The sequence below is a fragment of the Typopeltis vanoorti genome, chromosome 21 (assembly GCF_054136105.1).
Source record: "Typopeltis vanoorti isolate ZY-2024b chromosome 21, IOZ_Tvanoo_1.0, whole genome shotgun sequence".
In the NCBI taxonomy this organism is placed as follows: domain Eukaryota; kingdom Metazoa; phylum Arthropoda; class Arachnida; order Uropygi; family Thelyphonidae; genus Typopeltis; species Typopeltis vanoorti.
In genome coordinates this window covers 77,944,154-78,051,194 of record NC_143569.1, presented here as the reverse complement: position 1 = coordinate 78,051,194, position 107,041 = coordinate 77,944,154, and the positions used below count along the sequence as shown (strand labels likewise).

Here is a 107,041-nt window from a genome sequence, read left to right as displayed (position 1 = left end):
CAGTGAAGCAAATGAAAATCAATCCTTTTTTTTTTTTTTTTTGGTAGCATGGATTTTTGGAAAAACAATGATGATGCCTTACAAGTTATGCAAAACAAAGTGTTTGAAAATTCTTGACAATTTCAAAATTAACCTGAAAAATGCTGAGTAGGCATCAACTTATAACAAGATGATAGATAAATAGTGCATTTGTTGTAAAGAGGCATATCTTTGCGATACTAACTTTCAGTAATGGGGGGAGAGTAAATAGTATGTGAAGGAATGACTTAATCCTGTCATTGGAAACAAAAACTTAAAAAAATTTGTTGGCAGCTACTCATGATCACATAAGGTGACAGTGAATGAGATGATTCAAAATGGAGTGTACATGACGAAGAAAATGAGGTAATACATTTTGAATCATCTCATTCACTGTCACCTTATGTGATCATGAGTAGCTTTAGCATTTAGAACAGAGCTAAAGTTCACTATTTACTTGTCTGTGGGTCATAGGGATACAATGTGCCATGTTGTTATCATTTGAGAAAAACAGCACTATAAAAATTACAACTTCCAGAATATCAGCTTATATATAAAAAAAAGAAACCTTTCTTCATGTTTTTAAACTACAGTTTGGGACAAGATGATGAGATTTTTCTTCTTGGAATAACAATCCCCCCCCCCAACATTCAAGAAATTAAGTTTTCTCTTTTGTTAAGGCATTATTTTATTTTCTGATTTTCTGAATAGCTATTAACTGCTGTACAGATTCATCCATCCATTAAATACTGTTTTCACATTAGGGAGCATGCTTGCATAAAATACTTGATTAGAAAGGAAGGAGTAATTACGTTCAATTACACCTCACTCACCAATTCATTCAACCTGATTTCCTTCAATCAGCTTCTGCACAGTTACTCCATGGTCACTGTTTATCTGAACGACCACTGATAACCTCCAAACTCCTTTAAATTTATTGAAACACATGCATTGTCTATACAACACTCCTTCACAATTCAACATTTTTTTTTTTTCCAAAAGAGTCTAAATCCAATGGTAACAACTTTCTTCTTCTTTCTCATTTATGGTACTAATGTATTAGAGGTAAAGCAACCTCTTCTCTATGGGATTACTGTTACTTAAGATGCATTACAGCAGCTTGCTTTCACTTATCTTTTTTGAATTTTTGTAGAAGCAGCCATTTGATGTCATTCTTGAAACTTCAATATAAATGTAAAATGATGTTTCTGCCTATTAATTAAGCATTTAGTAAGAGGACATATGGAAGGAAGTGAGGGTATATAATTTTTGCCAAGCTATGAAAATGATTTCAGCTAACTGCAAAAGGATATACTCTCTAGTACCATTCCACTAACTAAATTATTTTTTATCATCTTTGAGAAGTTCTTGTAAATGCTGTCACAGACCCAATTAAACTCCCTTTTCATGGTCTATCCAGTGGGCTAATTTCCTCTACCTTAAGATTCTGTTTTAATATATTCAATCCACATACATCGTATATATATATATATATATATTTATAAAATTAAAATTTAACTGACTAGAACCCGAGAAAGTATAACAAAAACCTTTAATAAATCACGACTAGTTTCATCAGTGTTCCGACTTCTTCAGTGAGTAAGAAATAACATAAGACTTATAAAAATAACAAGGTAAAAAACATGGACTTTCCAGCTTAATAAAAAGAAGCAGAATAGTAACAGTCATATTTGAATAGGTGACTGCATGCTGTTGTTGGCATGAGTTGAATGTGTGTGACAGCTAATTTTAGAGCGCCAGTATTGGATCACTGCGCTATGGGAATCAGGCAAATTGTAGCTTAGATTGTTGTTCAAGTGTGAAGGGTCCAGAACTATTTCTTTTGATTCTATAATTTGTCTTTCAAATTCATCCTTGCATATATATAAATTGGTTGTGCGGTCCCAATCAACTTGGTGTGGCCGTTCTTCGAGGTTAGAGTTTGCAGAGAAGAGAACATGACTAGAAAGGGCGCTCGCTCGTGTTCTACTGTAGGAGATGTCACGTCTATGTTCCTCAAGACGAAGTGAAACAGATTTATCTGTCTGGCCAAAATAAGGTCGACCACAGTCACACATAACTTTATAAACACCAGGAAAATGTAGTTGGTTGTGTTTTGGTTTTGGTCAACTCAGAAAAGAACGAAGTTTTGGCAGAGTAGTATAATCGGTCTTTATGCTGATTTTCTTCATAATCCTAGATAGTTTTGGGGTAAGAGAGTTGATAAATGGTAACTGTATATGAGTGATAGGGTTGGATTCGTCTTGTCGAGGTTGTTGGCATGGTTCAAACATTTAGTAATGTTATGAGATGAATATCCATTATTTAAGAAAGTGTTTTACAGGAATTAAGCTCTGTTTGAAGGTCTTCTTCTGTGGAAGTGAGACATCTTGCTCGATGGGCAAGGGTGGAGATGATGTCCAGTTTCTGAGGAGGGAAGTGATGAGAAGAGTCATGCAAATATCTATCAGCGTGGGTGGTCTTTTGAAAAATTGAAAATTTAAGACAGTCAGGTAATCTACTGATCTTTAGATCCAAGAAGGGGAGAACGCCATTAATCTCTAGTTCTGATGTGAATTTAATGTTCTGATGTTGATTATTTAAATGGTTTAGGAAGTTTTGAAGTTCCTCTAAACCATGTTCCCAGATAAGGAAGATGTCATCAATGTAGCGTAACCACAGTTTAGGTTTTAAAGTAGCTATAGAAATAGCTCTCTTCAAAATCTCCTAAAAAAATGTTAGCTAAGACTGGGTTTGTTTATATATTTTATCTTCATAGCAGAAATAGCCAGAATTGATGCAGTGAGTTAGAAGAGCAAATATTTTCTTAGAAACCTTGTCCTTAAGAAGAGTCAGAACTTGATCTGTAGATACATTCGTAAAAAGAGACATGATGTCAATATTCACCATTCTGTCAGAGTCTATGAGATTTAAATTTTTTATTTCTGAGATGAAATCTTCAGAGTTTTTGATGAAGGAGGAGGAACTGCCAACTAGATGTTTTAAAGAAGCTGCAAGATATTTAGACAGATTGTACGTAGGTGAGTCAATACCTTCCACAATAGGTCTTAAAGGAGTGTCAGCCTTGTGGATCTTAGGCAGGCCGTACAAACGAGGAATGAGGGGATGGAGAGAGCAGAGAGATAGTCTTGTGTGTCTAGGAAGTTCAGAAGTTGATTTCAGAAGACTGTTTGTACGGTTATGAAGTTCTCTTGTGGGATCACTTTCTAGAATAGAATAGGTACCAGAACTTAATAAGTTGTTAATCTTTGAACGATAGTCAGATTTGTCTAAGATTACAGTTGCATTCCCTTTATCAGCAGGTAAGATAATAATGTCATTGTTGTTACGAAGCTGGTGTATTGCTTTTTTTTCTGTCGGAGATAGATTATCTGTAGGACGACGACTGTTGTTTATGGTAAAGATGGCATCGATCCTAAGCAGATTCGGAGTTTGTTTTGGTAACTGCACAGCTGCCTTTTCAACTTTTGTAAGAAAGAGTTCTTTAGGAATGGAGGTCAGAGAAGGAACGAAGTTAAGACCTTTTGAGAGCACACACGATTCGCACTAAACGTGCTTATAATATCTACCGCAAGGCTAAACTTGATTTATTAAATGAAAGAATCGCTGATACCAAGTCCATGTTAGCTTCTTTGTTCTGTAAAAGAGATTCTTTTGAAAATAACTTAAGTTCATCTTTAGATAACAGGTCCTGGATTGATATTAAAAACATGAGCTCTCTCCGTGTTTCTAGATCGCAACTCTCCAACGAATTAATTCTTATCAGAAAATTCAACCAACTTAAACAGGAGCAAACTTGCCAACCCCATATCAATTCATAAAATTTAAAATATGTTGTGATTAACAAATCCTCACACACACTTTCTCCTGCAGAACTTAGTGTGCTCTCAAAAGGTCTTAACTTCGTTCCTTCTCCGACATCTCGTAACATCACTAAACGTTTGAGACCATGCCAACAACCTCGACAAGAAGATGAAGCCAACCCTATCACTCATATACAGTTACCATTTATCAGCTCTCTTACACCAAAACTATCTAGGATTATGAAGAAATTCAACATAAAGACCGACTATACTACTCTGCCAAAACTTCGTTCTTTTCTGAGTTGACCAAAACCAAAACACAACCAACTACATTTTCCTGGTGTTTATAAAGTTATGTGCGACTGTGGTCGACCTTATTTTGGCCAGACAGATAAATCTGTTTCACTTCGTCTTGAGGAACATAGACGTGACATCTCCTACAGTAGAACACGAGCGAGCGCCCTTTCTAGTCATGTTCTCTTCTCTGCAAACTCTAACCTCGAAGAACGGCCACACCAAGTTGATTGGGACCGCACAACCAATTTATATATATGCAAGGATGAATTTGAAAGACGAATGATAGAATCAAAAGAAATGGTTCTGGACCCTTCACACTTGAACAACAATCTAAGCTACAATTTGCCTGATTCCCATAGCGCAGTAATCCAATACTGGCGCTCTAAAATTAGCTGTCACACACATTCAACTCATGCCAACAGTAGCATGCGGTTACCTATTCAAATATGACTGTTACTATTCTGCTTCTTTTTATTAAGCTGGAAAGTCCATGTTTTTTACCTTGTTATTTTTATAAGTCTTATGTTATTTCTTACTCACCTGAAGAAGTCGGAACACTGATGAAACTAGTCGTGATTTATTAAAGGTTTTTGTTATACTTTCTCGGGTTCTAGTCAGTTAAATTTTAATTTTATAAATGTATACATCCCGAGTCAATCCTAATTACAATAACGTATATATACTATTCTCCTTGCATTAAGTTTTTAATTCACTCCCTTCATTTATTATGGACAACTAATAAGTGATTACATGATCTTCCTTTAAACCAACACCTTTTTTTCTGGATATCTTGAGAAGGGAAGTTTGTAGCAAAATAAATGTAATTTCTTAACATAAGAAGAGAATAAGATCAACGGTAATATTAGTTTCACCAATGAAAAGATGCCGGTTTATGAGAATGAATTACACTCTAGTAAAATTAAAGATGTCTATAATTTTTTTTAAATACCAAATAAGATCTACACAAAGAGAACTATTTTAAACTAGACAGGAAAAAAAATAATTCCACATGAGAAATGACTATATAACAGAAGCCAATATCTGGCAATAACTTCAATGTTAAGTTCAGTTCACTTTCTTTTGAAAGAAATTATGAAATGTAAAATCATATAATGATTTGATCATTTTCTCTCAGTTTCATTTCTTTCTCACAAATATGTTTTATTAGTAGCATTGCATATAAATTCATATGGTTATGGAGAAGGAAATTTGTGAACTTTGCAATTACTTATCTCTTGGTGTAAGGCTGATGATAATATTAATATCCTAATGTATTAACAGTTTTTAATGAAATTGAAAAAAATCATATGGAATAATAATAGCAAATTATAGCATGCAGTCTAAAAAGAAATAATTTTCTTTTGAATAATATTTAATTCCAAAAGTTTTTCTGTGCTACACAGGGTTAAACATTTTATAATTCAAGTACATCTTCAAGAGCCATACATTTATCTTTATTTAGGCTTAAAGCTATCTTTTTCTCTTCTTAACATTCCCATTGTAGGAATAGGTTCGTTTTGACTTGCATGACGCTGCACAGATTCTTCATGAACACGCATGAAGGGATTATATGTTTTTTCTTCTCCAATTGTAGATGGAATAGTTGGCTCTAGTTTGCTTCGTTTATTCTATAAGAACAGAATTGAATGGTAAGGAAAATTATTACTCTGTAAAAGACAGTATTAAGGAACTTCTGCTTAATGTGGGTGAATGTATTCTAGATAATGGAGATTTTATTTAGCAAAATCTGCATTTGATGAGGATATATATCTCCTAACGGGGGGCTAAACAGTTATTTTATTAAAAAGATTTTTTTTTTTTAATCACGTTGATGGGAAAATGAATATTTTTTAGATAGCATACTGTTCATTCTGTCTAGGGATGTGCTAAGCAGAGGTCCCTTGTATGCATTTTAAAATTTGCATAATCATCAATCAGATAACATATGTTACTCCTAAATCAGAATTCATATCGCACATTTTTTTTTGAGGGGGGGGGTTATATAACTATAAACTATGAAAACGTATTGGTGGAAGTCACATGGTAGGAATAGACAAAAAAAATAACTGAATTCCAGAGTCAAGTAGGGTAGCTTTGAATGCCACAAACAAAATTTTATGCCCACACTTAACATGCCAGTCTAGTACTCTTTCTAAATAAAGCCAACCTCCTACTTTTTCAGTGTTGGTTCATTTCTTTTTCTTTTTTAATGGACTAAGGATGTGTAGAATATTATGTTCAGTTTTCCTAGAAATTGAAAATATATTTTTCCTTTATTAAGTTTACCCTTTTTATTAAAGTGCTGATTTACTGCATTATAAATAACACATTTTTGAATCAGTGCAACTAATCAGAACACTTAAAATCTTGATAATCAGATCATGGACTGATATTGAGCTTTTCATAAGCTCCACTATCAAAGAGCAGATTCCATGTATTCACTGTTTGCTTTTTTTTAAATTTTTTTTTTATTATTATTATTAAACTGCAATCATCATACTGATGCTTGTATTTTATTTTTGCAAATTGTGGATGTTCCCAAATCACCACTTCTCTCTCATGTTCTTCATGGAGTCATAATTTCTTTTGTATTTAGAACTCATTTAATCTACATCTTGAAGATGGTCTTAGTTATCTGATTTCCATATTAAGTACAGTCAACACATTATAAAGAAACTGTAGAAGCCACATGGATAGTTTGCTGTAGTGAACTTTGTTTAGAATAGCATAGTCCATATGGCACTTTAGTTGGGACTTTTCAGTAGTTTGTTATAATGAGTGGCTTTGCTAGAGGGAGATTAACTATATATACATAAATAAGTTGTTTGACCAAGCAAATCATATATAGACCAACAGTAGTTTTCAGTTATTCCCCCCCCCCCTTGAAAGATCTAGTGTAAAGACCATATAATACTAAAATAAAAAATAAAATTATTAATTATATACATTTCTCTACTAATTTTGTATACTTTTTTGTACATTTCTTCTGGAGAGATTGTTTGATATATCAATTAAATGACAAGAAACTTTTAATATTTGTGATTGTCCTTTGATGGGGGATGAATTTTATTGTCCACAATGAGACTACCTTGAAAAAGGAGGCTTAAAAAAAAGTTCCATATTTGGTCTAGAGCAAGGTTTTCAGCGCCTCTGCAGCTCAGTCAGCATAGATGAAGCCCATTGGTCAGAAAGACCTGGGTTCAATTCCTATTCATGATGTAAGCAATCTTTATCTGATATCTTTCGACTAAAGGTGAGTTAGCCGGTCATATATGGAGATAGGTTTTTCACACGGAAACTTGAGTTTTTCGTCCCTCAGAACAGGCAAGCAGTCCATGAACACACACGGATCTACAATGGAAAATACATTCTTAAAAAAATCCCTCATTGGAGGACTCAACCAGTCCTAAGGGATAGATGACAAAAACGGAGGGTATTACCCCCCATTTTCGTCATCTATGACAACAACAGCAGCAGGATTTCCTATCCATGTAAAAATCAATAAACACTCCCACTCATGATACTAATGTATTATTAAAAACTTACAACCTATCATGAATGGGTATCATATAAAAAACAAAAGATGTACTTTGTCAGAATTATCATATTTCAAAACATAATGGGCATCATATCCAAGGTCTGTGTTCATGGGATTCTTGATGAATGATGATTAGACTTCATGTAAGATGCCCTGGTTTTTACTGCATTGAATAGATTCTGTGCACAGCATTTCCCCTAACATATGTCACCATCAGTAACACTGCATATATGAAAATGAGCCATTTATTAAAAAGTAGTTCACAATTCATTAAAAATAAATAAATAAATAAAAAATAATTTGCGATAGAACTGATGGGCCTTCTAGCTAGCCTCATAAATCTGTCTCCAGAAAGACAATTTTAGTTCTTTTTTCACCAGACACCATCTTCTACTCAAATATTGCATAGAAAAAGTTCTGGTTTCAAGAAAAATACTATGAACAGAAACAGGCTTACTTGTACACCAAAATTTGGTTACAGTATGTAAATGATATATTTATCACTTAGTCAGATTCAAAAGATCAAAAAGAATTCACAGAGTACCACCTAAACAGCCTACATCCATGCATACATTTCACTTTGAGCTTCAAAACACTGTTTCTGTTCATATTCTCAGAAGAGAACAAACTTAGCTATTTAGTATGCAGGAAGCCTATCCCACACTAGAAGATACCTCTATGCTAAGAAATAATTAAAATGCTAAGGGAGACAGAAAAATTCTCTAGCAACATAAAGAAAAAGAACTAAGAACTTAAATACCCCAAGATGTTCAAATGAAACTGAACCCCCCCCCATACAATGACAAATAGGCAAGTATACCTGCGCACGTTAAACCTTGTTTATATCCAACATGCAGATCAAGATTTTTTTATTTTTATTATTTTTTTCTTTACATCCTTCTAAGCTACCTCGGGGTTTATGAAATCCAGTGCTCACATGGTATATATATATCATGTAAGACAAACAGAATGATCAGAGATCTGCATGTCACCATAACATGTTAAAGGTGTGGAAAAGAACAGAAAACACAAATCGAGATTAGCCTACAACCAGCAAAGGTGAATCCCCCTGTGCACTGCAGAAAACAAATGCCATACACAGACCATAACTGCTTTGTCAAGAAATTCAAGGATGATTCAAAAATGTTATGCACTCCTAAAAAAAAAAAAAAGAAAATGTTATGGAAAATTTACAAGGAGAAAGGCGATCAGTACACCCATGAGCAGTACAAGGCTCAAGCTAGGAAGGTTACCAGCCTAGTAAGAAAAGCTAAATCAGATTATGAGAAGATCTTAGCCAAGGAGATCAAGGGTAATCCCAAAGAGTTCTTCCGCTATGTGACAAGTAAAAGGAAGAATGACTTTGGAAGGATAACCTTAGTGGGTGCTGATGGTATTGAGGTGACCAATTCAGATGTAATAGTAGAGTTACTGAGTGATCACTTTTCAAAGTGATATCACCCAAGTGAGGATATCTCTGTACCTGTAGCAATAACTAATGTGAGAATTAAATTAATAATTCAGAAGCACTTAGTATATTGCAGAATTTAAATGCAAACACTGCTGTAGGTTTAGATGGAATATCAGCTCAGGTGTTGCGTGAATGTTCAAAGGAATTGTCAACGCCTCGTACTTGGTTATTTAACTTAAGTTAAATAACCAAGCAAGAGGCGTTGACAATTCCTTTAGGGGCCAACATGCTTTTGTTAAAGGTCAACCCTGCCTTAGCAATTTATTAACTTTTTATAATAGAATGACATCTGAGTTGGACAAGAGAAATGGCTGCACAGTGATTTATACACTCCTGGATTTTGCTAAGGCTTTTGACAGGATACCCCATGGAATACTGTTGCGTAAATTGGAGCAGATGGGGATGAATATTAAACTGGTGATATGGATAAGAGAATGGCTCAGGGAGAGATACCAGAAGGTGGTGTGTGGAGGAGCCGAGTCCAGGATGAGGCAGGTGACCCGTGGTGTGCTTCAGGGCTCAGTGCTTGGGCCATTATTGTTTAATTTGTACATAAATGATATAGGGAATGGCTTGAAGGGAGATATTCAGTTGTTTGCTGATGATGCAAAGTTGGGTAGCACAATAAAAAGTCAAGCTGATGTTGAGAGTTTGCAGGATGATTTAAATAAGCTGGCAAAATGTAATGGATGCCAGTTCAATGTGGAAAAGTGTCAAGTTATGCATTTTGGGATTAAAAGATTACCAGCTGTGCACTACATTGATGGAACGGTACTCCAAGAGATTGATGAGGCTTGGAACTTGGGGGTGTTGGTGGATAGGGAGATGAAGTTAAGAGGGCACATAGGATTATTTGGTTATTGAAGAACACACTAACATCCAGAGATAAAGAGGTTATTATTCCCCTTTATAAGGCGTTCATACTTCCACATTTGGATTACTCTGCTCAAGTCTGGTCACCTCACCTGGATTCCTTGGAGATGTGGAGGTTGTGGAGAGGGTTCAGAGGAGAGTGACTAAGTTGATGAGTGATGTAAAAAATGCTCCCTACATTGATAGATTGAGAGCTTGTGGATTGCAGAGGGTGGTTGATATGCATAGAAGAGGGGATACGATAAAAACATTTAAATTACTAAAAGGTTTTTATAAGAGTGATGCAGGGGAAATACTTCAGCTGTGTGATAGTGATGGATGAACAAGAGGTCATCCCTGGAATTAAGGAAAAGTGTGGTTAACAAGGTGTGAGAACTAGATTTTTTGCCTGGAGGGTGGTGAATGAGTGGAATGCATTGCTTGACTCAGTTGTGAGTCAAGCAATGACTGACTCCATGGAGATACCCGTAATAATAATATCTGTAGTAAGCTTTGATCAGCTGTTTCTAACCCAGCTTAAGTCATAAATAGTTTAAACACCATTTTTACTTATATTCATTCATACTTTTGGTCTATAAAGCAAGAAAATTATGGTTTCATAGATTTAAATATAGTAGTAGCAGACATTTTCAAAACAAACAAAAACTATACTATTATTATATTACTTACTTGTGCCCAGGAAAGCTTTTCTTGAATAGCCTGATTGTCAGGTTCAACATGTTGAGCATACTTTAAATTGTTCACTGTATACTCATGACCACAGTACACTTTCTGAAAGAATTTATATTAATAATTATTTCCATAAAATGTGAAACTAAATTTCATGGAAGTATTCTGTATATGAAATTATTTTTAAATGATTTTCTATAGACTATTCTAAAATTAATATTACGACATTAGTCTGCAATTCCACACTCTGCTATGGATTTTTTTTTTTTTTTTTTTTTTTTTTTTTTTTGCTATGGAGTCTAGTCGGGCAAGCAGGTAGTGTGAGTATGTTGTGAATACTGTAATGAAATTCATCTACCACAAAGACATTCACTGGATGCTTGTGAATGTCTTTGTGGTAGAAGACCCCCCCACCACTACCACTGCTTACTACTGGAATCCTGAAATAGCTTGAAAAAATTCCATATTTATTCTCTAGAGCAGTGATATCCAATTTGTATCCTATTCACGGCACTCATGCAACAGGCATATAAGCTTCCATGAGTAATATTCACATAAAATTAGTCTAAATTGTGTTTTGAAAGACACTGTATTGAAAATGTAGAATTTGCAATGTTTATTACTAATATGCCACAAACGAATTATAGTCAACTGTTTATTATTTTCTTGGTGCAACATGTGCCATTTTTGTTTAAAGAGATATAATAACACATTAACAGTAAACATTACAGTTACCATTATTATTAACCATCAAAATATGACGTAGCCGATACAAAAAGAAAAATATGAAATTTCCTCAGTATTAGAGATTCACCAAATTAAGACAACCATTCTATAAAAAACATTACAGATTAATTATAAATAATTAGTAATGCCAAATTCTGTAATATATCTAAAATTTATACTATGAGTATTATTTTTCTTTTTGGAATCTAATAATTAGATACCTTAAAAAATTATTAGTGTCCCTTTTAATCTTAACAAAGATTCATTCATTCATCTATCTTAGCTTCAGAAATAAGACAAGAATTGTAATACAAAAACAGATATTTGTTGTTGTTGTGTGGGGTTCCCCTCAATTTTCCTCATCCATCCCTTAGGACTGGTTAAGGTTATGCCCTCCAATGAGGGACTTCTATGTATTTTTGACTGTAGATCCGTGTGTGCATTCATGGAATGGTTTGCCTGTTCTGAGGGACAAAAAAACCCCTCTACCTCTGTATGAGACCAGCCAAACTCACCTTTAGTTGAAAGAGACCAAATAAAGGTTCCTTGCATCATAGATGGGAATTGAACCCAGGTCTTTCTGACCAAAAGCTTTGTCTATACCAACTGAGCTACAAAGGCTCTAACAAATATTTGTTTAATTGATATAAAAAAATTATATAGATACATTTACAAAAAAATTAAATAAAAAATTACAACAGATACGTTTTCACATTACTAACTTACTTTCAAATGACAATGCAGACTAAAAAAATTTACATACTTAACACTTACAAACAAAAGAGAACCAAAACTTTGAACATCAATGTTGAGTCATCCTTCAAAACATTAGTCTCCATAACTTCTTAAATTTGCTTAAAAATGGAAAACGAGCATTTTTTGCTAGCTTCTCTTCTTCCAATTCTTTTTGTTAAACATCTGTCCTACTTAGTAGACTTCAGAATGAAAACTTACAAAATTTTTCTCTGCTTTAGAGAATAACCAAAAAGAACAAAATCTGCACGGATAATTCTTTATGGCTGAATATTTTGTCTGTTTCCATCAAATTCTATTTCATGAACTGTTCCTAATTCCAGTTTAAATTTGATATATCCATGTTTGAAGATGTCCATCTAACTTCCAGCATAAGGACCGCATTGTGTGAGTAGTAAAACACTATACAGGTATCCCTTGCTTAATGCGGTTTTGCTTAATGCAAATTTGATTATCGCAGCAATCCCTTGATATACACGGCAAGAGTTTTGATTAACGCACCTTTAAATTTACAAAAAAATCATGCTCACGCCATGAGGCTACTAGCCTTGTGGTCATCCAAATTCTCTTAATGATCTGTGTGAAAATGTGAAAGTTTTATTTTTCCCACCAAATATGACATCATTGTTCCAACCCATGGACATCATTGCAAATTTCAAAGCCTATTTTCTTAAAAAGACATTCTCAAAGGCAGTAGAAACAACAATGGGAGAAAATGTGATTATGCTCCACGAATTTTGGAAAAAATTTAACATTAAACACACAATTCAGAACATTTGTGACTCGTGGGAGCAAGTGTCTTCTAGTTGCATGAAAGTTGTTTGGAAAACCTTCTGCCAGAATGCGCTAATGACTTAGGTGTTTTCAAAATCCTGTGAACAACGTGGTCAAAGAAATTGTTGCAATTGGTGAAGACCTCGGTTTTGATGGTTTTGATGCAGAAGATGTTAAAGAATTATTGGATTCAAACTCAAAAGATTTCAGTGACAACGAACAAATGGAATGTTAAGATGACGTTCTACACTTTGGCATGATGCGATTTCCAACAGCATACTACTGGTGGGATTATGCTTGCAGAAATGGATAAGGCTAGAGACCTTAAAGTTTTGGTAGACTGCAAGTTAAAGTTCAATGGTCATCACATAGCAAAAATTGCAAGTAAAACTCAGAAGAAGATTGCAATTTTGAAACAGCCATTTATGTGTACGAATAAGGAAGTCATTTTGTCTCTTTACAAGATCTTGATGACTACACTTGGACTACTGTGTGCAGATTTGGTCTCTTGGGTCTCAAGAGGGTGAAAAATGAAGGGTAACTCTTCTTTAAGAGTTACAAAGATGATATCAGGATAATCAAATACAGATTATGAGGAAAGACAGAAAATATGTGGAAGATGCTGATAAATAGGAAGAGAGTAATATGACTAGAGGCTATAAAAATCTGAAAGGATGTTATACACTACTAGCTAAAGGGATCTTTCATTATATGGAAGGTGGGAGATGAAAATGGGGCTAAAGGGATCTTCATTATATGGAAGGTGGGAGATGAAAATGGGGCATCCAAGGAACTTGCTTGTGTGTAAATGTTGCAAATATAGCACTTACTTTTTTTTTGTAGGCCTGGTTGGTTAAGTATAGTTAACATGTCTGCTCTCCAATCAACTACAGACTAAACATGGAACTTTTCAAGTCAGAAACCTGCTGTGGTACTAACTACAAGTCTGTGCATGTGTACTCGTTACAAGTTGCTGATTAAATTTAATGGAGTTCTTTCACAAGTATGGAAAATAGCATCTAAAATAAATTTTGAAATAATTCTCTGACTAAATCGAATAACTGTTGTAATAAATTTGGTATGAAAATCAGCAACAAAAAGATAGACAATGAAAATAGGCAGAAATAGTGAATACATGTCACCTATTTAAGCACGATTTTTAGTGAAGATAGTAAATTAAATATGGAAATAGACAATTAGTAAAGCTGGTATAGTAGGAAGTCAGCTGAATAAATTTATATGGAATAAGAAAGAATTAGTCAAAACATTAAATTAGCTGTATACAAGACAGTGTTCAAACCAGTTTTAACTTACGGATCTGAGAGCTGTGTTAGAAATAAGGTTTGATCCAAGACTCGTTTAAGACAAATAGTTGAGACATCTTGGGAATATAACAAGAATTTGTATTTAAGTTTTGTTGATCTGTAAAAGTCTTATGACTCGAAACCTGATATGAGAGTTATGATAAAGATTAGTGGAGTTAACAAATGGCATCGATAGCAGTATCATATTAAAAAAGAGGATATTATGAAAGAACTTGTAATTGTTAGCATTCAGGAATGTGTTAGTAGAGCTAATCTCAGGTGGGTATGATCACTCAAACTGAATGGGAGAGAAAAGATTAACAAAACAAATGTTCTTTGTCAGGTTGGTAAGAAAAAGACCCAAAGGAAGTCCAAGATCTAAATGGATACAGTAAAAAGTACTTTAAAATACAGAAATATAAGATCTGATAATATTGGTGTCTTGACAGGTAACAGATTAATTTGGAGGAAAATCGTGGATCAGAAGTTAGTAATAGGGTAACTTTCTCATGTAGCACTATCATAATTATCCTGTACCCCTCCCCCCCAAGGATACATATAGAAAATTTGATGATGATAATAATAGTAAAATAATATTTTGGATGTCAGTATAATCGCAAACTAGGATTACCAGTTTGGTATATATTTTCCTCTTATCATAACTGATTAATTTATTTTGTGTGTGCATGTGTGTTTTTCCTTACTGAGAATGAAAAATGTAGTTAGTTTACTTTAATAAGTAGAGTTCTTACACATACAAGGTGTCACTGGAAGCTTCTAGTTTCCCACAGTCTAATTTGACCAAAACTGTTCATTGTAAATAAAAATTTCTATTTTATAGTTTCATTTTCTTTTTAGTTTCAACTTATAGCATTTATATACAGCATAAACTGAAGTACCATAGAAGAGTCTCTCAATTTCTCAGGTGTCTATAACTTCTGAACAAAACTTGGAGATTAGTATAAAGTCAGAGTGAAACAGCTGAACAAATAGCATGGATTCTTTGCAAATTCAATCTATATACTTCAGCTCGGAAACTTTCTTTCTTCTTACCATCTACAAAGGATACCTTACATCTCTCTCCTTACTAGGTACCTATTATATATCCTGGCTCACGGCCATCTTTGCTACTTTGTGGCGACTATGCTTCGATCAGAATCCAAGAACATCAAGACTGTATTACATTTTTGGAGTTCCAAAGTCCAGCCTTGCTTCTCATGCTACTGACACTAAGAACAGAGTTCTATGGAACCAGACAAGGATTCTTCATTTCAGCAGGTTCAAATTTGATCATCTTTTCCTAAATGTGAAACACTGCAAAATCGTCTGAACTTTAATTGCTCTGACTGTGTGCCAATCTCCAAGTTATGGAAAGTGATTATTATTAACTGTTCATAATTTTTTTAAGGCTATTTAATCTGCATAAACTTTTACAATTGTTCTTTTGAACTCTAATAGTGTAATCCTGTTAACTCAGATGTGACAACACATGATCTAGTAAGCAAGTGCTGACTCGTTCTTGTAATTCACTTTGAATGTAGTTAATGGGCTTTCTCCCTAATGATTTCCATGTTATGTCGGATGAAAATATCAGTTTTTAAATAAAATTCTATATTTTTTTCATTATGCATAAGCCATACAAGTATCTATAAATATGTCTAGCACATGTTTCCTTAAAATGTTTTCTCCCACCCATGTTACATTCTGATGGGTCTATTGCATCATCACAGAAAAAAACCAATCTCATGACCTCTTACTTTTCCTAAAATTCTTTCACAAGTGATCCTGGTCAATGACCTTCTAACCATTCCAAACCCTCAATACTTCCTTTGGCCTTGCACTAGAAAGGGAAACTGGACACACACACACACACACACACACACACACACACACACACACACACACACACACACACACACACACACACACACACAGTCATACCCCGACTTACGTGAATCCGGAATTACGCGGTTTCATATATGTACGTATTCCTGTCCCGCTTCATGTCTCACCGCTAGTCTTATCTTTCCGATGCCAGTCCCATTCGCCAGTGTCACACATGCTGTGAACAAGCACTGACGTGTTTCGTGTGGTCTCCATTCATACACGATTTTTATAGTTTACAAACCTTGCGATTGTTTAATGTTATGTTCTTGATAAAAATTTTATCACATAAAAAATAATAATGTCGTCCAAAGGAAGCAAGTCCGATTCTTCTACAGCTAGCAAGAAAAGAAAAACATTGACTTTGGAAACAAAACTCAACATTATTAAGGATTTTGAAGGCAGAATGAAAATTTGTGAGCTAGCAAAGAAGTTTGATCTACAGGAATCCACAGTAAGAACAATCATAAAAGAAAGGTTTACAGATTTTGGAGGACATAGATTCTAACGAGGAACAAATTGTAGCCACAAGGTAAGGAATAAAAAAATCATTAGCTTGCTATGAAGAAATTTTGCGTAACAAGAAAAAGACATTATGCCGTCAGACGAATCTATTAGATTTTATGAAACAATTGACATTGAAATAACTTTCTTTTTTTTTTTTATGTATGAAAAACCACAATTATGATTATATTTCTTAAAAAATATAGATGATTTTGTAAACCTTTGGTCCCAATTAACTAATATTTTGTATGTTTTTATGCAAAATTATACCCGAGTTACGCGAATTCAACTTACGTGCTTTTTGTTGGTTCCACCTACCGCGTAACTTCGGGGTATGACTGTATATATATATATATATATATAAAAAAAGGTCTCCTGATCCTGATGGCATTTCTCTGATTATTCTAAAGGTTCGTGCTCCAGATTAAGTTCTATACCACCTTTTTTACACTCATTTATTCCAATGATCTATACTACAGCTTGCCTGTGGAAATATCCCACATTACCCATTCCTAAGAAGGGTGACAAATCTTTATCTATTCACTATCATCCAATTTCTCTACCCTCACATCATCCTAAGGTGATGGAGAGTAATTAAAACTCCTATCCTATCTGAAGGCTCAACTTATAAATGATCACCAGTATGGATTCTGCTACTATCAATCAACAGAGATCTGGTTACTTATGTCCCATCTTTGGAGAAATACCATGGGAAACACCTTATGAAAAATCATAAGTGATTACTCCTGATGTTTCCAAAGATTTTGAGTAGGTTTGGCACAAAGGTCTACTAAGGAAATTCTCATCATTTGGTCTGCACCTGACTTTTGCAAGTGGGTTGTGGGATATTTCCACAGGCAAGTTGTAGTATAGATCATTGGAATATAAATCTGGAGCACGAACCTTTAGAATAATCAGAGAAATGTCATCAGGACCAGGAGACCTTTTTTTTATATATATATACGGTCATACCCCGAAGTTACACGGTAGGTGGGACCAACAAAAAGCACGTAAGTCGAATTCACGTAACTCGGGTATAATTTTGTATAAAAACATACAAAATATTAGTTAATTGGGACCATAGGTTTACAAAAACACCTATATTTTTTAAGAAATATAATCATAATTGTGGTTTTTCGTACATAAAAAAAAAAAAGAAAGTTATTTCAATGTCAATGGTTTCATAAAATCTAATAGATTCGTCTGACGGTATAATGTCTTAGGGTAATAAGAGGTTGATGTTCATGGAAACTGATGCTGGGAATTCCACAAGGCTGTTTTTTTTCACCCAACCTTTTCGTTCTATATATATCAATGGCCTACTCTAGCTGACTGCCAATCCAATGCATGGTCTGCTAATGACAGCACAATGCATTCCTTTGCATTCAACATACCTTGTGTGCTATGTGAACCACCACAATCTCCATGAACATCAACCTCTTATTACCCTAAATTCTGATCTAAAAATAGGGTTCACAGATAGCCTTGTCAATTTCAATTCTAGCAAACACATACATGCATGCACGCACGCGCGCGCGCGCACACACGCACACACACACTATTTCCCACAAAAAAAAAAAAAAAAAGAACCTTTTTCTTCCAGTGTGACAACATCCAAATCTCTAGACAAGATGAAACTTTTCTTCTTGGAATTATCCTAACATCAAATTTCTTTCTCTATCTCAGCATAAACATATTACAGTTATTGCTCCTTAGCATCCAAAAAATTAGAATCTTTTTTAGTCAATATATTACTTCACCTCCAAAGAGGTATTAACTTGCTACATATCATAATCCAACAAACAACTGACTACTGTTCTCATATTTGAAGTACTGTTCCTGAGCATGCTATCTAAAAGTACTTGATATAGTACAGCAAAGAGCGATTCACTTTCCATTGCTTACATCCTATAAATAATTCAATCACCAATGTTGACATCTGAAATGGCATCAATGTAAACTACAAACAACAATCTCATATATCATAAATACTCCTAAACAAATCCAGTTAAATTGCTGAAGCAAATATAGCAAGAAAATCAGCAATAAAAGAAATGGAAAATAGGCAAGGGCATAAAAAACAACCATTCTCAAGGAAGAACCTACAAAAAAAAAAGAGTAAAACAGTTCAGCTATTTTCAGTGAAAATGGCAAATAAAATAAGGAAAGAAATCAGCTAAAAAGATCAAACTTGCAATATACAAGACTGTGATTAACCCTGGTTTAATTTATGGCAATTCAATAATAATGCTCACAGATGTCTCAATAACTAAGTATCTCATAATGATACCAGGATAACCTCTTTTGAATAAAATCTACAATTTTTAAATCCTTTCCTTTAGTGTTACATGGTGATCAGCACTCATTTCAGATAAACTATGGAGACTACAACTGTGTTAGAAATAATTACTTTAGGGAAATTAAAGTAATTATTTCTAACACAGTTGTAGTCTACAATTTTTAGAGCTTTTTTTTTCATCACTACTTCAAACAGATTCTGTGGTAAGCCAAATGTGTAGTCACTTCTTCAAGAAAAATAAATAAATAAAAACATGAGTGAAGTGCTCTCTTTATGAAGTATTCCTTTTGTTCTTTTCAAATTAATTACAAAATATGTCATAACTTCAATTTCAAATCAAAGCATGAAGGAATAAAACTTACAGTATTGTCTGGCAAGGATCCCAAGACCTGTACTAAAGCTTTATACATTTGATCAGGTGTTCCCTCAAAAAATCTTCCGCAACCAGCTACAAACAGAGTATCACCTAAAATTTGAGAATTAGAAAATCAGTCAAGCAAGCTAAATCCAATTAGAAACTATTCATCAGTTCATCCTAAATTTTATTCAAATATAATTCCACATCATATTTACCTGTGAAAACAGCAGGATCTTGGCCTTCAGATCCTGTGACATAATAGCATATATGTCCGCTGGTATGGCAAGGAGTTGAAAGACATTTGACATTTAAAGAACCAAGCTAGAAATACAGAAATTAAAATGTTGCTTAACTTATGACAGCTATACTGTTTTGGCCTATCATAGTATCCTGCAATATACTATGACAGTCCTTACAATAAAGGAAATGAAGAGATGATCAGCATTATCCAAAGTCTGGAAAAGGTTATGGATGTAATTTTGATTAGATCCATAGTTTTGAGATTTTTTTTAATATTTAATTATTACCAAATTAATTTCTTCATTTATGTAAACAGAAATAGGGGATATTAAAAATCCATCCTTATTTCATAGCTGAACATGTATACAGAAACTTGGAAAGTTTCTAAGTTTTTATGCACATGTTCAGCTATGAAATATTAAATGAATCGTTAATTCCCTACATCTGCTTATTTTAACATGGCTGAAATAGAATGAAGCCTTTCAGGTTTTTTTTTTTTTTTTTTTGAAAATTTCAGTTATCTATTTTAATTGTTATGGCACTGCATAAACAAAGCTGGTATTGTGGCAAGTGAACTAAATAAATTCATATGGAAAAGATAGAAATTAGTTAAAATACAAACTAACTGTATATGAGACAGTGTTCTAACCAATTTCAACTTGTGGATCTGGGAGTTGGGTTTTAGAAGTAAAGCAGCTGACCAGCAGTTGACTAGAGACCACAGATATGAGATCTGAGAAAAATTAGGAGAGTGAACAGATGGCATCAATGACAATATCATATTAAAAATAAAGACAATGGGAAGGTACTTGATATTGTTAATATTCAGGAATGCATGAGCAGATCCCAATCTCTGGTAGTATGGTCAATTAAACATAATGGGAGAGGAAAGATTAGAAAAGTAGGTGTTTGTTGCTAGGATGGCAGAGAAAAGACCCATAGGAAGACTAAGATCAAGATTGACACGTAGTTAGAAGTACCTTAGAAGACTGAAATATAAGATCTAGAAATATTAGCGTCCTGGCAGATAACAGACTAATTTAGAGGAAAATTGTCAATAGGACGTTGATAATGTATACTTTTCATTTAGTATCATAGTATCTGAACATATCAGAAATTTGATAATGATGATACTGCATATCCTCCTCCACATAATGCCATCATTTCATGATTACCCAGTGTGCCTTTATTAAGCCTGCTAGCTCTCATCTTTATACCTGACAATGGCAAGAAAAAAAATAACACATCTACACTCATGTTGTCAGTACATCTCTGTGTGAAATATAACTTAGTTACAAGCTAAGTATATTCCATTCTTTGAATCTGCAAAATATTAGCTGATTATTAAAGTAGAGACTGAATCATAAACAATTTTTTACAATATGCCTACTATTCCACTAACTGCTAAAGAATGGGCAAAAAATTTATTTTTATTACTAATTACTACTATATAATCAAACATGGAATTTTTTAAGCCCACCTCAAGCCTCCAAAATAAGCAGGTATCTATCACCTAAAGACATTTACAAGTATCTATTCCCATGGTGGGATTTGAACTCATGGTCTGCTGGATGGAGTGCAGGTATACAATTCACTCACCTACCAGATCAGTGATAAAATAATACAGATTCATCATAATGTTTTGGAATATATTTCCTCAAGGAGTGTACCAGATATTACAGTTTAACACAATTAAGGCTTCAGGACTAGTTTCAGATTACTCTTCTTTTCCTCAAATAGTCTATTGTTTATCAAGTCCCTGATTTCAGAGACTTGTATTCAAAAATCAGGTTTAATTTATGGCTGGGAGTTAGGTTTTTTTATTATTATGGGCGACTCCAGGATGTCCTTAGACTCATCGAGGGAGGCCCTAAACATCATGTCCACACATATATACAACATTCTCACAGTATCTATCATACCTTGCCTTGAACTCACTCACCATCATAGCACTACAACAGACTCTGCCAGCTTATTACACTCATTTACCACTCTAAAAGTAAAGAACTCAGCTCTAACACCCTTACTAACCACACTCTTGCCCAGCTTCCATAGATATTCCCCTAGTTCTCCCACCACCAGTCCTGATCTCAAAAATATCCTCTAAATTAATCCTATAGAAACCCCTTTAGCAATTTGAATGTCTCAATCATATCTCCCCTTTTCCGCCTATCAACTAATTTCTGCAACCCATAAATCTTCAACTGTTCTCATAAGGTTCATTCCATAGACATGCTATCATCTTGGTCACTCGCCTCTGGATCCTCTGCACCTCCTCCCCATCAAGAAGAAACCTAGGTGACCAAATCTGGGCACAGTAGTCGAGATGAGGTCTTATCAAGGCTTGGTACAGAGGTACAATAACTTGCTTGTCTCTGCTCGTGAAAGTATTTTTCAACAACCAAGTGAGTTGATGAGCTGATTTAGTCACTTTTGCAATGTGTCCCATAAACTTCATCTCCCTGTCCACCAACATTCCCAAGTCCCTGGCCTCATCAATCTCCTGGAGTGCAGTTCCACCAATGTGGTATACTGCTGCTAATCTTTTCACCCCAAAATGCATAACCTTACATTTTGTCATTTTAAATTGACATCCATTCTCCTTAGTCCAGAACTCCAATCTATCCATGTCATCCTGCAAGATTTTGACATCTTCTGCATTCACTATTGCAGAAGATGTCAAAATCTACCCAACTACTGATGATGCAAAGTTGGGTAGGCACCCTACCCAACTTTGCATCATCAGCGAACAAATGAACTGTTCCTCTTAGATCCTTCCCTATATCGTTAATGAACAAATTAAACAGCAGTGGTCCAAGAACAGAACCCTGTGGCACACCACTAGTCACAGGCTGTTTTTTGGACTCTACTCCTGAATAAACTATTCTCTGATATCTCTCCATCAACCACCCACCTATCCATCTCACCAACCCTATATCCATTCCCATATGTTGCAGTTTACGGATAAGGCATTTGACAGGATGTGGTATCCTGTCAAATGCCTTAGCCAGGTCCAGCAGTATCACTGTAAACGCATTACCCTTATCCAGTTCAGCCATCACTGGGTTATAAAACTTGAGCTAGTTACTGAGACATGATCTACCCTTCACAAAGCCATGCTGTATCTCCACCATACAGTATCTCATTTTCATCAATCCATTCCTGTATTTTTCCCTTGACTACTTTCTCAAAGACCTTGAAAACGACTCCTGATATGCTGATTGGTCGGTAATCTGCAACAGTAGTCTTGGATCCTCCTTTATGCAGTGGAAATATTTTCCCCTCTTTCCACACCTTCGGGACTAAACCAAACCCAAGACTCAGATTAAACAACATGGTCAAGGGCACTGATAATTCTTTAGCCGCTTCACGTAAGACCTGTGCCGGTATACCATCCAATCCCACAGATGTATTCACATTAAGGTTCTGTAATAGACTATTCACCTCCACTTCATTCATCACAATTCCCATATAAACTAATGGTTCCTTCATATTTTCAATGTCACCACCTGGATGATATACTCTTGCAAAGCGCTCACTCAGTAATTCCACTATATCGACTGATTCAGTGACCTCCCTACCATCATCATTCCTTAAAATCATTCTGCCGTGTACAGTTTTTTTTTGCTTGCAGCATATTGAAAGAACTGTTTGGGATTCTCTTTAGCTTGCATAGCTAGTTTCCTTTCATAATCTGCTTTTGCTTTTTTTACCACACTCATTACCCTTCTGGCCTGCGCTTTATACCATTCGTGTGCCTGCAGGTCACCTTTCTCTTTAAATTCCCTCCACAGTTGTTTCTTTTTTTGCAGCTCAAGCTTAATGGTGTTATTCATCCATTTAACCCCTACTTGTTTTACTAATTCAGACCCTAGGTATACAACCTCCTGTAAATGCTCCTTGACCACTTCCCATGCTCTATTGACATCCAGCACTTGTAGTTTTACATGCCACGGCACTGAACCAAGCAATCTCCTAAGCTTGTCATACTTGCCAGCAAGGTAATTCCACATATACCTTGTCTTAATCAAAAATTCTACACCTTTAACCACCTCCCAGGTGGTTAAAGGTGTGGAATTTTATGTTATAAGGTGTGGAACCTTATGATCACTCTCACCAATAGGTGGCAACATGGTCATATTCATTACAGTCAAATTCTCAGATGCTATTACCAGGTCAAGCACTCTCAAACCCCTAGTATTTTCAATTACATGCTGTCTGAGATAGTTATCCCTTAGGTTAGAAATAAAGTTAATCAAAATTTTTCTCATAACCTTCAAGCCTATCAGGGTTATGAGAAAAATTAGAGAATTGATCAGATGGTATCAATGATAGAATCATTAAACATGAAGGTATTAGAAAAAACTCAATATCATAAGTATTCAAACACATCAGTAGAGATAATCCAAGAAAGTAATGTATGCTTCATATACATGTTATTTCAGTTGTATTCAAATGTTATTTCAGTTTCAATGGGTATTTTGCATCCATGCACTTAGCGATGAGTAAATACATCAAGGATAGTAAGGGGTTTAAACAGAATGGGAGAGGAAAGGTTAGAAAAATAGATGCTTGATGCCAAGATAGCAGAAAAGAAGAAGAAGAAAAAAAGAACATATTCTAGGTGAAATAATGCAGTTAATAATACCCCAAACCCAAGAAAAAAACCAACAAGATAAGACAATACTGGAAACTTAACTAATAACCGATTAATTTGAAAGAAATTTCTGATGGTAATAATTTGTTAATTAATTATATAGCACTGTTAACATAGTATCTGTACATACACATCTTGATGGTATACATTAGGAAGTGATAACAGAGGATTTTGGTATTTTTTGGTTGAAAATGAATTTTCAGTTCAGGAATCATACTGGAAAAAAAAACCATGTAAAGCTTGATTGTATGTGGGTTGTATGTGTAATTAAAAGTTTCATTTGTTGGACAAAGACAGTTATATCATCATACAAACCTCTAGTTACATGGATATTGGATTATAGTTCACAGCTTTACTCATTCAGGTTTTTAATGTGAAGAGAATCCAAGTATTCAGAGAAGATTTATAAATGCATGGAAGCATTTTTATCATGATAATTATTTGGTTGAGTGCAATTTACTTAATGACTTGATAAATCCCCCTCCCTTTCCACACATTTAAGTTGGAACAGCCAACATAACAAACAGCAGGAATTTGTGGCATCCTAAATCAGGCTCCGCTAGTGGGCATACTGAAAAGATAGCAGAGAGAAGAGTTACTGCTAGGATTGGAAAATATATGGAATGGCTTTCATTCCATGTATTTTTGGAATCACAGGATTGCATACGAGACGAATTTATGTCCATTAAGAAAGAATTAATAGCCAGCCTGGTTGGCTGAGTGATTAGTGTATCTGCTGTCCAACCAAGAGGCTGTGGGCTCGAACTTGCCAGTGGCATGGATGTTTGTGATTGTCCTACTAATGCTATGTGAAAATGGCATCTGCCATCCTAACATAAGGTATCACTCCGAAACCCTATGAGTACTGGAGTGACAATACAGCATTCAGTTATGTCAGATGTGAATAACTAAGAAAGAAAGAATTATGGTTGGAGATTAATGAAAAACTTAGGTATAATGATTATCTAATTTAGTACTGTAGAACATGTCAGTATTGCTGTTATACATTCTGTAAATTATGAACACAAATATGAATGTGCAAAAAATAAAATATAGGTATTAATATAAATAAAGGATATAAGGATGGAGAAGAAGAAGAAGATAAATGTTGAATGTGAATATACACAAGCCAAACCTATATATATGAGATGCTCGAGTTATGTATACTAAGTAATCATACTGTGGTGAATTCCTGGATGAAAGTAAAAAATAATAATATAATGATATATTGTGCTGTGCAAATTTCTCATTTTCTCCTGCTATTTAGAATAAAAGTTTATGTAACAACATAATGAAAATACTAATTGAGTGCATTTAGTTTTATCTATTAACAATTAGGCAAATAAAACTTTCTAATGGATGTGAACTACAAGATTTTGTAACGAGGAGCCGGCCTGGTTGGATGAGTGGTTAGAGTATCTGCTCTCCAGCCAAAAGGCTGCAGGTTCGAATCTCACCACGAGCATAGATCTTTTTGATTGTCTGTGAAAATGCTAGTGGTGGTGGTGGTGGTGGTTAGTAGATGGCATTGGTGTAGATGGAGAGTTGTAGAGTAGGTGTCCTCCCTCGGTGAGTCTTTGGACTCCTTAGAGGTGTCACGTACTAATCATAATAATAATAATGAATTCAGTATCTGAAAATAAAGATATGCACAAATATACATGAATCAGCCTGAGGATATAAATTAGTTACTGATGACATAACTGCAAATTGATTACATAATTCCAAATTTTAAGCTGAGTTAAACTTGGATGTAACTCATATGATTAACTAAGATTAACTCATATTACATCTGACTTAATCTTAGATGTAATGCTCTTATGCATATGCTCTTACATCGGAGTTAATCTTAGATATAAGAGTATGTGAAGGTTTGAATTAATCCAGCCATGCTGAGTGAAAACTTGGCATGCCAGTCCCAAGCCCAGATAAATCGGGAGGGTTGAGCATAGGGCTAGCAACCCAGTTTCAGAAAAACAAATTTTGTTATGCAAACTGAAAACTTCCAAAATGTGATACTGGATGAAGAAAATAGAATACAAGCTGCCAGGAACATGAGGCACCTCTGTGAAAGTCCTTCTGGGGAAGCACAGGTGCAGAAGAAAGTGACAGACACCTTATCAAAACACAAACTTAGACTGGGATGTTGGAATGTTAGAACGATTTTTGAAACTGGGAAAACATACCTAGTCTCAAGAGTTCTAGAAAAATACAGATTAGAAATAATGGCATTAAGTGAAACGAGATGAATAGGAACTGGAAAAATCAAATTAAACTCTGGTTGCTACTTAATCTACTCTGGGAACCGAAATACGAATGACCACACAAAGAAAGTTGCACGAGTGATGGCAAAGAACGCACATGGTGCACTAATGGAGTGGAACCCAATACAGGAAAGAATACTAAACACTAGATTTAAAGCAGCAGAACATTACAATAACTGCTATATATGCACCAACAAACAATGCAATCCAGGAAGAAATGGATAATTTGTAACATGCTACAGAGAAGTATAGAAACAACAAATAAGAAAGATATGCAACTTATAATTGGAGACTTTAATGCTAAGGTCGGAAATGATAATACTAATAAAGAAACTGCTATAGGAAAGTAAGCAAAAGGAGAAATAAATGAAAATGGAGAGTTATTTATAGACTTTTGTATATTCAACCAGTTTGTAATAGGAAGGAGTCTCTTCCAGCAAAAAAATACATAAGTGGACATGGATAGCACCAGATAGGAGGACAAAGAACCAAATAGACCACATACTTATAACAAGGAATTGGAGAAAATCACTCTTCCTGGATGTCAGAGTTAAAAAAAGGAGCCGAGGCATATTCAGTTCACTTTCTCCTAACAGCCACCATCATCATCATCAAATTCCTGGCATGTACCCTCAAGGGGTGTACAGGATACGACAGTACTACATGAAAAAATTACATCATTACTAACTTCCTATCTACAATTTTCCTCCAAATCAGTCTGTTACTTGTCAAGACTCCAACATTATCAGATCTTATATTTCTATCGTCTAAGGCACTTTGTACCGTATCAATTCACCTATATCTTGGTCTTCCTCTGGGTCGTTTTCCTGCCAACCTGGCAGAGAACACTTGTTTTGCTAATCTTTCCTCTCCCATTCTATTTAAGTGACCATACTACCTGAGATTAGCTCTGCTAATGCATTCCTGGATGCTGACAATGTCAAGTTCTTTCCTAATATCCTCATTTTTAATATGATATTGCCATTGATGCCATCTGTTCATGCTTCTAATCTTTCTAAGGACTCTCATATCTGCGGTCTCTAGTCTTTGGTCAAGTGTTTTACTTCTGACCCGGCTCTCAGATGCATAAGTTAAAACTGGTTTGAACACTGTCTTGTATACAGCTAATTTAGTGTTCCGACTAATTTCTTTCTTATTCCATATGAATTTATTCAATTGACTTCCCACCATACCAGCTTTGTTGATTCTGTTGTCTATTTCTATATTTAATTTACCATCTTCAGTAAAAATCGTGCCTAAGTAGCTGAAATGTTTTACTTGTTCCACAGGTTCTCCATTCACAACACAATTGACATTTTCAATGATTCTGCCTATTTTCATTGTCTTCGTCTTTTTATTGCTGACCTTCATACCATATCTATTACAACAGCTATTCAATTTAGTCAGAGAATCTTGCAGACTTGTAGCAGATTTATTTAGAAGTATAACATCATCCGCATAAAGCAAAGGGCTGACATTAACATCTCCAATTTTGATATCAGGTTTAATACCACATTCCTTCATAATGTGATCCATATAGATAATGAATAACAGAGAGGATAATGTACATCCTTGTCTCACACCAGATTTAACATTAAACCATCTTCCTGTACTTCCTTCAATTCTAACTGCTGACTTACAACTCAAATAAAGACTAAGTATTGCTTGATATAATGCCCCATTGACACCATATAACTGGAGCGTATTGAATAGCTTCTCTCTTGGCACCTTGTCATATGCCTTTTCCAAATCGACAAAACTTAAATACAGATCTTTGTTATATTCCCATGATTTCTCCACTATTTGTTGTAAAGTGAAGATCTGATCCTGACAGCCTCTATTTAACTTGAATCCAGCTTGCTCTTCACCAAGCTTTTCTTCCACAATTCTTCTCAACCGTTTCTCAAGTATACTTGCATATATCTTACCAGGAATGCTCAGTAGGGAAATACCTCTATAATTCTCACATTCAGTTTTATTTCCCTTTTTATATATGGGTACTATGAGAGCTCTACTCCAATCGTCTGGAATTCGTCCCTCTGTCCAGGCATTCTGAACTATGCAGTGCAGCCACTGTAAAACGTTTATACCACCATACTTCAGCATTTCTGGTCGAATATCATCTAATCCTGCTGCCTTTCGACATTTCAAGCCTTTGGCTTTTTCTATTTGAAGAATGATTATGTAATCCTGACTGCTTGCCTGGTCAGTGTTTTTTTATCACTGTGCTGTCATCACTGCTTGTTTCATTTAGCAGTTTTTCAAAGTAATTACTCCATACTTCAAGGATATCTTTTTCTCCTGTTTTCATGTCACCTTTATCATCTCTAATTCCTTTTACAGCACTCTTTCCTCCATTTCTAAGCTTCTTCAACAACCTCCAGAATATTTTGCCACCTTCTTGATATTTATTTTCTATATTCTTGCCAAAGTCCTCCCATGACTTTTGTTTAGCTAGTTTTACACACTGTTTAGGTTTCTTACATTTGTTTCTGTATTCTGTAAGAGTAAAAGCTGACTTATTTGCCAGGAACTTTTGATATGCTTTATTCTTTTCCTTCACTGCCTCTTTAACTTCCTGTGTCCACCAGGGAGTTCTGATTTTTTTATCCTTGCACACCTCACCACATGCCTCTCTGGCAGAATCAATTAATGTTTTTCTTCAGAGTTTGTCACTGAATCTCCAAGGTTTGATTCCTGTTCTCAAACTCTTTCATTTTCTTTTCAATAATCTTTCTGTATTTTAGTCTACAGTTCACATCTGAGAGCTGCTCAACTTTTATTCGCTTTAGAACTTTCTTACATGTTATTCTTTTCAATATGAAATTCAATTTTATCCTGCTCAAGACTAAATAGTGATCACTTCCAATTTCAAATCCTGTGTACACTCTGGTGTCCTGCACCAGAGAGACAGCTACCATAAAAGTAAAAATATTTAAAAATAAACAAACAATGAACAATAGGAAGAGGTTTAGAACTGAAAAACTCAAAAACAAAGAGATTAGAAATAATTTACAACTCTACAGGATAAATGGGATAAACTCGAAAAAAGAGGAGGAGATAACATAGAGAAAAAATGGACAAAGATTAAAGACTTACTAATAAGCACATCAGAAAAAAATATTGGGATTTCGAACTAATACAGACAAAGGATGGATATCAGAAAACACTAAATTAAAAATAGAGGGGAGAGAGAGAGAGAGAGAGAGAGAGAGAGATAGAATAAAAGAGAAACTGTTACAGACTGGCGAACATGTTGAACAAGAACAAGCAGAAAGATATAAAGCAATTAACAAAGAAATAAAAAGAAGTGCATGAAAGGAAGAGGTTTAAGATGCTGAATATACAAACGACACTGGAAAGTTGTATGACATAACAAGGAAATTAAGTGGAAAAAGAAATAAATGGATAGTTCCTATATACAGTAAAGAAGGAAAACTATTATTAAATGAAAAATAACAAATAAACAGATGGGTAGAATTCTTCTTGGAAAAATTTCAAGAAACGACTGATGGCGACCAGAGTCTAGGATTAAATGAACAAAATGCATTGTTGGATATAAATTTGAATGAAATAACAGAAATAGAAATTACAAAAGCAATAACTCAAATCAAAACAGGTAAAGCACCAGGAGCAGGTAACAAACCAAGTATACTAAAAGCAAATCCAAAACTTATAGCAGAGATATTATATCCCTTACTAAATGAGATATTGGAGTTATTGGGCAGGGAAACTAATATTGAAAAGGTTGAGTGTAAGAGAGAGAAACTTTAGCACTGATTGTGTATCTATTGATCCTTATAGGCAGAATAAATTGCAGAAGAGAGGGGATAAAAATCGGCATAGGACTACGGTAGTTAGTGACTTATGTTTCAGTTCTAAAGCCGGTACAAGATCTAGAGGGAATCTGCAATTTTTGTATACCAATGCTAGAAGCATTCGAAATAAGAGAGAAGAATTTTTGGCATTAGTCAGTGAAATCTCACCAAAAGTTGTAGGCATTAGTGAAACTTGGCTGTCAGCAGAAGATGTGGTCACTGGAATTGAATGTGGTGGGTACAGTATTTTCAGGGAGGATAGAGAAGATAGAACAGGAGGAGGAGTACTGTTGATGATAGCTGATGTGTTGCAGCCAGAGAAAGTAGTATATCATGATGATAGACATGTGAATGAGAGTTCATTTGAGGCAGTCTGGTGTGAAATAGTGACCAATGCAACCAAATATACAGTTGGATGCTGCTATAGGCCAGGGAGTACAGCGGGAGATATTGAATTCATGCATCAGCAACTTAGTGCAATGAGTGAAGGCTTAGTGATTATTATGGGGAATTTTAATTATGGTGATATCAATTGGAAGGAGGAAATATCACGTAGCAAAAAGGAAATGGAGTTCATACATCTTCTACGAGATAATTACTTGAAACAGCATGTAACTGAAGGGACACGTGGTGTGAGAGTGTTGGACCTGGTTATTGGTTCAGAGGTTATATGCATAAGTAAGGTGTCCTCGTTACCTCCAGTTGGTGAAAGCGATCATGTGGTATTGACATGGGAGGTTGCAAAATCTGTGGATTTTTCTATTAAGAAGGGGTATGTACGGAACTACAGGTTAGGCAATTATAACAAGCTACGGAGTGAGCTTGCAGCCATCCCATGGCAGAACATATTGCAAGGGAAAGATGTTAGCAGTGCTTGGGATAAAATCAGCGGGTATCTGAGGAAAGCAATATCAGATTGTGTCCCCATGGTCAGGAGGTCAAACAAGGCAGGCATTAGATGGATGAGCAGTAGTATCAAGCTTGAACTGCAAAAAAAGAAAATGTTATGGAGAATTTACAAGGAGAAAGGCGATCAGGACACCCATGAGCAGTACAAGGCTCAAGCTAGGAAGGTTACCAGCATAGTAAGAAAAGCTAAATCAGAATATGATTATGAGAAGAAGAATTATTATCAGATTATGATTATGAGATTATGAGAAGACCTTAGCCAAAGAGATCAAGGGTAATCCCAAAGAGTTCTTCCGCTATGTGGCAAGTAAGAGGAAGAATGACTTCGGAAGGATAACCTTAGTGGGTGCTGATGGTATTGAGGTGACAAAATCAGATGTAATAGTCGAGTTACTGAGTGATCACTTTTCAAAAGTCTATCACCCAAGTGAGGATATCTCTATACCTATAGCAATACCTAATGTGAGAATTGAAGCTAAAGAATCAGAGGTATTAAATATATTGCAAAACTTAAATGCAAACACTGCGGTAGGATTAGATGGAATATCAGCTCGGGTGTTGCGTGAATATGCAAATGAATTGTCAACCCCTCTTACCTGGATATTTAATTCAAGTTTGAACTCTGGTATGGTCCCTAGGGAGTGGAAGTTAGGCAAAGTGGTTCCTTTGCATAAGGGTGGCTCTAAAACTGCAGTATTGAATTACAGACCAATCACCATCTCAGGAGTAGTGGTAAAAGTATTGGAAAAGTTGGTTAAAGACAAAATTCAAGAATGGGTGGATCAGGATATGATACTCTATAGAGGCCAACATGGTTTTGTTAAAGGTAGATCCTGCCTTAGCAATCTATTAACTATTCATAATAGAATAACATCTGAGTTGGACAAAGGAACTGGCTACACAGTGGTACTTCTGATTTTGCTAAGGCTTTTGACAGGATACCCCATAGAACACTGTTACGCAAATTGGAGCAGATGGGAATGGATATTAAATTGGTGATATGGATAGGAGAATGGCTCAGGGAGAGATACCATAAGGTGGTGTATGGAGGAGCCGAGTCCAGAATGAGGCAGGTGACCAGTGGTGTGCCTCAGGGCTCTGTGCTTGGGCCAATGTTGTTTAATTTGTATATAAATGATATAGGAAACGGCTTAAAGGGAGATATTCAGTTGTTTGCTGATGATGCAAAGTTGTGTAGTGCAATAAAAAATCAAGCTGATGTTGAAAGTTTGCAGGAGGATTTAAATAAGCTGGTAAAATGGGCAAAAGAAAATGGATGTCAGTTCAATGTGGAAAAGTGTAAAGTCATGCATTTTGGGATTAAAAGATTACCAGCTGTGTACTACATCGATGGAAAGGTACTCCAAGAGATTGATGAGGCTAGGGACTTAGGGGTATTGGTAGATAGGGAGATGAAGTTCAGAGGACACATTGCTAAGGTGTCCAAGATTGCACATAGGATTACTTGGTTGTTGAGGAACACACTGACATCCAGAGATAAAGAGGTTATTATTCCCCTTTATAAAGCATTGATACTTCCACATTTGGATTACTGTGCTCAGGTCTGGTCACCTGGATTCCTTGGAGATGAGGAGGCTGTGGAGAGGGTTCAGAGAAGAGTGACCAAGTTGGTGAGTGATATAAAAAATGCTCCCTACATTGATAGATTGAGAGCTTGTGGATTGCAGAGATTGGTTGATAGACGAAGAAGAGGGGATATGATAGAAACATTCAAATTACTAAAAGGTTTTTATAGGATTGATGCAGGGGAAATGTTTCAGCTGTGTGATAGTGATGGAAGAACAAGAGGTCATCTCTGGAAATTAAAGAAGGGTGTGGTTAACAAAGGTGTCAGAACAAGGTTTTTTGCCTGGAGGGTGGTGAATGAGTGGAATTCATTGCCTGACTTAGTTGTGAGCTCTTCATCTGTAAATGAATTCAAGAAGAGATATGACAGATATTGTTGTTGCTAGTTTGGGTCTCCCGCGATGAGTCTACTGACTCCATGGAGATACCCGTAATAATAATAATAATAATAATAATAATATGGCAAAAAGAAGAGTGGCCTAAGGAATGGAATACTGGATTCCTGGTTAAATTATCCAAAAAAAGGAACATATCTGAATGCAAAAATTGGAGAGGTATAACATTGTTGAGTGTTATAGTAAAATACTAGCAAGGATAATATTAGAAAGAATCAAAAGAGAAATAGAAAAACAACTAAGACCAGAACAGGCTGGATTTAGAGCCAATAGATCATGCACCAAGCACACTGCTACTTTACGAATTATCATAGAACAATCATTGGAATGGCAAGCAAACTTATATTTAAATTTTATCGATTTCCCAGAAAAAATATTAAGAATAATTAAAAAAATGTATGAAGATTTTGAAATTAAAGTAATATATACAAATACTCTCTCAGAACCATTTAAAACAAACACAGGAGTAAGGCAAGGTTGTATACTTTCCCCTACTATGTTTTTAATTATCATACTCTGGGTGATGTGAAAAGTGTCACAGGATTACAATGGTTACTTCAAAACCAACTCCACAATCTAGATTTTGCAGATGATGATATCTGCTTACTTTCACAGAAATACCAACACATATAGAACAAAAAAACAACAACACTTGTAGAAATAGCCAAAAAAGTTGGTCTTAGGATAAATAAAACAATGTTGATGAAAATAAATGCGAAGCAAAATAAACAAATAACAACAGAAGAAACACCGCTTAAAGAAGTAGAACAGTTTATATACCTTGGTTCAATAGTATCAATAAAAGGAGGAATTATTGAAGATATAAATAGAAGGAAACAGTTGGTTTATTCAACTTTCAACCAACTTAGAAATATTTGGAAAAACAAGAACTTGTCTGTAAAAATAAAATGAGAATATTTAACTCAAATGTAAAGGCAATACTCACATATGGATCAGAAACGTGGATGTTAAAACAAAAAAAATAGTTAACAATGTCCAAGTCTTCCTAAACAAGTGTTTAAGAATGATACTGGGAATATATTGGCCAATACAAATATAAACGAAGAACTATGGTAGAGAACAAACCAGAAATCCATGTTGCAACAGATACGCAAAAGGAAATGGAGGTGGTTGAAGGCATGTGTTGAGGAAAGAAGATAAAATAATAGTAAAACAAGCTCTAGATTGGAACACACACAGGGTAAAAGAAGACGGGGAAGGCCAAGAGAAACATGGAAAAGAACAATACTGAAAGAAATAGCAAATATTAATAAAAACTGGAACCAAATAAAAGCAGAAGCAAAAAACAGAGTCCAGTTGAAAATCGTGGTGGAAGACCTATGCTCCCAGGTGGAGTAAAGAGGATTTGAATTAAATTTTGATTGTTAAATGGCAAAAATCCAATTTAACCTAAGGGAGATAAAAAAAAACCAGTTCTTGGTGTCCATCCTGTTGTTTTCTTTGTTCATCTTTTGTCATTCATTCTCATCACACCTACCCAGCATCATTTGTTGCCTTTTATACTGCTCAAAACAATTAGAGGATATTTTGGTTTTCTTGTAAATTATAAAGTTATAAAAATAATTTAAAAATGTAACACATTTATTTAAAAATATTCTTAATATACAACAGTGTAGAACATGCAACTGTGCACAAAATGATGTTAAGACTTGTCGAAATGCGTCTTAGCCATATTAGCATGTGGGGGTATAAAAGCATGGCTTGTTGCTCACTTCCACAGAAAAGACAATATAAACCTATACAAACATGCAGGTGAAAAACTGAAAGATAGATTCCCCAAAATTATTTAATAAGGTTTGAATTACTGGAAAAATTCTTAGCTGTTGGAAAAAGCATGGTTAAACCAAATTATAAACAAAATTTATAATTTGAAAAGAAATAGGATGAATGTAATAACTATAGGGAATTAGATTACTAAATTAGGTTACAAAATATATGCACAGATATTAATCCCCAAACCAGCCATGACGTCTATAGACATCCAGCTAAATCTGGATAGGATTCTGTAACACCCGTTGAACAAAATGGATAAGAAGTGCAATTTAGTCTCACTATTTCATTCATGTCACTGATAGGGAGGTTAAAAGAGAAGTTAACAATACTGTAGAAAACAAACCACTAGAAGAACAAAATGAAAACTGATCTTGAATATATCTACTTTCTACTTGAATAACTGAAAAAGAGATGAGCATTTCAAAAACGCAAGTGACCTTTATTGATTACGAAAAAATAAAAGCTGCTTATAAAAAATTGTTTAAAATATTAACTTAATTTAAATATGCCAAACCGTCTCTTACTGTCAATTAAAAATAAACAGCTGTCAAGGAACAATATATGAATGGAAAGACATATCAAGAGGAGTATAACTATGTGTAATCTATCACCTCTACTTTTCAACACACACACACACACACACACACACACACACACACACACACACACACACACACACACACACACACACACACACACACACACACACACTCTATATATAAAATAAAAATAATAATTATTATTTTTTCCAGAGTATAATCTAGACAGCAGATTCCATTTGTAATATAAATGAATCCATGAAATTACACATTGCTATCTGCAGATGACCAAACTGTATGTACCTACATGAGATGATTTACAAAAGTGAGATCCCAGAACGGGATGCTTAAGGGTCAAAGCTGTATAACTGAGAGGAGACCTTCACATAGCCTTTAAAGGAATGCGGAGAACCGACCAGGGCTTCTGACCTAATGTCCAATCCTCACCTTCTCGTGGTGCACCCTGTTGGGTATCTACCTGGATACTGAACAAACGAGGATGGGCTGGGAATTTGGGATTTACCCGACCAAATTGTATTCTTATTGGTTAAACCAAAATAAAAAATGATGGTACGACATGACAAAATTTCATGCTGGCTGGGGCATCGCCCGTTTAAACAAGGCCCCCGTTCTTTTTGGCAGGGAACCAGGGCGAGCAGTGAAAAGTCAGCTACTGGAACAAATCTCAAAACAAACCCCAACTTAACATCACCAGAGTTAAAGATCGGTACTATCAACATAAGAAGCCTGAATGGCAAAGAAATGGAGCTAGCTGAGGAATTAGATAAGTACCAGATCGAAATAATAGGGGTGACTGAAACAAAAAAGACAAAAACTAGTGAGATCTTTCTGAGCAATAAATACAAAATGTTATATTCAGGCAATGACAATCAAGGAAAAGAAGGAGTAACCATAGTATTCAAAACAAAATACGAGGCTAATCTTCTTGAATGGCAGTCAGTCTCAAGTAGAGTAATGTGGGCAAATATGAGAATGGGGAACTGGACAACGAGACTTATTTGTGCCTATGGTTCCACAGAAGGTTCTACTAAGGTAGAAGTGGAGGAATTTTTTGAGGCTTTAGAAAAAGCAACTGACACGATGAAAAAGGAAAAGTTGGTCCTTGTTGGAGATCTAAATAGCAGAGTAGGAAATTATTGTCAGACATACAAAAATATTTTGGGAAAATTTGGAGAAAAGAGCAAAGCTAATAATAATGGCAAATATCTGTTGGATTTCTGCTCAGGACATGGACTGGTTATTACTAACACCATGTTCCAACATCAAAATGTGCACAAATTCACATGGAGAGAAGAGGCAAGGAATAAGAAAAGTCTCATTGACTATGTTATTGTTGATAGTGATGTTTTCTCTCTGGTGCAGGACACTAGAGCGTACAGAGGATTTGAAATTGGAAGAGATCACTATTTAGTCTTGAGCAGGATAAAATTGAATTTCATATTGAAAAGAATAACACGTAAGAAAGTTTTAAAGCGAATAAAAGTTGAGCAGCTCTCAGATGTGAATTGCAGACTAAAATACACAAAGATTATTGAAGAAAAAATGAAAGAGTTTGAGAACAGGGATCAAACCTTGGAGAATCAGTGGAAAACTCTGAAGGAAACATTGATTGATTCTGCCAGAGAGGCATGTGGTGAGGTTGTCTGCAAGGGTAAAAAAATCAGAACTCCCTGGTGGACACAGTAAGTTAAAGAGGCAGTGAAGGAAAAGAAGAAAGCATATCAAAAGTTCCTGTGAAATAAGTCAGCTTGTGCTCTTAGAGAATACAGAAACAAATGCAAGAATGCTAAACACTGTGTAAAACTAGCTAAACAAAAGTCATGGTAAGACTTTGGCAAGAATATAGAAAATAAATATCAAGAAGGTGGCAAAATATTCTGGAGGTTGTTGAAGAAGCTTAGGAATGGAGGAAAGAGTGCTGTAAAAGGACTTAGAGATGATAAAGGTGACATGAAAAAAAGGGAGAAAAAGATATCCTTGAAATATGAAGTAATTACTTTGAAAAACTGCTAAACGAAACAAGCAGTGATGACAGCGCAGTGGTAAAAAACTGACCAGGCATGCAGTCAGGAATACATATCCATACTTGAAGTAGAAAAAGCCATCAAAGGCTTGAAATGTGGAAAGGCAGCAGGAGTAGGTGATATTCGACCAGAAATGCTGAAGTATGGTGGTATAAGAGTCTTACAGTGGCTGCACTGCATAGTTCAGAAAGCCTGGACAGAGGGATGAATTCCCGATGATTACAGTAGAGCTCTCATAGTACCATATATAAAAAGGGAAATAAAACTGAATGTGAGAATTACAGAGGTATTTCCCTACTGAGTGTTCCTGGCAAGATCTATGCAAGTATACTTGAGAAACTGTTGAGAAGAATTGTGGAAGAAAAGCTTGATGAAGAACAAGCTGGATTCAGGCCAAATAGAGGCTGTCAGGATCAGATCTTCACTTTACGACAAATAGTCGAGAAAACATGAGAATATAACAAAGATCTGTATTTAAGTTTTGTCGATTTGGAAAAGGCATATGACAAGGTGCAAAGAGAGAAGCTATTCAATACACTACAGTTATATGGTGTCAATGGGGCATTATATCAAGCAATACATAGTCTTTATTTGAGTTGTAAGTCAGCAGTTAGAATTGAAGGAAGTACAGGAAGACGGTTTAATGTTAAATCTGGTGTGAGACAAGGATGTACATTATCCCCTCTGTTATTCATTATCTATATGGATCACATTATGAAGGAAAGTGGTAAACCTGATATCAAAATTGGAGATGTTAATGTCAGCTCTTTGCTTTATGCGGATGATGTTATACTTCTAAATAAATCCGCTACAAGTCTGCAAGATTCTCTGACTAAATTGAATAGTTGTTGTAATAGATATGGTGTGAAGATCGGCAATAAAAAGACAAAGACAATGAAAATAGGCAAAATCATTGAAAATGTCAACTGTGTTGTGAATGGAGAACCTGTGGAACAAGTGAAATATTTCAGCTACTTAGGCACGATGTTTACTGAAGATGGTAAATTAAATATAGAAATAGACAACAGAATCAGCAAAGCTGGTATGGTAGGAAGTCAATTGAATAAATTCATATGTAATAAGAGAGAAATTAGTCAGAACACTAAATTAGCTGTATACAAGATAGTGTTCAAACCAGTTTTAACTTATGGATCTGAGAGCTGGGTCAGAATTAAAACACTTGACCAAAGACTAGAGACCGCAGATATGAGAGTCCTTAGAAAGATTAGAGGCATGAACAGATGGCATCAATGGCAATATCATATTAAAAATGAGGATATTAGGAAAGAACTTGACATTGTCAACATCCAGGAATGCGTTAGCAGAGCTAATCTCAGGTGGTATGGTCACCTAAACAGAATGGGTGAAGAAAGATTAGCAAAACAAGTGTTCTCTGCCAGGTTGGCAGCAAAACGACCCAGAGGAAGACCAAGGTATAGGTGGATTGATACGGTACAAAGTGTCTTAGACGATAGAAATATAAGATCTGATAATGTTTAAGCCTTGACAAGTAACAGACTGATTTGGAGGAAAATTGTAGATAGGAAGTTAGAAATGATGTAATTTTTTTCATGTAGTACTATCGTATCCTGTACACCCCTTGAGGATGTATGGCAGGAATTTGATGATGATGAGATCCCAGAATAGTATAATATGAAAATATTCAAAGAACAAATGGCTTTCAGAAGAGAAACAGTATTAGATAATAAAATATTAGAACAAGCTCAGATACCTGAGATGTGCTTTATTATAGAAAGACAAGAAAGATATAAAGATTAAAATATGAAGTTCTGCTAAAGTAAATGGCATGATAAATAATATATTTAAACCATCCCTAGTAAAAACATGACAGATAAGCTCATATCTAAACCATCTCTATTACGAGGATATTAGGAAAGAACTGTTGGTCTAGCTACTCATTGATGACGCCTCAAAAAAGGCTGAAACCGGTCTGGATAGTGACCTTCCACCATAATGTAATAACAGCATACATTTCCTAGGAAATGTGTTTTTACATTATGGGAAATACCTAAGAATAGCGATCAGAACTTCACCACCTTTGCTACGAGTTGTCTGGTATTGTACTACGTACTAGGGTCACTTGCATTAGCTCACGCTAGTGGTCGCCGATACTTTATAGTTTACTATATTCAGCAAGAAACTCTCTGATTCCAATCTTTGAGTTTATTTGGTTTTAATACAATGTGGGATTTAATATCCCCTTAATTTAAATAATGTTTATATTGCCGAAATGAAGCTTATTAGCTCTTTATATTTAAGCATCTCTATTATACTTTCATATAAGATGAAAAATGTATTCTGCATAAATGAAATTCCTCAGCGGGATATACACCATATGAGACCAAAAAAAATGAAATTTTACAATCATTGAATATAACATCAACAAATTATTACATAAGACAATGTAAAGAAAACATACAGAACATCCAACTCAAATGGACAACAGCAAACCACAAAATTATTGTATAAATATAAAATAAATGGAATAAAGAAGAAGAAACTGTGTGAAAAACTATGTAACACTGAAAGCAGAAATAGGTAAACTAGCACCATATACCTATTTCTGCTTTCAGTATCCATATAATTCATGTCGAGGCTTCCAGTTCCCTTCTCAGTCTATCATAATCACCTGTCTTATAGATTTAAAAAGGGAAAAAAATTCAAAGCTCTCACGTGATTCTCCACTTCCCAAACTGCATGGTCACTCTACCAGACAAAATACTTAACTCATTTATATAGATTCTCAGACACTATCATTAGGCCCAATATTCCTTGAGCACAAGTCCCAGCTGTAGCTTTTGTAGATCTTACCGCAGCTTATGACACAGTCTAGAGGCATGGCAGTCTGCAAGTTGCTCCATGCAGTCTCCCATGCAAAACAATAGCAAAACTAACCGATTACATGCTAAGCAACCACCTATTCCAAGTGTGTATGGACGAGAACAAAAGTAAAGTAAACAAAGAATACTGCATAATGGACTACCACAAGGGTCAGTTCTGGCTTTCTTCCTTTTTAACTATTATACATCACAGATTTGCCTAATACAGCCTCCAAGAAGTTTTTCTATGCTGATGACATTGCTCTAGCCACCAGACACATCAATTTTACTACAATGGAAGATACACTAAAAAATGACCTTGCAGTCCTAGATGAATATTTCAGCAAGTTTCATGCTTCCACCTGAAAAATAACCAGGCTAACAAAGAACTCATGGTCTACTTCAACCACAAACTGCTACACTACAACTGATTCCCGAAATATCTGGGCGTCACTCTAGATAGAACACTATCTTTTAAACCACATCTCATTAACACAGCATCCAAGCATTTTGGATGCTGTGTTAATGAGATGAAAACAAGAAACAATATACTGCAAAAGCTATGTAGAACAACTTGGGGGTGCCTCAGCAACAACGCTTCGCTGCACTGCTCTTGGCCTCGTTTACTCTACAGCTGAATACTGCTCACTCCTATGGCTGAACAGTGCCCATGTGTATTTGGTTGATGCCCAGCTTAACACCACTATGCGACTTATTTCTGGAACTGTAAAATCAACCCCAACCTACTGGCTCCCAGTGCTAAGCAACATCCTGCCTCCACACATCCAACTTTCTTCTACATGAATACATCAAAATCATGGAAATCCAAAATCTTCCAATCCATGAAGACATCCCATCCCTAGAAATAAACAGGCTAAAGTCAAGGCACCCTCCAATCTTAACAGCAAAAAATCTTGCAGAGACAAGTTTCAACATGAAGAAGTGGAAAGACTCCTGGTGTAACACTTCAACAGGGATCTTCCATGAATTAGTGGACCCAACACAGATACCTTCGGGTTTGACCTACCTTGGAAAACTTGGTCTGCCCTTAACCGAATCCGCACCAACCATGGCAGATGTGCAGACCACCTTTACAAATGGGGCATGATTGCCTCACCCAGGTGCGACTGTGGATCGCCCTGCCAGACAATTAATCATATTACAGCAGAATGTGTCCAACGTGCATAAAGTGGAAACCTGTCAGACTTCATCCATGCTACACCAAGTGCAGTCGACTGGATAATCAACATAGACATTCAGTTGCAGCCTATTCTTGATTCTTGAGTGTCTCTTAACTGTATTATGTCTTATTATTGTACAGTCTATTATTATGTCCATATATATTAAGGATTAATGTAATGTAACTTTTCATGTGTGAGCCATACGCTAAATAAATAAATAATAAATAATCCCATCTTACATCAGTCTCAAACCCATTGCCTGTATTGCTCACACCACAACTATTTTGAATCTCTACTATGGTTGGATTTAATCCCTCTGCAATCATTAGCAATACTCCCCAACACTCACCTTTGTCATTTTGTCCTATTTGTCATTCATGAATACACTCTCCATCATATTCTAGCTAACAGAAGAGGATACCTGTAAGCTCAGTCTCTTCTGTGAGACTGAGCTAACCTCTTCTGTTAGCTAGGTCTTACTAATGAGAATTTCTGGTCTCATCTAATATACCAGAGCTGCAAATTCATTGCTTTATTCCTGATGCTGCTGGCATTAGTGAGCATGCATGATAACCAACACCAGGCTGATGTGTAAATGCAAAGTAGATGAGACCAGAAATTCTCATTAGTAAGACCTAGCTAACAGAAGAGGATACCTGTAAGCTCAGTCTCTTCTGTGAGACTGAGCTAACCTCTTCTGTTAGCTAGGTCTTACTAATGAGAATTTCTGGTCTCATCTAATATACCAGAGCTGCAAATTCATTGCTTTATTCCTGATGCTGCTGGCATTAGTGAGCATGCATGATAACCAACACCAGGCTGATGTGTATGCAAAGTAACTCTTAAAACATGAATGGTTGCAATAAGCAATCCAAGTTGATTCATAACCAAATTCTTTATCCCACTACTGCAGTCAGGTTTCTTGTCTGACAAAACTTGTCCAACCATCCTTATAGTGATCCCTTCCATGATATCATTCATTCATTTACTCTCATCTCAGTCATGTGTGTACAAGCTCTCATACAGCCACCCTGTCATACAGTTTTCTTATCTGTTTTCACTCTTTCACTGAATAACAATTTATTCAAACATCTACAACAAATCTCATTCAAGTGTACAACATCTTGCAAGTAAAAATCCATCAAAAACAAGTAAAAATCCATCAAAAACACTCCATATATATCAACATACTGCACCATTTGTGCTGCAGTATGTGCAATGAAGAATTGGCTCTCTTAGTTTATTCATGTCATACAGTGGAAAAAGGCTCACAGTATTGAATTTTTTGATATTTTTCCCTCATTCAAGTCTTTCATATCTTCTCTCATAACATCTCTCTTTTCAGGTCATTTGTTTTAACTAATACAATGACATCTTCTCTTGCATATAGCATGCCATGGCACTGAATGTCTTAGCTTCCAGAAAAGATGCTTTTGTTATTCAATCATGTAACACACCTTTTATGATAGAATCAACTATATATATCATCAAATCCTTTTTTTTTTGTTCTTTCACATCTTGTGCCACCCTCCCATTACTATTTTGTCTCCTCTATTAATTTTCCTGATAAAGCTCTCTCTCAAAAAACTTGAAAATTTCATTTTTCTTGCTCCTAGATTCATTTGGACTGGAACAATTCTTCATTCCAGTCCAAATATCTTGTCAATACAATTATAAACAACAATAGGAAATTTATAACTGTACTGATGATGTCTTATGATACTTAAGATGAAATATTTACATATTATTAAAAAGTTAATCACTGTGGCATACGTGTGAATTTATAGTTAATATTTCATTCTGTGCATCTCAATTATTGAAATTAATTTTTTTTTTTTTTTTAGGATATTAACTGATATATGAAAATATACCATGCAATCTAATCTTTATTTCAATAAAGACAAATAAATTCTGTGATTACAATGGCACCGAAGTAAGATGCCTTTCAAACTGATTTCTAGTAGTACCAGTTTCAGTTGCCCAAAGATGCTACAATGTCACTAACAATGTAATTTAATACACATTTATCTGAGGGAGAAAAAGCCTGCTGACATAACTTGTAAGTTGCTACATATAACTTATTGAGTTTCTTTTGTACTGCCACAAACAGAATAAAAATTTTAGCTGCTAGAAATTAGGAGTTTGGAAACAGATAAATCAATCTATGAACTGGAATATTTACGGATGTCGTCATCACAAAATAGCAGGAAATTATTAAAATATATTAATTTTACTAAAAGTATCAGTAGTTTGATTAAATAATAGGATACATAACTTCAAAGACAGTGATTTCAAAAATATACATAAAAAGTATGTCATCATATTGCTGTTATCTAAAAAGCCCAAGCGTTGTGGTTTTTTAAGGTTCTAAATTTCGTTTAAATCATCCATCCAACCAGAGTAGATTGTGATATCAGTAGCGAACAAATTAATCTGAACACTCACGTTTTAAAGATAAATTTTAATTTCACAAGAAAATAAGTACAAAAATTAAACTCCAACTTTACCTAATAATTTATGTATTCCTCTGTTCCTAATAAGTTCATTAATTCACTTAGGCTTGGACTCTACCAAAGCAGAACATATTTTTCTTATTTCTGCATAACCATACTTTTATAATGGATTCAATATTATGTTATCCTTTGTATCACAATTTAATTTTCCAAGTCTCTTTTTTACTATGGCCCACAAATTTTCTATTGGGTTTATGTCAGGAGTGTTACCTGACCACTGAAGCAATTGGAATGCTTTCACTGTTTTTTGAAGTATGGCATGGAGCGAGATCCTGTTGGAAGACGAGTTCTTTGTCTTTCTGGATCTGTGGGACCACTCTTTTCCCCATTATTTTTATGTACTGGTTACTTTTCATCATAATGTCAACAGGCAAAAGTTCCTGTCCCATCATGTGTAAAACAGTGGGCAGGAGAAGTCTTTTCAGCTGCTGATTTGCAAATGCAGAATACTCCCTCTCCTTGGACAAAAAAATGGCTCTCATCTGAGAATATGACCTCCTTTCACTTCTCAACAATCCAATCTTTGTACAATTTGCCACTGGAGCCTCTTTTTCCACATAGCCTTTGTCAACAGTTGTTTCTCTTTTGGTCTGTGGGCAGTCCTCCCTGCTTCCAACAATCTTCAACGAACTGTCACGTCAGACATTTTGCTTTTCCAAACTAGTAAAATCTTGAGTGTGTGTAGTTTTCCTAACCTAAACCTCTTTAAAATCATATTAATAGTACCCAAACTATCACCACGATCATTGGCAATTTGTCTTTGAGTAATAGATGTGTTCTGAGAAAGAGTACATGTTTTTGAATGCTTTTGTGGAGATGTATCCATTTTATAGCTACATAAAATGAGTAAAACACTACAAATGTCAACTTGTTTACACTACTAAAAGAACAACATGAGAACAACAAAACCAAAAATATTAAACCAAAACCAAAATTATTGTGAACTGAACCAAAAACCAAACCAAATCCAAAAACTTGACTAAAATTCGGCTTGTTCGGATTAATTTGTTCACTACTGTACTTAGAGATATACATACAAAATGAATCTAATAGCCATTTCTGTATTTTGTAAAGTGCACCTAAAAATGTAAACTATATCATTATAAATGACAGAATCCATTACCTACCAAACAACCATTTAATTCTATGTTAACTACATCTAGCGAACTGCCACCTATGAGTCAACCACCAAATCATATTCATTTTTCTACTTAAGTGTAAATATTTACAAATCATATTAATAATAACTGGAGATTGATGATCATCAGCAGGAATCAGAGACAACTTCTAATATATTAAATTATTTTTTACTCAGATAATGTGAAAAACATACCTTAAATTGGTCCCCATGTTCAACCTTTTTTGTAAGAGCCCCAATTCTGTCATCTCCACCACACACCGTTAAATTAGTTGCTCTACTTACTAATTTATCATTTCCTCCTGCATGGTCCCTAGAGAGAGAGAGAGAGAGAAATTGCAAAAGTAATCACTGGCTTATTTAATGAACAAAGAAAATATTACTAAATTAATTAAACATATATTGCAGTGCTACAAATATGGCTTGAAGTACTGCTATTAATATTCAGTATCTCAATTTTTATCTTCAATTTGGTTAAATAACAGTATTCTCCATTTAGAGGAAAAAAAATTGTAGTGATTATAACGTTATTTAATTTTATTATACAATAAATTTAGAAAATGGAATAAGTTAAATTTGATGATAACAATAATAATAAAATATAAGTGCATGTATTTTGCAATATAAAATTATTGCAATAATAAAATACAAGTGCATGTGGTCCTGTGGAAATGGTATTGCATCCATAGTACAGGCTGCCAAGAAAGTCCATAGTAAGTTTGATTCTAGTTTTCAGCTAGAAACTTTTTTCTAAGCATTTCTTTGACCAGTTTTTCAAGTAAGTAACTTAACCTCTGGCTTGGGCAAGTAGGGTTTTTTTCTTCTAGAAACTCAGAAGTGTTTCATCCTGTAAATTCAAAAAAATCAACCACAGAACTCGGACTATTTCAGGCAATAATATATAATGTTAAAATCGTTGATAGTCTTAGGCTAGTATATTGCTATTATGATGATATGGCATGCTAATAAAGAATATACAAAAAATGCTTTTGTGACCTTTCCTTTTGCAAGAAAATATGCATGTTAAAATAAACTGTAAATTACATTGATTTTAAACAAAATTTGAAGAATTTAATGAAAAATTCAAAACAGAAAATTTCTTTTTCAGAAACCCACTCAAAAAAAAAATATTAACAAATATCTCTTACATTTTAACAAGGGGGAAAAATCTTCAAAAATTATAAGAAAAACAATTCAGTTGAAAAACATTTTATTTTGCAGTCTATTCTAAACCCTATCTTTGTAATCATAGCTCATTAACTTATAACAGTGCTTGTAATGCTTGTGTGTTGATTGTGGGGGATAGGGGGGGTTAATGCTTTACATTATTCTTTCAAGTGTGTATAATGCTGTGCATTATGGAAAGGGCCACTACTCAGACAGATTTTGACCTTTATTGAGGTACTATTAAGGTGTGGGGTAATTCTCCAAAAACTGAGTGATCCACAAGATCAGTAAATCTCACTGAGTGACCCAAAGGGATCAATCCTAAACTCTCATTGGTGGTTCTCCTTAGTAGGCAAAACCTGTGACCAAGCAGAATTGCTCTACTCCTCTGAATCAAGTCCAATTCTGAACATTATTAAAATGTCATCAGTGGGAGTCAGACCCAGAAGAGATATCAAGGTTGAAGTAATGCAGAAGTCATAATTTCCTGTATACAAGTAATGAAAGGGTGTAACACTTATTATTAAAACACTCTGGATTAGAGCTAGCTGTTGAAAGTTCTTTCACTTGGTTATAAATTAAATTAAAAATCCCCAAAAATTTTCTTGTTTAATCTTTTATTCAAGTGTAAACAAACAAAGTTTGCAAAAAGTATCTTCACAACTAAGCTAGAGACCAATAACTTCACATTAATTGCCTTAGTATCCCATAATGTTGAAAGTTTATTTTTCACTTGGTTAGACTATAATAAATTTAGTTTAATCCTTTATCCAAGTGTGAGCAAACAAAGTTTGCGCCTGAAAGTATCTTCAGGACTGGGGTAAGGTGGTACAACACCAGGAAACTCGTTGCAAAGGTGGAGCAAGCTAACATCCCATAATGCAAAACACATCTCCTTGCAGATATGTATAATGTTATGCATTAAGGGAAGGGCCACTACCCAGACAAGTTATCTTGTCTGGGTAGTGGCCCTTTTTGGCATATATATTTTGGCAACTCCTATAGGTAGAGATGACCTTGCTAATGCTTCTGCCTGGCAACTCCACTTGGGCCCGGCTCCCACTGAAGAGACTTCAATAAAGGTCGAAACTAGTTTGGGTAGTGGCTCTTCCCTTAATGCATAACATTATACATATCCGCAAGGAGATGTGTTTTGCATTATGGGAGATACTGAGATAGGACTGCTGTTAGCTTGCTCCACCTTTGCAACGAATTGCATGGTGTTGTACCACCTTACCCCAGTCCTGAAGATACTTTCCGGCGCAAACTTTGTTTGCTCACACTTGGATAAAGGATTAAACTAAATCTATTATATCCCATAATGCAAAGCACATCCTTACAGGTGTGTATAATGCAATGCATTATGGGAAGGGCCACTACCCAGACCAGTTTCAATCTTTATTGAGGTCTTATCAGTGGGAGCCAGACCCAGAAGTATAAGCAAACTTAGTTTGCTTACACTTAGCCATTTACACTTAGGTAAATTTTTTAGGAAGTCATTCTAAGTAACACTCCTCATTCCTGTGTTTCTTAATATTGTAATTACTTAAATATTTAAATTTATTTTTCTGAATTCTGATAGTTGTAGAAGAAGTTATCCACCAATAGCTGATAGCATATATTGCCATGCACTTGCAATTTTAAGTGTTGTTCTTACTGTGTTAGCTCTTTTCAACTGTACTGACATTGGCAAAGCCAAAAATTCTACATATAATAAACATTTTCCTAGCATAAGTGTTATTCTATTACTGTATAATAATTATTATGTCATCCACTTACAATTTTTTATGCCTCATTACTGTTAAACTACTGTTCAATAGAGGGCATAATAATGGATGATAGTTCTGAATGCTCATGAAAATATTGGGAGAAGAGACAATGGGAAAACTGTCTAGGAGATGATTCTAGCCTTTTCTGGCATAATCACATCACTTCTATAGCATTCTGAAGAGTCTGTGGGAGAGACAGAGAGGGGGGGGGTCATCAATCAACAAAAGAGGGGTGATATGATTGAGACTTCTGTGGAATTTTTCATTTTATGGAGGATGGGAAAAGGATGTTGAAAATAAAAGCATCAAGAAGGGGATGAGAGCTAGATTTTTCTCTCATAGAGTGGTGCATGTAGGTAGTGTGAATGAATTCAAGAACATATATGACTGGTAGTTTAACTCCTTCCAGGTAATATGTGGCATCGCTCTCTCGATGAGTCCCTGAAGGTCTCTCTCTCTCTCTCAATAATAATGAATACTCTGCAAATGGCACAGATTTTTGTCATGAAACACAAACACATATTACTGAATGACAAAGTGAACATGAAATAAACCATATTGTTTCAAGACTGGTTTATTTCATATTCACTTTGTCATTCAGTAATATGTGTTTGAGACTGATTAATTGCCCTTAAAAGACCACATAAAGTTTCTGCTCATCATAACAAGAATAAAACTCTGGTCTTTTCCAATCTGGTGTGAATGTCCCATCATTCTTCCAACTGAATTATGTATCAAACTAAGTTATTATCAATAATAACAATCAATAACACTTTTTTTGCTTCTTCTGAACTCTCATACGAATTTATGCACATCTTTATGCTGGAACATGGTTAGTAAAAACGAGTCCATATCTTGAAGAGAAACATTATTATTAGCTTTGCTTCTTTCTCCAAATGTTTATAAAACCACCTCCGTATGTCTGAAATCTGTTTCTTACTCTGCTGTTTAGACCTGAAACAAGAACAAAAACAGATATCTTTTTTTTTTCTTCTTCTTCATGTCAGTTGCCCTCTCTAATGATACAAAAAATTCCACCACTTTCTTTCCTACTAATTCCTATTTCATCCATCATTCTACTTGGATTGCCTGTCATTTAAGAAATTTATCCTTGTTTAGTGTTGTCCACTATAACCAATCTTTCTTGTTGCCTATACAATAACTATAATTAAATCACTAAGGCAAACACTATATCCTTCAAGCATTATATTTCTCAGCCTGTTTTTCAGATCAGAACCATATGACTTGGTCGTGTCATGTAGTTCAGGTACTTTGATAGTTCACTGTGCTTTGATAATTTAAAAATAAAAATTAGAACTATCAGTAATTATAATGCTAATGTTATTTACAAAGAAATATTGTAACAATATATTTCTTACAAGATAAATGGAAATTCAAGAATATGATACCAAACTCTTAAACTGAGAAAGTGATTGTAAACCAATTCAAACTTAACTTTTATTCACTTTGAAATGAACAAGAATATAGAAATGGACCAAAAATATAGAAAGTAAAAGTTAATGATGTGTAAATGAGATTTACTTTTTCCCACTGAAATAAAAAAAGAAGAAAACAATATTTTAGAAATAATATATGACGATAAATATATCTCCATGGATGAGTAGCTACACCAATCCACCAATGCCTGAGAAAGAGACCAGAGACCCAGGTTCAAATCCCATTTGTTACTTTAATAGATCTCTTAACTAATAATAAATTTAGTTTAATCCTTTATCCAAGTGTAAGCAAACAAAGTTTGCACCTGAAGTATCTTCAGGACTAAGGTAACCCGTGGTAAAGGTGGACCAAGCTCTCCTCACTCCATGTCTTAGTATCAATTATAATGTATATAATAGTATCTTATTATAATGCAAAGCACATCTCCTTGTCGACATGTATAATGCTATGCATTAAGGGAAGGGCCACTACCCAGACCGGTTTCGACCTTTACTGAATGTTCGAGTACAGGTCAAAGTCCAAAAACTCAGCATTGTTCCCTTCAGTAACAGGCTCACCCTGCCACTGAGAACTCTCAGAACCGGTTGGCTCTACACTGTGGCAGGCTCACCCCACGACCGAGCAGAGCCGCTCATATCTCATCCGAGGGGTAACAGCAACAGCCATGCCTCAGTTAACTTCATGGACTACAGCATTGCCATTCATTACCCAGGACCTAGGTGACAGCAACAGCCGAGCCTCAGTTAAAACTTCATGGGCTACAGCACTGCCATTCATCACCCAAGCTTCCAACCAGTTTCGACCTTTATTGAGGTCTTGTCAGTGGGAGCCAGACCCAGAGGTGGTGATACTAAGATGGAAGCAATGGAGAAGTTATATTTACCTATACGAGTTGCCAAAAGGTGTCTCACTTTATTATTAAATTACTCTGGATTTAGTGAAAGATGTTGAAAGTTTTTTCCCACTTGGTTAGACTATAATAAATTTTGTTTAATCCTTTATCCAAGTGTAAGCAAACAAAGTTTGCACCTGAAGTATCTTCAGGACTAAGACAACTCATGGTAAAGGTGGACCAAGCTCTCATCACTCCTTGTATCATCACTTAGTATCACCACCTCTGGGTCTGGCTCCCACTGACGAGACCTCAATAAAGGTTGAAACCGGTCTGGGCAGTGGCCCTTCCCTTAATGCATAGCATTATACATGTCCACAAGGAGATGTGCTTTGTATTATGGGAGATACTAAGACAAGGAGTGATGAGAGCTTGGTCCACCTTTACCATGAGTTGCCTTAGTCCTGAAGATACTTCAGATGCAAACTAAATTTATTATAGTCTAACCAAGTGGGAAAAAACTTCCAACATCTTAACTCAAGACTAAGTTAGCTGTTTTTAGATGCAGTGTTGTTTATATTTCCCTAGTAACTCAAAGTTTTCCCAGCTGAAAACAAGCAGCAAATTCACATCACTGACAAACAGACTATGAAAACAAAATTAATCATGCTAGCCTAGCACAACTTCAGCTGCAGCTTATATATCCAAGTTTCTTGGTTATAACAAACCTAAATGTATAGAGATGACAATAATACTAATTAAATTTATTATTACTAATATTAAATAAACTTTTATAAATTATATTACACAAATAAAAATTATTTTTTTCTTTCTTAAAATTAAAAAATAAAACATTTGGAAATTAAAATCCATAAGTGTACCAGTGATGATGGGTTGTAAGTACTGTTGTCAGTTTGACTCCTTGTTTATTTACAGCCTGCAAAACCTAAAAACAATAAATAAATATGTTGTAAAACAGAAAATGTATCAGATTGCAGTTATAACTATTATAACTACCTGTTATAAATATAAGCTATTAAGAATATAAAGTGTTATCTTATATAACTGAATAATGACAATAAAAATTATTTTACCACTGACTTATCATTTACCAATTACCAATATCATTACCAATGGCTATTTGCATTATAATTAGCCTCTTCTTGCAACTTAACACAATGAAGAAATCTAAATAAATACAGCAATTTAGTGTCACAAATAGTTTTTAGAGAATTTACAAACTAATTGAAAAGTCTTGCTCAATGTCTCACAGTGGAAACTATTTGAAGCTCACACCACAAAAAAAAAATTTAAAAATTCAATGCAGCAAAATGCATTTACTAGCACAGTGACATCAAAAAACCTATGTATCAAACTTGTTCTTATGATAAAAGCAGAGAGTTGTAAGTTAATCTGGGTAAGAGCTATAGTTGGAAAAGATGTTGCTATAGTAATAAACATGAAACAAGGTGATTTACCTACTTTTGCAGCCACAAAACCTGGGAGAAATAATAACTGTAGGAAGAGATTATAACCAAGAGGGAAGGATAGCTCTATCTAATATTTACAATTAGAGTAGTTGGTTTTTCTGCTTCTCTATTAGCTTCTATATACAAGTGACCCAGTCTTGAAGTGACTTCACATGCAAACTTTGTTTGCTTACACTTGGATAAAGGATGAAACCAAGAATATACTTTCTTGGCATCTTTAATTTCTGGTATAACCAAGTGAAAAAACTTTAAACATCTATCTCTAATCCAGAGTATTTTAGTAATACGGTTTAACACCTTTTGGCTACTTCATGTTCATCAAATTCCTGTCATGTACTCTCAAGGGATGTACAGAATATGATAGTACTACATGAAAAATTTACATCATTACTAATTTTCTATCTATAATTTTCCTCCAAATCAGTCTGTTACCTCTCAAGACTCCAACATTATCAGATCTTATATTTCTATCACCAGAGTTAAAGATCGGTACTATCAACATAAGAAGCCTGAATGGCAAAGAAATGGAGCTAGCTGAGGAATTAGATAAGTACCAGATCGAAATAATAGGGGTGACTGAAACAAAAAAGACAAAAACTGGTGAGATCTTTCTGAGCAATAAATACAAAATGTTATATTCAGGCAAACAATCAAGGAAAAGAAGGAGTAGCCATAATATTCAACACAAAATACGAGGCTAATCTTCTTGAATGGCAGTCAGTCTCAAGTAGAGTAATGTGGGCAAATATGAGAATGGGGAACTGGACAATGAGACTCATTTGTGCCTATGGTCCCACAGAAGGTTCTACTAAGGTAGAAGTGGAGGAATTTTTTGAGGCTTTAGAAAAAGCAACTGACACAATGAAAAAGGAAAAGTTGGTCCTTGTTGGGGAGATCTAAATAGCAGAGTAGGAAATGATTGTGAGACATACAAAAATATTTCTTTCATTTGTTTTTCATGTTGATTTTATTTTACTGGTGCTAGTGGTGATTTCGCTCCCAATAGCACTGTTTTTTTTTTTTTTTTTTTTTTTTTTTTGTAAGTAAATATTAATATTACTTTTGGCAGTATCACAGCTGCAATTTCATAGAGGTTCAAATAGAGCATTTGTTGGTGATGTAGTTCATAAGCTCAGAAGAGTTTATGGACTATGAAGAACCATCTTATGCTAATAAAGCTTCCAAATCAAGAGCGATAGGCATGAAACTGAAATAATGGAAAGCAACTATAAAAAACTCGAGAACAGTTTACAAGAAGTAGGCTACACAACTGCTTAGATTGAAGACCTTATCAGGTTCATCCAAAATTTAATTTATTTAATATATATTTTTGATCTCAGTTAGTTTTGATGATGCCCTTTGGCTGGAAAGACCTGGGTTAGAATCCCATCTAGGATGTGAAGAACCTTTACAGTGCTTTTCAACTGAAGGTGAGTTAACCAGTCTCATACAGACATGGCAGAGTTTTTCCTCATGGAAACTTGGGTTTTTCATTCCACAAAGCAGTAAACTGGCCATTACAGCACATGCAATTAACAGACATAATACACAGGCAGCATAGCCTGAGTTGCTTCGGCCATTAATCCAAACCAAATCTATTTTTGGTCCCCTTTCTCAATCTCTATGTGGTTACACAATATGCACAAAACACAAAAGCATTACTTCTCTCTGTTTTTTGTGGAGGCTTTCCAGTTGTAAAACCTGTTGAACAAATAATTTAAAAGCAGTGTTACCTTCTTTGTACATTCCTTGAGATGTCATCTCTTATCTTGCTCTGCTGTCATAGTAACAATTTCCTTATTAGTTAAAACACTTAGCATTCACTAGAACACTAGCCTTTCCATTATTTCTCCTGCTAATACCACTCTACTTGCTTGTCTGGTTGAATAACATCTCTGCTGTTCACTAACTAAAGAATTGCAAAAGTCTAGCAGTGGACAATTTTTGTCACCCACTATGAGACCACTATCCTGCCTACTGGATGTTTTAAAACTTTTCCTAGATCATCTGTGAACTTTTTTGTGTGTGTGGGATATATACTAAAACTCTGTAACTAAATTGACCTTTTTTTTTTAACTTGTCGAGTTAAAGACTGGATTCCCCCCCCCTCCCCTGTCAATTTCTCTTTCCATAATCAATCTTGTCATTGTCATTCTTTGTTTACCAACACATCACATCATGGCTGTAAAACTTTTGATCACTCACTTGCTTATGTAGCTTTAATATTTCTTTGTCTACTGTCATTGTCTAATTTCAGTATTCATTCATTTACACCTGCCATCATTATTATTATTATCATTATTATTATTATAATAATTGCACCCTCCATGGAGTCAGCAGACACATTATGGGAGTTTCATTCAACTGGCAACATATTTATCATACTGAATCTTAAAATCCTTAACACTCTTTGGATTAACAACACATTCTGATAATGCATTCCATTCACTAACAATTCTCCATGTAAAAAATCTACTCCCCACACCCCTCTTCACCACACTCTTATTCATTAGCCAAACTTAACTGATATTTTTATCTTGAAATGTTCTTCCTAACTCTCCAGAACTATTAATTAGCTTCTCACTTGTTCCTCATGCCATTTTATGTTTCCAAGTCATCTCGTGTCCATGATTATTTTCTAATCTACTGTTCCACATAAACATATTTCTTTTTCCTTGCTGAAATATGCATGTTTGGCCATCTTCTATGTTCATTATCATTAACAGGAAGCTGACCACTTAAGGCACTTTTAATTTTTTTTTTTTTTTTGGATTTTTTAAACTTAAATTTAATTTAATTCATACTGCATTTCTTACTTACTTAGCAACTGTTAGAGCAAATGAGTTCACTATAATGACTGGAAAAATGTAGGTTCAAATCTCATTTAGGACACAAACCTAGATTCTTCATAAGGTTATTCCACCTATCATCTGAAAGTGAGTTTGCTGGTCTCCTACAGAGGTAAGCAACATGAAGGTTTTTTCATTCCTACAAAACTGGATAGAACACACACACACAAACAAATTAATAGCCACAATGTATTGGCCTCATAGTCTTAGTTGCTTCATCCCTAATTCTAAACAATCAACCAGTGAAAAATTCCAGACAAAACTTTCTACCATACAGCAACCTTTCCAATATAAAAAAAAAAAAAATCAGCTAACGCCTTTTTATTCCCGTATACGGGAGTAGGCAAGGCCATTTAGCCCTATCTAACTTTTGGAGACTGAGTGGGTAGTTCAATCTCCCCTGGTACCCAATCAGAGACAGATGGCCCAAGGCTATCACTAATTAAGCGGTATGCAGTGAAGAGAGATGGCTCAAATGTGCCGCCATCTAGTGGTCCTTAACCCTAACACAATATATTTTTTTTAATGTCTGAAATAATGTGGGTTTCTTTCCAATATGACATTCATTAAACTATATAAATAAAATACCTTATCAGGTTCAACTGGATCAACAATAGCTGCTTCCTTTGTATCTTCATCTATCAACAGATACATATAATTGTCTTCGAGAGCAGGCAGAAGATGGATCTTCATATCTACTTGAGCTATACTGCACTCCTGACTATGGAATCTTGATGAGGAGATAATTGGTAACCACACTAAAAATAAATTTCCTATTTAAATGCTAATTCATGTTTATATTAATATTATATAAAAGTATGTAATAATTTAATCTCTTCATGGATATATATATATATATATATATATATACCGAGTGATCCAAAAGTAACAGAAAAAGTAAAAATTCAATAATTCGAAAAGTATAGACAGTAGAACAATGCGGTTTTCACAGAAATGCACAGAAAGACATGGGATTTTTTTTAATAACGAAAAATTTTATTACCAGAATAGTTACGTTTGCCACCGACAGGTGGCGATTCAGTTGTGCTAGTAGTTTTGTGCAGTGGTGCAGCACAGTTCGCAACGCAGCTAGGATTACAAATGTTCAATGTGACGGCCGTCATTCATGAGAATGGACGTCAGACATGGCACGACACCCTGCACAGCATCGAAGAGGGTTTCAGCTGTAATTTCTGTCACATGATGCCAAATAGCTTCTTTCAACATGGCCAATGACGTCAGCCGACCTCTGTACACCTGTGACTTCAAGTAGCCCCATAACCAAAAGTCACAAGGTGCAAGGTCTGGAGATCATGGTGGCCATTCGTGTGGGAAAGAGCGACTGAGGACACGGTCATCGACAAATGTTGATCGCAGCAGGTGCTGGACAGGACCTGTGATGTGCGGAGGTGCTCCATCCTGCATGAATGTTACACTATGGAGCGCTTGCCTCTTTTGCAAGGAGGGAATGATGCTGTCTCTTAAAAGCGCTGCATAACGCTCACCTGTGACAGAAACAGTTAGAAATGTACTGCTGTGAACTTCCTCAAAGAAAAAGGGGCCTATAATTAATGATGCAGTGAACCCACATCATCCTGTCACCTTTGGCTGATGCAAAGGGGTTTCCACAATCGCGTGTGGATTCTCTCTCGCCCAGATGCAGCAGCTGTGCACATTTACACTTCCATTAGGCGAAAAGTGCGCCTCGTCAGTCCACAGGACATTTGACAGCCAGTCCGCATTGTTTTCCATCTGGTGAAAAGCCCAATTTGCAAATTCATGACGTCTCTCAAAATCGGTTGGTTTCAGTTCCTGTACGTGCTGGATTTTGTAAGGATACCTCTTAAGGATGATCCTGAGTGATCACCACACAGTCCCGTACGAAATGCCAGTTCGTCTTGAAATTTCATGCGCACTGCATTCCCCATGTGCAGAAGCTGCTGATTGTGTCGGTCTCGTGTTCGACCTCATGCACAATTGCAATAGTTTTTTTAGGTCTCCCGCTTCTTGCACGTGCTTCCAAACTGCCTGTGTCCTCAAACCTTTTCATCATAGCTATCAGTGAGGAACAAGACATCGGTCCCTTTCCACTTCTAATACCCCACATCGAACGATAGGTGCGCAAAACCACACTTGCACATTCGGAGTTCTGATAATACAGCTTAACTAAAAGTGCTTTATCTCGTAACGATAACATGCCTCACCTTGGCAGAACGTTTAACTTCAGTAATAAACGTTAAATGCTGAAAGTTTAACTTCAGTATTCACTACATCTGAAATTTACGTACCTCACGGTTTAAACAGTGACAGGTAGCAGCTCCGGAACCACTACAGCACCACCTGTTCATGACAAATGTAACTATTCTGGTAATAAAATTTTTCGTTATTAAAAAAAACCCCATGTCTTTCTGTGAAAACCGCATCGTGCTACTGTCTATACTTTTAAAATTATTGAATTTTTACTTTTTCTGCGACTTTTGGATCACACACACACACACACACACACACACACACACACACACACACACACACACACACACACACACACACACACACACACACACAAGGGTTGTTTGAAAAGTTTGGTAAATTTTCAATAGATGGCGAAACAATTCGTTCATTCATATTGGTGTCGGCATGTATCATCTTTTACATGACCCATGGCAAAATTTTAACCACATGCAACGTGCAGTTCTCATTTGGCAAACATTTAAAACTCCATTTTATGAAAAATGTGTGTTTGCATTTTCCATAAAAATGGAAAAAAACAAGTTTCGTACAGTGATAAAAGACTTTTATTTGAAGAAATGGACGGCCATGCAGATCAAAGCCGAGTTAGTTAGATGCAGTTCATAGGGACTCTGCACCAGCATGACCGACTATTTATTTTTGGATAAAGAGTTTAAACGTGGTCTTAAGTCCATCGAAGATGAAGCATGCTCTGGACGTCCAACTGAGGTCAATACGAAGAAAATAATTGACAAAATCCATGGTATCGCTATGCAAGACCGCCAAGCGAAAGTGCGTGCATGAGATTGTAGGCATCTCAACTGAACAGGTGTATAATATCCTGCACGTAAAATTGCATATGAAAAAGTTGTGTGCGCAATGGGTGCTGCGATTGTTGACTGTCGATTAAAAATCGCATGTGAAGAGACATTTCAACGCAATGTTTGGCAATATCTAATCACAATTCGCAGGATTTTTTGCATCAATTCGTGACTGTAGACAAAACTTGGATCCACCACTACACACCTGAGTCTAAGCAGCAGTCAAAAGTGGACAATGCCCAGTGAAAGAGCACCGAAAAAAGCGAAGACCGTTTCATCAGCTGGGAAGGTGATAGCCACTGTTTTTTTGGGATTCCCAAGGAATTATCATGATAGACTATTTGGAAAAGGATAAGACAATAACAGGAGTCTATTATGCATCATTGTTGGACTGTTTAAAAGAAGAACTGAAGAAAAAACAGCCAAGGGTGCACAAAAAAGTGCTCTTTCATCAAGACAATGCACCATCCCACACATCGGCCATCGCAATGGCAAAATTGCACGAATTGAGGTTAGAATTGGTTCCATGTTCACCATATTCTCCGGACTTGGCCCCGTGTGATTACTTCTTGTTCCCAAACTTAAAAATTTGGCTCGGTGGGAAAAATTTTTCTTCGAACAAGTATGTCATCAAGGCTGTCAATGACTATTGAAAGTTTATTTTTCACTTGGTTAGAGTATAATAAATTTAGTTTAATACTGGGGTAAGGTGATACAGCACCATGGTGCTGTATCACCTTACCCCAGTCCTGAAGATACTTCAGGCGCAAACTTTGTTTGCTCACACTTGGATAAAGGATTAAACTAAATTTATTATATGTCAATGACTATTTTGCACAATTTGACAAATCCTACTTTTTAGACGGGATGAAAAAAATTGGAAACTTGCTGGACCAAATGTGTAGACCTCAATGGTGACTATGCTGAGAAATAAAGGTGATTTTTTTCCAAAAAAAATGTGTTTAACTTATTTTTTACCAAACTTTTCAAACAACCCTCATATATATATATATATATAGCCTATACAAGCAAATGATACTGTTCTGCTTTGAAATCATAAAAAGACTATATGAATCAACATACTGAAGACAATTATTACATTAATAATGATTTACAATTGGAAAAGAAGCTACAGCAGTTCAAAAACATGAATCATATGAAAAAATGTTTGACTTCTTAATCACAGGAATATATAAAAATTTTAAAGAATAGAAATTATCATATTTTATTATATATTTCAGTTAGAACTGTATCAAAAAAAAAAAAAAAAAAAAAAAAAAAAAAAAAAAAAAAAAAAGATCATAAACTTTAACCCTTGATTTCATTTTAACATGACAAGCCTCCATACTCACTGGAGTCTCGAGCCCGGATAAAATGGGAGGGGGGGGGGGGAAGTGATGGTGAAACAGCTTCTTTAACACAACTGTAAAAATCTCACCAGGAATACTTTGTGGACACAAAGTCACCTACAGTAGGAAACGACTGAAAGGGAAAACAAGTCAGTCAGTCGGTACACCACTCGTTTTACGGACTCTTTGATTTGAAAGTCTTGCTGTTATTGTTATGTTAACTGTTATTGGTCCAGCAGAATGTTGGACCAACAGAAATTGCATAAGAATAATTTATCAGCACATCTCTGACCAACCAATTATACTTCTCCATGTCTCTAAACCACTTTGTACCACTAGAAACTTATTTCTTAATTAAATCATTTATTTCACACTTTTATATCTGTTTCATTGATACTAGTAAACTAGTACTGAATTATTATACTAATGTACATGGGCTGTTCAATAAGTAATAAGACTAATTTTACTGGCGAAACCACTTATCACAATATTAATTTCTGTGGAATAAAGAAATGTTACTGTATGTATTAACGAAAGAGATTGATAGATGGCGTATACGGGCTGATGTGCCAGAGTGTCATGTGACTAAACGCAAGTGCTCATCGGCGTGCCTATGAGGTGCGACCAGTCTTCGAAATGGAAGCGTCCTTGGAACAGCATTATGCGATTAAATTTTGTGTCCGTTTGCAAAAATTGGCATCGGACACTTTTAACATGATACACGAAGCTTTCCACGATGAAGCAATGTCGAGGGCAAGTGTTTTTCGCTGACATAAAACTTTTAAGGAAGAAACTTTCAAGGCAAAATGTGGAAGATCTTGAACGTGAGGGAAGACCTTCAACGTCCATCACAGAGACAATGATCAACACAGCAGCGATTATCATCAAGCACGTCAAAAGGAAGCGTCCATTGCTGAAGAATGGCTTCTTATTGAACCACGATAATGCAAGGCCACATATTGTTGGCCTTGCATTATCGTGGTGCAATAACACACAGATATCCTACCACATCCTCCATACAGTCCTGATCTCGCACCATGCGATTTCTGGCTGTTTCCTCAGCTCAAGAAACCACTAAGAGGCCGCCATTTCGAAAGCAACAAAGCATGTGTAAAAGCTGCAGAGGCGGTTTTGAAAGCACTCTCAAAAACCGGACTCTCACATGTGTTTAAGAAGTGGACGCAATGTTGGGACAAATGCATCGCGTCTCACAGTAGTTACTTCGAAAAAGACCATGTAAATGATGATGATTAAAGGTAATCTGTTTTCTGTATAAATATGGTCTTATTACTTATTGAACAGCCTATGTATAATAATTCATTTATTATTATACATAGATATTATAAATGTGAATTAAGTGAATTAATCACTTAATTCACATTTAATTAAACAAGGTATAAATACAAAAGTGTACAATAAATGATTTAATTATTATTATTATGATCTGACTTCCATGAAGTCAGAGACTCATCATGGGAGGTACACACTTGCACACAATGTTCATCCAACCATGACTTAAATTGATTCAATGCATCAACATTCACAACACACACTCAGGCAATGCATTCCAATTATTCCACTCTCCATGCAAAGAACCTGCTCACACCCTCCTTATACAGGTTCCAGGGATGGCCTCTTGTTCTACTCCCATCCTATGTAAAATCTCTTCAATGGTAACTCGATAATGACCCCTTATATGTCTCAATCATTTCCCCATCCCCTCCTCCTCCTCCTCCTATTCATGAGGCTTTGCAATTTACATTCTCTCAATCTGTCCTCATACTCCACATTCCAAAGACCACTGATCACCTTTGTGAATCTTCTCTTGACCCTTTCTAACCTATCCTCGTCACCATGAAAACCCAGTGATCAAATCTGTGCACAATAATCCAATGGCATCATAACCTCTTTATTTCTGCATGTCAGGGTCCTCAACATCATTACCAATATTTGATGTGATGTCTTCACAACTTGTGTAATGTGGTTCCTGAATTTCAGGTCCTTGTCTGCAATCACTCCTAGATCTCTCATCTCCTCTACTTCCTTTAAAGTTTCCCCACTAAGTGAATACCTTGCATCCCATCATTGCTTACCAAATCTCAAAACCTTACACTTTATAACAATGAACTGACAGTTCCATTTACCTGTCTATTCATGCAATTTATTCAAGTCTTCCAGTAAGGCCATAACATCTGCTTAACTCTGCATGCTCTCCCCAATTTAGCATCATCTGCAAACTACTGCATATCACTAGTTAAACCCATGCCAAAATCATTAACATACAAATTGAACAACAATGGTCTCAAAACTGACCCTTACGGTACACCACTAGTGAACTTCCCCTTTTGGGATACTTCATCCCAATATACAACTTTCTGATATCTATCCGACAGCCAGTCAGTGATCCAACTCAGAAGTCTGTTATCCAATCCCATCTGTTTCAATTTATTTAACAGTTTGTCGTGTGGCAGTCTATCAAAAACTTTTGCAAAATCCAAGTACACCACCACTATATGCGCATCTCCCTGTCCAAGGTATTCGTCACCTTATTATAGTACATAAGTAAGTTAATAAAACATGATCTCTCTTGAACAAACCCATGAAAACTAGAGAAAATACTGCTGTTATCAACTCATTTCTGTATCCTACTTCTCACCAATTTCTTCAGCACCGTCACCACAACTCCAGATATACAGATTGGCCTATAATTTGAAGCTACAGCCTTATCGCCACCTTTATGCAGTGAAACAATATTATCCTCCTTCCACTCCCATGGAACCTGTGTTGTTAATATAGTACATAAAACAGTACAGGTAAAAATGATATAGGTTTATCAGTATAGTATAAATGAAAACAGGATAAATCTGCACTTATAAAGAATATTACTCTGATATCTCTCCATCAGCTCTCCTCTAATCCAAATCACAGTTTCATATCACCTACCCCCCCCCCATCATGGCAAAATCCTGTCAAATGTCTTGTCAAGCAGCATCACTGAATAGCCATTACCTTTATCCAACTCAACTGTATAAAAAGTAAATAAATTGCAAAGCAATTTATTTAGTCAATCCAGTATTGAATACTGGATTGACATCTTATTCCAGTCAATCCAGTATTCAATACTGGATTGACTGGAATAAGATGCTCATAAAGCATCTTATTCCAGTCAATCCAGTATTCAATTCTATCTTTTTATCAACTTCTCTAAGTGTTCAAGACAGGATGCATGAGGAGTGTTTGCCAGGAGGAACAATAGAAAGGGTGGCTATGGCAATTAAGAGAGGTGAAAGGTGGATGAGATGATTGTGATGGTAGGAACAAATGACTTGAGTGGTAATGTAAGTCGGGCAACGAGAGATATGAGGTTTTTGCTTGAGACTGTACGGAAGAAGACAGAGAGAGGAAAAATTGTGTGTGTGTTGCCTAGGTATGATAATGATGAGCTGAGCAGAAGAGCGGTGATATTGAATGGCATAATAGCAAGAATGTGTGACAAGAGAGAACTGGTATATGTGGATGCTTGGAGTGCGTTTGAGGAAAGAGAGGAATTGTATGCGAGAGACCGTTTACATTTGAATGAGGAAGGACGTAGGCATCTGGAGAGATTGCTGTTCTGAATGAGTCAGTGTGTCCCAGGGAGGATGATAGCAGGGGTGGCCTCTTGTGGGAATGGATACTTGGAAGAAGGGAGACGATGTCAGGTAACATTGAGCCCAGTGGAGTCTAGAAGGGATAATGATGGGTATAGAAACAATGGCATTTATATGCTTTATACTAATGCCAGGAGTATCCGGAATAAGGGAGAGGAATTGGTGGCGCAGATAGCATCAGCCTGGCCAAAAATTATTGGGATCACTGAGACGTGGTTGACAAAAGGGGATATAATAACAGGAATAGAAGTCGCTGGGTATAGCATTTTTCATCAGGATAGGAGGGGAAAGCGTGGTGGTGGGGTACTGCTTATGATAAGTGATGACCTATGTCCTCTAAGAGTGGAGGCTTTGGAAGGAAGTGAGACAAATGATTTTGAGAGCATATGGTGTGAGGTAGAGGTAGGCAAGACAGGATATTTAGTGGGGTGTTGCTACAGACCCAGGAGCACGGAGGATGGGGACCAGGAGATGTTTAGACAGCTCAGTTTGGCAAGTGCAAGAAGAATGATTGTTATGGGAGATTTTAACTACAGTAATATAAATTGGAGAGAGGAAGATGCATGCAGCAATAGTGGAATGGAATTTCTAGAATTCTTGAGGGACAAATGTCTTAGGCAACATGTAACAGAGGGAACAAGAGGTTCAAGAGTTTTAGATTTGGTTATAGCATCAGAAGAGTTGATAATAACTGAGATGACATCTCTCCCACCAGTTGGAGAGAGTGACCATATGGTTTTGACTTGGAAAATGAATAGACATGCAGGAGTATCAAAGAGACGGGAACTTATGTGGAATTATAATGCAGGTGATTATAATAGTCTTAGACGTCAACTTCGGGAAGATTCATGGAGGGAGGAATTGGAAGACCGGGATATCGTTAGTGCGTGGGAAATTGTGAAAGAATATTTGTTAGCAGCAATGGTAAGTTGTATACCACGAGTGAAGAAGAGGACACAATTTGGAGTAAAGTGGATGACAAACAATATTAAACAGGAATTGCATGCAAAAAAAAGACTGTGGAAGAGATATAAAGAGATAGGAGAAGAGAATATGCATGAAGAGTATAAGACACAGTCCAGAAGAGCGACTAGTATGGTAAGGAAGACGAAATTGGAATATGAAAGGAGATTAGCCCTAAGATCCAAAGAAAATCCTAGGGAATTTTTTAGATATGTGGTCAGGAGTAATGACTGTGGAAAAATGATATTGTGGGATAAAAATGGGAATAGAGTGATTGATGCAGAGGACATAGTGGAATTGTTCAATGACCACTTTATTGGAGTATTTCATCCTGGAGGAGTCAGTTTTAATGCTAGAGGGATAGGACAGGTTCAAGGTTTAGAGGTACAGGAGGAGAGTTTGTTTCAGATACTGAGAACTCTGGATGTCAATAAAGCTTTGGGACTGGATGGTATTTCACCACGAGTTTTGAGAGAATGTGCTAGGGAACTGACAGTACCTTTAACCTGGCTTTTCAATGAAAGTCTGGCTTCGACAAAGGTGCCCAGGGAATGGAAGGAAGGTAAGATAGTGCCACTGCATAAGGGTGGTAACAGACTGGAAGTGTCTAATTATAGACCAGTCTGTGTGTCATCAGTAGTTAAGATCATGGAGAAAGTAGTGAGGGACCGTATACAGCACTGGGCAGATGAGAGTAATGTTATCTGTGAGAGTCAACATGGATTTGTGAAAGGGCTCTTGTTTTAGCAATATGCTAGCCTTTTATAATAAAGTTACAAGAACAGTAGATGAGGGAAAGGCATATACTGCAATTTTCTTAGACTTAGCAAAGGCATTTGACAGGGTACCACATGATAAGCTGATATTTAAATTGCAACACATGGGTCTGGATGTCAGATTGGTCAACTGGATTCAGAATTGGCTGTCTGATAGGTATCAGAGAGTTGTATGGTGGAGCAGTTTCAAGGAGACAGAAGGTTACAAGTGGGGTCCCACAGGGCTCAGTACTAGGACCTATATTGTTTAACCCTTATATCAATGACATTGCCAGTGGATTGCAAGGGGATATTCAGTTGTTTGCAGATGATGCGAAGCTGGGAAGGATAGTAATAGTGCAGATGTCGTAGCCCTGCAAGAGGATTTGAATAAGCTAGATAGATGGGCAAATGAATGGGGTGTCAGTTTAATGCAGCAAAATGTAAGGTCTTGAGGTTTGGGAAACATCAATGGGATGCTGCATACTCTATGGGAGGAGTTATACTGGAGGAAGTTGGGGAGACAAGAGATCTGGGGTTGATGATTGATAGAAACCTGAAGTTTAGGGGACATACTGCAAAGGTGGTGAAGGTAACACAGAGGATTGCTGCAATTATGAGAAGGACACTGACCTGCAGAGATAAGAGGGTTATCATTCCGTTATATAAGTCTGATCAGACCACACTTGGATTATTGTTCTCAGATTTGGTCCCCAGGATTTGAAGGGGATAAATTAACTGTGGAAAAGATACAAAGACGGATGACAAAGATGGTCTCAGGACTGTACAAGGATAGTTATGAGAATTGGCTGGCGATATGATTGAGACTTTTAAACTGTTGAGAGGTTGTTACAGGGTTGACACTGGGGAGTTCTTTCACTTGGTTGAACAGCGGGAAGGAGTGATGACAAGAGGCCATCCCTGGAAGTTACGAAAGGAAACTGTGAGCAAGAGGGTGAGGAGTGGTTTCTTTGCATGGAGGGTGGTTGAACCGTGGAATGCATTGCCTGATAGAGTGGTGAGGGCGAGAACGGTCAATGAGTTTAAGGAGTGGTATGATAGACTTTGTGTTTCTTAGGGGGAACCTCCCCTCGATGAGTCTTGACAGACTTTATGTTCTTAGGAAGGACCTCCCACGATGAGTCTTTTGACTCCATGGAGGCCTGAATAATAATAATAATAATATATTAGTATTATAGATGTGCTGAGGTTAGTTTATATGAATCCTGCCTATGAACGAGCATCAGCCTATAGTATATTTATATTAACCAAGTTTGTATTAATCCAACAATACCACTAAGTATGAGATAATCCAGAAACCCTACTTTAAAGACCAAATGTGGAATCTTTTCAAGCCACTTCAGGCCTTTAAATAAGCAAGAGGATGGTCTCACATTAAGAAATGATATTCATCTACTACTTAAAATAAGTTGGAGACTATTTTAAACCAAACATGGTTTTTTCATTGTCACTTCAGACTTTGAATAAATAAGGCAATGAAAACTTTACTATTTAAAACTTAAAATTAAAAATGATGGAAAACTTAAGAATGGTGTATTGCCAGAACAATCAAAGAGATGGTCTGATACAGAATACAGTAATTTCTGTAATAATAACTTCAATGTATGAATTCTGCTATTTCCTCACTACCAGTGTGATGAAAGCATATTTCTATGTCAAGTAGGGTATTTTTATCCACTTTCACATTCTGCTTCTCATACCTAATAATAAAACAAAAAATTCTCAGAAACAGCACTTTATAGAATATGGGGGTGCACTATTCCAAAAGAGGAAGGTCACTAGTGGTGTGCCACAAGGGGTCAGTTTTGGGACCATTGTTGTTCAATTTGTATATAAATGATATTGAGATGGGTTTAACTGGTGATATGCAGCTGTTTGCAGATGATGCAAAAGTGGGAGGGGGGGGAGCAATGCAGAGTGAAGCAGATATTATGACCTTAAGTGAATACTTCAATAGACATGAATGGGTAGGTAAGTGCAACTATCAGTTCAATGTTGCAAATCATAAGGTTCTGAAATTTGGTAAGCAATGATGGGAAGCAGAGTATATACTTGTTGGAGAAACTTGAAAGGAGGTAGAGGAAATGAGAGATCTGGCAGTGGTGGTGGATAAAAACATGAAATTCAGGTGCCACATTACAAGTTGTGAAGACATCACATCACATAATGGTAATGATGTGGAAGACCCTGATATGCAGAAATAAAGAGGTTATGATGCCACTGGATTATTGTGCACAGATTTGATCACTAGGTTTTCATGATGACAAGAATAATTTAGACAGTTCAGAGAAGATTCACAAAGGGATCAGTGGTTTTGGAATGTAGAGTATGAGGACAGATTGAGAGAATGTAAATTACAAAGCTTCATGAATAGGAGGAGGAAGGGATGGGGATATGATTGAGACGTATAAGGGGGTCGTTATCCGGTTGACAAGGAAGAGATTTTTCATAGAATGGGAGAGGGGAGTAGAACAAGAGGCCTGGAACTTCTTTAAGGAGGGTGTGAATAGAGGAGTAAGGAGCAGGTTCTTTGCATGAAGAGTGGTTGATGAGTAGAATGCACTGTCTGAGTGTGTTGTGAACGTATTGAATCAGTTTAAGGCATAGTTGGATGAACTTTTATATGTGATAGTGTGTGGTCCTCTCACAATAAGTCTCTGACTCCAATCAATCGAGGTCAGATGTTAACAACCATAATGATATTCTTACAGGCATCTTGAGCAAAAAAATTTCTATTACTTATTTTTAAAATTGCATTTTTTAAATCAAGGCCTTTTTATTTTGGCTGAGACAAATGTTAACTGTCCATCCCTAGCATTATCCATATACATGCTTAATGTTTAATCATGTATTTGAATGCTTTATTAAGTGGCGCAATAGCAGATGACTTTCATTGCTAGTGCTTAAGATGTGAAGTGACATAAAAAACATGCTTTGTGAACTGAGCAGAATTCCTGTTTATTAAACACTGACTCACCATGGTAATTATTATTATTATTACGGGTATCTTCATGGAGTCAGTAGACTCATCGCGGGAGACCCAAACTAGCAAAACGATATCTGTCATATCTCTTCTTGAATTCATTTACAGAAGAGCTCACAACTAAGTCAGGCAATGAATTCCACTCATTCACCACCCTCCAGGCAAAAAACCTTGTTCTGACACCTTTGTTAACCACACTCTTCTTTAATTTCCAGAGATGACCTCTTGTTCTTCCATCACTATCACACAGCTGAAACATTTCCCCTGCATCAATCCTATAAAAACCTTTCAGTAATTTAAATGTTTCTATTATATCCCCTCTTCTTCGCCTATCAACCAATCTCTGCAATCCACAAGCTCTCAATCTATCAATGTAGGGAGCATTTTTTACATCACTCACCAACTTGGTCACTCTTCTCTGAACCCTCTCCACAGCCTCCTCATCTCCAAGGAATCCAGGTGACCAGACCTGAGCACAGTAATCCAAATGTGGAAGTATCAACGCTTTATAAAGGGGAATAATAACCTCTTTATCTCTGGATGTCAGTGTGTTCCTCAACAACCAAGTAATCCTATGTGCAATCTTGGACACCTTAGCAATGTGTCCTCTGAACTTCATCTCCCTATCTACCAACACTCCTAAGTCCCTAGCCTCATCAATCTCTTGGAGTACCTTTCCATCAATGTAGTACACAGCTGGTAATCTTTTAATCCCAAAATGCATGACTTGACACTTTTCCACATTGAACTGACATCCATTATCTTTTGCCCATTTTACCAGCTTATTTAAATCATCCTGCAAACTTTCAACATCAGCTTGATTTTTTATTGCACTACCCAACTTTGCATCATCAGCAAACAACTGAATATCTCCCTTTAAGCCATTTCCTATATCATTTATATATAAATTAAACAACAATGGCCCAAGCACAGAGCCCTGAGGCACATCACTGGTCACCTGCCTCATTCTGGACTCGGCTCCTCCATACACCACCTTATGGTATCTCTCCCTGAGCCATTCTCCTATCCATATCACCAATTTAGTATCCATTCCCATCTGCTTCAATTTGCGTAACAGTGTTCTATGGGGTATCCTGTCAAAAGCCTTAGCAAAATCCAGAAGTACCACTGTGTAGCCAGTTCCTTTGTCCAACTCAACTTAATCATGTAATAGATGTTTTTACTAGGATATGATTTAATGTCACAGGTGGGAGTTAATATAAAAATGACCTTCAGTTTTATTATTTTAAATTCAATATGATTAATTAAATCAAGTTTTAAATTTTCCTTCCATCAGAATATCTTACTTCAAACAATTTATAAGCCAAGTGAATAAATAACAGGGGAAAAGTTATGGAGATAACTGGAAGATGAAGGTAATGTTCAGATGCATTAGTAGAAATGTAATAATCATGGGGGGGGGGAGTAGCTCACACTAGACAATGAAAATCATTATGACCACATTAGAGGATGTAGTGACAGTACTTATTTACTGTCATTATTAGCACACTGATGTAAATGATGTAGTATAACACCTAAACATAGGCATGAAGATTCTATAGATATCAGAAGTGAAAGAACAAGAGATATGTGAAGTGTTATGTAGGCCAGATGTAAACAAGGTTTTGCGGTTAGGTGACAATAACATGTATTTTAAGAGAATGTGCAAGAGTGGACTGTGCACTTGATCTGGCTGTTTAATGATTCTTGAAAGAAGGAAATTCCTCATAGAGGAAAATAGTGTCACCACACAAAAGTTGTGCCAGACAGATGCTCTCCAACTACAGATTAGTCAGCAGATCTCTAAATGACGAAAAGATAATGGAGAAATTGGTTAGAAATAGAATACAAGACTGAGTAAAAGACAGGTTTCTCTACATCAGCAGATCTTGCTATAGCAATCTACACTGGTTTCCATAAATTAAGGAACAAAGAGAAAAAAAATCATGATAACTCAAACACCGTATGATGAATTTTTATGCAATTCACTGAAAAGCAATATGATATGAGATGTGAAAGAAATACCCAGAAAACTTGTAAATGAATAGTTTAATTCAGTAACAAATCGGTACATGAAGACAATGATCAAAAACAAGAGGTCAAAGTGAGATTGTTAAAGTGTCTCAAAAAGGAATGTGGTCATCATTCACAGCTACAGTGCTCACAATGATGTTTCATACTGTTTATAATGGTATCCAGGAGCTCAGTTGGTAATAACAAGTATTACTCCTGCAAAGCTCTCCTAAGTCCCTGGGAGGTGGATTGAGAGCAGCAACACATCTACCCAGCACATTCCAGATGTGTCTAATAGGAATAAGGTCAGGAGATGTGGCTGACTAGTCCATATGTACAATAACCTCTTTTGAAGATACGTCCACGAGTAGGGCCAGTCCGAGAATATCTGATGCCCCTAGGCAAAGAAAATTTAGGTGCCCCTATGCATTGTCTCTATATATTTTTTCCTCGAACTATGTAGCAAAATTTGGTGCCCCGAGGCTTAGCACCCCTAGGTGATTGCCTAGGTTCGCCTAATGATAAAACTGGCCCTGTCTGAGCTTCACTTGAAGAGGACAAGCATTATCATCTTGTAGGATGTTGGAAGTTATGTTTTTTCCACTTGGTTATACAAGAAATTATATACTTAGTTAATCCTTTATCCAGGTGTAAGCAAACAAAGCTTGTGCCTTAAGTATTATCAGGACAGGGGCAACTTGTGGCAAAGGTGTTATAACTTCTCATCACTTGCATTAGTATCCCATAATGCAGAGCACATCTCTTTGAAGACATGTATAATGCTATGCATTAAGGGAAGGGTCACCACCTAGACTGGTTTCAACCTTTATTGAGGTCTCTTCAGTGGGAGCTAAACCCAGAGGTGATACCACAGTTGAAGTAATGCAGAAGTTATACTTTATATCTAGTAGTGTCTGGGTCCCACTGAAAAGACTTCAAGACAGGTCAAAACCGGTCTGGGTAATAACCCTTCCCATAATGAATAGCATTATACATGTCCACAAGGAGATGTGCTTTGCATTATGGAATACTAAGGGAAGTGATGCGAAGTTATACCACCTTTGCCATGAGTTGTCCCTGTCTTGATAATACTTCAGGTGCAAACTTTGTTTGCTTACACTTGGATAAAATATTAACTAAGTATATAACATCTTGTAGGATAAATAACTCCCTATTGCACCTGCATACAGACAAACAAAATAGGGGGTCCAGCATCTTATGTCTCTATAAGTTGCAGCATTCATGGTTCCAACTAGGAAGCTTATGCATTCACCTTACAAGATGCCTATACACCATACTACTTCCACAAAAGTATCCCTTTTACAGATATCAGATGGATGATAACATGTCCCTAGTTCTCTCCAGATCAGAAGCACACCTGGTATAACTTTGCTGAGAGAACTTTATCATCTCTCTCTCTGTAGATAAAGGTATGCCTAGTGTTGGATTCTGAATAAGGAGAAATTCAAGTTATTAATATTCCTTACAGAATCCAACTTAATCCACCATACCAAAGGCTATACTTGTAAAAATTATTTGATATTAATCCCATGATTGTAAATTATTATTCATGTAATTGCCTTGAGTTTATTTATTAAATTTTATTAATTAATCTAAAATATGTGGTAGAAATGATAGAACCTTGTATTGAAATATTATTCTGTTTATTTTGATTATTCCTAAATTAATATTATGAGGAATTGTATATATAAGTTTAATATGCCTTATGTGAATTATAATATTTTAATTTTTTATTTATCCCTACCAGTATGTAAAGGTATAATGTTATGCAATATTTCTGTTTTTATTTTATTTTGTTTGTTACTATGGAGACGGGCTAGAAATAGCTAGCGTGTGCATGGATCACGAGGTATGGTATTCAACTGCAGAGAAGGAATTGACATAAGAGAGCGTGACAAAGAATTTTGGGTACAGGGGATCAGTAGACCAGAAGCATTCAGGATAGTGCAGTAAAGAGAGAAGGGGGAAGCAGGGAGCACTCATGGCAGCACGGAGTAAAGTAAGAGGCTGTAGTAATAGGAATTAGGTGCTGTAATTAGATTAAGATGAGATGAGGAGATAGCTTATTAGCAACACTGAGTAAAGTAAGAGGCTATAGTAATAGGAATTAAGTGTAATTAGATTACGAAGGATCGGGATGTAAATTGGCAACTCAGAATATTGATAAGGAATTTTAAAGTTATGACGAATTCCAGAGCTTTTAAGGAAGATTAGTGAAAAACTGATTTTATTGCAAAGTAGTAAATGAGGAACAAGTGAATTTTCTAGTGAAAGTGTGTCTACATTTGTGATGCGCTGAGATTAATGATTAAGTTATTTTAAAGAAGATTACTTTTGAAATATGTTGCTCCAGTGTGATAGTTAACTAAAGTTTTAAGTGTGCCTCAGTGAATAATATAGCCAAGAATTTATTCTGGTAAGAACAGTTGTACTATGAAGTTATAAGAAATAATACCTCCTGTTAAATCCTAACTTTAACTGTTGTGCTTATGCTGAAGCTAGAAGATTAATAGTCTTCCCCCCTTAAAGTAACAACTACTTCTTGACTGAACTATGTGATTTCTGACTAAAGGATAATTAAAGAATATAATTGTTAAAATATTTGCTGTGAATTTCAGTGATATTGAACTTTAGAACTATCCTTGTTTGCTAGGGAGAATTCAGATTTTAAAGACTCAATGTTTGATATCAAGAATTGAGTAAATGTTATGAGTGGTTGAACAGAGTTTATTTTGTATTATCCTGTATCCAAAGTATGCTTATGTTTATATTATATAACCCTGCATTAAATGTTTTGTTTTATTGATTTCAATTTGTTTTTTGTGTGATTCTTTTTCTCTGCACCATTCATAAAATTATCGGATCTAGCAGGAACCTTAAATGTTAATGTAAAATTTGGCCTATGAAAAAGAAAATCTTCTTTGTATCTATTAAATTTAATGAATTGACAAAAAAACATTACAGACAGAGTTAATTACAATACTATCAACAAGATTTACTCAAAATAACCACCATTAGCATCGATCACAGCTTCAATTCTGCTTCGGAACCTCGAACAAGCTGATGCTACAGTCTCCCTGGGAAGGGCCGCAAAAACTGTTTTAATTTTATCCATTAACTGGGCTTTTGTATTACTGGAAGTGCGATTGGTGTCTTTTTCAACTGCGCCCCATACAAAATAATCCATGGGGTTAAGGTCTAGGGAGTTTGGAGGCCAAACATTTGGACTGGTGAAGTCGTAGAAATTTTCAGACAACCATTTTTGACTTTTCCCAGAGGTGTGGCAAGGGGTCGAATCCTGCTGCCATACATACGGCCTACCATTGGCTACCCTTGTTATCCAGGGCTTGACTACAGTTAGCAACTCCACGAACAAAGCCCGAATTCCAATGCCAGGGTTCTTCAACACCTGTTCCTGCAGATTTGCGAGGAATTCTGCTGTACGAACGCAATCAGATCGTCTGCTAGGGATCTTTCTTCTTGCTACATCCTCGTAGTCACCATTGCAAGTCTCTAGTTCATGCCTGATTGTTTTTACTGTATTCAGGGAGCATTGGGCAGCAGTCGTAATATCCTTATTTTGATGGCGGGCACGAATCATCATGATACAAGTTATTCTCTTCCATGATTCAGGTGGGTTCCAGCTATCCATCCTTTCTGACATCTTGTATATGAATGAAGAAGGGTCCAAACTTTTAAATGAAGAGAAGTGTGTGTTAATACATGTAACTTACGGAAAAATATAATTAATTATAAATATGTCAAATTTATCCCGAACACCCTGTATAAACATTAGACTGCTAAAGTTAATTAATATTTGATTACACTATTTTGCATAGACTAATCTGAATATAGGGTGGCACAATATAATAGAAATTTGCCTATATTTGGATTAGTAATCAACATACAATTAATTAACCTTGATAAGAACAATGTTAAAACAAGATGGCGGATCAAAAGACAGGATGTACTATTACTATTATGGAAGGACGATCCAACACTAGTATCACTTTGTAGAGAGAAAATTCCAATATTGCAGAGCAGCAGATTCTAATTTAGTCTCTTCAATTTAAATCTACATCTGTATAACAAAGCAGTTGTCCTCACAAAATATAATGAACTGAATTAATAACGTGGCAATTTGCCAGCTTCATTGATCAAGAGGTTAACATATTTGCTCTCCAACCAACAGGTTGCAGTTTTCAATCACACTGTAGGCATCGATGTTTGTGATTGTCTTTAGGTGGGAGATGAATTTCACTGCCTGTTGTGAGACAATGTCCTGCTTATTGGAGGTGCTGAAGTGGGTTCCACATTTGGTCTTGAGAGAAAATGTTTTCAGATTATGAAAAAAATAAATAAAAAATACAAAATTAATAAAAATAGAAAAACATTCCCTAGCTTGTGTATGGACTAATGAACTGTGATTATTATTTTTCCAGGTTTCTATTTATTTTACATATGTACATGCTTTGCAATCTCAAATATTTGCTCTTACCAATGATAATGTTTTTCACAGTGGTGCATCTCCTTCAGCTAGTTCAATGAAATGAAGTTTTGTTGAAATCCTTTTTTTGTTGTTTTGTGACATCTTAAATAGGTAAACCATCAATTCAAAAAATAATATTAAATCACTAAAGCTTGCTTTTAAGAATGAATGCAATCCCTTTACTGAGAGTGCCATGTGTGAGACATGTTCACTGGCCTAGTTGGCCAAGGTAGGCACTGTAGGCATGACTGTTCCCCAGATGATCACTCATATTGTGAATGACTGCCCAAGGTGCCAATTTCATGGTCGTGGCCTCCAGGACAATCACGAGGTGACAGATGAGGCCCTGGAATGGGTTTCTGGTCTGGACATTGACCTGTAGCTGCTTTTGACATAAGAATAAATAAATAAATAAATAAATAAATAAATAAATGGATATTTGTGCTTGTCTTCAGATGAGAGAGATAAATTTCATTGCCCATTGTGAGACCATCACCCCACTTATCTGAGACCTGAAGTGGCTTCCATGTTTGGTCTTTGAAGCCAGGTACCAGATTATGTAAAAATAATATATTAAAAAAAAAAAAATCCTTAACCAGCCCTACAGTGCTGATATATTATAAGTATACAATTTTTCATGATGAGAAAAACTAAATGACCACAGAATATTTCATTCTCTTCTCATAAATAATTTCTGATTACATATTTGTATCTTTTTCATGTATATCAGCAAAACACTTCAGCAGTTCTCTTTTTCAAAAAGTAGCAAAATTTCCTTCCTTAGCTTACCCACTTTTATGGAGCTTTCTGCATGTTTTGCAAGTTCTTATTAATGATAATGTACATCTCTTTAATCTACTGAGAGTGCCACATGCAACACATGACCTCTGGCACTACCAATTCAATGTACTGTTATTTGCATGAGACCAAATGAAAAAGGGAAGATTTGTTCTTTCTCTCTAACTGGAAACAAAAACAAATCTCTAATAGAGAAATGTACTAAAATGCCAACTCAAAATTTGGTGTGCATGGAAAAAATATATTGAATGCATATTTCTGTTTAATATTTACTTTATGGCATGATATTCAGTAAATTCAGTGCTTTACTTCCAAGTACATACTTGTTGAAATTGTATTTATTTTAACTGGGAGAGGAAGTGGAAGAAGAAGAAATCCTTAGGAGAATGGAAAAAAGTATCTCATTGAATGTGTGGTTTAAAGGTGGTATGGGACCAGCTACTTTCATCCACTGATTAAGAGGATGAAGGTAAACCTTCATTTTCTTGCACATCTTAGAGTTTATAAAATTTCTTGGTTTACTTTGAGCATACTGTTAGATCAGTTAATATCTGCCTTGAACACAAGAACTACAACCACAATGATTTGTATGGCAATCCAGAATTGGCAGACCATACTAAGGACATTCCTTCATAGAATTAAATGGAGGAAAACATCTGTGCTACACAGAAGTCACTAGGGGTCTAAGAGACTATTTTTAAAATCAGCATTTGCTATGAAGCACTCCTCTAACCTCAACAAGTATAGCAATATTAATTTGCTAAAGATCTAAAAGACAGTCATTCTAAAACCACATTAGCACAAACTTCTCTGAATTAACGTCAGAGAAATTCAAATTAACTTACGACACTACTTCCTTTTCAGTTATACCGTATTATGAATCGTTTCCATAACACTCTAAATGAGCATTGTGTGTCACCACAGTTGTATAATTTGTGCTCCAATAATGCTGGTTAGAAAACCAATGAAATATTATCAAATTATTATTATTAGACACCTCCAGGGAGTCCAAAGACTCATCGAGGTAGGGCACCTGCTCTACAACTCTGTCTCCACCACTCAATCCACCAACTCACAGCAACTACACCAACGCCATCTACTGCCGACCACCACCACTGGTATTTCCAAAGACAATCACAAACATCCATGCCCACGGTGGGATTCAAACCCACAGCCTTTTGAGTGGAGAGTGGATATGCTAACCACTCAGTCAGCCAGGCTGGCCAAGTTCATATTGTTTCTTCTTCTGGCATTGTTTATACTGTGAAGAACTATCATGCATAACCACCAACATTTTAGATCATTTTATTCAAAAGAATTCTAAAAACAGAGGAAAATTCATGTAAGATAAGTAAATAAGATCAATAATTTCCTAACTTATTATGTAGAAAGTTTTTTTACCTTGGGTATATACTATGTTAAAGATACCAAGCAATTTTATAAGCTAAGATTAAAACCTTATAAAATTGCTTGGTATTCCTAACTTATTAATTTACACACACAAAGTTCCTTTCTGATATCTTCATTTTTAATATGATTCTGCTATTGATGCCATCTATCTGTTCACTACCTGATTTTTCTCCCCTACTCTTATAAATAATTCAAATTTAGTGACCTTCACACATATATACAAGTATGTATATATATATATATATATATATATATATATATATATATATATATATATATATATATATATATATACTGTATATATATATACACACATGAATACTGAAAAGATACTGAAATTTTCTTGAGAGAATTTTTTAATTTATCGCCGGTTTTAAATGTTTTGTTCAAACTTAGTATCTTTGATTTTTTTTTTAATGGCAAACAAACAACGTGCATAATTATAAAATTACGGCATTAAATTAAAAAAAAAAAGGCATTCAAAAGATTTTTAAAAAAAAAGACCAATGCAACGGTTCTCCAACGAGAATTGTTATTTTTCAGAGGCTCAAAAAATAATAACCGGGGATATTTGCTATTTTCTTATAGGTAAACAACTGTTTTATATATACGAAAACTATTGTTATTACATCCACTTTACGTGACAGTAGAAACAGTGTACACTTTTAGATTCTAAATAATAATTATTATTATAAAAACCTCCATTAAGTCAAAGACTCATCGCAGATGGTCTCATCACTGTTCACTATTTTTAAGTGTTGTTCACACGTTAAAATGATCGGCAAACGTAATCTGACTGGCTAAGAGCTTAAGAGAACATCCAATTCTCTTTCTGTCCATTCGCACTGTATATATTTACAAGTATTTATTTGATCACATTCCAGAGGTACGTGCAACGAACCATCTCAGGATGTAATTTTGTGTACAAATGTGGCATTCAGACACACCACATTTGTAATAGACAAATATACATTTTTAAAATGTTGCACGTTGAATATACTTGTTCCGGTCGTTGAAAACTTAGCACTAGGCTATAATATAGTCAACTACGCTTGTATTTACGGAAAGCAAATATGTGTAGGGTTTTTTTTTCGTGATCACGAAGACTGATAATTACATTAACATTAACTATTTGTGATAAACATTTTTACAAAAACGTTGAGGTAAACTTTTGTCCCCGCAAATGTGTAAACAAAAAAGTAATAAAAAATTAAACAAATAACTCGTTAATACAAAACACAAACTACCTGTTTTACAAAAGGTATTAACTGCACATCCTAAAGGGCGCCAACCAAGAGCAAATCGTACCAAAGAGCGATACATAATGCGCAAAATCGAACGGTTGATATTTACTTTCTAGAGAGTAATGGCGGAAGGTAAATATTGAATCACCAAATTAAGAAGGAAATGAATAACACATTACATTTTTTAATCTGTTCACTAAGCACTTTTTAAACACATATGCTCATTATGTGTTTCTTATGTTTAAATTCCAACATCAGTTTATAAAACAACTATAGTAATGGTCTCAATTAATAAATCGCATTCCGAAATGAATCCGTGGCCTCCTTGAAGGTGTCACGTAATAATAATAATATAATGCATATATATATATATATATATATATATATATATATATATATATATATATATATATATATATATATATATATATATAATTATAATTATATATATATATAATTTCAAATTACATAAAGAATTTTTATTGTTTGTTACTCCCAAAACGAATGCTGTGTTTGAAAGGACCCCCCTTATCGAATATATTCCTTCGGAAATAAATAATGTGTGACTGTTTTGTTTCTAGGAGATTCATATAAAGTCCCTTTCTAATCATCATTCAGCATCCCCTACAAAAAAAGGAGCAGGACGCTGAATAATCGTAGTGTATGAGCTGAGAACACCTTGAATAAGGATACCATAATCAAATAAGAATGCTCTATTTTAACTTATTTTTTATATTATTTTGATGTATGGTTCAATGATTGCAGTGTAAAGTTTATTTTCGAATTAATCTGGAAGGAGAAAGTACCAGTTTGTTGCCTTCTTGGGGAAAAAAAAAAAAACTGAATAGGATAAAAAAAAACTGAATAGGATATAAAAAAAAAAAAGAAACTTAGGAATGAAAAGTCTCCGCCTTCAACAAACGGTGTAAATAATAATAATAATAATAACACATAAAACATAATTATAAACGGCATCTGGTGAAGAGAGGCAGACAAGTTTCGCCATCTCGTGGCCCCCCCCTAACCTTAACGTAGTATATTAATATATATGACATAATGCATGTTCTATGGTCGATTTTCTCGAGTTCATTTTCTTTCCTAATATCCTCATTTTTTTCAATGGCAATATCATATTAAAAATGAGGATATTGGGAAAGAACTTTACATTGTTAGCATTCAGGAATGTGTTAGCACAGCTAATCTCATGTGGTGCCGGTCACTTAAGCAGAATGGGAGAGACAAGGTTTCTTTGTCAGGCTGGCAGGCCAGAGGAAGACCAAGATCCAGGTGGATTGATAAGTAAAAAGTGCCTTAGAAGGCAAATATAAGATCTGATAATATTGAAGTTTTGACAGATAACAGATTAATTTGGATTTGGAAATTAGTAATAATGTAACTTTCATGAAGTACTATCACAATATCCTGTACACCTCCCCCTCCCCTGTGAGGATAGATGTCAGGAATTTGATGATGATGATAAAAACATATTGCATAATTTTTATCCGTGTATACTTTTTTATTGTGCACAGATGCACAGGTGTATTATTATTATTATTCCGTGACATCTCCAGGGAGTATAAAGACTCATCGAACTTAGAATGGTCCTTCTTTGGGCATCCTAGGGCTATAGTTGCAAATGTCAGTCTCATAGGACTACACAGGCTTACATGTATAATTATCTTTATTTTTTATGGTAATGCTACCATTGAAGATTGGAAACTGATTGAATTTAGTATTGTAAATGGAATAAAGGTGAGATAAACTGAAAACTCTGAATTAGAATCAGAAATGTACATTTTAAGCCACTGCATGCTTCAATGGATACAGTGATGGTCACAAGGTGATAAGTCTAGTCTTTAGGAAGTAGATGATTAAAAATGTCTACCACCTATAGAATTTCACATACATCTAGGACTGTTATTAGGGTATATGCCACCCATAGGCAAATACTACTTTGCGGTCCCTAAACTCAAAAGAATATGTAAAATGTAAAAGAAAAATCATGTGGGTATTCCACTTGCAAACTTTGTTTGCTTAAGCTTGAGCATAGAATTATAACAAGAAATATATTTATTATTATTATTATTATTATTATTATTATTATTATTATTATTATTATTATTATTATTTTAACGGTGTCTCCATGGAGTCAAAAGACTCATCGCGGGAGACCCGACATTGACACACTAACCATTATTTACACAATACCTGTCATACCTCTCCTTAAATTCATTCACAGTTGAAGCATTCACAACCAGTTCTGGCAAAGCATTCCACCCATTCACAACCCTCCAAGTAAAAAATCTAGTCCTAACACCCTTGTTAACCACACTCTTACACAATCTCCAGGGATGGCCCCTCGTTCTCTCACATCCTGCACTGGTCTTAAGAATATCATCAGTATCAATCCTGTAAAATCCCTTTAACAATTTAAATACCTCTATCATATCTCCTCTCCTACATCTATCAGCTAGTTTTTGGAGTCCACAGATCATCAATCTATCCTCATAGGGAACATCCCACAGACCTGCAACAATCTTTGTAACCCGCCTCTGAATCCTCTCTACCACTTCCACATCACCAAGAAATCCTAGCGACCAGATCTGTGCACAATAGTCCAAATGCGGCCTTATTAATGCCTTATAGAGTGGAACAATAACTTCCCTATCCCTGCTTGTTAGTGTGTTCCTCAACAACCATGTAATTTGATGTGATGTTTTGGCAATCTTAGCAATATGCCCTTTAAACTTAAGTTGTCTGTCCACAATAACTCCCAAGTCTCTTGTCTCATCAACTTCGTGCAGTTCAGTTCCGTTAATATAGTAAACAGCATGCGATGTCATCCTCCCGAAGTGCATCACCTTACACTTAGCCATGTTGAACTGACAGCCATTTTACTCAGTCCATACCGTCAGCCTATTTAAGTCATCCTGTAAAATATCCACATCATTTGAATTGATTATCGCTCTTCCCAATTTTGCATCATCAGCAAACAAGTGGATATTTCCATTCAAGGTATTTCCAATATCATTGATGTACAAATTAAACAATAGAGGACCAAGAACTGAGCCCTGAGGTACACCACTAATCACTTGCCTTTTCCTGAACTCAGCTCCTCCGTAAACCACTCTTTGATATCTGTCCGCCAGCCATCCTTTAATCCAAATCATCATCTTCGGATCCAAACCCATTTGCTCTAATTTATGTAACAGAGTTCCATGTGTAATCCTGTCAAAAGCCTTTGCAAAGTCAAGCAGTATCACTGAGTAAGGATTTCCTTTATCCAACTCCACTGTTACTTTATTATAGAACATAAGCAAATTACTTAGGCAAGACCTACCCTTCACAAAACCATGTTGCCCTTATAAAGTATCATATTGCTGTCCACCCAGTCCTGAAGTCTAATTTTAACTAATTTCTTCAAAATCTTAACCACCACTCCAGATATACTGATTGGTCTATAATTTGCAACCTCAGTCTTAGAGCCTCCCATGTGCAACGGAACTATTTTCCCCTCTTTCCACTCTATTGGCACTTTACCAGAACTGAGGCTTAAATTAAACATCCTAGTTAGAGGAGTTGCTAATTCTCTTGCACATTCTCGTAACACATGGGCCGATATGCCATCTAACCCAATGGCAGTGTTAGCATTAAGGTTCTTTAATATATTAAGCACCTCAATTTCATCTATCTCTATACTCTCATCAGTCAATGGCACATCTGACACTGCACTATCACTATGAAGATGGTACACTTTTGCGAAATGATCACTAAGCAACTCAACTATTTGATTAGCTTCAGTAATTTCCTTACCATCAACACTTTTTAAAGTAATCGTTCCATGGATATTTTTCCTTTTACTAGCCACATAGCGAAAGAACTCTTTAGGGTTTCTTTTGGATTCATCAGCTAGCTTCCTCTCATAATTATCTTTGGCTTTCCTTACCACAGGTTACTCTCTTTGCCTTATATTGTTCATTGGAACACTCATCACCTTTTTCTTTATACATCTTCCACAACCTTTTCTTTATCTGCAACTCTTGTTTAATAGTATTAGTCATCCATTTTACTCCTACTTGATTTCTCCTTCTGACTCTGGGAATGCGGTCTGATACAGCTTTCTTCAAATACTCCTTGAGAATCTCCCACGCACCATCAACATCTCTCCCCTTGAATTTCTCATGCCATAATACAGCTGAAAGCTGACTTCTCAGCTTGCCATAATCACCAGCCTTGTAATTCCACATATACCCATTCTTAATAGAATATTCAGCACGTCTTTCAATCTCCCAGGTCAAGACCACATGATCGCTTTCCCCAAGTGGAGACATTGTAACTAAATTACTTATTGATATGTTCTCCGATGTTATGACCAGATCTAACACTCTAGAATCTCTTGTCCCTTCCATCACATGCTGTCTCAGGTAATTATCTCTTAACAATTGTATAAACTCCATTTCCTTTGTTCCTTGTGACCATTCTTTCTCCCAATCTATGTCCCCAAAGTTAAAATCCCCCATAATAATTACTTGACCTTTACTCATCGTGCTAATTTGCCAATACATGCTATGTACATTCTCCCTTATTCCCCTTGGATTATAGCAACAACCAATTACATATTTCGCCTTGTTAATCTCTATCTCACACCAAACAGCCTCTAATGAACTGCCCTCTACATGCCTGTCATAGTGAGGTACTTCTATCTTTTTTGGCTTTAATGTTTCGTCTATCATTAATAAAACCCCTCCCCCCATTCTGTCATCTCTGTCCTGCCTGAAAATACTCTAGCCCTTACATTCAATTCCAATAACTATATCATTCTTAGTTAACCAAGTTTCGCTAATTCCTATAATTTTTGGCCATGTTGTACTAAGTAATGACAAAAATTCTTCACACTTATTCCTAATACTTCGAGCATTAGTATACATTAACTGCAATACTCCATTCCTCCCATAATATCGCTGTGTGAGAATTACCCCACTCTGTATACTGTTAACATTCTGCGAACAATTAATCCCAGTTTCACAACGATTAATGAACTTAGTACTATTTACAGCTGACTCTATCACCTGCCTCCTTAGCAAATCCCATTTCCCTGTTTATGACCCTTTACTCTGTCCTTTATCAATAAATGTTCTAAATGCAAAGCTCCTAATCCATTTAAGTGCAAACCATCTCTCTTAAAATACTCCTTCCTTTTATCAAGCTCATCCCAGACATTCATAAAATGAATATTCAGTTTCATTTCTTTGCAAAACCTTTTACACAATCTGGACACCATTCCATTTACTATAATTGCTCTTCTGTTCATTTCATCACAACCAAATCGTGGTAGCACACTCATGATCTTTCCACTCTCACTCTTTGCATTCATTGCTATCATTTAATTCTTCAAATCCCGTCTTACAGAAAATCTTTCGCTATGTAGATCATTCGTCCCTATAACTGCAATAATCTCACTCACTCTATCTTTCTGCAATTTCACAGTTATATCCTTAATCTTTGACCCTGGATAACACGCTTTAATTACTCTACCATCCTTCACACCCTTAATTATAGAATTCCCATATAGCACAACATCTTTTTTGCTTCTTCTTAACTTGACATCGTTTACTCCCACTGATGCTTGTTTTTGTTCCTGAACCTCTCTCACATTCTTTAGTATATCACTCAGCAGTATGTGTGTTTCTATTTCTGCACTATTTATTCCATGCACATATTCACTTCTGTCATTCTCATACTTTGTCATTCTTAATCCCCCCATACTTCCTATTCCATAAAAAACATTAGAACCTATTGGAATTCTAAAAGATAGATTATATAATTTGGTATGATCAAAATTATAAAATATATTACAGTCATTTAAAAATGTCCGTTCATTTCTTTCAGGAGAACTTGCACAACACAGTCTACTCCACATGCTTCTATCAGATACATTGGGATATGGCTGTATAAAACATGTATGTTCCCTATGTTACTGACGGTAGCTAACTGCAAAGTCTTGATGATCACTTAAACTTGGGATATTAGTCAAACCAGATGTATCATCATTTATTACATTAAAACTTCTGCGATCATACGAGTCACTTAATACAGGCAAAACATTTGATATATTAGAAGATGTGGAATGGACTGCACAATCTTTCGTTTCTACTTTGACATCAGATTCAAGAGGGGGGGATACTATAGAAACACAAGATCTTAAGTAATCTGGATTGACACCCCCAGCAACCACAGAAGAAATGGCTGACTCAGATGACATACCCAAGATTGTGACTGGCAGGTGAGAATCAACCGTAGCATCAGAAACCGACAACACACTGCCATGCACACATTCACCTGAATTGATGAAAGGACCATCATCACCGCTAAAAACCGTGACTGCAGCATCAGAAACCGACAACACACCGTTATGCACACATTCACCTGAATTGATGAAAGGACTGTTGTCATCACTATCCAAGGTTGTGACTGGTAGGTGAGAATCAACTGTAGCATCAGACACTGAACAAGACAATACACCCGTGTGCACACTTTCATCTGACAGTTGGCCCTCAGCAACCAAGTGAACAATGATCGGTTTCCCTGCTTCGTGACGATCATAATCTGAAGCTCTCTGCTGTATGCCTTCCACAGAATCATTGTACTTATTAGCAACTTCCAAAAAATCTTTCATTTTTTAGGAACTCTGCAGATTTTAACAATGATGGAAGCATATCCCATGAAATATTAATTTCACCATGGTACATATATTGGATCATCAACCTTAAGTCGTCAAACTTCATGTCATTTAATGTCACAACAGGATGACTACTTGGGTTCTCTAAAAATAAGCTGTACAGAAGAGTGCTGCTTGCAGATAATACTATTTTGTGAGCCTTAAGGGTCATTCCTTCACACGATAATGCTACATCCACCAAACTTTCACTAGCAAGTAATTTATTAAAAACAGATAATATATTAGGTGTGTGATTGTGCCCTTTCAAACAAATTGTCTGTGATCTTGTTATCATATTGAGTTCTGAACTAAGTTTAAAATAAAATACTCATATTAAACAACATTAAACAATACCTAACAAAATTTACATACGTTGCTTGAAATAATTATCTCAGTATTATACACTTATAATCAATAGATTTCATTTAATATCCAGTATATATTCTCAGAGAATGGCAGTATTAGGCTTAACAACAAGAACGCGATCACTATAACATATCATTCTCAAATTGTTTCATCAAACACGTCATTATATGAATAACCAAAAATATCTAACACAAGGATTTACATACGTAGCTACAAAGAAGATTTAACAGCCACAAGCTGTCACAATAGCGAGATTAGGCTTCGCTGCAACGATGCATAATCATACAATCTGATATCAAATACAAACCAATTATGTCAAATGCAAAAATACTCGACACAAAATAAACACGCTTGACTTGAAAGAAGCACTTAACTGAAAAATACACAGCCATAAAATATTTATATCAAATATGTTCGGCAGACAACTGCCGCAATCTCGTGGTTCCTCAGTCAATATATTACTAAAGCAGTATATTATAGCCTGAAATAGGGTTGATTTTAAAGTCCATTTTTCTTGAGTTTCTAGAGTTTTCGAAATCGACTAACACGTGAACCAATGGAAGGAAATCTTAGAAAAAATGCTTAGTTAGCAACTAGAATCGAACTTAGAATACTATTTCATTGTGCAGTCTAGTGCTATGGATGCAACCACGCTTCTACAGGGATACGAGTCTCAAAGCCTTTCCTGACGGGTTCCCGAGTTAGTCGATCACTGGCATAGGCAAGAAAAAAAAAAAACGTAAATGTGTTTACGGGTTTTTTCATCCCGTAAACACAAGAAAATCGACCGTGGTACTTACATTATTTCAAACAGTAACAGATCTTGTTAGGGTTAGGTACCAAGAGATGGCAATAATTGTTTGCCAGCCTCTTCATTGTTGGCTGCTATAATTAGTGATAGACATGGGCCAGCTATCTCTGATTGGCTACCGGTAGAGATTGAACTGCCCACTCAGTCTCCAAAAGCTAGATAGGGTATAAAGCCCACGCCTACTCCCCATAAGGGAATAAAAGGCGTTAGCTGATTTTTTTGATAATAATAATAATAATAATAATAATAATAATAAGCTAACACCTTTTGTTCCCTTATAAAGAGTAGGCGAGGATTACAAACACTATCTAGCTTTTGGAGACCGGGTAGGCATTTCAATTTCTACTGGTAGCCAATCAGAGATAGCTGGCCCATGTCTATCACTAATTATAGGCACACAGATGAAGAGACTGGCAAACAATCTCTTGGTACCTAATCTCTTTTGCCATCTCTTGATACCTAACTCCAACAGGATATGTTATTGTCTGAAATAATGCAGGTTCTACCGTCGATTTTTCTAGAGTTTTCAGGACAAAAAAAATCGAATTTCCAGGAAAAAAACCCACTTGCTCTGCCAGAGATCGAATAACTCGGGAACTGGACGAAGAAAGGCTTAGAAAGAGTCCTTCCAGTTGGCCACTAGACTTGAACTATAAGTCTATAGTCTATCTTTTTGAAAATAGAAGATCTTGTGGCGCCACCTGTTGTATCATTTTGTTGTTGAAAACGGCAACCTTCATTAGTGTTGTTTCAACTGTTTATGACATTTGTTTCATTAGAAGCCGAGTTATAGTGACAGTGTGTTTTGACGAACGGTCGGAAACTGAGTTTCAAACAGAGAGCTGCGATTAACTTTTGTGTTAAACTTGGTAAAGGTTTTACCGAAATGCATCAAATGCTTCAAAAAGCATAAGGTGATGAATGTTTATCCCATGTTTACGAGTGGTTTAAACGATTTCAAAGTGGCTGTGAGACGCTGATGACGAAAAGCTGGGCCATCCAAAAACTGGATTGCGCGAAGTTAACATCCAAAAAGTGCGTGATTTCATCAAAGAAAACTCAAAATCCGTGAAATTGATTGAAGATGAATTGGGATTCCAAAATCAACTGTGCACAACATTTTGACCGCGAGTTTGGGCCTTCGTAAATTGAAATCGCGATATGTTCCCCACAAGTTGACCGACAGCCAAAAAATGAATCGAATTAAATACTGCAAGGACCTCGTTAAAACCGCTCGTAAGGACTCAAACTTCCTTGAAACGATCGTTACTGGTGACGAAACGTGGTGTTTTGAGTATGAGCCCGAAACAAAGCACCAGAGTGCTGAATGGAGACCACCAGAAGAGGCGCTTCCGAAAAAAAGTCGCTTGAAGAACCCAAAAAGTATAGACAATGCTGATTTGTTTCTACGATTCCAAGGGCATTATCCACAAAGAATTCATTCAGCCTGGCCAAACGGTCAATGTTGAGTTTTATCTCGAAGTTTTGAAGCGATTGATAGTGAGAATTCGTCGCGTACGGCATGAATATGGTGACGACCGACCGTTCGTTAAAATATACTGTCACTCTTGGCACCATAGCTCGGCTTCTAATGAAAGAATTGTCAAACAGTCGACACAACACTAATGAAGGTTGCGGCTGTCGACAACAAAAAGATACTACAGGTGGCGCCACTAGTTTCTTGTATTTTTGAAAAGTTCAGTTTCTTTTTGGACAGAGGGTATACAACAACTTTTATAGAGGTGAAAGTTTCAAGGTCACTACCCAGACTGGTTTCATCCTTTATTGAGGTTTCATTGGTGGGAGCCAGACCCAAGCAATTAAATCAACGCAAAAATCACATATTTTCCATATAACAAGTAGGAAAAAAGATCTATCACTTTATTATTAAATAATCTGGATGAGATTCATGAAGTTTCTTCGTGCTTATGCTTATATTTAGGCATAGGATTAACAATGGAATTAATTTATTGTTAAGTATAATATACATTGTAACCAGGCAGAAAACTTTCCACAACTAACTCTCGTTTAGAGTATTTAATAATATGCATGAAATATTCTTTCTTCTACTTCTGTATAGAAAACATATGATTTCCGCATTAATTTAACCTTCGTATCTTCCTGAGTTTAGCTCCTACTGATGTGGTTCCAGTGGAAGTGGTCTTGACCATTGCACTCTCATGACATAGATTCTACTCACATGGCCTTGATCAAGGTTCTTCGGGATTCTTCATTCTACTCAGTGGTAGGTTTTGGCCTGTCACTGAAAGGAACCGCCGCCAGTATCTTGGGGTGATTAAGAATAATTAATGAGTTAAAATGATCCTTTGGGTTGCTCACGGAGGTTAGAGTAATCTGAAAGATCACCTATTTTTTTTTGGTAAAGATCTCATTACTTACAAAATGGTCTGGATAATGACCATTCCCATAATGTTTATACATTATGGGAGATTAAAGCAACTAATCTGAAGTTGATAGCCTTTATATACTAGTGGACTAGCCATGAAGTTACTTCAGGTTTATGCTTACGCCTGGTAATATTAAAAGAAAAATAGAACTTCTTGTCAAGTCTTATAAAAATTATATTAAGCAATTTAGCTATTTAAAATAAAACTACATTAAATATGCATATGAATAGCACATAACTTGATAAACAAGCACTCAAAGTCTACTAAATCTAATGCATGGGATTAGCAGACAACTCAAACGACCAAAAAGTATCATATTTGGATTCTCCTCTAGATATATATCTTAATGTGCATACCGACAAATTGTATTTGGAATCTTATAGCACAGTTGGATATACAGTTTGTGTGCTAATGGTTAGAGGGAGAAAACCTGCTCAAGAGACCAAATCATCTAGTCTCTGTTTCCAAATGATGAATATACCGTCCATGTACCAGACGTGGTTTCAAAAATAAAGTTCAGCATCCCAACAGGGATTGACAAGAAACTCCCCTTTCTGGGTGTTTTAATCAGTAAGGAAATAAATGGTAGCATATAGTTGAATGTCTATAGGATGGGTTCCTGTAGACTTCTATTGGATTTTAAGATTGGATTACCACTTAATGGAGGCCTGAAGCGGTGAAAAGCTCCATGTTTGGTCTCTAAACATTGTTTCCAGATTATGAAAAAAATAAATAAAAGGTACAAAAAATATACAAAATAAATGAAACTTGAAAAAAAAATACTTATCTCAGCCCTAGTGATAATGTATTTTTTAGTCTTTCATGGGTAGAGGTCACATAAAAAATCTTGAATGATCTTTGGAAGCCATCATATGCTCATGTAGTATAACTGACTTCGAATAACTATTTGAAAACTATGCTTAATCTAATGCATTGGATTAAGAAGCTTTTTAGACTTAAAAAACAAACAAAGAAACAAAAAGTTTTGTTTTTTGTTGCAGAAGAAATCAAATTAACTTATCTCGTTGCTTTTTTTTTTATAAAGTTTTATTACGTTTTGAAGCTGTGTCACTGTAATATCTTTAATAATCCAGAGGGATTACAACAAAGAGTAGAAGGCAAGAGGGGATGAACCAGAGGCCATCCCTGGAAGTTGTGTAACAGTCTGATGAAGAGGAATAGATTTTTTAGAAGGAGAATTGTCAGTGCATTACCGAAATATATCGTTAATGCAGGGAGTGTTAAGTATTTTATTCTGCCCATTCCGTGAAGGGTGTAATAATAATAATAATAATAATAATAATAATAATAATAATAATAATAATAATAATAATAATAATAAGTATACATAATCCTATAAACGAGTGCATTCCTGTTATCTCACTTATTCAAAAAAAAAAAAAAAATAGTTTTCTGAAAATCATTCATCTACTTGTTATCTTTTCTTGCACAAATATTCAATGCAGATCTACGTACTGTAAAGTTGCAGTTATCCGAAAGTTATCTTAACTTCAGATTAGTCGATGGCAGATCAAACAAATGTAGAAAGTGTTCTACAAAAGATAGTTACTTGCTGTTAGAAGATACAGTGACTGAGTTATCTGTAGAAATGATCGATTCATTACAACACGCATTAATACAACGTCTGAACAATTTGCGGAAAGAAATTCTACTTATACACTGGTGTCCGTATCACAAGTCAAAAGTCAAGTGTCTGTTCCGGATAGATATCATAGAAACATGAAACGATTGTATAAAAGAAGAGATGTATGTCTGCGTAATGTTTAAAAAAAAAAAAAAAAATCAGCTAACGCCTAATGTTTTCTTGTTTAAATTTTAAGAGAGCAGATCATTTTAAAAAATAGTGTTTTTAAAATAATTATATAATTGTTACATAAAGAATGTTTTTTTCCGCAATTTTAATATTATTTCTATAAATCGTTTTGTGTTAAAAGTTAGTTTTTTATTAAAACTTTTAACATTTCGGAGATTCCTTTCTTTGATAGCGCATGCGCATGTAAAAATTAAGAAGGATGCAGCATCTAGAGCTCTGCAGTTTTCATTGATTTCATGTTACATCTTGAATATTGCTCAATCTTACTACGTACTGTAACGTTGCAGTTATCCGAAGGTTATCCTAACTTCAGATTAGTCGAGGGTAGATCAGATAAATGTAAAAAGTGTTCTACTAAAGATAATTACTTGCTGTTAGAAGATACAGTGACTAGTTACCTGTAGAAATGATCGATTCATTACAACATGCATTAATACAACGTTTTTCAAAGTATAGGCCGCGTGGTTTTCCTTGAGGGCTGCTAATAAAATCCGAGGAGATTTTATTAGCAAATAAATATTTTTTTTTTAAATATTAGTTAGCAAATTTTCAGATACAGTTTAGAATATGATATATTTAAAATCCCATTAATTAAAAATTCTTTTACATAATTCGTTTAATTTCAATATAATAATATGCATAATATTTTGCGTGTGCTCTATATCTCAACTAACGAGTGTAGTATAATGATACATAAAATCAGCCACCTGTGGAGTAAAATATGATCTATGGGTAACGGGAGCTAGTGAGTTTTTGAGCCTATCCTTTATCCAAGTGAACTGCAGCCAGAAAAGTTTGAGAAACACTGCTTTAATATGTCATAAGTGTTTTGGGATTGAATGCCATAAGCTGAGGGACAGAAATAAACAGTCATTAATTCTATCGAAAATACCTGGCTTTTGGTGTTGGAATCCGGCGGGAAAGAGGATTTTGAATAGGCAGATCCGATGTACGAGTATGTTACAAATAAATTCGGATCGTGTCAGTACTGCTCTGTCAGTGTTACTGAATTAATATTCACAACAAAATAAAATAAATCAACTAACGCTTTTATCTTCCACAGGGAGCAGGCAGAAATCCTTCTAACTTTTCTGACAAGAGAGAGAGGGGCTAGCGACCAGCGTCCGTCTTACAAACCTTCAACGACAGTAAGCCAAAGTCAACGCATCAAGTATTTTTAGGGAAGAGAGAGAGAGAGAGAGAGAGAGAGAGAGAGAGAGAGAGAGAGTGATACGGAAGATACCTGCCGCCATCTTGTAGCCATAAACTATAACACTCATATTGTTGCCTGTAACAGAGTGAGTTTTGCAGCCTTTTTTTTTTTTTTTTTTTACAGCTACCGTGTTAAAATCAATTTTCCAGTTAAAAAGCCATACCTGCCAACGCCACAGATCAACTAACACTAGAACCAGCCAAAGAAAGGCTTGAGTACTAGTCTAGTTTACAAGAAGGGGATCTTGGGATGATGTTGGATAGGGATTTGCAATTCAGAGGACATATTGCAAGAGTTGTCAAAACAGCTCAGAGGATTACTTGAATGCTAAAGTACACATTCACAAGTAAAGAAAGGGAGGATATTATCCTTTTTTACAAGGCTATGATTCAGTCATATGTTGACTACCATGCACAGATTTGGTCAGCTGCATTTCTTTGAGGATTGGGAGGTGTTGGTGATTATTCAGAGACGAGTGACCAAGCTGGTGATATGTCTATGGAATGTTCCCTATGAGGATAGATTGCAGTACAAAAAAAAAAAAAAAAAAAAAAAAAAAAAACACTTTTTTTTTCCCTAATCAGTAACAAATTTATTAATAAATACATTTACATATTAAAAATTGCTTTATTAAAAATATTTCATCCTCACCACGAAAAAACACCAATAATAAAAGATTTGTATCAATAGCAATAACAAGTGCAAACGAATATCGCAGTGTATCTAATAACGTAACGTGCAATGACAGCAAACGAATATCGCCGTTAGATCGCAGTGCATTTGTTTCCTGTAACGATTATTGAAAAAATATTATTCTTTTCATATTTTCAACAGTGACACTCGTCATAATTCATCCTTGTATCTATAATATATGAATAATTATATATTATTTTAACAAAATAAAATAAGATTTACAGAAATTAGTTCACCAGGCACACACACCAATAATAAACGTTTCATATCTCAGAGAGATAAGGCACAAACTTACTAAAGATACACTGCCCTTTGAGCAGTTACAGTTGGGAATGACAAGAGAAAACGAATATCGGCGTTAGATCGCAGTGCATTTGTTTCGTAATCTAAAGCGTTAATCGAACAATTCCAATTAACTATTCAATCAATGTCAAAATATAAGCTGTAACCTTTAACATGTTGTACTGCATTTATATAATGTTGTAAGCATTGTTATTATTTATAAACACAAACAAAATTTAATTTCTTCAATTTTTCCATGGGGGTGCTGCAGTGTCACAGTGCTTATGTACGGGCAGCCACTGGGTGTGTGTGTGGGGTGGGGTTGCATGGTTTAGCTGACAGGTGAAGGAGGGAGATATGATAGAAACACATAAGTTACTAAAGGGATTCTATAAGATTGACACAACATTTTTTCAATAGATGGGGAGTAGGAGAAGTTGTCTAAGAGTGTGGTTAGTAACGGTGCACAGAATATGTTCTTTACTTGGGGAGTGGTGAATGAGTGGAATGGGTTGCCACTCATTGCGATTGTGGGAGGTGGTTGTGAGCACCCCAGCAGTGAAAAAGGTTAAGGAGATGTATTATGGGTATTGTGTTAATGAATAGAGTGGGTCTGTTGCGATGAGTCTTTTGATTTCCTGGCGTATTCATATGAATAATAATAATAATAATAATGTTAATGAATGGCACAAAATTAAATAGTTTCGACAAATAGTGAACCCATCAGGGTAAAAGTATCCATATATGTTTTAAATATTTACTGTGATGTATATATTTATTCCGTTAGTAAATGAATCCCATGGGTCAGCATTAAGTCCTTTCCTGTTTAATATTGTGATGGAGGTGGTGACAGAGGAGGTGAGAGAAGATGCGCCTTGGACTATGTTGTATGCAGATGACATCGTGCTGTGTGCAGAATCAAGAAAAGAAGTGGCAGCTAAACTCGAAGGATGGAGGAAAGTACTGGAAGAGAGAGAGGTATGAGACTGAGCAGAGGTAAGACAGACCATATGTGTTGCAAAGTGATGGTAGCCAGGAGACAGATCTAGAGATGGAAGGACATGTCATCAGGAAGGTCAGTGACTTTAGATACTTAGGTTCAACAATGAAAGAGAATGGTGAGGCTGAGAAGGAAGTGGGATGCAGGATGGAGGAACTGGAGAGAGATAGCTGGAGTGCTATGTGATAAGAGGGTACCGATCAATCTTAAAGGCAAAATCTACAGGACAGTAGTGAGATCAGCTATGACATATGCTATGGAAACTATGGACCTGAGGAAAAATAACATCAGCAGGATGGCGGTAGCGGAGATCAGAATGCTTAGGTGGATATGTGGTGTGACCAGAAAGGATCGTCTGAGAAATGATTATGTAATGGGAACGGTGACAGTTACGAACTTAGGTGCAAAGATACAGGAGGCCAGGTTGAGATGGTTTGGTCATGTGATGAGGAGGGAGGAAGAGTATGTGGGAAGAAAGGTCATGCAGATGGATGTGCAGGGGAAGAGGAAGTGCGGACGGCCAAAGAAGAGATGGAGGGAGATGGTGTAGGAGGACTTAATGATGAAGAACTTGGATGCGGCTACAGCCCAAGACAGGAGGTCGTGGAGGAGACTCACCACAAACAGCGACCCTACTTAAGTAGGAAAAGCTGCAGAAGAAGAAGAAGTAAAAGAATCCCTGTGGAAACGGTGTTTGCATTGATAGTGCTAGACTGTCCAATGAAAGACCATTCTAAGTTCAATTCTAGTTGCAGACTAAAGATATTTTCTGAGACTATTTGACCGATTCCCGAATTAATATGAATCTGACACTTGCAAATGAGATTTTTCTCCTGGAAGCGTAAACTCAAAAAATCGGCCATAGAACTCCAACTATTTTAGCTCATAATATAAAATGTTAGAATAGTAAGATGGCAGCAATTGTCCTCTCTATTCTCCTCCTCAGAGATCAATAAAAATATCAGATAATCTTAGTTCAACAGTTTTGTGATTAGCTAACAGTGAAGGCTAGTTACTCACTAAGACTAGTCTTCATTGCATTAATTGAGGCTACGTAGCGTCGCCTACTCATCATGGAGAGAAGTTATCAGATGTTTTTAAGCAGAGGCGTAGCTAGAGGGGGGGGGCGGCGGAAGGGGAGGTCCATCCTGGGCGGCACTTTGAACATTTTTGACTTTTGCAATTAATTCTAAAATACAGTCTCGAGAACTCAGTTCCAACTATTGTAATACTACAGCGAATTTTCCTGACAATTACTGTAAGTGTTATTAGTTCTGAGAGGAGGTTTTCTAAATAAAATTGAATAAGAATTATCTACATTACTATGAAATAGATTTCGACAATGTCATCGACAATTTTGCTAACAGAAAAGCAAGAAAAATAACATTTCGGAATGTTGAAATTAAAGTTTTACTTCAAAAATAAACATAGTGTTTTAATTTATTTCCCTATACGTCGTTTTGACTTTTTGTAGTATTTTTGGTGTGTATTGAGAGGGGCAGCAAAAGCTCTAGCTACACCACTGTTTTTAAGTTATATTATATATCATTTATTATTATTGTCATTATTTAATTAATTTATTTTTTCAAACTATATAGTTAAAACAGTTAACTAGTAACCAACAATAGTAGTAGTGTTTGCTTCATTTTACTTTCTTCTCACTTTTAGATATCCATTCTCTGCGTTTGGTCTGAATGGGTTAAAATTCTTAGGGAGCCTAAAGAGATATAAAAACCAATACACACTAAATTTTCAAACCTATTGCACTGTGCAACCTTTCAAAATGTCTGCAACAGAAGCCACCACTCTGCACTTTATGTTATTAGTCAGAGCCCATCCATGAAAGGTAAACTTATACCTTAGTGTTGTTATCATGGATGGGCTAAAGGTGAGATACTCTGGAAATCTTATTCTAGAGCCCAAATATGGAAATTTTTAAGCTTCTTCAGGACTCCAGTAGGCAATATAAGGGTCTCACACCAGGTAATAAAATTCATCTGCTGCCTGATGACATTCACAGACAGCCATGGCCACTTTGGGATTTAAACCTACAATCTGTTGGTTGAAGAACAGGTGTGCTGTCCACTTGGCAATTCTGGCAGGCCAATCTGTACTGGGTTATATTAAAAACATAAGAAAATACTAGATTTCAAATTTTAGTAGTCCTCCTCCTCCTAGCAACTTGACCACAAACTTTGTCTGCTGCAGCCCATCTTTCTCCCACCCAATCTCAACCATATATAAGATACTACAGTGATGCTATTTGGGACATTATTGATTGAAAATTTTTAGACTGCATACACTAAAAAAGAGAAAGAGAGGTGATACGATTGATACAAACTTCTGAAAGGGTCATACAGGATTTCAGTTGATGGAACTTTTCATTTTATGCAGGGTGGGGAAAAAACAAGAGGGCATCATTGGAAGCTAAGAATGAATGCTGTCAAGAAAATGGGAAGAGCTAGATTTTCCTCTCATAGAGTGGTGTGTGATTGAAACGGATTGCAAGTGAATGGTGTGTGTGTGCAAGTAGTTGGAATGAATTCAAAAACAAGTATGATCATTGGTGTAGTATGTGACATTCCTCACTGTGTCCCTGAAATTCTGAAGGTCTCTCTTAATAATAATTACTGTATTATTATTATTACTATTACCTTCTGGATTTCTATGCCTCTTTTCCATGTTTCGATTATTCCCTTGATTTCTCTGAGCCAAAAACTTATTCTGATTCTCATAAATGAAGTTATTCTTCCTGGGATTAATGCCTTTATTATCCCTTCCAATGATGATCCCTAACTAATATAAGTCTTAGTTTTTAAATGCCAAAACAGTCAAATCTAAAAATAGGACATACCCTTAGTGGCTCAGTTTGCGATATAGCCAATAATAATAATAATAATAATAATAATAATAATAATAATAATAATAATAATAATAATAATCAGTTAACGTCTTTTATTGCCTTATAGGGAGTAGGTGAGAATGAAAGAAAAGAATGAAAAGCTGAGGCCATTTTAATCCTACGGAGACTGAATGGGCAGATCAATCTCCATTGTAGCCAATCAGGGGTGTGTGGCCCATGACTATCACTAATTATAAGCAGCAACCGACGAATAGACGGACAAACAAGTGCTGCCATCTCTTGGTATCTAACCCTAACCGGATATGTTATTGTCTGAAATAATGTGCTTCTATGGTAGATTTTTTGAGTTTATGGGACGATAAATCCGAGTTTCCCAGATAAAGAACCCACTTGTCCATGTCAGAGATCGACTAACTCGGGAACTGGTTGAAGAAAGGATTAGAAAAAGTTCCTCTGACATGGGCAATTGGGTTCTTTCTCTGAGAAACACAGATTTATCAACCCATAAACTCAAAAAATCGACCTGCGAAGGTAGACTTAAGTTCAAGTCTAGTAGGTAACTGGACTTGAACTTAAGTCTACCTTTGCAGAGGATGCAAGCATCACTTCCACTGAGCTACACAAAAAATGCAGATAGCTAAATATTCCTTCAGAATGGCAAAATTAACAAAGCTTGTCTTCTCAAGAGAGCTGAGTCCTTGTCCCTTGCCAAGGCTGTTGGACAAAAATTCTGTGCTAATTTGTTTCCCACCAACCTTCATCCTGGTGGAACAATGACAACATCAAATGACAAAGCAAACCTCTTTGCATCTGTGTTCTCCTCCAATTTCTGTATATGAACAAGGCAAATATCCCTCATTGTTTTACAGACCACCTTCATACATATGCCTCCTCTGATCTTTTGACATAAGGGCATTAGAAAATTACATATTGAATAGCCTTGCTATTGCTAGCCGCTGCTACTTATGGCTCAGTTAAGTAAGTTTGAGCGCGGTTAGCAGTTGGAAGGGAATAATCGTTCGATGCTATTGGCATACTTTCCCTCGATGAGTCTTTGGACTCCCTGGAGGTGTCAAATAATAATAATTACTTCCGTCACCACATTTTGCGACTCTACTCTATGTAGAAATTTTTTTATATACATCTTCGTATGTTGATAGGGACTTTATGAGATCTTTTATTCTTGTCCGCCTGAACGAATTTAAAATTTCAAAAATCATTCTTTGAAGCTTCTATTGCTCTATTTATTTTATTTTATTTTATTTTTGACAGCATTTAGGCAATTAGTCTTCATTTTTTTCAGCTTTTACTGATAATGAGCTCAAGTTGTCATTGAATCAGAACTTCTGGGATTTTGTGCCCTTTTAAATTCCATCTCTCATATTAATGTCTGTAATAGTGCGAATTCTATGGTAGATTTTCTCAAGATATAAAGTTTAAAAAAATCAGCTTGCCTGTATTATGATCGATTAATTTTTGCGATTCTAGTTTTGACCAGAATCGCACATATAACGGTCATTTTGAGAGTTCCTGTCAAAGTATCTCTATAGAAACAAAGACCATTTTCCCATGGCTACATAATGAGCCATCAGCATAAAGTCACTTGATGTAATCATAATTAAATCACTAAATATCAATATCACAAATAATGTTAAAAATAAATATCAAGTCATATTTATTTATAAAAAATTTAAATGTTTCAAATTATGATGCGCAATAACAATTACAGACAGTCAAAGTATCTCTATAGATCTGCTAATAAAATTCCAAACCATATTAATTCTCAGTGTTATTTCAGTTATATAAACCAAAACTAAAGAAAGCAGTCTTAGTCATATTTCATTATTACTTTTTTTTTTTAGTTCTATTTCATACCTTGCATTTTACTCTGAAATACGTAAATCACTATTGTTTTGTTTATTTTAAAAAACTGCAATTATAGCGTCTTTTTTTTATTTTATTTTATTCTTAACTTCGTCACTATATTGTAAACTCGACATCGGTAGAGGGCGTACTTTCACATGGATGAGGAGGAATTGCATCTTCCTGTATTATCGAGATTGTTAGATATTTGCGTAATCTCTTGTTAAAAAAAATGGCCGTGGAAATTTCAAGACCCCTGATGAATACTGACTATTTTTAGCAAGGTAAATGTTCATCCTAAAGTATAAGCTTATGTAAGACTAAATGAAATGTAAAATGCGTATTAGCATTATTTATAGTGCAATTCCCTGGGATGCTTGAGATGTATTTTTGTTACGTTACGTGAACTGGCTTTTGGATTGTGATAACGCATTTCAGGTTATCCAGTTTTATGACAGTTCATATTGGTTAACACTTTAAATGAAATTATCATTATTATTATGCCGTACTAACAGGAATTCAAATAATGTGTTGACTGTTTTTCCTTACCTATATACTCAACAGTAATGTGGAGAAGCTACATATACAGGATTAACCTATTTGGCCATACTTCAAAAGTGATCGAATAGAATTGCAACGTGGTGTTGTATTCTTGCACACGTAACATCCTTGGTCGATAGTCATTTAAACATTGGAAATGACGCATTGCTGCTGTTTTTGGCTTTTTATAAAAAAGAAAAAAAGGTGTTCCCATTTATACATTTAATCAGTAACATTTATTTACTTATTTAGTAGAGTATATGATGATACATAGGTCGTGAGGTCCATACAAGCAGGTACGGCACAATCTTATGAAACCAGTATAATGGTATTGGTTTGTAATGTTCTTTTATGTAAATTGTATGTTTCCTTGGTCAGTTAGCGGGACGAAAAACCTGAATGTCCGAGAGAGTGAAAACAAACAAACAAAAAAACTGCTACCTCCTATGAGACTGGCGAACTCACTTTCAACCCAAAAGCCCTGAAAAAGTTATTCGTTTCCTAGACGGAATTCAAAACCAGGTCTTTCCAACCAAAGGGCCTTGTTGAAACCGACTGAGTAAATATGACAGATATGATGGATATAATTCAACGTCTATATATTCTGTCAAGTTAACTTTAACAAAGGTAAGCCTCGTTTTAACATGCATGTAACTAATGCATATTCCCGAATTGTGGAGTTATGCAAGGGAAAGGCAACAGATGAAAATAAGTTAATCTCGTGAACAGTGTAAGACCAGTTGAATATAGATTGCTATAGATATTATAATTTATAGGATTAATAAGCATCTCAGATTATTATTCAATTCAAATATAGCCTTCATTATTTAAGATATACAATTTAATATTTTATTAAATTATTACACTCATCTAAATCTAAATTGCTATATTTTATTTTATTTAGGGTCATCATGCCCCATCATCACTGCTGTATTACTGGATGTCGGAGTGATAGTCGTTATTTCAAAAGAAATCCTGGTATACCACCAGTCAAATTTTTTTGTATTCCTAGTGCTGCTTCTAAAAGAGCACTTCATAATCAATGGCTTGCAAAAATAAGGAGGCCTAACCTTAACATTTCTCGCAATACTCGTATTTGTTCATTACATTTTGAAGATGGACAACCAACTAAAGAAAATCCTTTACCAACTTTACATCTTGGCCATGAACCACAAGGAGATACAGGAAACAGACAGTCAATACATATGGATGCAATTAAAATCCGGAATGAATCTAAGTATAAATCTGAAGTTATCGCAAACTTGACAGGAATTACAGATAAATACAACTTGGAGATGGGTAGACAAAATCAATATTCATCATTGATTTCATATTGTGATGATGAGGATCAGTGTGGGGACTTTAATATTGAGGCTGTCACAGTAATTTCTGAATATAAAATGACTCAAACTGATCCTGAAATATTGAATTCCAGTCATTCACAAGCAATTCAAACAAACTTAGAAGTTAAAAGTGATTCACCATGCTCAAACTGTTTGCATTTAGAGGATAAGTTGCATGATTTGAAAAAACAATTGTCTTCCCAAACACAGTACACTTTCAGTGTAAAGTCCATTCAGAATAATTCAGATAAATTTTATTTTTACACAGGATTGAAGAATTATTCAGCTTTTCAGGCACTTCTTTTAAAAATAAAAGCACATTTTATGAAGAATAATGGTATACAGAATGGTTTTTGTAAAGATGCTGCATGTACTGATCTGTTAGCAGAAAATGAACTTTTACTGTCTCTCATGACCAAAAGACTTGGCCTTCAAGTACAAGATGTTGCAGATAGGTTTGGGATATCAGTAGCTGCAACAGAAAAAATATTAAGTGCCTGGTTGCCTCTCTTGGAAGAAGTATGCATATTACTAGAGTAAGTGATACAAAAAATAAGACCAAATTTTGTTATGTTACTGTGAAGATACCTGTTAAAAACAAAATAAATAATGGGGAAAAGTCGTTTATGGTATAGATTATATTTTTTATTGGTATTTCTGTACATTGTGTTACAGAGTATCAAAATAATATTAATTTCATTTGTATTTTGGTTGTACATTATATAATTGCTTAGACAGATTTATATTTTGTGTACTAAAAGTCTAAAATTTTCTTTAACAGCTTTTTAAATATAAATATGACCAACAAGGCATATGTAGTCTGTGAGTAGGATGTTCATAGGGGTGTGAGCTTCATATGGAAGGTGCCTCTCTACAGTGATGGTGAAGGCACTAAAATATTATCATCATTTTAGCAGATTTCTTTGTTGTATTGGATTTTTGAAATACCAGTTGATAGCATACTGGTAAATAATAGTACAAAGACTTTCTTTTTTTCTAAGTAGATCCTTTCTAGAAATATCAGGCTTATGAATTCCTTCCCTTAGGAAGCCCATGCATATTTAAATATTTAAATAATGTTCTTAAGAAATATATAGAATAAAATATTTTTGATGTATACGTTTTTCTTGATGTCCTGTAAAATTGATTAATTTCATTGTTTATTGCATTTTTATATTCATTATTTATAGTTTATTCAAGTAATTTATAGTAATTGTAAAAAAAATTAAATGCCTTTAATTTATTCATTTCAAAGGAGATTTCTCATTACTCTAGAAAGGAAATGATGGGTGAGCTATTCAGAGAGAGAGAGAGAGAGAAAAGATGTAACTACAAATACCTCCTGATAGACAGCCATAAAATATTTAATTTTTGTGCTTGTGAGTGTATGTATATGCATAAAGTTTGTAAATATATATTTTAGCCAAGACTATATTTATACAAGTAGATTACATAGTTGATCATTGGAACATACTTATGAGAAAGCTTAAGTTAGAAATAGTATATAGTATCAAATTTCCCCTTTTCTCTCATCTACAGAAACCCATTAAAACTTTCTAAGTCAACAACTGTCATCAGATTTTTACAATGTAGATTTGATTATATAGAAAGTAATCCAGAAACAGATGCTAAATGGTAAAAAAATTAGTTTAAGATACTGAAAATTATTTCTGGTAGAGACTAGATTGAGAAATTGTTAAAAAAAAATAGATTGTATAATCCAATAGTTATCAATAGAAAACTAAGGTTCTTCGTTACTATTTCATATTTCTCAAGATAGCTATCCAGTTTCTTCTATTCAGCAAAATGTATAGTATATTTTGAGATCAAATACAATATTTAGATTGTAAGAAAAGTGTTGTCATTATAAAGCTGATATCTAGGAAAAATCTTATATTCAAGATAAAAGCATAGCAAACTATTTACAACTGAAATTAGATTATACGAATTATCTTATTGTTTTAAATTGTTTTTTCCTGAGTGATTTTTTTCAAGTCCAGTACAAAATCAACACCTATCTTGTTTAAGAAATGAAGTATTCTAATTTCAAATTATAGTTATTTTAATTTCATTCATTCTATAAAATACTTGAATATAATATTCTGAAGATGTGGTTTTCTTACTATTAAGGACTATTTTCTGCATCTTAAAATACAACAAATGAAACTTTTTTGCTTGATATTTTTTTAGTATTGTAAAATAAGGAAAAGATATATATATATAAATTTTTTGACAGTTAGCTCTAAATAGAAAGTAAAGTTTATATGTTACTCTGAATTTTCAAAAGAATTATAAAGTTTAAATTTTATTATAATTTTATTCAATGGAATAAAATGCTAAAGTTTGATATAAGGAAGTAAAAAGTGAAAGATTTTTTTTGTCTGTTCATTTAGACTGAGATAAAAGTGTGGTCTAGAAATAAATTCAATGCAATTTACCATTACAAAAGTACTGTTATCATATGTTATGCAATTTCAGTTCGGATAAATGGATTGAAAAGTTTCACCAAATACAGTATTTTTGAATGAAAAGTTGAATACTTTTATTGTATTACATAAAATGAAGACAATACAATAGTATCTTCATTTTATGAAAACATTACTCTATTCTATTGTATTGTCTTCATAAAAGAGCTTATTTTGTGATATTCCATGATGTTTTCAAATAACTAAATCATCAGTATGACTTGTTATAACTATTTGTTATCAGCTTAACATGAACTGTTAATGTCTCCTCTGAAATATTCGTGACATTTCAATTTTTTTTTTCTATGGTTATAGTGATATTGTACTTTAACATAAACTGCTTTGTTTAACTCTCATTTCACTACTTTCAGCTGTATATTCTGACTATTTAACAATTACATCTATAATTATGATAATCTCCCCTCAAAAATCACAAAGTGCCTGTATTTATGTGGATCTTTCAGCTCTTCTCTCAGAGATAAGAGAATAAAAGCTTAAACAAAGTGATAATAATCAATTCTTCTCCTTCTGAAGCACTGGATTAATGATAAGATTCCACCTAGTTTATATAAACAATCTTCTTTGTTATCTTTATTTTAACATATATAATATACAATCCATTTTCTTTTCTTAACAAATATTCTTAGAATTTCAAATAACTGGTCTTTTGAGTTGTAAATAAACTTGCAATTTAATAAAAGGATGAATCACCATATAAAGGACCACTTGCATTCCAAATTTTTAAAAATTATTTAAAGTAATGTTTCCTTTGAGGGTAGATTGAAGGTCTGTGAGCTTATAAAGGCTGGTTCATAGGTAGAAAAGAGGGATATGATAGAAACCTGTGGTTGAAATAAATATCTGAAGAAGGAATCCTTTTTGATCCTTATACAATTCCAGAGTGGAATGATATATATATATATTTTTTTGTAAATATATTTCTATCCAACTGCAGCAATTCATGTTTAGGTTCTAGGATATTGATCTTTGAGCAGCGAAACGTTTTTCACTCTGGTAAATCATTCTGGTTTGGAGCAAAAATTTCCCTCAAAAAATAATGTTCTCATGCACACACACACACACACACACACACACACACACACACACACACACACACACACACATACATATATATATATATATATATATATATATATATATATATATATAATTATTATTATTATTATTACATCCTCCATGGAGTTAGCAAACTCATCGTAGGAGGTTCATTCAACTGACAACATATCTATCATACTGAATCTTAAAAACACTCTCTTCATTAACAACATATTCCAAAAATGCATTCCATTCATTGACAATTCTCCATGCAAAAAATCTACTCTTTATACCCTTCTTCACCACACACTTACACAACTTCCAGGGATGGCCTCTGGTTCTTCCCCGTTCACCTTCTACTCTTCCTATAATCTCCTCTGGATTAATCCAATAAAATCCCCTTACTAACTTAAACATCTCTACCATATTACCTCTTTTCTTTCTATCCACCAAACTTTGCAATTCACATTTCTTCGACCTCTCTCCAAGTGTGCCTTGCCTCCCTTCTATATATTGCACAGCACCCTTTACACCAGTATGGCATATGCTGATAAAGTGCTCATTTAATACTTCCACTATATTTCTGGAACTAGCATTCCAGAGTCGTGATATTGTCTTAGTCACTCTTCTCTTGACCCTATCCCACTGTTTCCACATCATATTGAAAATTAGGTGACCAAATCTGAGTACTTCATAGCATAGCAGCAGTATGATGTGTAGTCTTTTCAATTTTGAGTCGTTACATGGCATGATGCACTTTGCCCATGGTGGGGAGGGGGGGGCTGTTGACTTCGTTCCTAACAGTGTATGGAAAGAATTCCATACACAGACAACTCGCCTAGACAAACAAATTGACCTATAATTTGAAGCCATAATCTTATCGCCCCTTTATGAAGAAGAACAATTTTGCCCTCTTTCCACTCTTTTGGAACTTGGGTCAATCTGACTCATGTTAAAGAGATATGTTAACGCTGTTAACTCCCTGGAACATTTCTCTCATGTCCTACCTTCCCCTCCTATTCACTAAAACTCTGAAAATTGCATCCCTTAAGCTGTCTTCATACTCAACATTCTAAAGACCAGAAATTCTTTTATCTTGCCTCTAAACCATTGTCAACATATCTTCATCCTTTTGAAAAAATTATGACCAAATCTGTGCACAGTAATCCATATGCAGTCTGATCAAAGTCTTATGCAATGGAATCATAACATACTTCTATGTGTCAGTGTCTTCTGCATCATTACCATAATCCATGCTGCCCTCATAATTTTGACAAAACATACCTGAAATTTCAGAAACATCTACCCTCTAGAACCCTCATATCCTCCTCTAAGATATCCCCATCAGCCTTACACTCCGCATCTCATTTTAATTCCAGAATTTTAAAATCTTACACTTTGCTACATTGGGCAGCCTCACCTATTTTCCATTCACCCAGTCTAGTCCTTTTTCAAGCTTCAACATCCATTCTACTCATCTTAGTTCTTCCTAACTTCATATCGTTCTGCAAACATTTGTATATCACCATTCAAGCCCTTTCCAATGTCATTTACATACAATGGGACCATTACTGTCCCAAAATAAATCCTTGGGGCACACTACTAGTGACTCTTTTCTTCTAGGATCACTCCATCCATACACAACTTACTGATATCTATCAGAAGCCAATCTCCAATCCAGTATAATATACTATCCAACCCCATTTGTTCCAGTTAGATTTCCACCATATAAGATGGTAATTAATCAAATGTTTTTGCAAAATCTAAATATACTATGTCTATGCATTCCACTCGTCCAGTGCATGTGTCACTGTGTTATAATAAAACAATCTTCCTTTAGCAAAACCATTCTGTTCATCAAAGGTAATGCTGTTGTTGGCAAACTAGTGCTGAATCCTGATCCTGGTGTTCACTTGCCCAGCAAACAAATTGACCTATAATTTGAAGCCATAGTTCTTATCACCCCTTTATGAAGAAGAACAATTTTGCCTCTTTCTACTCATTTGGAACTTGGGCCAATCTTACTCATGTTAAAAAGGTATGTTAACATGTTAACTCCTTGGAACATTCTCTCAAGACACATGATGATATACCATCAAATCATACAGCCTTATTGACATCATGTTTACTCATTTCCTTGTTTGCCATAAGTGGTTCCTTCTCCCTTCCCACTGCTCTCAAGTTCTGCATGATGTTACATTCACTAGGATGAAATACCTTTCATGAATTACTCATTTAACATCTTTATCATTCTACGGTTATAATGGTTATCATTCTATGATTTTCACTAACACGTATCATTCTTCCATAATAATTTTTTCTTCTGTTGGTTACATATTGAAAACATTCCCTATGATTTCTTTTAACCTTAGCTAACTGCCATTCATACTGCACTTTTGCTACCCTTACCATGCAAGGTACCTTTCCTACTTGCTCTCTGTACTACTTGTGCAACTGATTATTACTACCCATCTTGTGCTGCCTCAATAATGCTTTCTTCCAAATTGCATGCATCGCTTCTTCATTCGTTCCTTTTACAACTACCTTAATTTGACCTCCTGGCTTTGGGAATGCCTTTAGACATTGTCTCTGCCAGAGAATTCATGAACAGGTCCCAAGCAGCATTGATCTCCTTTCCTTTTAATTCTTTATTCCATAATGCACCTGCAAGCTGTACCCTGAACTTGCCATAATCACTGGCTTTACAGTTCCACATATATTCCTTTCTCAAACAGATTCTCATGTGGTTGGCCACCACCCAAGTAATCACTTCATGGTCAGCAACTGGAAGATTTGATATCTCATTTGCAATAATGAGTTGTCAATTGTATTTTCCATTATACTGCCTAAGGTGGTTGTCCCTCAAAACTCAAATTCATTCTTTTTGCCTCCAGATCTCCTAATCACCCATAATGACTGCCCTTTTCTATTAGCCAGAGCAGACCGATCTGTTTATATATTCCCTTTTCATTGCCCTCTACATGGCCATGTCTATAGCAATACCCTTCTAAGCCAACCTGGTTGGCCGAGTGGTTAGCTTACCTGCTCTCCAACCAATAGGTCGTGGATTCGAATCCTGCTATGGGCATGGATGTTTGTGATTGCCTTACCTTGTGTACTGCTATAACCTTTGACATGGCACAGTATGACCTTCACTTTCCTTGCACCATTAAAACCATAAATCATCATCATCACACCCATCTAAATATTTCATCCTATCTACCTCACACCATTACTGCTTCAGAACCACTGCTACTATTTGCTCCTTTCATCTTTATCTTGGATGAGCACAACTCCTCTGTTACCATCAACAGTACCTCTTCTGCTCTATCATAAATAATCTTGCATTTTTTCCAAGACCTGAATGTTGCCCCCTTTGCGCATTATCATAATAGATCGGCTGACATGCCATCCAATCTCACTGCTGTATTCACATTCATATTTCTCAATATGCTGAATACTTCTGGTTTATCTACTTAAGTTCTCACATCAGTGGTTACTGCAGTCCATCTGTGATATTGGAGGTGCCATATGTCCACTTGGATGATACTTTCTTGCAAAGTGATCACTTAGTATTTCAATAATTTTTTTTCCCTACTTTTTTCACTTTCCTACCATCAACAATGATTAAAGGTATTCTTCCATAATCATTCTTTCTCTGTCCCATTACACAGTGAAACAACTCTTTAGGATTCCCTATGGCATGCTTAGCTAATTTTCTCTCACAATCTCATTTATTCCTTCTTATCATGCTAGTTACCTTCTTGCTTGCACTTTGCATCGCCTTATGGGAATGATGCTGATAACTTTTTTTTTTTTTATATTTCCTCTGCAGTGTTTTTTTTTTTTTTTTAATCTTTGCTTTATGATGATTCTCATCCATTTAACTGATGCTTAGTTTATCCTCCTGACCTTGGTATGCAGTCTGCTACTGCTTCCTTCAAACAACTCCCTGACCATTTCTCATGCACTATTGAGTTATGATATTTCTTATGACATAAGTGCATTTCTCATGCACTGATGTCATAAGAAACTACTCATGTAGTTTCTTATGACATAGTAG

At 35.4% G+C, this 107,041-nt stretch overlaps 2 protein-coding genes across 4 annotated transcripts; one reads left to right on the top strand and one right to left on the bottom strand.

Moving 5' to 3' along the window:
• Positions 1–5,493: 5,493 nt before the first annotated feature.
• Positions 5,494–90,831, bottom strand: tzn (hydroxyacylglutathione hydrolase tenzing norgay). Of its 3 annotated transcripts, none has more exons than XM_090411698.1 (8): positions 90,707–90,831; positions 55,366–55,535; positions 51,320–51,384; positions 45,408–45,525; positions 19,508–19,613; positions 19,297–19,400; positions 10,691–10,792; positions 5,494–5,767 (listed from the first exon to the last, which is right to left on the bottom strand). In XM_090411698.1, exons 2-8 carry the CDS (start codon positions 55,468–55,470, stop codon positions 5,594–5,596), a joined length of 774 nt encoding a protein of 257 aa, XP_090267824.1. In that variant the 5' UTR covers positions 55,471–55,535; positions 90,707–90,831; the 3' UTR covers positions 5,494–5,593. The 3 variants fall into 3 exon arrangements, with proteins under 3 accessions (XP_090267824.1, XP_090267823.1, XP_090267825.1); XM_090411697.1 differs by lacking the exon at positions 90,707–90,831 and adding an exon at positions 77,527–77,843; XM_090411699.1 differs by lacking the exon at positions 90,707–90,831 and adding an exon at positions 76,979–77,098.
• A 6,968-nt stretch (positions 90,832–97,799) lies between these two features.
• On the top strand, positions 97,800–106,318 carry LOC150095012 (uncharacterized). The gene is made up of 4 exons (XM_090411175.1): positions 97,800–97,858; positions 99,019–99,993; positions 104,602–104,631; positions 106,207–106,318. Exons 2-4 carry the CDS (start codon positions 99,026–99,028, stop codon positions 106,316–106,318), a joined length of 1,110 nt encoding a protein of 369 aa, XP_090267301.1. The 5' UTR covers positions 97,800–97,858; positions 99,019–99,025.
• Positions 106,319–107,041: the final 723 nt, after the last annotated feature.

Bases quoted from the DNA above. Each gene is read 5' to 3' on its own strand.
- tzn (XM_090411697.1), bottom strand. From the start codon at position 77,602: ATGTATCGCTCTTTGGTACGATTTGCTCTTGGTTGGCGCCCTTTAGGA. The intron at 51,385-55,365 runs GTATTTTATTTA...TATTGTTTTTAG, and splicing joins ATCCAGTTGAACCTGATAAG to GTTTTGCAGGCTGTAAATAA. The intron at 19,401-19,507 runs GTAAATATGATG...CTCAAATTTTAG, and splicing joins AGATCCTGCTGTTTTCACAG to GTGATACTCTGTTTGTAGCT.
- LOC150095012 (XM_090411175.1), top strand. From the start codon at position 99,026: ATGCCCCATCATCACTGCTGTATTACTGGATGTCGGAGTGATAGTCGT. The intron at 99,994-104,601 runs GTAAGTGATACA...CTTTTCTTCTAG, and splicing joins GAAGTATGCATATTACTAGA to GATCACTCCATCCATACACA. The intron at 104,632-106,206 runs ATCTATCAGAAG...TATCTACCTCAC, and splicing joins TCCATACACAACTTACTGAT to ACCATTACTGCTTCAGAACC.